Source organism: Pristis pectinata, chromosome 28 (assembly GCF_009764475.1).
Source record: "Pristis pectinata isolate sPriPec2 chromosome 28, sPriPec2.1.pri, whole genome shotgun sequence".
Lineage (NCBI taxonomy): Eukaryota > Metazoa > Chordata > Chondrichthyes > Rhinopristiformes > Pristidae > Pristis > Pristis pectinata.
Genome location: NC_067432.1, coordinates 6,774,101 through 6,918,279, shown reverse-complemented (window position 1 = coordinate 6,918,279; position 144,179 = coordinate 6,774,101). Strand labels below are relative to the sequence as shown.

General features: G+C 43.2%; 1 protein-coding gene across 1 annotated transcript; it reads right to left on the bottom strand.

Annotated features, from left to right (window-relative positions):
* Window positions 1–70,826: 70,826 nt before the first annotated feature.
* On the bottom strand, window positions 70,827–137,553 carry nox5 (NADPH oxidase, EF-hand calcium binding domain 5). Its single transcript, XM_052040260.1, is given in 19 exon segments — window positions 70,827–70,961; window positions 78,791–78,957; window positions 80,522–80,621; window positions 93,581–93,665; window positions 95,257–95,381; window positions 96,971–97,015; window positions 100,776–100,934; window positions 103,474–103,616; window positions 105,905–106,037; window positions 109,889–110,002; window positions 110,005–110,073; window positions 112,522–112,697; window positions 121,250–121,449; window positions 122,694–122,837; window positions 127,066–127,276; window positions 132,310–132,460; window positions 134,838–134,902; window positions 134,905–134,960; window positions 137,522–137,553. Coding segments are annotated over 19 exon segments (2,310 nt in total).
* Between the last annotated feature and the right edge of the window lie 6,626 nt (window positions 137,554–144,179).

The window sequence follows — 144,179 nt, the reverse complement described above, 5'->3', positions numbered from 1 at the left end:
TCCTGCCTTCTGTCACAGAGGTCTTAGATGACAGCAAACAGGAGAGTCTGGACCCTGGAGGAGTTGACAAGCTTCATCTGTTCCTTTGACTGAAACTTCCAAATAACAGCTCACCAGCTGAGTTGTACTTGATTCTCTGGGACTGGATGGGCCTGGACATGCTGGAAGTGCACAACACTATGCTTCCGGCTGGCAGCGTGTCAAAATCCATGAGGAAGGGCATCATCACCTTCATCTGCAAGCAGAGGGGGGAAAAGAAGGACATCAGGAATTGGAGACCTATCTCCAATGTTGAATGTAGATTACAAGATCCTGTCCAACATCACTGCCAACCAGTCAAGTCTGCCCTGGGACAAGTGATCCACCAGGACCAAAGCTCTGCTGTACCTGGCAGGACAACCTTTGACAGCCTTGCACTGCTCAGGGATACAATTGCCTGTGTGAAGGACAGAGCGGTGGACACCTGTTTAGTCGGCTTGGACCAGGAGACAGTCTTTGACAGGATTTTGGACATGTACCTGATGACTGTCCTCTCCAAAATGGGCTCTGGAGAGGGATTCAGGAATTGGATCAAACTGCTCTACACAGACATCCATAGTGCAATTCAAATCAATGGGAGGGAAATAGATAGCAGATAGTCCAGAGAAAGATCTCAACCCGAAACGTTAACTGTCTATGTCCCTCCACAGACGCTGCCTGACCGGCTGAGTTCCTCCAGCAGTTTGCTTTTTGCTCCAGATTCCCCACCAAGTCTGGAGTAAGGCAGGGTTGCCCGCTCTCGTTCGTGTGCCTCTTTGAACTGTTCACTGAATCCATCAGGAAGGACGAGAGCAAAAGAGGAGTGACGATGCCAGGCAGCAGAGGCACTCAGATCAAAGCCTCCTTATACATGGGTGACGTTACCATCTTCTGCTTGGACTCACGATCTATCTGCGGGTTGATCAGCATCTGTGACCAGTCTAAGTTGGCCTCAGGGGCCAGAGTGAACTGCAGGAAGAGTGAGGCCATCCTCTTCGGCGGCTGACCCAACCGGTCCTCTGGCCCTTTCAGCATCAGGTCTGACTAGCTGGGGGTCTGATTTGGGTGGGTGTGGGGGGGGATGGGGGTGAGATGTGTAACAAGAATTGGCTGGAGCAGACAGGAAAGGTCAAACAAGCGAACCTCCTCTCAATAACTGGTAAGAACCTGGTCATCAGGTGCAAGGTTCTTTCAGTGCTGCTGTACTTGGCATAGGTGTGGCCCATTCTCTGCTCCTCCACCCGGGCAGATGTTCGGGCCGCCTTCTGGTTCATCTGGAACGGGTCCACCAAGTGGCAATGTGTAAATCCCTGGACAACGAGGGAAGAAGTGTACCCGACATTGCTCTCATCCTGATCACCACCTTTGTGCGTGGCTGCATCAGGCTGTGCTTGGAACCTAAGTACACAGGCACCAAGTGTCACTACGTCCTGAGGTTCCACCTGTCCCTGGTGTTACGAAGGATGGACCTGGCCCCATTGCCACACAATGTCCCAGTCAGTTGGACATTGTCACACTACCTGTCCTTTGTGGAAAAGTTCCTTCAGAAAAACACCTTGGGCCACAAATCCATCAGGCCGTGGTCACCACAGAATGTCCTGCAGGAACTGTGGGACTAAGATACAATGGATAGTGTGGGGTGGTCCCCTGAGCGGACTGTCCAGGTCATCTGGAGAAATGCCTCATCACCAGAACTTACCATCAAGCACCAAGGCCTTGATTGGCTGGTGGTGAGAGGTGTCCTCACAGTCAGATCCCTCCCGTACAGTTGGAACCTAACTCCCAACACGTGCTGCCCTCAGGACGGCTGTGAGGGGGAGGAGATGGTCGCCCACCTCTTTGTGGACTGTGCATTCACGGAGGGAGTCCAGAGAAGGATGCAAGGGTCCTTGTCTCGGTTCATCCCAAGCAGAGTAACAGAGGACTCTCAGATCTATGGGTTGTTTCCAGGGACACACACCGACACATTAAGTGCTGCTGAAAGGTCACCAACTCAGTGAAAGATGCTCTTTGGTCTGCCCAAAACTTGTTGGTCTTCCGGCACAGCGAGATGTCCGTAAGGGAATGCTGCCGACTGACACATTCCAGGCCGCAGGAGTACGTGCTGAGGGACGCACTGAAGCTCGGTGCAGCCAGTGCTGAGGTTCTGTGGGGAAGGACTGCAGTGTAAGATCCTTCTGCCACTAGACATTAAGGGGCTGAGTCTGGATTGAAGCACCTCAAGCACTTGAAGTCTGTATCATCCCAGGAGGCCACATGAGTGGCAATGGTGCTGTGTATACAAAAATGTGTGAACACTATCAATGTGCAGACCAATAACACTGCAAAAGTAGACACAAAACTATGAATATGAACAGAACCATGCACTTATTTTTGTGCTCACATATATTTTTTATGAATAAGGTTTATTTTTGAAATTTAAAAAATTAAGTACGTGCCAAATGACGCACTAAAGCTCTGTGCAGCCAACACAAAGGCTTTGTGGGGAAGGACTGCTGTTTAAGGACCTGCTGCCAATAGACGTTGAGAGACTGTGCAGGAGCCTCACAAACACTTGAAGTTTGTACCGCACAAGGAGGTCACATGTGTGTCAATGGTACTTTGTACATTGGATGTTCAAACTTGGCATCACTGTGAATGTACAGATTGGGCATCACTATGAATGTTTACAAAGCCATGTACTGTTTTGTATTTCTTGTGTATATTTTTTATGAATAATGTTTATATTCGAAATGAAAAAAGCCCTGTAAATGAATGCTGGGGCCATCTGGATTAACCTGTCTTGTGCTCTGATCCAATCCTCCAGCCCACAGACAATCTTTAATCTAATCTGTTTCAATAATACATTCGAAACATTACATGCGACAGAAGGACTCAGACCTGCTCCTTAATTGAGAAACCTATTTTTGAATGTTGTTTTCCTTCAGTGAAACCAAACCTATCTGCAATACATTCGGAAAATGATGTGATCTCATAAGCTTTTGCTAATCTAATACCTATTTGGATTTAAGTGGCTTATGGCTTATTCAACTTAGTAAGTACAGCTAATTCAAAATGCAATTGGTCTGTCTGCACAGAAAGCAATTATAAACTTCAACAGGGGAAAGAGAAGTCCTGAGGACTATTTTCTGCTATCGCTAAAGAAAATACATTAATCTGCTTTGGAATTATTTAGAAATCATTGCCAGAGCAGATAAAGAGACCTCCTCCATGATCGCTCCAGCTGCTGGTATTATAGCAGAGACTCACATGCCTTGGAACACACATTGCACAAGAGCCAAGCCTTTACGACAGCCTTGGTTCTGTTCGGAGGAAGCCCACAATGGAGAAGTAACACTACAAGCTGAGTGCTGTGACACACTTTCAAAGATCAAATGGCCTCTCCGAGGAATTTATCCCAGACCAGCCCCCACACTTACCATTCCTTTTTTGGCCAACTTTCCACCGTCATCCAACACCATATGTGGAAGAAATGGTCATTTATTTTGGGGGCACTATGCCTTGCAAAACCTGGCTGCTGCATTTCTCTAACATTTACATAGGAACATAAGAAATAGGAGCAGGAGGAGGCCATCTGGACCGTCAAGCCTGTTCCGTAAGATCATGGCACATAAAATGTCGGCACAACATTGTGGGCTTAAGGGCCTGTACTGTGCTGTAATGTTCTAGGTTCTATGGCTGATCTGGCCATGGACTTAGATCCACTTACCTGCCTTTTCCCCATAACCCTTAATTCCCCTACTAGGCAAAAATTTATCTAACTGTGTCTTAAATATATTCAATGAGGTAGCCTCCACTGCTTCCCCGGGCAGAGAATTCCACAGATTCACGACTCTCTGGGAAAGGCAGTTTCTCCTCACCTCCATCCTAAATCTACTCCCCCGAATCTCAAGGCCATATCCCCTAGTTCTAGTAGTAGTTTCAGAGAAGTCTTCAAACATGCTTGACTGAAAAGCACTTTGGTCCATTCAATAGTGTTGAAAAATGCTGTTTGAATACAAGTTATTTCTTTGTGACAGAACATTCTTCCAAATAACCCCTTATTGGAATTTATCAGTTGCCAAATCCCTCTTCTTGCAACTTATGTTCTACCCTTAATTCTTCTTCTGACTGATGTGATTTCGGGGTCAGCCATCAGTAGGATACATAGACAGAAACAGAGAATGCTGGAAAAACTCAGCAGTTCAGGCAGCATCTGCGGAAGGAAAAACGGTTAATGTTTCAGGTGGAAGTGAGAAAGGGAGAAAGCCAGTCACTCTAAGTAGAAGGGAGGGCGGGTTAGGGCAAGGGGTGGAACAAAGGAAATGGAGACACAGGCTGCAGATACTGGAATCTAGAGCAACACACAAAGTGCTGGAGGAACTCAGTGCGTCAGGCAGCATCTATGGAGGGTCAACGTTTCGGGTCGAGACCCTTCCTCTGGACTGCTGAACCCCTTCTGGTATTCATCAGGTGCAGATAAAGGGTCTCGACCTGAAACATTGTCTGTCTGTTTCCTTCCATAGATGCAGTCTGACCTGCTGAGTTCTTCCAGCATCTCGTGTGTTGGAACAAAGGGAATGTCTGCAACAGGGTGAAATGATGTGGCCATTACATTGACCGTTAAGCTCCTTTGTCTTGGAATAATGTGTTGTTAATGTTGTGAAGTCTGGCGATGTGCCCAGCAGTCCAGAAAATACAGATGAAAGAAGAAACAGGAAGTGTGAATGGAAGGACAAATGGGCAGTCCTGACACAAACAGAAAGAAAGAGCACATTTTCCGAAGATGGAGAATCCAAAATTGGGTCCTGCGGGCTGTAACAGGTCCAGACAGAAAAAGGGGTTGTTCCTCGAGCTTACAGGTGGATACGTTGGACGAGAAGACAATTGGCATATCTGCCTTTATTGGCTGCGGCACAGAGCAAGGAGGTATTGGTATTGGTATTGGTTTATTATTGTCACTTGTACCGAGGTACAGTGAAAAACTTGTCTTGCAAACCGTTCGTACAGATCAATTCATTATGCTGTGCATGAGGTAGTACAGAGTAAAAACAAAACAGAGTACAGAGTAAAGTGTCACAGCTACAGGGAAGGCATTGCAAGTAGACAATAAGGTGCAAGGTCAAACAAGGTAGATTGTGAGGTCAAGAGTTCATCTCATTGTATAAGGGAACCGTTCAATAGTCTTATCACCATGGGATAGAAGCTGTCCTTGAGCCTCATGTCATGCTAGAACACTATAAAACATTTATTGGGCCATAACTAGAGTATCGCACACAGTTCTAACACCACACAACAGAAAGGAAGTGATACTATTGGAGAAGGTGCTGAGGATGATCAAGGGGATGTTACCAGAACAGAAGGATTATAGCTAGGAGAGACGAGCTGGGTTGTTTTCTTTGGAACAAAAGAGACAGAGAAGATTTAATTAATGTGAGGAAAATTACGGGATGTCTTGATCGGATCAAAAGAAAGAATTAATTTGTCTTGGCAGAGACGAGACCCATGCACTGTGGCACAGTAGTGTAGCAAGTAGCGACCTGGGTTCAAACCGAACCTGCAGTGCCACCTGTGTACAGTTTGTACATTCTCCCTGTGACCAAGAGGGTTTCCTCCTGGAGTTCCTGTTTCTCCTCCACATTCCCAACACAAGCACGTAGGTAGGTTAACTGGGCCATTGTAAATTGCTGCCAGTTTACAGGTGAGTGGGATGGTGTTGACAGGAATAAAATGGGATGGGTGTAGGATTAATCCAAGTAGGCGCTTATACTTGACATTGTCTCTGTAGGCTGACGAGCTTGTTTTTTATGCTATATGACTCAATGAATGTAGATAAATAGATGACATAGATACAAGTTAACTGGTGGGAAGACTAGTGAGAAATAGAGAAAAAAGTATTTCATTCAAAGTGCAGGGGGAGTCTGAAACTTGCTGCCTGACTGGAGGCAGAAACCCACAAGCAATCAAATTTTGTAACCCTTAACACTGGGGACTGAGGGCTGAGAAGTGGGAGTAACCCAACTGGCTCTATATTTGGCCAACATGAGTATGATGGGCCAACTGGCCTCCCTCTGTGCCATAAGTTCTTATGATTCTCTGATCTCTCCCAACACTCTCAGCATGAAGGCGGCTAACACAGATAATTCCTGAGGCAGCACTAACAGTAAAAAAAGGAGCAATTGTTTCCACATGGAAGGAATTTATTTAATATTGATGACTTCTGCTTTGCAGAAAAGAGTACATTTTCTCAATCTTTTTATTGAATAATGGCAATGTAGGCAGACCATTCCTGGAATGTAAAAGCTATTTTTTTTTAAGTCTTTGCTTTCCTTCTGAATACTGCATTGTTTGTGTGTGTGTTCAAAGGAAGCAAAGTCAATATGAAAAAAAAGATTGAACTGAATATATTTGTAGTGGACAGTTGAAGACAATTCATTACTTGTAAAGATGTTGCCCCTTCCTACTCCCTATAAATGTGAGGCCATCCAAACTATTGTCCATGTCCTCAATCGAACCAGCCCTGTGTGCCCACCAACCCTGCTCGCTGACCTATAATGGCTTCTTATTAAGCAATGGCTTGTTATCCAATGTTATCCAATCCTTGTTATCCAATCCCCCCATGCCCTTTCCCCTTGGTATCTCTGTATGACCTCGATAACTATCTGAGATAAATGTTGAAGCCCTTTGATCAATCCCAGATTTAGTCTCTCTGCCATTAGCTGCCACGTCTTCAGCTGGCAAGGCCCAAAGCTCTCTCTTTCTTTAAGACTCCCCTGAAGATGCTGGCCATCTACTCTAGTATTACCTTGTGTGGTTCCACCTCAGCATGAGTTTGGTAATACTCCTGTTAAGCAGCTTGGGATGCCTTGCTATGTTAAAAGCACCATGTAGGTAGAAATTGTTATCATTGATTTACCCTCTGTGTTCTGGTGAAGTATAGAATCAAATGTAAGGATTGTGTTTGGGACTGGGAACATCAACTTGTGAATTTCAGTTCAATCAGCAAAGAATCACCCTTGAACAGACATAGCTTATATAATATTCTTATTTTTTTGTCTACTTTTCAGTATTAGGTTTTAACTTATTTGCTAAATATTGCCTCAAGTTAAACAAAATGTTCTTTTGAGTTTATTGATGTTAGTGTTTCCCCTGTACTATGGGTAATGACATGCCTGGTGATGACACAGACAATTTGCAGTTTTACAGTGCATTTACCATGATAAACTGTCCTAAGACTGAAGTATTATCAGACAAAATTTCTCACTGAGCCATATGCAGAGATATGGCAAGAGACTGGGTAAAGGAAGTAGGCTTTAGTGAGTGTCTTAAGCTAGTAGAGAGATGATGGGAGGGAACTCCAGAGCAGCTGAAGGCATGGCGATTAGTGGGGAGGGAAATTGGTGGTGTACAAGGGACCACAATTGGAAGACAGTAAGAGCTGGTGGTTATGGAAGTAGGGAGGGAGCAAGGCCATGGAGGGACTGTAAACAAGTCAGAATTTTAAAATGGAGGCATTGAACAAATGTAGGACAGCAAGTTTACATTCAGGTGGCCTGTGTAAGAGGTTACACCACAGCATTTGAGACATATCCACTGAGTCAGATTTCCTCATCCTCTTCATTTCTCCCGTCTTGACATCCTGCTCCCTTGTGCTCACCCAAATATGTCACCCGAGATGGTAAGTTTTGGCAGGGAATTCGAGGTACCTCAGCCGGATCCTTGCTTGTTATGACATCTACTCAAACTGTAATTGTTGTCCCTCCTGGATTGTCTGGAGGTCTCTGAGAATCTAGATCAACTGGGAAAGTGGGCCAAGAAATGACAGATGGAATTTAAATCAGACAAGTGCGAAGTGATACATTTTGGGAATTTAAACCAGGGCAGGACAAACACGGTGAATGACAGGGCCCTGGGGAGTGTGGTCAAACAGAGGCATCTAGGGATACAAATACACAGAAGGTGGTAACACATGGTAGTGAAGAAGGCATATGGCCTGCTTTTGATACTTACAACGGGTATTCTAACTTTGGGTCCATACACACCTTTCGAACTTCATCACTCAACAAAATCAAAAGATGGATAATGGAGTCTGGCAGAATTCCATCAAGTGCAACCAATGGAGAACCTGAAAACATTGAAACCTGATGGATGTTAACTGTAAGAGTGGTGTTCAAGTTCAAGTTTATTGTCGTCATAGGCATACATACACAGGGTATAAATGCTATGAAAATGAGCTTTTCGCAGCAGCAGCACAGTACGTTACAAACACGACAACCACACATTAACATAAATTTAAATTAACATAAATTATACATAAAAAATGGAATGCTTGACGAATGTGTGTGTCATCCACAGAAAGAAACGGAAGTGTTACATTTCTCTAGCATCATCAGCACCCTGGGACATTCTAAAGCTCTTTATTGTTGAAGTGGTTTTGAATTGCAGGGGTTGCAATGTGAGAAACACAGCAGCCAATTTGTACACAGCAAGCTCCCAAAAACCGCATTGTGAAAATAATTGTGTTTTATTCAGTGATCTTGATTAAGAAAGAAAATTGTCTGTGGATTTGTGCCACCATGCCTTCTGCATACACCTGCCTGGGAAGATGGGTTGTCAGTCTGGCTTTCTATCTTAAAGGCACCTCCTCTGACTCCAGCCCTTATAGTCAGAACTGCATTGGAGCTTCTTAAAGTCACACAGCACGGAAACAGGACCTTTGGCCCAACTCGTCCATGGTGCCTGTCTATGTGAGCCCCATTTCCCCTTGTTTGGCCCATATCCTTCTAAACCTTTCCTATCCATGTACTTATCCAAATGTCTTTTAAATGTTATTAAGTGTTGTCATCTATATTCCCTGCACAGATTTCTGGAGTGGAACCTAATCTTCTGACTCAGAGGCAAGAGTTCTGCTCCTGAACAAGAAAAACAGCTGAAGCAAAGGTTTGGAGGGGAGATCTGTGAAGATACATTTTTTTTTAAATGGCAGTCGAGAATACTGAGGTGTGTGGATATCAAGAGCAAGTATGAGGGAAGAGCTAAAATTAATTGGGACCATAATTTATTAATAGCCCGATCCAGGAGAAATAGAACATCACCAAAGCCACACACGAGAACACAAAGGTCAAAACCTTCATTAAATTAGCATGAGTAAAGTGAAATAAATGCTTCTGAATGAAGCAACGAGTCAGTCGATTCCAGGGTAAGAAGAGAAAGCTTTGAAATGGGTTGACTGGCAAGAAGACAGAACTGTCAGAAGTTTTTGATAAGGGTAATCAGATAACTGAGAGAAACTGAAATGAGCTTAAGAGCAACCTTTTTTTTCCCAGCTTTATTAAATAAGATTAGAGTGCAGGGAGAAGTAAGTGTCTCAAGAAGGACACCAATGAGAATGAAATGGCAAGAGAACAAGAGGCGAAATGAGGAAAGGAAAATTGCTCTGAGACTTTTTATTGTCTGGGATTCATCGTCTGAAAGGGCAGTAAAAGCAGATTCAGTGGTAACTTTGTAAAGAGAATTGGACATTTACTGGAAAGGGAAATGTTGCAGGGCAGTGGCATAGAGAAAGGAAATAGGACTAATTGGACAGATCTTTCAAAGTTCCAGCAAAGGCATAAAGGATCAAATTGCATCTTCTGTACTGCATCATTCAATGATTCAGTGAAGAGGAGGATGAGGAGGTTTTTAATAACTATGCAATGAATATTTTTAAAATTCATAACAGGAATGTATTCAGCTGGGATTTTCAAGCCTAACATGCATACAGCATACACAGTGCTTGTGTGCACAGCGGCATGTACTCATATATTTGACGTGCATGCACACATTCTCTCTCTATTGCAGACATATGCACACACATTCAAACACACATGCATACTGACATGCATAATCCCATATACACACATTTACACACAAACACATTCATACACACGCATTCTTTCTCCGTCTCTCTCACACATACACATTTTCATACACATGTTCACACACACACACCCAATTGCTCACATCTGCTCTCCCATAAACACACATGTTCACACACATACTCACACACGCTCCACGCAAAAGATGCATTTCACTGTGTGTTTCGATGTACATGTGACTAATAAAGATCTCTCTCTCTCTTTCTCTCTCTCTCTCTCTCTCTCTCTCTCTCTCTCTCTCTCTCCTAGAGATCAAAGAACAATTGGAAATCACAGCCTTACACGAGGCTGTCTGTACCTGCCACTGTCCCAGAGAAAACTCAATACCACACCACAGCTCATCAACCCCAATATTCTGCTGCTGATAGTCTGAGGCAGACAGAAACACTTAGCAAGCTGCAAGTGAGAGAAACTTAATTGGCTAATTGGCTGCAGCCTTTAATGTTGTAATATCAACAGGAGGACAGCAATAAGGGCTCACAGGAGACACAAGAAATTCTGCAGATGCTGGAATCTGGAGCAATACACGAAAAGTGCTGGAGGAACTCAGCAGGTCAGGCAGCATCCACGGAGGGAAATAAACAGTCGATGTTTCGGGCCAAGACCCTTCATCAGGACTGGAAAGGAAGAGGGGAGAAGCTGGAATGTGGGGGGAGAGGGAGGAGCACACACAGGCAGGGGAGAGGTGAGTTCAGGCGATAGGCGAGTCCAGGTGAGAGGGGGATGGTAGTGGGCGGGGGAGGGGTGGGAGATATAATAAACTGAGAGGTGATAGGTAGAAGAGGCTGAGGGCTGAAGAAGGAGGAATCCAGTAGGAGAGGGCAGTGGACCATGGAATAAAGGATGGGGGAGGGGAGGAGAGGAGATGGGCAGGCCAGACGCAGGTTGGAGGAACAACACCTCATATTCTGCCTTGGGAGTCTCCAACTTGATGGCCTCAACATCGATTTCTCTAACTTCCGGTAACTCCACTCCCTCTTTTTCTTCTACCCCCACCCCCCCCCCCCCCCCCCCCCCCCCCCCCCCCCACTCCTTTGTCTTCCCTTATTCCTGCGGCTTGCTTCCCCTGCCTTGATGACCTGCCCATCTAACCTAATCTTGTGTTTGGCTCACATCCCCTTGAACCTTTCCTATCCATGTACCTGTCCAAATGTTTTTTTAAACCTTGTAATTGTAACCCCCTCTACCACCTCCTCCCATACATCCAACACCAGCTGTGTGGAAAAATTGGGCCTTCAAGTCCCCTTTAAATCTTTCCCCTATCAACTTAAAGCTATTCCCTCTAGTTTTGGACTCGCCTCGAGCAACAATCTGCTCCACCCGTTGACTCCTCCAGTACCTTTGTGTGTTGCTCCAGATTCCAGCAGTCTCTTGTGTCTCCACACACAACCTCAGTATGGGAATATTCTGCCTATCCTTCATTCCAATTCTACATCTGGGAACTCCCCATCCAACAACACAGTGGGGTTACTTTCACTGCCTTGACTGTGATTGTTCACCAATACCTTCTCGGGGGTAATTTGGTATGACCAATAAATCCACAGATGACTAAAAGACGTCATAGGAATGAGACCATGGGGCATCTCTCCCAACTAATTGTTCAATTTCTCTCCAGCATTTGGGAAATCTCTTCTTGACTGAAGAAATGTTTTGTACTTTGGAAAGCTGGCATCGATTGTATGAAGCTGGAGACCCATGTGATGTAGGGTTGTTTGCTTCCAGAATGGGTCTGCCATAAAGTCAAGGTGCCCTAATGAGAATGTGAAAGAGTCGCCAAGCATCAATGACAAATGCAAGATTGTATAGTTACTCAAAATTAATTCCTAAATTACAGTGTGCATTCAGAGACCTGTGCACAGCTTCCAATGCTATCTATGTGAACACCTGTCACTGCACTTAACTGGAATGGGAGAGAGAGGATGTTGAGAGTCCAAACCGAGGCAACCGAATGAATCAGTTATCGGCGAGGTTACAGGGATGACTTTCAAGCTTATCCCTGATCGAGATATAATCTGACAGCGTGCCCCCTAGTTCCTGAACAGTTCAAAATGATGTTAATGCAACCAGCAAGGCTGGTGTAACTAATAGCATCACACTATCATTGCCCTGTTAATTAATTAACAGGAGCTAATACCTCTCCCCATCAAATCCCACTCTGATTTCATAAGCTGTCAAGATCTGGGTATAATTACTTCCAATGTGCTCCTAATTTACAAAGACTTTTCTTTAAGAACTTAGGGGAGGAAGGGAAAAAAAATGACATTTTCATTTAGCATCATTGTGTCTGAACACTGGATATAATTTGCAGAGTTTAAAAGCCTTTACCGCGAGGGGCAAAGTGAGTATTATTGTCCGGGATCAATACTTTTCATTGTGCCAAGTCTCAGATGAATCTGATTGACATTCTCGTAAACCTTAAACCAACGTCTCCTACAGACTCTTTCATCTAATGCCACTTCAACACAAGGCTCAGACTCTTTACCATATTCCATCATCCACTGGTCCCCGCAGGCAAACATTACCACGCTAAACAGGTGCTGGCAAACGGTTCAAAGCACAAACGTGAAAACATCAAGGGAAGCTGTAATAAGCTGCTGGAAAAGAGTTCATTTCATTTATTAGCAGAACTTGATGCGTTTGATTGAGGGAAACCTAACATATTTTCTGAGTTCAATTTCCCTTGTATGTCTAAATGAGCAAGTCGTTTCACCCATTGTAACCTGTCATTTGTTTTCAGTGATTGGTTAGTTAAGTGAAATTCCATGAGACATATGAAAAACACTTGCCCACAGCTCTGCAATAATAGATATCTTCAATCGTCATTATAGGGATGTGGTAATAGCTTTCCGGCTCCTTTGTATGCTCCAAATTTCTCCAAACCCACTTCCACCACAATTATAATTTAATGAGAATTGAATTTGTCCTTCAATCAGAAAGCCATGGTTCTTTGAATAATTTACTTAACATCACTTATAGGAGCATCTGATAAGTTAAAGAGAAGGGAGGAGGACAGTTGACTCTGGCTCTCTCAAACAGAAAGGGCTTCATCAATTTTTCATTGCCATAGCTGGGCTACATGCAGTACGGTCGGTATACATGCTGTCAGCAATGACCTTGCTTCTGCACACATTCCTCCCTCTGAGAGCTGTTTTCTGCCATCTGTTTGCAATTAGTCTATCTACAACATCCTTGTCAGGATTGAGAAAGAAGAGTTAAAGAACCCTTTTTGCCATGCTTTTGGAAGGAGCAGGAGGACAAGGTCAAAATTACTGTGCAACCACTGAAACTTGGCTGGATCTGCATCAGGAATCAATTAGCTCAGAGCCCATTAAACTTGTGCTCAGTCAAACAGCTGGCACACAAGCATCAGGACAAGCACTTTCATTGAGTTAATTATTAATAGTTTTTCCTTATACAACTTACTATATTTAGGCATTTAAAGTTGCACTAATGACTGCCCTAGCCAGTGCTAAGGTATGAAGCAATATTATTCCATATAGCTCTCTCCAAAGTGAAAGGTAGTAAGTGTGATCGTGAACATAATATTCAAATGTTAGGCCATTTCTATTGCATCATGTTGGAGGCTATAGCATACACCAGTTATAACAGCTGGAGCAGGATTTTAACAGAGGCTTACATGTATTTATGCTGTTTTCATAGTCTTGGAACATCAGTTGAATTGTATTGTAACTACAATGCAGACAGACAGTTTGACCCAACAAGCCAGCTGGTGCTTATCATTCATGCATTGCACCAGTCCTTCTGCTTGACCAGGCACATACTCCCCAAACCCCTTTTATTGCCCATTTCTTGAACCATGTTTAAATATGGACATGGTCTCTGCTTCGATCACTAATTCCAGCAGTACATTCCCTAGTCTGACAACCTTTTCTGTAAAACAGCAGTCTCACAGACTTAAATCTCTTGCATTTAACCTTATAACTGTGTCCCCTTGTACTTCATCACTCAATGACTACAGTCTTTTTCTCTCTATCTGTCCCTATTGAAAGTGCTCTGTGAACCCAAGCTAATTGATCGTTAAGGCTGTAACTTACCACTAGAAGGAAGTGAACAACTCCTTTTTCTGGTTGACTTTTCCTTATTTTTTTCTAAATTTGAAGAATTAACCCATTTAAAGCAGGCCAACATTTGTTAGAGCAATATATTAGTGAGCATCACAAGAGCACATCAAACATCCTCTTTTCTTTCTTATTTACTGTTGGTGTTTCTGTGTGAAGTGTTCTACAAATATACTTATCAAACAGCATGGAGACACGAGAACTGCAGATTTTGGAATCTGGAACAACAAACAATCTGCTGGGAGAACTCAGTGGGTCGAGCAGTCCTGATGCAGATTTTCGATCTGAAACAGCGACAATTCTTTTCCTCTCACAGACGCTGCTCGACCTGCTGAGTTCTTTCAGCAGATTAGAACCATAGAACCATAGAACAATACAGCATAATACAGGTCCTTCGGCCCACCATGTTGTGCCGACCTTCAAACCACGCCTAAGCCTATCTAACCCCTTCCTTCCACATATCCCTCTATTTTAAATTCCTCCATATGCTTATCAAGTGCTTGTTTTTATCATACAACATGTTTCTTCTAAAAGCAAGCAACTGCAGATGCTGGAAATCTGAAACTAAAACAGAAAATTCTGGAAATATTCAAGTCATGCCGAGTTCATTATCATGTGCACAAGTGCGGTGAAGTACAGGTACTATGAAAAACTTGCAGTTCAGGCAGTAACTTTGGAGAGGGAAGCAGAGTTGACAGTTTAGATTGATGACTTTTGATTAGGTGCATCATTGTTCACTCTCTTCAACAGAACATTTATACAGATGTAGCAGAGTTGGTCTGCCTCAGTGGTCAGTGTAAGTTCTGTCAAGAACTTTAACTTCCGTCAGCCAATAAATCAATACCTGGGACCTAAAACTTAAGCATGAAGTGAATTGAGGAATATGCCGCATGAGAATGAGGAGCCATATAGGTAACAGGACATCTATAGAACATAGAACACTACAGCACAGTACAGGCCCTTCGGCCCACAATGTTGTGCCGACATTATATCCTGCTCTAAGATCTATCTAACCCTTCTTTCCCACATAGCCCCCTATTTTTCTATCATTCATGTGTCCATCTAGGAATCTCTTAAATATCCCAAATGTATCTGCTCCTACAACCTCTGCCGGCAGTGCATTTCATGCACCCACCACTCTCTGTGTAAAAAACTTACCCCTGACATCCCCCTTATATCTTCCTCCAATCACCTTAAAATTATGCCCCCTCGTGTTAGCCATTTTTGCCCTGGGAAAAAGTCTCTGACTGTCCACTCGATCTGTGCCTCTTATCATCTTGTTCACCTCTATCAAGTCACCTCTCATCCTCTACTCTCCAGAGAGAAAAGCCCCAGCTCACTCAACCTATCCTCATAAGACATGCTCTCCAATCCAGGCAGCATCCTGGTAAATCTCCTCTGCACCCTCTCTAAAGCTTCCACATCCTTCCTATAATGAGGTGACCAGAACTGAACACAATCTTAGATCTAGTATTGTGTAATGAGGCAGGATTAATTGCTTTTCTTAAAGGATCTTTTTGGGAAGAGTGATCATAATATGATATAATTTTGTATTAAATTTGAGGGAGATGTGCTTGTCCAAAATTAGAGTTTCTAACTTCAACTAGGCTTTTATGAAGGAATGAAGTTGATAGAGTTGGATTAGGTAATTAGATGAAAAGATATGATGGTAGATTCCTCATGTGGCTCCCCAGAACATGAAGCAGTCCATGCCTGTGTGCAGTGAGAGGGACAGTCTGATAAGTTCCAAGTAGCAAGCATGCCACAAAAGCAGCAGGCAATGACCATCTCCAGCAAGAGTGCCTAACCACCCACTCTTGACATTTGCTGCTATTACCATTACCAGGTCACACACCATTGATGACCAGAGTGAGGGGTTATCACCATATAGCAGAATCTCATCTGGACCAGTCACATAAATACTGTGGCTACAAGAGCAAGTCAGAATTTGGTAGATTGCAGTGAGTGATTCACCTCTTGCCAGTCCAGGCACACTGGAAAACCACCACCTCCAGGTTTCCCTCCAAGTTGTGACGCTATCCTGACGTGGAAATATATTGCTGGTTCTTCATTGTTGCTGGGCCGAAATCCTGGAACACCCGACTGAACAACTCCTTGGGTGGACCTTCACAGAAAGTCACAAGAACATAACATAAGAAATAGGAGCAGGAGGAGGCCATCTGGCCCATCGAGCCTGCTCCGCCATTCAATAAGTTCATGGCTGGTCTGGCAGTGGACTCAGATCCACCTACCTGCCTTTTCCCTATAACCCTGAATTCTCCTACTACGCAAAAATCTATCTAACTGTGTCTTAAATATATTTAATGAGGTAGCCTCTACTGCTTCCCTGGGCAGAGAATTCCACAGATTCACTACTCTCCGGGAAAAGCAGTACTTTCTCATCCCCATCCTAAATCTACTCCCCCGAATCTTGAAGCTATGTCCCCAAGTTCTAGTCTCACCTACCAGTGGAAACAACTTTCCTGCCTCTATCTTATCTATCCCTTTCATAATTTTATATTTCTATAAAATCCCCTCTTATTCTTCTGAATTCCAGCGACTCAATCTCTCCAAATAAGGTTAACCCCCTCATCTCCGGAATCAACCTGGTGAACCTCCTCTGTACTGCCTCCGAAGACACTATATCTTTTCTCAAGTAAGGAGACCAGAACTCTGCGATGGTTTAAGAAAATGGGTTACCCCCACCTTCTCCAGGATATTTAGTTATTTATGGGCAACAAAACCTGGCCTTGCCAGTGATGCCCACTTCCTGAAAAATCAAAAAATATTGAAGAATAAAATCTTTTTCCAGAATTTGCCACTAGCATGGTGAACTAGAGATGTTAAAATGAGAAAAAAACTCATTTTCTTTTGGCAAGAAGAACAGCAAGTCTGAGAATTGGGGAGCTTTTAAAACTCCTGAAAGATAAGCCAGGACCTGATAGATATGGAAAAGAGGAATTTAGCATGAAGTATGAAAAAAGGATTTGTAATAGCTTATTACAAATGGGTAAAGTCAAGATGTTAATGAAAATAAATATGGGTGCCATAGAGGTGAGGAGGAGTATTTATAATGGGGAATAAGGAAATAGCAGAGAGATTAAACAAATATTTGTGTCTACCTCCACATTTGAGGCTAGAAAGAACATTGCGAGCATGCAAGAGTCTTGGAATGTTCAGTAATTCCTATTAGTAAAGAAAATCAACTGGAAAAATAAATGATATTAAAAGTCCACAATGCCCCCAGATGCAAAGGTCTACACCATGGGATTTTAAAAGAAGCAGCTGCAGAGATTGTAGATGCCAGTTTCTTTAGATTCTAGAACAGTCCCTGTGGATTAAAAAGTAAGTAATATAACCTCAGTGTTCTTGAAAGAAGGAAGGGAGTAAAGTTGGACCTGTTAGTACAACATCAATAGTGCAGAAATTGCAATAACCTATTATTAAGAATGTGAAGAAAGGGCACTTGGAAAATTATAATTCAATTAGACCGAATCAACATGGCCATATTTCCATATCGTAACCAGAGTGAGGGGTTGTCACCATACAGCAGAATCTCATCCGGGCCACTCACTTAAATACTGTGGCTACAAGAGCAAATCAGAATTTAGGTAGATCGCCAGTCCAGTCCAGGCACACTGGAAAACCACCACCTCCAGGTTTCCCTCCAAGTTGTGACGCTATCCTGACGTCATAATCGACAAATCTATTGGTATTTTTGGGAGTGTACCAGGTAGTGTGAATAAAGGGAACCTGTGGGTGCAGTTTATTTAGGCTTACAGATGGTTGTTGATAAAGTGCACGTGAGAAGTTGTCATACATGATTAGGGTTTGTGGGATTAGAGGTAGTTTTTTTCTCTTATTCATATTTCAGGATCTGGACACAAGTGATAAGGCCAGAATTTATGCACATCCTTACTTACTTGAGAAAATGATGGTGAGCTGTCTTGAATTGCCACAGTCTGTGTAACAAAGGTACTCCCACGGTGCTGCTGGAGAGGAATTTCCAAGATTCAGACCCAGTGACGAAGAAGGAATGGCAATATATTTCCATGTCAAGACATTGTGCGGCTTTGAAGGAGACATGCTGATGGTGATGTTCCCAAACCATGTCAGAAGCCTTTGATCTTTTTGATGGTATAGTCTGTGCATTTGGTAGCCGAAATGAGCAACTACAGTGCAATTTGTAGATGGTGCACACTGTAGCCACTGTGTGTTGGTGGTGGAGGGAATGAATGTTTAGGGTGCTGGATGGGGTAGCAATCAAGTGGACCACTGTGTCCTGGGTTGTGCCAAGCTTCCTGATTGTTGCTGGAGCTGCACTCATCCAGCTAAATGGATCTGATTCCATTATACTCCTGAATGTTGTCCTGTAGATCCTTTGGGGTGTCAGGAGGTGAGTCATTCACCCCATGTCCTGCTGTTGTAGCCACAGTATTTATGTAGGTGGTCCAGTCAAGTGGTGACTCCCTGGATGTTGATTATGGGTGGAAGACTCAATGATGGTAATGTAAGGTGGTTGGACTCTCTCTTGCTGCAAATGGTCATCTTTTGGCACTGTTGTGGCATGAATCTTATGCACCACTTCTCAACCTTTCCCTGAATGTCGTCTAGGACTTGCTACATGCAGGTATGGACTGTTTCATTGGCTGAGGGGTTATGAGAGGAACTGAATATTTTGCATTCATCTGCAAACATCCCACTTCTGACCTTTTGATGGAGGTAAGGCTTTATGATGAAACAGCTGAAGATGGTTGGACATTGGACACTGCTCTGAGGAACTCCTGAGGCTGAGGTGATTAACCTTCAGCAACTACAACAACCTTCCTTTGTGCAAGGCACGACACCAACCATTAGAGTGTTTTCCTCTTGAAGCTCTTTTTATTTCAGTTTAGTAAGGATGTTTTGATGCCACACTTGACAAAATGCTGTCTCAATGTCGTCACTCTCATCTGTGGAATTCTGATTTTTGCTCCATGTTTGGAATGCAGCTACAATGAGATGTGGAGCTGACTGGTTCTGGCAAAACCCAAACTGGACATAAGTGAACAGGTTATTGATGAACACGTACCACTTGACAGCACTGTTGGCAAAGGCTTCCATCAATTTGCTAATGATTGGGAGGAGACAGTTTGTATGGTGACTAACTGGATCTGGATGCTCTGGTTTCCTCCCACATTCCAAAAACATACAGGTTAGGAAGTTGTGGGCATGCTATGTTGGCGCTGGAAGCGTGGCGACCCAGAACACTCTACGCAAAAGATGCCTTTCACAGTGTGTTTCAATGTACATGTGACTACTAAAGAAATCTTAAGTGTACTGCTTCTTGTGATCAGGGAAACGTTCCGCACTGTTGGGTAGATACTAGTGTTGTAACTGTACTGGAACAGCTGGGCTAGAGGTGTAGCTTGTTGTCAAATGCAGATCTTCAGCAATACATCTGGAACGTTGAGTGGTTCCATACCTTTGCTGTACTCGTTCCTCTCAGCTCTTTCTTCATATCACACGGACTGAGTCACATTCACTGCAAAGCGACTACTGGCAGGATCTCAAGAGGAAGCCAAGATGGATCATCCATTTGGAATAGCTGGCTGAACGTGGCTGTGAATGCTTCAGCCCCATCTTTAGCACTCAAACTTTGGGCCCTTCCATTGTTGACAACTGAGATCCATGCTAATTTATTACTTCTGTGGAACTGAGTCATTACACGAAAAGCATTGTATAAAACATTACATGCGCTGCCAACCTACAAAGCACTTCTTTAGCATCTAATGTGAAATATGCTGGATGAAACAAATTTTTAATGGAAAATCCCATGATTTGTCTGATGTACTGTGCATTCCTCCATCTGTCTAACAATGCCAGTGATGAGATCGTCAGAGATCTTATGTCTTTGGAATTAACACTTTGTGTTGCTATAAACTCTCTCCTTAAATCTAATCTTCAACTGGATCTCCTCAAACCCTTTCTATTTCAGACCACTCCCCAGTTATAAAATCCCTTCTAACGTTTGACATGTTCAAAGCACTGTGTGAGTACAAGTCATTATTGTTGGAAAGCAAAGCTTTTATTCAGGCTGTAGGTTTAAAATTAGGATTTGTTTTTACGTGCCTGGTAGTTTTGGTAGAATAGGGACACTTGAGATGATTGGCAGCAGGAGCTTAAGATGCTAAGAGCAACAGATCTATGCAGGGCAAAACCCATAACATGTGAAAGAATTTATTTGCCCCACCAGAGGCAAAATGGGAGAGAAAGGGAGGACCTTAACATGGCGAAAACAGTGACTTAAAGGTTTCTCCGATCTTCATTCTAGACAGACATCAATTTGTTTGCCAGCTGCTTCCATTTCCATTAGGATAAAAATGTTGTCCAACATAAGTAGGCATTTGAGATTAGCCTTCAATTATGTGCTGTGTGGTAATAAAGTAGTCAGGGCTTGTGATTGCTAAACAGATCCCTTGGTCCTGAAAAGGAAAACCTGCTGAAGACACACTTTTGATAAAGTCACCACAAGTTTCCCATTTAGTCTTGTGAACCTTGAGAGGGATTAACAATCCAATTAAACGAATGCAAGATAATTATGCCTTATTAAAATTGTCATATACAGTGCCTAGATAAGACTCATATCTTGTGAATTCAGAGCCTCAAGAGGTCTGATGAGGAGACAGTGTCCTCAATATGCATGTATACAAACTGGAGTAGTACATTCAGTACAGTATTCTTGCTCCACTGATTTTGTAATTGTAATTCCAGTTCTCTGCACCTTTAACATGCTAAATCCCAAAGAAAAAGAAAAGATGTGCAGGGCAAGTTTTTTACACAGAGAGTGGTGGGTGCCTGGAATGCGCTGCCAGGGGTGGTGGTGGAGGCAGATACAACAGAGGCGTTTAAGAGGCTTTTATATAGACACATGAATGTGCAGAGAGTGGAGGGATAATAAACAAGTGCAGGCAGAAGGGATTCGTTTAATTATACATCATTAGCTTAATTAGTTCGGCACAACATTGTGGGCCAAATGGCCTGTTCCTGTGCTGTACTGTTCTATGTTCTAGATGTGAGTGCAATGTACACAAACAAAACATGTTTCCTTTTTTAAAATATTGATTATTTTTTCTGTTTGGACTCACTAACAAACTTTTATTTCCCATTATAAATTCCTACACTGTAGTGACTCACCGTCCAAGCAAGCGAACCGGCTTGGCGGTCAGGTCACGCGTCGTTGGAGCGGCGAGGCCCAAGATGGCGTTGGGCCTTCGTCTTCCCTGAGCAACGGGGAGAACCCGCACGTGGGAAAGGTTTGATGACGTAGCACATACGGCATTTCCGCTTTCAGTGGGCGGGAACCGTTCCTCTTAAAAGGCCCGCGCAAGGCGGGAAAATAAATCAGTTTTTGTTCTGCAGCCCACCGACTAGTGTCTTGCTTTCTCATCACGGTAGCAGCCACTACAACACTAATATTTATCGTGGAAACCAAACATGTTAACCCATCTGGACAGAAATTTATGTTTGTTCATTCACACTAAATGAGAGTGCATCGTATTTTTTGAAATTCATTTCCATTGAAGCCTTTTGACTTTTTATCCTATTTTGATTTATTTTGTGTTTCTCTTTGTTGAAATCCTTTGCATATTTCTGAAGGATGGACTAAGGTAAGATCTAAGTGTGTCAGAGTGCAGATGATGTCCACAGCAGGCAACAAAAGTCTACCAGCACAGACTTGATGGGCAAAATGACCTCCTTTTCCCATGCACTATTATACTGTACTGCAGCAATAAACAGAGTTTAAAGTTTCAAATTATCGTTTAAACCTAACATTCGAGAAATAAAGTGCTTGATTCACAAATACCCTCTGAGGAGCTTTATATCATCCAGTGCCATAAGCAAGGGAGTAGCACAGACACCAGTAACTTTATATACATTTCTCCCTTTGCAACATTATATGGGGCAATTTTAGTGAATTTATTTCTTCTTTCTGCTCGTAATATTTTGCTACTGAAAATGATAGCTGGTTCATAGGTTTATCATGGTAATCATGCTGAAAGATAAAAAAGAACAAATAGCTATTTCCGCCATAAATAACAAAAAAACTAGATCTGCCAACAATTGTTACTATGGAAACCTAGGTACCTCTTATCCTGAATTTTACTTGATATCCACAGTGGATATGTACATCCACAGAAATAAGGCTTAACAGAGCTATTATTTTAGCTTAATTTTTGATTCATGAACCCATCCCAGCCAAGAATGTAAAATATAATTGGCTGAGCTTGCTATCAAAAACCAGCAACCTTGGCTGCTAATGAAACCAGGGATGTGGAGAATTAGTTTAAGGTGCAGTGCGGATGAAAAAACATGGGGATTGTCTTTCCACAGCTATATCCCACAGATTCTGGCTCTCAAGAGGCTGAAAATAGGAGCAAAAGCAATACAAGAGTGGGATAGTATTATCTAATTTACGGTGTAACAGAATTGTTAATGATCCGAAATGACTTTTTCCCTACATTGGTTAATAATGAAGAAAGTTCAATAACTCTCAACCCCAGTTAGTGCATCTGCCTGTCCTACACAGAAAATTCACTAGCATAACTTGTGTGTAGAAATCTAAATTGACTCTGAGCGACTGCTGCTCAGTTGAAATTGCCTCCCCTTCTCTATGATGTGTTAAACAAAATGCCCTTTCATGCAGATGTAAAAGTTTCCTGTTTTCACAAAGAATGAGGCAGTTATTCTGAGCCAATATTTACACCCCAACTGACCGGACTGGTTATAAATGGCCAATATCACATCACCACTGGTGGGATCTTGCTGAGCAAAAACTGACCGCTGTTTCCAACATCACCAGAGAGTCTCCATTTCAAAAGTATTTCAATAGATGTAAAGCACTTAAAGACATCCAGAAGGAGATAGGAAAGGGGTAGGTTCATTTTCTAAGATCCTGTACCCGGATTCCCCTGGCTACAAGGGCCCACCAATCAGAGAACCAGCTGTAGAGGGCAACTTGTCTGGACTCAGGCCTCCACCAGTTCTAGAAAACAGGGATGCCTTAAACTGGGTGTTCCCGATTTTTGTATTTTTCAGTGTTATACTTGTTCCTTGGAACACCCACACTGGTGTTGGATTGCTTTCCAAGTTACTGCCAATACAAAGACAGCCACAGCAACCACTTTTCACACAGAAAGCTCCCACAAACAACAACTGAGTAAGGTCATCAGTTAATTTCTACCGGCAGTGACAGTTGTTGCAGGAATATTGGATTGGACACAAACAATAAATTCTCCAAATACTGCATTGAGATCCTTAAGTTCCAACTAAGTACATACTCAGTCAGTTTAACTTGTACCCCAAGGAGTGACACTTTGGACAATGCAGCACTCCCAGTGCCAGCTTACAGTAGGTGCTCTAGACAAGTGGAGCTAGAATCAATGATACTTCAATGGCACACAGATGCAATCACAAGGAAGGCGCGCCAGTGTCTTTACTTTCTGAGAAGGTTACAAAGGTTCGGTTTGTCACCGAACACGCTAACAAACTTCAGCAGGTGTACTGTTGAAAGTATCCTGACTGGGTGCATCATGATCTGGTACGGCAATTCGAATGCTCAGGAATGTAAGAAGCTGCAGAGAGTAGTGGACTCAGCCCAATACATCACGGGTACATCCCTCCCCACCATCGGTAGTGTTTACATGAGGCACTGCCTCAAGAAGGCAACATCTATCATTAAAGATCCCCACCAACTAGGCCATGCCATGTTCTCACAGCTACCATTGGGCAGGAGTTACAGAAGCCTGAAGTCCCACACCACCAGGTTCAAGAACAGCTACATCCATTCAGTTCTTGAACCAAACTGCCCAACCCTAATCACTATCCCAGTATAGCAACAGTAGGACCACTTTGCACTACAATGGACATTTTTTGTTCTAACTTTGTTTTTCATGGACAATTTATGTTGTTAATTTACGATTTTCTTGTGAATGTTGTGTATCTGATGTTATGCGCCTGTGATGCTGCTGCAAGGAAGTTTTTCCTTGCACCTGTGCATACATGGACTTGTGCAGATGACAATAAATGCAACTTTGAGTTTGACTTTGATGACTTGGACGAACTTTTGTCTGCCCCGACCATCGATTTGCTTTGTATATCCAAGCTGCAGCCTGCCCAGATGGAAGATGAGGTGCTGTTCTTCAAGCTTGTGTTGAGCCCTGCTGGAATGGTGCAGGAAGCCACAGACAGAACGGTCAGAGTGGGGTGGGTGTGGGCTGGTCAATTAAAGTAGCAGCAGGAAGCTCAGGGTCACTCAACAGGGCGATCACTCAACCTGCTTTTGATATCTCTAGTGTAGAGGAGACCACATTGTTATGTACACTAGATTGGAAGAAGTGAAAGTGAATATCTGCCTTACTGGAAAGACTGTTTGGGTCCCTGGATGGTGGGGAGGGAAGGGGTGAAAGTGCAGGTGCTGCACCTATTGTGCTTGCATGGGAAGGTGCCATACGAGGCGGAGTTGTAGGCTGGGATGGAAGAGTGGACGAGACAGCCACGAAGGAAGGGATCCCTTTGAAGCGCTGAAAGGCGAGGTGAGGGGAACCTTTCCGGAGCTGCGGGAATTTGTGAAGGATAATCCATTGAATGTGGGGACTGTGGAGTGAATGGTCAGGAGCAGGGGAATTCTGTGTTTGTTCTGTCCAGAAGGAGAAGCGGTGAGAGCACAGGTATGAGAAGTAGATGAGATGAAGCCAAAAGGTCGTTCCACGGTTCAGGAAGAAGTAAGATATTACAAAAGTGTCTGTGCAGAATGTCTCATCGTCGGAGTAACCACCTCATCTTTCATCTGGGGCATGATGCACCCTGCAGGACTCGATATCAAATTCTTCATCTTCAGGTAACTACCCTTTTTTTCCGTTTGTATCAGGACTGGCCAATTTTGCCTGCCAGTCCTCTCTTCTTTTCCTTTTCATTTGTATATTCTGGTCTGCTGGACATGTATCAGTAGTCCAGACTATGCAACATTAAAGAGATTTTACAGCATTAACAACGCATTACCCAGACAAAAAAACTTAACTGCTCCCTAACCACCACGTTAAAATTCACTCTCTCAGAGAAATTCCTTTTGTTCCACACCAACCTTCTCACTTGCTCGACTGAACAACAAACTGCTTGTGCAGGGTCTCGATCCGAAATGTCGACCATCCCTCTGCCTCGACAGATGCTGCCTGACCCGCTGAGTTCCTCCAGCAGTTTTGTTTTTTGCTCCAGATTCCAGCATCTGCAGTCTCTTATGCCTGCCACATAGACTAACCTGGTTCTCTTTTTCTCAGTTTGGATGAAGGGTCTCTGACCTGAAACATCAACTGATTCACTTTCCACAGATGTTACCTGACCTGCTGAGTTTTTCCAGCATTTTCTCTTTTTATTTCAGCCTCTGTAGTTTTATTTGATTTTCATTTACAGGAGATGCTTGGTTGTTCTCCTTGGTTGTTCACCATCTGGACTGATGAAGCATTTCGACCCAAAGTGTTGACTGTCCGTTTCCCTCCACAGATGCTGCCTGACCAGCTGAGTTCCTCCAGCATTTTGTTTTGTGCACCTTAATATGACCCACAATGAAAAGAAAGGTCACAGGCTCAACACAATTCATAAATTCTAATTTATAATCAACAACAAAAAATTAAAAGTGATAACATTTCTATTGTTGTATGATGGAGTTTATGGCTTTCATTTTAGTATTTAATGCAATATTTCCTGATACAGTTTCATAAGATAATATTTAATTCCTTTACATTAAATATTTCCTTTATTATCAGTTTAGACTATAAAAAATAGAATTAGGAGACAGGAAATAGACCCACTCTACTCTACCAATCAATGAAACCATGTTGGCCTTTCACATTACCATCACTGTCTGTTCCCCCTATCCTTTGATTCTCTTGTAACAGGAATCCATTGATGGCAGCCTTAAATGTACTCAACAACTGGGCATCCACAGCTCACAGGACAATGAATTACAAAGTTTCTCACTCTCCTCCCCTCGGTCCTAAATGGCCAACTCCATATCCTAAATTCTGCTGCAGCTACATCTGTGTCTAGAGGTTGATTGCTCAAGATTCAGCCAGTTTCCAGAGTGAAGGATAACAGCCACCCAGACCTATGAATCAGCCTTTGTGGTGTGAATCAGCAGCGACTGAACTGGAGAACAGACCTTCGAGTCTACAAGCAAGGAAAGCATTAATACTTCCACGGCCTCTAGCTACTCAATACCACTTTTCAACCAACAAGAGTATTTTTGAAGATAGTCACTACTGTGATGCAGCAAATGTGATCACTTATTTATGAAGGGCAAGATTCCACAATGTTCTATAATAATGATTAGGTCACCTATTTTTTCACTATTGTTGGCTGAGGAATGAATTTCGGGCTGGATTTTGGGGCAAACACTTGCCATTGGGAGTGCAAACAAGGCCTCAGTTTAAACACTTCCTCCAAAATAACTACCTGTAACAGTGCAGCAGTCCTTCAAGACCACCCACCTAAGTTTTCATGCTGAAATGTTTGGGCGGGGTTTGAGCCCACAGCCTCCTCACTCAGAGATGTGAATACACCATGGTTGACACACATAGCAAGGGAAAAGTGAAGACAAGAGATGTAGAGCCATAGAGCATGGAAACAGGCCCTTCAGCCCATCTTGTCTGTGCTGACATCAAGGATACTTATCCAATTTACTGGCACTTGAGCCATAGCCTTCTATGCATTGGTGATTCATCTGCTTGTCTGGATATGCTAGAACAATGTGCGCAATAGAAGATAAGTATGTTCTGGCTACAAGTCCATCAAGAATTACACGTATGCTGTATCACAACATAGACAACAGTAGGTTATACCATATGAAAACAGGCATGAGTGGGTTTATTCTACTCATTCTCAAGTACGAGCAGGATGTATTGTAAATATTTTTTTCTCTAGTAAATGGGTTTAAGATTATTTTGTGTAACATGGTAAAGAAAGGATAAGGAATAATTTTCACCAATGATATGAGGGCATTATTCATATTTAATGATGACATTGCTGGATGCTTTTAAGCCAAAATGACTTAATCCCCATGGAGAGATAATTAATTAATTAACTGTTTTATGAAATGAGGGCTTGTGCTGAAGAATACCCAGCACAAGCTGAAAAATATATCCCAGGCTCTCCAAGACAATGTAACAATGGTTCTAAACAAACCCTTTGAAAGCAGTGTAGGTGAAAATGAAAAGGATTGATTGCAGCTGGGAACTGGCTGTTGAAAGGAATGCTCCACATGTGAAATAGGAGTCAAAGTAAGCTCTACGGGGCTCCTGCTAACAGGTTTTGGGTCTGATCATGTCCCAGTAGACGGGACCACAGCGAGAAAAATGTGCTCCCACCTGATGAACTGGCTGCACCAAGTAGCAGGGATTTGGAATCATTTCAGCTTTCATAGTGTGACTGAAACAAACATAGATTGTAATGACAGTGCAGTGATGTCGAGAGCAGCTTTCGAGTCCTCCAGAGCATTATGCAAAACCAGGCCTCTTGTACATTCAGGTTATTGCGCAAGACTTCAGCCAGTCCCCAAGTACAAAGCTTTCAGCACACTGCTGGCTTTTGTCTTTGATAACTGCCCATGCTGTCAATGTACTTGCACGGCTCCCACATCCAATGCTGACAGTCTAAATTAATTTTATTTTGTGCAGGGTGCACTGACGATTGCACTCTTGCAGGTTTTGAAGATTACCGGTGTGCGATAATCAGGTCAGAGTGTTCAGTGGGTCCAAAGGCGCGAGGTGATATTGTGTGCAGGCAGAAGTGCCCATTAGGCGAGTAGCTATGTTTATAATTACATACATGACAAAGTGACCCCCTGTTTCCTTGTCAACTAGTGCCTTTCGATAAACATGACACATAGATTCAGAGAGTTGTACAGCACAGAAACAGGCCCTTTGGCCCAACCTGTCCATGCCGACCAAGATGTCCAGCTACATGAATCCAATTCTCCTGCATTTGGCCCATATCCCTCTCAACCGTTCCTATCCATGTACCTGTCAAAATGTCAATTAAATGCTGGAATTGTACCTGCCTCTACCACTTCCTCTGGCACCTCTCTCCATATACCCACAATCCTCTGTGTGAAAAACTTGCCCCTCAAGTCCCTTCTATATCTTTCCCCTCTCACCTTAAACCTATGCTCTCCCCTACCCTTGGATAAAGACTGTGCCTATCTCCCCTATCTATGCCTCTTAGAATTTTATAAATCTCTATGAGGTCACTCTTCAGCCTCCTTCAGTCCTGAGAAAACAACCAAGTCCAATCTCTCATTACTCAAGCCCTTCAGTCTAGGAAAAATTCCTGTGAATCATTTCTGCATCCTCTCCAGCTTAATCATCTCCTTCCCATAGTGTGGTAACCAGAACACCACTCAATAATCTAACAACTGATTATAACTGTTACATGAAGTCCCAGCTCGTATACTCAATACATCCTTGAAGTAACAAAACATGAAAGCAATACAGAGAGAAATATATTTGAAAAGAAATAATTAATCTCTAAAAGCTTTATGCTGATTAGAAGTCAAGAGCTTCAGACTGAGCTACCTCTACATTTGAATAACTGTGTGCATAATGAGGGAGGCTTTTCCTGAAGATGCACAGTTGATATTGGAAGATTCATTGTTCCTACACTACCATTTGCTTGCTTTCATTGGCAATGGTAAAATAGGATGAAAATATGACTATCTGCTAAAGTATCTGCTTGCAACATTGGCTTATTTCCAATCTGAAGCAGAATAAAATAGAGCTTGGACTCAGTGTGTGGAATTCAAAGTGGTGTCCCCTCTTCTCCCAAGACCAGACAAGTGCTGATGCTTAATAACCCAACTGAAAAACAGATGAAGGTTATTTTATTTTCTGCTAACATGAGAGGCTTGTTGGCCTTGTACATCACTTTCAGACCAAACATCAAACAGCTGTGACTCCCCAAGGCCAGCGGTTGGGAAACCATACTAAACAGTTGGTGTTTGCCACCCCTGTGACTGCGTCTCATGTTCCACTGCACAAGACTTGAGACGCCCAACTGCACTAGAGTGAGACTTAACTGTGCTGTCATTTCTTCTGCTCTTCAGGAGTTTTGTTCAGATGTAACTTTTTTCCCTATTCAAATGGACACAAAGACAAGTGTTTTGCAGGGGCTACTAATTCCAACAATGCTGAGTAAATTGAATGAACATGGATAGATATGTGGTCGTTAACAATGGTGATTAAAATCTAATGGAGCATGCTGACTCTAGAATTAAAAAATCATTTTGTCAACTTGCAATCTGCCAGGGCTTTTCCCTCCTCCCTGGAAGTTTTGTCTGTTTTCCATTATGGACTAATATCATACGATGCCAGTCCCATTTGGTAGACTGTCACCTGCCAATCTTGTGGGGCAAAGCACATTGGTTTTTAACTGGCAAGTCCAAGGTGTGTCACCTCCTGCATTCTCAATTCTTTGGTTCATTTTGCAAAATCTCACCAACCATCCCACTCAAGACTTTGACCCTGTGGCGATGATTGTTTCCACTTTTGGATCTTGATCTGGGATGATCTGTACATGTTAATATTGCACTGGGATGATCTGTAAATGTTACCACTGGCAGATGTTGCTTGCCCACCAGTGAAATAGGCTGAAAAGGTGGGCTGAGAGTTTGAGCTACATTGCAACAAGTTTCAAGAAGGTGGAGCATCCACAACATTGCCACTGGCTGATGATTATCCATCTACCCCTTGCCCAGTTGGCCCATTACCCACTGGATGCAATGATCTACACTGATCTGACAACATCAAAATATTCGTACCTTCCTTTTCAAAACTCTCCACAGCCTTACACATCCCTATCCTGTAACCTCTATCAGTTCCAAGTTGCCCCCACAAGAGCGTAAGGATCTCATCTCAAAGACTGTACCCTCCAGCGATGCAGCACTCAACACTGAAGCATCAGCCTAGATTTTTGTGCTTGAAATGGGATTTGAACATACAGGCAGAATGATTCTTGGAAAGGAGGTTTGTCCTATGAGGATGGGTTCAGCAAACTGGGCCTACACTCTCTGGGGATGCAAGAGAGACTGCAGATGCTGGAAATCTGGAGCAACACACAAAGGCATTGGAGGAACCTAGCAGGTCAGGCAGCATCAATGGAGGGAAATGGACAGTTGACATTTTGGGTCAAGTCCCTTCACCTGGACCAGATAAAGGGTCTCGACCTGAAACATCAACTGTCCATTTCCCTCCATAGATGATGCCTGACCCACTGAATTCCTCCTACACTCTCTGGAGTTTCAAAGATTGAGAATGATCTTATTGAAACATTGAGTGTAACAGGTTAGATGTAAGGAAAATGTATCCCTTGGTTGGGGTGTCTAGAACTGAGAACAACAGTGCTGAAATAAGTGCTTGAACAATAGAACTGAGATAAGAAGGGGGGTAGGAAATCTTTGGAATTTTTCACTCAGGAGGGCTGTGGAGGCTTAGTCACTGAGTAATATTCAAGACCGTTCAATAGGCTTTCAGATATTAAGAGAACTGAAGGGTACAGGATTAGTGTATTACAGTAGCAATGAGGTAAAGCCAGGACCTTATTGATTGACAGAGCAGAAACGTGGGGATGATTGGCCTCCTTCTGCTTCTAATTCTTATGTTCATATGTCCTCAACCTTCTGATTTAAAAGTAAGAATCCAATCAACCAAGCCACATCTGGCAGTGAAATCACACAAGTAATCTCTGTGTCCCAATGTGCTCCTTAAGTGAGTTAATGCCTCTGCTGAATTAGTGGAGAGATTGAATAGGAATCCAGGCACTTTGCTCTGCCAAAGCCTCCACACTAGAAGGATGGAGAAGATCTTGTTAAGCTGGTGTGAAAATTGTCTCTGATTTATCAAAAGATGAAGTTGAAACTTTAGAAATGATTAATTAGCCAGTGTAAAGAAAAACAAATTCAATCAGAAGAATTCCTGTCAGATCAGTTTGTGGGACTGTGAATTCAGGCACCAGCTCACCTTGCAGTGCTGCCACAGAGAGGCTGATAGTCTCTCAGTGGATCTGAATGGAAAGATATTTGTTTATCACCATTCAGGGACATGAGCTAAACAGACATGAGCAGGGGCCTTGACTCGTAGCATGTGACGGTTGGCCCATGTATTCGAGTGGTGTGTTGGGACTGCAACTATGAATCTCAGAACTTGCCCTTCCAGCAACAAGCTGAGAGCAGCAATCTGTGTGTCTCTTGTGAGCACTGCGCTATTAGTGAGAGATGCAGCAGTTCCCCACAATAGGTGACCGTACCTCAACCATCTGATACCCCCTGGATCTGGAATTACCTTACCTTCTGTACCCTTCCGCCTGAAAGCCCACGTCCAATGTTTCTTCATGCGGCCTAGTGTCAAATCCTTATCGTAGCACATTATAGAATCAGAGTCATAGAGTAATACAGCATGGAAATGTGCCTACTTAAACTAGTCCCATTTGCCAGCGTTTGGCCCATATCCCTCTAAAACTTTCCTATCCATGTACTTGTCCAAATGTCTTTTAAGTGTTGTTATTGGACGCACACCCTCTATGTGAAGAAGTTGTCCCTCAGGTCTCTTTTAAATCTTTCCCCTCTCACCCTAAACCTATGTCCCCTAGTTCTTGATTCCCCAACCCTGGGAAAAAGACTATGCAGATTCACCCTATCTATGCCCCTCATGATTTTATACACCTCTATAAGATCACCTCTCATTGTCCTCCAATGAATAAAGTCCCAGCCTACTCAGCCTCTCTCCGTAACTCAGTCCCGGCAACATTCTTATATATCTCCTCTGCACTCTTTCCAGCTTAATGGCATCTTTCCTATGGCAGGGTGACCAAAACTGAACACAATATTCCAATAGCACCATGATTGTATCTGTGGGTAGGATTGATGGAGAGTTCCCTTCTCAACATCTTATGTCTCAATGGACATCCATGGGATTGTGCTGGGGAGTGAGGCCAGAATCAGTCAGTGTTGCCACTTTCCATCCCAGTCCTGCTTCAAAGTCCGTGGAAGCGCTGTCGTTACAAGCGTGGAGAGTGGAGTCCCACCAAATCAAATAGTCTGTCTCCAAGCACTGTCTAGGTTTGCATATTGAGTGAAGGACTGGAAACTGGTTGGTGCATGTGGAATTATCAACCATAAGACCATGAGACATTGGAGCAGAATGAGGCTATTCGGCCCATTGAGTCTGCGCCGCCATTCGATCATGGCTGATTTATTTTTTTCCCTCTCAACCCTATTCTCCTGCCTTCTTCCCGTAACCTTTGACACCCTTACTAATCAAGAACCTATCAACCTCTGCTTTAAATATACCCAATGACTTGGCCTCCACAGCCATCTGTGGCAATGAATTCCACAAATTCACTGCCCTCTGGCTGAAGAAATTCCTCTTCATCTCAGTTCTTAAGGGATATCCTTCTATTCTGAGGCTGTGCCGTCTGATCCTAGTCTCTCCCACTACTGGAAACATCCTCTCTACGTCCACTCTATCCAGGCCTTTCAATATTCGGTAGGTTTCAATGAGGTCCCCCCTCGTCCTTCTAAACTCCAGCAGGTACAGGCCCAGGGCCATCAAACGCCCTCATAAGTTAACCCTTTCATTTCCAGGATCATTCTTGTAAACCTCCTCTGGATCGTCCCCAACGCCAGCACCTTCTTCCTTAGATATGGGGCCCAGAACTTTTCACAATATTCCAAATGTGGTCTGACCAATGCCTTATAAAGCCTCAGCATTACATCCTTGCTTTTATATTCTAGTCCTCTCGACTATATTATACCCCAACAGCAAGAACTTCCTCTTGCTACAGCAACAACAAACAGAATCTACACCAGCTTTGAAACATGTATGAAATCTTACAGCACAGCATTGGTCTAGTTAGAAATGAACCTTTGGAAAAAGTTGTCTTATTTTGGATTCCAGCCCCCGGGTCCTCAATCTATTTTCATTACAAGGGTGAACCATCGAAGTTATTCCTGAGACCAGTTTTAATTGGTTTAATTAGGGTAGGCGAAAGATTGGCTGCTGTGCAGTGATTATGACGGCAACAAAATGGAACTGAGAGGTTAGGTCAGCCTTGCAGTCAAAAGCAGAGAATATAAATGTTTGGATTCAGCTGGGTGCTGAGATTCAATTAATGTGTCATCCTAACTGAATCTAAAATTGGACTACAGGTTAATGAGAAGGTGTGATCCAGCTGTGCGACAATTCCAGGCTGGAACCTTCTTTGCTCAGATCCCACTCTTCACTTCAGGTATAAGACTTACCTTATTTTTTATACATGTCAATTAGCTTCTCTGAGTCAGAAGGTGTAGGGACAAGCCCCACTCTGGAGGTTTGAGTACAAAATCCACTCTGGCTTTCCCAGCAGAGTGTGAAGACTGCGTTCCATGTTTTGGACCGTGGTACAGTCTGCCCTCTTAGGTGAATAGTAAATATCTCCTGGGTCTATTTTAGTGATTAAAAACAGAAAATGCTGCAAATACTCAGCAGCTCAGGTGGTTTCTGTGGAAAGAGAAACAGAGTGAACATCTCAGGTCTTCGACATGCCTCACTCCTGCCCCTCGTCTTTACACTGGCTATCTCCTCTTTACACTCTGTCAAAATGCAGAAACGTTGACTGTCCCTTTGCCTCCACAGAGCTTTAATAGGAACCTGAGGGGCAACCTTTTCACTCAGAGGGTGGTCCATGTATGGAATGAGCTGCCAGAGGAAGTGGTCGAGGCAGGTACATTAACAACGTTTAAAAGGCACTTGGACAGGGACATTAATAGGAAAGGTTTGGAAGGATATGGGCCAAACATGGGCAAATGGGATGAGTTTAGATGGGAATCTTGGTCGTCAGGGACCAGTTGGGCCAAAGGGCCTGTTTCCGTGCTGTATGACTCTATGACTCTCCATGACTCTATTGCATCCTATCAGCAACCACACTTCATCACCACATCCCCATACCTTCTACCTTCCCCCAGCCCCCACACTCAGTACCAACCAACCTCTCGGCAAATGCAACAAAATAAATTGGAAGTTTAAAAGAATCTGCGATTTTCCCTTCTGCCCCCTAATGTCATTGATAACGATTACAGATAACAGAATCAGAATCAGGTTTATTATCACTGACGTATGTCGTGAAATTTGTTGTTTTGCGGCAGCAGGACAGTGCAAGACATGAAAATTACTGTAATTACAAAATAAATAAATAGTGCAAAAGAGGAACAATGAGGGAGTGTTCATGGGTTCATGGACCGTTCAAAAATCTGATGGTGGAAGGGAAGGAGCTGTTCCTAAGTCACTGAGTGTGGGTCTTCGGGCTCCTGTACCTCCTCACTGATGGTAGTAACAAGAAGGGCATGTCCCAGATGGTGAGGGTTCTTAGTAATGAATGCTGCCTTCCTGAGGCACCGCCTCTTGATGATGTCCTTGATGGTGGGGAGGGCTGTGCCTCTGATGGGGCTGGCTGAGTCTATAACCCTCTGCAGCCTCTTTTGATACTGTGCATTGGAGCCTCTATACCAGGCAGTGATGCAACCAGTCAGACTGCTCTCCACCGTACATCTATAGACATTTGCAAGAGTCTTTGGTGACGTACCAAATCTCCTCAAACTCCTAATGAAGTAGAACCGCTGGGGTGCCTTCTTCATGATTGCATCAACGCATTGGGCCCAGGACAGATATTGGCCTTGTTTCTATGACTCGGTGTTCCACCAACCTTTCACAACATGCAATTTCTGGCAACCCAGCTTTCCTCTGAAGGCTTGTATTGAGTCAGTACTCAACATATAAACCAAGAGCTAGTTGCCAAGGTCTACTGCCTTCTGGGAACAGAAGAGTCACTGAAGCCCTAAGCTTCCTCTCACCTGAGTTTATGAATGATCCTTCTGCAACTTAGATGACTTAGCCCCAAGGCCAAGTACCTCCAGTGATCGAAGCCTTTTAGCCGACCTACTCATATAAAAGTGCTCCCAATTAGTCCCACTCCCCTGCTCTGAGGAGTGCTGCAGAAGTTTCCTTTTTCAAATATATGACTAACCTCCTACTTTTCCCTAACGTTGCGAGATTGCAGAATTCAAAGTGTAATGCACGTGATAGATTTAGCCGGGGGGAACACAAATTAAGAACCAATGACAAGTTTATTCTTATCTTTGGACTTGTTTGGGAAGGGTTCAAAGCACTGGGACTACCATCGAGCTTAATTCAATGTGAAGGCAGGTGGGATTAAAAGTTTCTCGACATATCTCAACTTTTTCTCTTCCCCCATTCATGACTCCAGCTTTCTGTCCAAAAGTGCAAGATGATCGGAACTCTTTTGGCTTCCTGCACAAAAGACCATTTTTTGTGATTTAGTTAAATCCTTATGAGGTGCAGTCAAAGGTCTGAACATTCCATAACTTACTAAAGGAGCAAGAATTATAGAATTCTTTAATCTTCCACCCTGCTCCCACACCCAGCTCCCTGCCCTTGGTCTCCTGCATTGTTCCAGGGAAGCTCCAAGGATAGAGGGCCCCGGGCTTTAACCAGGCAGCACCTGCTCCACCTTTTGAGGATGGTCTGGGCCTGACATGACCACGCAAGTGGCAAATGGGAAAAGTGTGCAGCAATTGCATCTCCACCAATCAAGCTTTGGGGTCATATGAAGAACTCTTGTCCTGAAAGGTGTTTCAATCTGGAAAGCCTCCATCAACTTGGCTTCACATGAGGTGATTGAAGGGATCCATATCCTTGACACACGACTCTAAGCTGCTGCTCAGATTGCCAAACACAAGAGGTTGTAGCATCTGCCAATGTCTCCACTTGCCTCCTAAGGCATCACTAAACCATCCATTTCAGAAAATTCTGATAATCACATTCCTGTGCTTTGCTGAGCTGACCTGCTTGACTTTGGTGGGTCACTAATAAACAGTAAGTAGGTCCTGGCCTAGTTGGAGAGGGTGGACAGTCTTGGATTCCATCCCTAATCCCCCCAACACCCCTCCTCATTACATTCCTGCTGGAATGATGCTGAGCCCCAGGCTGAGCTGGGATGCACTTTACTTGAACTCTCCAAACTTTGTAGCTGACAAGGATCCTCAGGGATCATGTTGAGAGACCAATCCTTTTCTGCCTTGCCAAGCAACTCGTTAACAATGGCTTGGTGATGTTTCTCCAAGTCTGCCTAGGGATGCAGGGTTTCCCTGCTCGATCTACACAGTCTGCGCACAATGAATCAGATAATATACCCAGACCATTATGGGGAAGGAGACAAAGTTTAAAAAATTACATTTGCCATTCAGCACCACAGCCTGGAAACCAGTGTGAAGCCCAACGAAAACTGCCCAATTAGATTTGGCCTATGACGTGAAAAGGGCAGACGATACTAATGACAGGGAAAATATAATTATTGATCACAATTGGATTATATAAGATATTAGATGGCCTTAAATGACATAATGAGAATCAAATTATAAGTAATGCATTATCTTGTGTTCACCGAGAGTCTGCTGCGGGGGCTGGATAGTTACACCAGTGGTTGAGCCACACGAGGTTTTGGGATAATGCAAGCCCCTAGCACATAAAAGTTCGGACGTATAAGGAGCCCCTCACTCCCCATTCCTAATTTCACTGTTTCCAAAACCTGATTCATTTGCGTTGATCTATTCCCTTTTGACTTTATTCTTTGCTTTTTCTTTTCCTCCTTCTCCTCCTTTCCCACCTTCCTTCCTTTCTGTCCTCTCTTTCTCTCAAACTGGACCTACTGTGTTTTGCTCTGTCTTATTTCTCTTCTGTTCCTCCCTAGTTTTCACTGTCCTTTCTGTGTCTGTTCTCTAAGTTTTCCATCGGCTGTCTTTCTCTTTCTTTGTCTATTCCCTCCCTCACTCTATCTCTCCCCCTCTCTCAGCCCTTGTGTCTCTCTATCTTTCCCTGTTCCCTCTTTCTCACTTTCCTGTCTCGATCCCCTCTAGCTCCCTCAGTCCCCCTCACCTTCCCCCTTCTATCTCTCCATCCTCTGCTTCTCTCTGCCACATCCAGGCCTCAGAACACCTTTGGAAAAATTCAAATATCCTCTTCGGCTTTCCCCTGTGAATTCAGACAACACCAGAACATAAGAAACCAGGAGCAGGAGGAGGTCGCTCGGCCCCTCAAATCTGCCCCACCATGGATGATGTGCCAGATCCTCGTAGAACTCAATCCCCCAATCTTTCAACATTTATCTATATTTATCGAATGATCCAGGATCCACAGCTCTCTGGTACAGAGATTTCCAGAGGTGCACCATACTCTGCGAGAAGAAACCTCAGTTTTTTCACTGACTGGCCCATTCTCTTGAAATTACATCCCCTCATTCAGGACTTTCCCACCAGTGAAAACATCTACCCTATCGTGCCTCTATCTGCAGCCCTCTGTCACCTCCACCTATCACTTCCCGGCCTCTGTTGCTATCCCCACCCTCCTCTCCCCCACCTGAGTCCATCTGCCAATCACCCGTCCTCATCTGGATCCACCTATCGCTTGCCAGCTCTCGCGCCCCCCCCCCCCCCCATTGCTTTACACCGGCTATCTCCCCTCTGCTCTTTCAGTCCAGATGAAGGGTTTCGACCTGAAATGTCGACTGTCCATTTGCCTCCACAGATGCCGCCTGACCCGCTGAGTTCCTCCAGCTGTTTGCTTTTTGCTCCAGATTCCAGCATCTTCAGCCTCCTCAGTCTAGCCTATTGTGCCTCCTTGGGATCTTATAAGTTTCAATATGGTTACCCCTCATTCATCTAAATTCCAAAGAATACAGACCCAATCTGTTCAACCCCTCCTTATAGGAGAAAACCAGCTGTGTTCCAGAGAGCAGCTAAGAAGACACCACCTCTTTTAAAATCACCTGACTTGGATGCCAATTAAAGGTTGCTCCCTGACAGGTCCAAATTCACCACTTGGGAAGCAACTTCTTATGGGTCTCCAAGTCCATGAACTTGAAATAGTTTGGATGCCATAAACCCACCAATTGATAGAAATTAGATATCTTTATTAGTCACATGTACATTGAAACACACAATGAAATGCATCTTTTGCGTAGAGTGTTCTGGGGGCAGCCCGCAAGTGTCGCCACGCTTCTAGCGCCAACATAGCATGCCCACAACTTCTTAACCCGTACGTCTTTGGAATGTGGGAGGAAACCGGAGCACCCGGAGGAAACCCACGCAGACACGGGGAGAACATACAAACTCCTTACAGACAGCGGCCGGAATTGAACCCGGGTCGCTGGCACTGTAATAGCGTCACGCTAACTGCTACACTATCGTGCCCAGAAGGTGGTCAATCTGCCTGTAGTGGCCACACCAGATGAGAAATCAGAATCAGGTTTATTATCAGTGACGTATGTAGTGAAATTTGTTGTTTTGCGGCAGCAGTACAGTGTAAGGCATAAAAATTACTATAAGTTACAAAAATAAATAAATAGTGCAAAAGAGGAACAATGAGGGAGTGTCCATGGGCTGTTCAGAAATCTGATGGTGGAGGGGAAGAAGCTGTTCCTGAAATGTTGAGTGTGGGTCTTCAGGCTCCTGTACCTCCTCCCCAATGGTAGATCTCACTTGACTTCCAAACTCTTATTTTGTAATCAACAGAAGCTCATCCAGGTACATTTTCAATGTGACCAGAGTCTCTGCCTCAACGACATGAGTTCCACAGTACCACCATTCCATGGATGATTTTGTTTTTAAATTGTTCCTTCTTCTTCACACCCACCTAACCCAATTACTCAGTTCATTGAACACAAGAACACAAGAAACTAAGAACAGGAGTGGGCCACCACTTTGATGGGAAATTCCCAGTCGCCTTGTCTGTGCCTCTCATAATTGTGCACATCTCGATAAATCTCCCCTAAGCCTCCTCTGTTCCAAAGGAATTATCTCAACCTAGCCAATAGTTCCTCATAACTAAACTTGGCAATATAAATTGGTAAATTGATTTATTATTGTCACACGTACTAAGGTACACTGAAACACTTGCCTTGCATACCGTTCATACAGATCATTCCATTACATCAGTGCATCGAGGCAGTACAAGGAAAAACAATAACCAAATGCAGAATAAAGTGTTACAGTTACAGAGAAAGTGCAGTGTAGGCAGACAATAAGGTATAAGGCCATAACGAGGTAGACTGTGAGGTCAAGAGTCCATCTTATCGTACTAGGGGACCATTCAGTAGTCTTACAACAGTGGGATAGAATCTGTCCTTGAGCCTGGTAGTACGTGCTTTCAGGCTTTTGTATCTTCTGCCTGATGGGGGGGGAGAAGAGAGAACGTCCGGGGTGGGTGGGGTCTTTGATTATGTTGGCTGCTTTACTCAGGCAGGGATAAAGTGTAGACAGAGTCCATGGAGGGGAGGTTTCCGTGATGTGCTGAGCTGTGTCCACAACTCTCTGCAGTTTCTTGTGGTCACGGGCAGAGCATTTGCCATACCAAGCCGTGATGCATCCAGATAGGATGCTTTCTGTGGTGCATCGATAAAAATTAGTGAAGGTCAAAGCGGACATGATGAATTTCTTTAGCCTCCTGAGGAAGTAGAGGCAGTGGCGAGCCTTATATCTCCTTAAATGTCCTTAAGTCGTCAAACCCTCTCGACCACTAAGATAGTTTGATCACTCATCTAAGGTAAAAACTGAAACATTGTTTCAACTGTGTGGATGCCTCATGTGGCTTCACTTTGTCTTCTTGAGGTTGGATCTTCCTCGGATTTAGGCATGGTCTGCCCAGATTTCCCTTGGGATTACCACCAGACCTTTCCATTTGGAGACCTTGATAATAACAAGTCTCTTGTAATATTGAATCGGATTATGCACAGGTTAAAAACAAATGGGAGGAATTTATTATATAATGTCCCAGTTCTTTGGTGACACTATTCCACAAACCAAGATCCTTCACTTCAATAAGCAGAAAATTAATTAACCAAAAATTTAGGTGTAAAAAATCAGTGCAGTCAATGGCACCAGCAGATAACGAAACTGTGGGTGGATAGTGATTTGCTTTAACCCCTCGCTCTATTTATGATCTGCTCTGCACTGCAATTGAATCAGATTCAACTGGAACTTCTAAAAGGGAAACTGCATAAATATTTGAAATAGAAGAATCGTGCAGGCTTATGTAAGAAGTACAAAGGTGTGGGATTAATGGGAGAGTGCTTTCAAAGAGCCAGCAGAGATACAATGGGCTGAAGAGTCCTCATTGATGGAAGATTCTATGAATAACCTGATCAGTTAGATTAACATCTAAACAACAGTCTGACCCATATTGTTCAGCAGCATCAATAAATCTTCCAGCTGCTGGACTGGTACAGTTGGTGTGCACTTTTACCATTTTCTAGTTGACATTGTGATATTTTGGATGCTATTTTTCACAGTGATACAGAGGATGTCATTTTGATCATGACGTGTTAGAGATCTTATTTTGTTGCACCCCTGTCCGTCATTCTCTACAACATTTCATTCATAAATTCCTTTATCTTTTGTTACACTGCATTCAGATGAGCTAAAGTGTTGGACTGTATAGACAGAACTTGTAAGTGTACGCATCCTCAACAGAGAAAAATGCAGTTAAAACCTGACCCACACATACACTTAACATGGCAAAAAGGTGGAGTGAAACATTGATCATTTATGAAACCGGAATTGCTGGAAATACTCAGCAGGTCAGGCAGCATCTATGGAGGGAAGCAAAACTAACCTTGCAGGTGGAATATCTTCCATCAAGACTCAGCACTAACCAGTAACGTTAACTCTGTTCACTCGCCACAATCTCTGATCTGCCGAGCATTTCCAACACCTTCTGTTTTTATTTCAGATTTTTTAGCATCTGCAGTGCATTTCGATAATTAATTTTTACACAGTTATGATCTGGAACACAATGACTTGGGAAGGCAACGGAAGGCAGATACCGACATTATTGGAAGTTTCAACGGGACAGTTTGGACTGAAAACCACTAGGACGCTGGAGTTCCGCACAGGTACAAGAAGTGGCACCAAGGCAGCCCCACTAACACTCTCCTCCGCCGCGCTGAACTTGTCCTCACCCTAAACAACTTCACTTTCGATTCCTCTCACTTTCTACAGACCAAGGGCGTCGCCATAGGCACTTCCCTGTCTCTTCATTGGCTACATTGAACAGTCTCAATTCCAAGCCTACTCCTGCCCCATTCCTCAACTCTTTCTCCGTTATATTGACGACTGCATTGGTGCTAGCTCTTGCACCCGTGCAGAACTCGACAGTTTCATAAATTTCTCCACAAATTTTCACCCTGTTCTCCAATTCACTTGTGTTACGTACCAGCGACAATAGAAACACACCAAGTCATGCACAAGTGTTAAAAACTATTTTGTCAGTAACTACTTGTAATAATAAGAAAAGTAAAAATGTTAGGTGTCAAACATAATCCCCAAAACTAAACTCAAAGTGTGTGTGTGGCAAATTCCCAAGCTCCCAAGTCTAGGAATAGTTCTCAAAGTTCAGTTCAGCAAGTCATCAGGTGAAATGTGAGCAAAGGCTTTTGCAAAACCGCCGTTGACTGAAGACAAAGTGTAGAGAGAACATAGAGAGAAATTACGAAATCCACGTGTTCCATGATGGAACCCATATGACACCTCAGTCTCCGATGATCTCCATTGCTTTGTTCCGAAGTGTCTGCCACCCCGAAGGCATTCGATACGTGGCCACCCACAGAAATACCTGTTTACCACTACAGGTTAACGACAAAGTGGACTCCACTTGTTTGCTCCAAAAATCCATACATGGGTTGTAGTGACAGACACAACTATTGTTCTTCATCCATAGATACAGAGACCAGCAATCAGTCTCTCTCTCTCTCTCTCTTCCGACTCACTGAGCAAAACCGTCAGCACGTTGTAATCTTGCTGTCGTGACGACACCACACACACTACTACTCTACTGTCCAAGTGCCTTAAAGGGACATTCATCAAATAGCAACCTGGTCCGTAACACTTGGACTATCTCTGACACCTCTCTCTCCTTCCTCGATCTTTCCATCTCCACCTCAGGAGATTCCTTATTTTACAAACTCACTGACGCCCACACTACCTCGATTACAGCTCCTCCCACCCCGTCTTTTGCAAGGATGTGATCCCTTTTTCTCAATTTCTTCAGCTCCGCCATATCGGATCCCATGATGAGGCTTTCCACTCCAGGACATCCGAGATGTCCAACTTCTTTACTAACCATGGCTTTCCCCCTACTGTGGTCGAGAGAGCTCGCACCCGCATCTCTGCCATTTCCTGCACCTCCGCTCTCACACCCACCCCTCCCAGACCCAACAGGGACAGGGTCCCCCTTGTCCTCACATTTCATCCCACCAACCTACATATCCAATGCATCATTCTCCACCACTTCTGCCAGCTTTCAGGTGAGACAGAGATTTACCTGCACCTCCTTTAATATCATCTACTACATTCGGTGGTCCAAGTGTGGTCTTCTCTACTTTGGTGAGACCAAATGCAGACTAGGTGACTGTTTCACAGAAAACCTGCGCTCTGCCCGTAACTGCGATCTGCATCTCCCCATTGCCAGTCACTTCAACTCCCCCTCCCACACTATCACTGATATGTCAGCCCTCGGCCTCCTCCACTGCCAGGAGAATTCCAAGTGCAAACTGGAGGAACAGCACCTCATTTTCCATCTTGGAACATTGCAGCCTAACGGCATGAACATTGAATTCACCCCCACCCCCACCATCCCTCTTCTTTTCTTCCCTTTTCTAGCCCCCCCCCCTTTATCCCTCCTTACCTTTGACCCATCCCCCGGTGGATCTGCTCTCCCCTCCTCCCCCACCCCTGCCTATCACTGTCTCTTACCTGCATCTACCTATCGCCACCCTGTGCCCACCCCACCTCCCCTCCTTTGTCCACCTATCACTGCTCTGCTTTTCCCTCCTATATGTTGGGTTTCCCCTTTTCCAATCTTCAGTCCTGAAGAAGGGTCCTGACCCGAAACGTTGACCGCCTGCTTTTCTCCTGGCCTGCTGAGTTCCTCCAGCATCATCGTGTTTTTCATCTGGATTCCAGCATCTGCAGTCCTTTGTTTCTCCGGACAGTTTGGACTGTTCTGTTTGCCAATCAACTGTTTGTAATCTAAAGCAAAAATGGAAAACACCCAAAATACTCAGCAGGTCAAGCAGCTTCCATGGAGAGAGATTCAGAGTCAATGAAACAATGATGAAGGAAGTGATGTATTTCCTGGTCTGTATGATATGCAGATTGAAGGAGAATCTGCAGGTGGCTTGATGGTTTTCAGAGGTATTGTCAAAGTAGTAGCATTTCGAGATAAAGGAGGAGGTAGTGATGGGTCTCTTAAAGAGCATTAAGGTGGATAAGTCCCCAGAGCCTGATGGGATATACCCCAGGTTATTGAGAGAGGCAAGATATGAGATTGCTGGGGCCTTGACCAAGATCTTCATGTCCTCTCCAACCACAGGTGAGGTCCCGGAGGACTGGCGAGTAGATAATGTTGTTCCATTATTCAAGAAGGGATACAGGGATAATCCTGGAAACAATCAACCGGTGAGTCTCACGTCAGTGGTAGGGAAGTTACTGAAGAAGATTCTTGGGGATAGGATTTATGAGTATTTGGAAAGCCATGGCCTAATTAGGGACAGTCAACATGGCTTTGTGCAGGGGTCTGTGACTAGTGGTGTTCCTCAGGAATCCGTACTGGGACCTCTGCTGTTTGTAATGTATATAAATGACCTGGATGAAAACAAAGATGGGGGGTTAGTAAGTTTGCAGCTGATATGAAGATTGGTGGTGTTGTGGGATAGCGTAGAAGACTGACAAAGGTTACAGTGTGATATAGATCAGTTGCAGATATGGGCAGAGAAATGGCAGATGGAGTTTAACCCGGCCAAATGTGAAGTGTTGCACCTTGGGACATCAAATGTAAAGGGACAGTACACTGTTAATGGCAAGGCATTCAGTTCCTTGGTGCGGTAGAGTGGTCATACAGTGGGAGGTTGGCTTCTGAAACAGTTTGGAAGCAGGAGAGAGATACACTGATGGAGCATTCTGTTGCATAAAGCTGTGCTTGATGTGGGAGTGCTTGAGCCTAAAATTGCGTAACCAAAATGGGAAGCGTTTCAATCCCCAGCAATAATATCCTCACCAGCATGCACACAAAAGTACAAGGAATGTTAAGATCAACAACCCAGGACATATCCTGCCCAATGGACTGGGTTAGAGTGTGGCTGCTCATGATACTTTCCATGTAATATTTAGAATCAGAATCAGGTTTATTATTGCTGACAGATGTCGAGAAATTTGTTGTTTTGCAGCAGCAGTATAGTGCGAGACAAAAATTACTATAAGTTATAAAAATAAATAAATAGTGCAAAAGAGGAACAATGAGGGAGTGTTCATGGGTTCATGGACCGTTCAGAAATCTGATGGCGGAGGGAAGAAGCTGTTCCGGAAACATTTAGTGTGGGTCTTCAGGCTCCTGTACCTCCTCTCCAATGGTAGTAATGTGAAGAGGGCATGTTCCGGATGGTGAGGGTCCTTAATGATGGATGCCGCCTTCTTGAGGCGCCGCCTCTTGAAGATGTCCTTGATGGCGGGGAGGGTGGTGCCCATGATGGAGCTGGCTCAGTCTACAACCCTCTGCAGCCTCTTTCGATCCTGCACGTTGGAGCCTCCATACCAGGCGGTGATGCGACCAGTCAGAATGCTCTCCACCGTACATCTGTAGAAATTTGCAAGAGTCTTTGGTGACATAACAAATCTCCTCAAACTCCTAATGAACTCCTAATGGTGTGCCTTCTTCATGACTGCATCAATGTGTTGGGCCCAAGATAGATGCTCTGAGATGCTGATGCCCAGGAATTTGAAGCTGCTCACCCTTTCCACCGCTGACTCCTCAATGAAGACTGGTGTGTGTTCTCCGGACTTCTCCTTCCTGAAGTTCACAATCAGTTCCTTGGTCTTGCTGACGTTGAGTGCGAGGTTGTTGTTGCGACACCGCTCAAACAGCTGATCTATCTCACTCTTGTACACCTCCTCATCGCCATCTGAGATTCTGCCAACAACAGTCATATCATTGGTGAATTTATAGATGGCGTTTGAGCTGTGCCTGGCCACATAGTCATGAGTGTCGAGAGAGTAGAGCAGTGGGCTAAGCACACATCCTTTCTACCGACCCGCACTGACTGTGGTCTCCCGATAAGGAAGTCGAGGATCCAGCTGCAGAGGTACAGAGGGAGGTACAGAGGCCCAGGTTTTGAAGCTTGTTGATTAGTACTGAGGGGATGATGGTGTTGAACGCTGAGCTGTAATCGATAAACAGCAGCCTGACGTATGTTTTGCTGTTGTCCAGGTGCTCCAAAGCTGAGTGGGGTTCCACTGCAGCCAATGGACTATTGGTGCCATTTGCAAATCACTGGGTTTAACCTTATTATTTTGTGATAGTGATAAGTTATGTACTGCTTTTAATGTACGAGCTAGCAAACAAATCCTGGTTCTGAGTCTCAGCTGGAGAAAAGTCCAAAAGCTTGATCAAAGTGGTTGGTTTTAAGGACAATGGTAATGGAGCAGAGAGAGGCCTGGCATTCAAGGAGAGAATTCCAGAGCTTGGGGACAAGAGAGTTAAAAGATGAAGGTACAAAAAGTCAGAGTTGGAAGGATCCAGAATTTACTTTAGTTATTAATTTTTTCTTCAAACACCTCTGTCACAACTGGAAGATTTCAGGAAACAAGGCTTGCAGAGTTAATATGGCGTGGTGAAGTGTGGAACGATATTATTTATTATGCCTAAGCAAAGGCACACTTAACTTTTATAGGAGTCAATGACTTTTATAGGGGTAGGAACTTGGTGAAATCTAATAGGAAGCCGACTAAGTTCAGCATTTCACTCGACAGTACAGGCGTGAGTCATGGCCACACCACACTGAATGGAAAATAACCTTCCTCCTCTTTCTGATAACCGAACGTAATTCATCACCTCCTGACTCTCTTACAGGTTTAGCTTTCTTCCTACAATATTATAGAATGCAGAGTAGGTATTTCAAACCTGTTGTTATTTACCCTTGTTCTTCTTTGCAGAATCATTATAAAAGATACCACGAAATATAGAAATAGCTTGCTTAAAGTTTATGGTATCCATTGCTCAGCTTTTGATTACAAACCCGGCAAGCTTTCTATCTCCTTGCAAACGCTGTGTTTGATTTCCTTCTCACCTGTGAGTCTGAAGGTGCTGTGTTCAAGTACCACTCCAGAGATCTGGACAGATAATCTCGGCTGTTAATCCCGTACTGAGGGAGTGCTGCGCTGTTGTAAATGTCTTTGAGATGAGACCTCACAGCGAGATCGTATCTACAACTAAAGCTCTATAAAATTGTTCTGAAAAACAGAAAGGAAATCTCATTAATGTGATCATCAATATTATTGCTTCAGTCATCACCAAAATAGATCCAATGTTGCTCATGGAATCTTGCTGTAAGTAAACACACAATAAAACATTTAAAGGGACTATGCAGTTGTGTAAGTTGTTGGTGAGGCCGCACTTGGAGTACTGTGGACAGTTTTGGTCACCTTGTTATAGGAAAGATAGGGTTAAACTGGAAAAAGTGCAGAGAAGATTTACGAGGATGTTGCCAGAACTAGAGGGCCTGAGTTATAGGGAGAGGTTGGGCAGGCTGGGTCTTTATTCCTTGGAACGTAGGAGAATGAGGGGCGACCTTATCAAAGTGTTTAGAATTATGAGAGGCATAGATAAGGTGGATAGTAATAGTCTTTTTCCCCAGGGTAAGGGAGTCCAAAACTAGGGGACACAGATTTAGGGTGAGGGGGAAAAGATTTAAAAGGGACCTGAGGGGCAACTTTTTCAGGCAGGGGGTGGTGAGTATATGAAACCAACTGCCAGAGGAAGTAGTTGAGGCAGGTACAATGGTATCACTTAAGAAGCACTTGGATAGGTACATGGAGGGGCGGAGCTTAGTGGGATATGGGCCGAACGCAGGAAATCGGGACTAGCTGGGTGGGCACTGTGGTTGGCATGGACTGATTGGGCCGAAGGGCCTGTATCTGTGCTGTGTTACCCTATGACTCTATCTATGTTATTACTATAAAATGCCTCGATAATGTTTAGATGGTGTGAAAGATCTATGGAAATGAAAGCTCTTAATTCTTTCCCTCTGCAATATCTAGTGTTGAAAGAAGTCCTGGAGGTACAGAAACTCATTGATGAAAATGCTGTGGGACTAAGCACAATGCCTGACTGTCCATCATCGGCAGTGCATGGCAACCTTCCAATTTCCTGCATATTGACAGATCCCAATATACTTATGGCCTTATGCAATATCATTATCAGCCAAAACAAGCTACTGTCTCAAAGTGTTTAACTCACAATCAATCCAGGCAGCATTCTGTTCATGATTAGATAATGAAAGTGGCAGGAGGCTGTGTAAGAAAGCTCAGTCAATGCCAACTAACCTTGTGAAGGACTGAAGACTCAATGAGTCTGTCTGGTGTGTCACAGCGAACAAACAAAGTGGACTGCCAGCCATGGCATTACAGATGGCTTGGCACAGCATGCAGAGGGCTCGACCTCCGGAGACGAATTTGGCTCTGCTCTTTTGGAACTGGACCAGTACTGACAACATCAGTTGGGTAACGGGTGAAGCAAATGAAAACTGGTAACTTCAGAATGGTACCGCTGCCTCTAGAAGTAGCACTTGAGCCTGTTATACAATGTGGCGTGAGTCTTCAAAGCCATAGGTACACTTGAGAGGATTGTCGGCGTTTCACAGTCTGTGCACGTTTAGGCTCTGACAACTGTTGAAGCTCTTTAGACAGATGCAAGGTTGAAGCAGGAAGCCTGGAACAAATTATCAACAGAAGCTGCAGCAATCTCTTTTCTTTGTGGTTGGTACATACGTTACATAATAAATGATTTAGTCTTCTGGGAGCCCTGTACTGGAGGCCAGTATCAGTGCAGCCTTTCCAGTGCATTGTTCTAATACGGAAAAGGTTGTTGCAGGAGTGATAGTTCAGACAATTTATCATATTTCATATTCATTTTTCACACAACAAAGCCATTCCGCCCATCCAGTCTATGCTGGTTTTCAGAGCAATCTCACTAATCCCAATTATTTTGTAACTGTGATTCTTTTCTTTGTTTCTGGCTGTTTTTTTGCTTACTGGGGTGAGGGATGGTGGTGCAGGAAATGGAACATCATCTCGTTTCAAATAAGGTTCATGCCAAACACCCCCAGGCCAGCTATGCAAGATGCAGCCATGGAAGACAGATTCTTTTGTATTGGAAGAGCCGTAGGGTATGACCACCTGACCACTGAAGAGGACTTGAAAATGATGGAAAATACTCAGCAATCAGGCAGCATCCATGGAGAGAGAAATTAAGTGAACGTTTCGGGTCGAAGATCCTTTGTCAGAACTGGGAAGGACAGAAAAACAAGTCACTGAGAAGGTGGGGAGGAAGGATATACGGGGACAAAGGGAATATCTGTGATCATGGGAGGCTGGGGTTGGCCAGGGATGCCATGGGGATAAGTAGTGGTCGATGGGTTAATGGCGGCAGGTAAGAAGTGATCATACAGATGTGTGCAATGTTGTGAAGTGCAGGACTGTTGGTTGTACCCTGTGCTAATGTTGAAAATGGAGCCATTTACAGGTGATTCCTGAGCTGAGCATTTCCAGACTTGAATTCAGCTTTCCAGCTGGAATTGGAATTGGTTTGTTATTGTCACTTGTACCTCGATACAGTGAAAAACTTGTCTTGCATACTGTTCATACAGATCAATTCATTACACAGTGCTTTGAGGTAGTACAGGGTAAAACCATACAGAATGCAGAGTAAAGTGTCACAGCTACAAAGTGCAGTGCAGGTAGACAATAAGGTGCAAGGTCATAACGAGGCAGTTGCTGTAGGGTTTTGACTTGACTTTGGGACAGATGGATTACCAGGCAGATTGTCCCTGCCCAACCTCACAGCTGAGCTTCCCTCTATCTCCCCTCACAGCCCCTCATGAAGCCTCCACTTTGTGTCCGGCAGAAGCCAGTTCCCTTCGGTGGTATCTCTGCTTGACCCCAACAATGTGCCTGAGCCACCACCCTAGAGGGTGCCCCCTACTCGTAGGAGGACCCTCTGCGGCAGTGGGACGTCCCCACCTCATTTACTTGTAGCACAGCATCACACTGTCTTTCATACATGGTACATGCATTAAAACACATCCCAACAGGCTCAAGGACAGCTTCTGTCCATCTGTTATAAGAGTCTTGAACGGACCTCTTGTACAATAAAGATGAACTCCTGATCTTGTCATGGCCCTCACACCCTATTTGTCTAACTGCACTGCACTTTCTCTGTAACTATAACACTATATTCTGCGTTCTGTTTTCTTTTTTCACTCTCTGGATGTACTTATATATGGAAAGATCTCCCGATGGCACGCAAACAAGAGCTTTTCACTGTATCTCAGCACGTGACAGTGATAAACCGATTACCAATTAATTACCACTTAAAATATGTCCCTCCAAAGTACACATCCGTGTCAGCAATGGCTCAGTGGGATGCTTGCTTGCATCTGAGTAGAAGGTTTAAGCTTCAAGTCCTATCCCCAAAGGCAAAAGTCCACACCAACGAGCTGCTGTAGTATCAGTGATGCCACATTTTGGATAAGACAAACTGAGTTCACATTCAACCTCCCAAGTAGATTGTGTGGCACTATTTTGAAGAGCAGTGTGGTCTTCCTGGTATTGTGTGTCTATTTATTCCTTAACCAACACTCAAACAGAATACAGCTTGGGTACTTGCAGGATCCCCTTACTGTGTTTAAATCGGCTGCTATATTTCCATCATTACACAGTGACTGTAAGGGAAATGACTGGCGTCATATAAATGCAAGTCTTTGTTTTCAATTGCAAACCTGTTCTTGCCCAAGGCTCCTGCTCTCAAAGGTTTTGATTACTTGATGTTTCACTATAAATGTCAGAGTTACATCCCATTAAGAATCTTCAATAATTCCTGTGGTACTAACACCGTCTGCCTTCAAACAAGGTGTGAATAAATACATCTCCTCTCGGCTGCTAAATTCACTTCATTGATCTGTGTGCAGTTAGGATGATTGCACTGATGTTGCTCAGTTCTGTGCTGTTTGTAACTCTGTCAGTCCAAAGCCAATCACTGCAGTCTATAATCACCGATGGATAATTTTCACTCTTTACTGATCAGCGAGAAGGGGCAGGGGAGATAAGTTTGAATGGAATGGCTCCATTTCCTGCATTGCTTCTTATGATTCACCATGTTAACTCCACTGATTTTGGCTGGGACCTCAATTCGTGAATGAGAATCATGTTCCCAGATGGATAAGGTACCAGGTAATCAGCGAGATCCTTTGAGTGTTCAAAAGAAGATTCCTCAGAATCTGAACTAGAGTAGCCATATCCACAAGGTAGCTGCAAGAACAGGTCAGAAGCTAAGAATCCTGTGCTGAAACACTCACATCCAAACCCCCCCAAAGCCTGTCCACCATCTACAAGGCTCAAGTCAGGAGTGCGATGGAACACCCTCCACTTGCCTGGGTGAACGCGGCTTCAACGACTCTCAAGAAGCTCAACACCATACAGGACATAGCAGCCCGCTTGACAAGCACCCCCTCCGCAACCATTCACCCACTCCACCACTGACGCACAGTAGCAGCAGTTTGTAGAACCTACAGAACGCACTGCAGCAACTCACCCAAGACTCCATGGACAGCACCTTCCAAACCCACCGCCTCCACCAGCTAGAAGAACAAAGGCAGCAAAAGCACGGGGAACACCACCCCCTGGAAGTTGCCCTCGAAGACATACACCACCCTGACTTGGAAATGTATCACTGTTCCTTCACAGTCGCTGGGTCAGAATCCTGGAACTCCCTCCCTAACACCACAGCGGATATACCCACACTTCAAGCACTGTAGCAGTTCGAGAAGGCAGCTCACCGCCACCTTCTCAAGGGCAATTCGGAATGGGCAATTAAATGATAGCTCAGCCTACAAAGCCGACATCCCTGCAATGAATTAAAGGATGGTCAGCCTCTGCAATCCCAGCACCTAAGCACAAGACCCTTGTGAAGCACCGTCCTCAAAAATACACCACACCCTGCTCCCATCCCCTTCCATCCCTTTCTTTTGGTGCTTGTCAGAAGGGTTTGGACTGTCCATCCCCTCCTCCCCAGTGCCACACTGCCTAGCTGCTCCAGTCAGTGAACACCCATTACAACCTGCTGGATCCAAGTCAAAGACCGTCCCCGATAGGTTAAAGTCAGCCCTTTAATCCCACTTACTTGTTGATTGTGAACAGTAGATGAACTAAGCTGAATGAGCTTGGAGACGGCTCACTGGAAATTACATAATTGGGAGGGAACATCAGGGGTTTGGGCATTGGATGGCCAAGACTCTCAACTAAAATTGGATTTCTATTCCTCACCTCCTCATTTCCTCTTCCTCTTAACCCATAGGTCTTTCCCTTGTTGGTAAACAACATAGGTTCTCCCTCTGCATAGATAAGTGAGACCATTATTCAATCAGGAAAGCAGTGGTTGAAGCTGTCCTTCACACATTGCCGACTCCCGTCCATCAGTCAGATGATTTCTGCACTCCGTTCGCCAACGTTCCTGCAGTGGCCACACTTCATTAGCACTTCGTCGGCTATGAAATGCTTTGGGATGTCCCGAGCTTGCGAAAGACGTTATAGAAATGCAAGGCCGTCTGCTGACGTGTAAGACGTAGTCATAAGATCATTAGGCAGAAGGGCCTGTGATATGATGGCACCTGTACTGGCATAGTTCAGCAACAGTCAGCTCTTCTGTGAGCGAGATGAATGAAAATTGACAAAGGAAGTACGTGCAGTGATATATTTGAAAGGCATTGATTTGGAGGATGTCATGTACTGACTCTGAAACATGAGCATTATTGTAACTCACTGAAATCCACTGTAAGACTAAAATTGAAGCAAAGTGGGTCACAAGCCCATGAATTTCTTACAGACAGTGGAAAAATTAAATTCAGACAGTGTGCATTGCCCTGAATTGCTAATGGGGGCCTCAGCAACAGAAAATTATGCCTCCATCCTGAATGGGAATGCAACGGCAATCTTGTACATTAATGAGCCATCACTTGCTCACGCTAGACAGAAACCTTTTGAAAATTTTCAAGGTCAGATTAATAAGAACTTTCTCACTTGCAAGTCAAGCCTGTTGGGGCTTCAGTGGCAAACAGGTGGAAACCTTATTCATTTGAAGTTTACATCTGCTGATTCTCCCTGCTTTTAGCGTGGCGAATTCAGTTTGCTTTTGGGAATTGATGTGAATTTGCAAATAATTCCAAAATTTACGTGCATGTCTTTGATGTCAGCTTCAGGAGAACTATTATATCTACAGTGTGTCCATTTCATACTGGTACAATGAAGGCTCAATTATGTGTCACAGTTGTGTAAAGACTGCACCCATATGGTATGGCCCTGCCTATCTTTAGATTATATTATTGGGCAATTAATATCAGATACTTAATTTTTTGGATACAAGATTCAGATGTAATTCAATGCCCCAAATGGGTACACCTTGAGCACCAATCAGTACCTGAATTTTCATTAGTTTCTATTTTAGGAGCTTCACTCCCTTTTGCACTTACCAAATTAAGTAAACACATGATTAACCCAATTGTTAAACATATAATACGAACATGGTTTCAATTTCATAAATTTTTTGGATTGAATAAATTTAACTTGTCAAGTTCCATTCAATCTAATTTTTTCTTTCATCCATCCAGAGTTGACTCAGCTTTTTCCATATGGAGAAGGAAGGGAACAGTATGTTTTCGTGATCTATTCATTGATAACTGTTTTTCACCTTTTGAACAATTGTCTAACAAATACAATTTGCCTAGATCACACTTTTTCCGATATTTGCAGATTAGAAATTTTTTAAAAGTTACTATACCCTCTTTTCCGACACCTTACAAAACTGAAATTACGGAAAAAATTTTAGGCCTTAATCCTTATCAGAAGGGCTTGATAGTAATAATCTACGATTTAATTATGAAAATACATCCAGAATCACTGGACAAAATCAAGAATGATTGGGAAAGTGAACTCCAGACATCTATACCTACAGACACATGGAAGAAAATTCTTCACTTAGTTAATACATCTTCAATGTGTGCCAGACACTCTTTGATACAGTTTAAAGTAGTTCACAGGACCCATATGTCAAAAGATAAGCTAGCTCGTTTTTATCACCATATAAATCCTATATGTGACACATATAAATCGAATGTGGCTTCTTTGACACATATGTTTTGGTCCTGTCCTCTTTTGGAAAAATACTGGAAGGACATTTTTAACATTATTTCAAATGTATTGAAGATTGATTTACAACCTCATCCTATCACTGCAATTTTTGGATTAACAAGGATAGAGTCTGGCCATCTATCTGCTTCCGCTAACTGTATGATTGCCTTTGTTACATTAATGGCCAAACGATCCATTTTGCTTAGATGGAAGGATCTAATACCCCCTACTATTTTTCAATGGTTCTCTCAAACTATATCATGTTTAAACTTGGAAAAAATTAGGAGTGGTACTGTTGATCCTTCGCTTAAATTGGAAGATATTTGGAGTCCATTTATTCAATATTTTCACATGATATAGATTCCCTTTCAATAACTTTCCAACTTAGAGGAATGGAGTTGACGACATAATATTGCTCTGTTTCTACTGAGAAATTTTAGTCCAGTCTTTTTTTTTCTTTTTTTTTGTTTGTTTTCTTTTGAAATTTTTCGGTTTAGTTTGGTTTGATATATTGTTTATAATTTTTCTTATTGATTTGGGGATTTTTTTTCTTTCTTTTCTTTTATATATATAATAAATCTTTTTCCTTCCTTTCTTTTCAATTACTAAGAGATCGCTGGATCTACAGATTTTTTTATATTTTATTGTTCTTTATGATTATCTATGCCATGATTGTTCTCCTGATCTCTTTGTATTACATGTACAAACATTGATGTTATATATTAATCTGTATTAATTTGAAAACTAATAAAAAGATTGAAAAAAGAAAAGAAAGACTGCACCCATAGCCAGTGGTAGTGGAGGGGGGAGGCTAGGGTCACAGTTGCCCTTCCTATACTCTGAAGTTAGGGTTGGTGAACCCTCACACAAAACACACACACACACACACACACACACACACACACATAAAATCCACCCTCCTTACCTCAGCATGAGAAGCTGGCTCCCTCACTGATAAACAGTCAAGTGGTGGCTTCAAACATTTTACAGGCTCCTTCAACAGCAGATGGGTGTAGAACATAAGGACATGATATGGAGGAGCAGAAGTAGGCCTTGTAGCTCTGTGATCCTGTCATATTATCTGGTCAGTTCATGATTAATGTGATCTTTGGACTCAATTCCTTTTCTACCCATTATCTGTAACCCTTGACTCTATTTCAGTCCAATAATCTGTCTGCACTTCTCGCTGCCTTGGTAAAGCAGCCAACATAGTCAAGGACCCCACCCACCCCGGACATTCTCTCTTCTCCCCCCTCCCATCGGGTAGAGGATACAAAACTCTCAAAGCATGTACCACCAGGCTCAAAGACAGCTTCTATCCCGCTGTTGTAAGACTATTGAATGGTCCCCAGAACGATAAGATGGACTCTTGACCCCACAGTCTACCTCGTTATGGCCTCACACCTCACTGTCTGCCTGCACTGCACTTTCTCTGTAAATGTAACACTTTACTCTTCATTCGGTTATTGATTTCTCTTGTACTACCTCGATGCACTGTTGTAATGTCAGATCCAGTTATTTTCGAATCTGCAGGTTCTTTCAGGAGTCCAGGAATGAGTTGAAAACAACTTGGTGCTTCACAAAGTTTTATTGGAAAATTTTAAAACAAAGGAACAGTCACAGAGAACATGGCACTAGCTTTACTACTGGGAGATGAGCCAAGACAAAAGGAACTAAAGGTGAGCTCGGGCTGGAGGGGTAGGGGGGAGGCAGAAGAGAGAAAGACAGTGATTAGCAAAAAACTACACCTTTTATACCTAAGATCAAAGGTAATCCTTAGCTAACAATAGTCCAATCAGAAAACCTATTAGATACCTGTGGCCAAAACCAACTAATGGGAAAACACATATTCACCTGATGGACGAACCAATAAGCTAGGAAGTGGCTATTCCTTGTGTAGCCACTTGAGGTGTATTAAATACTGTACATGTTTAAAAAACTACATAAAACAGTCAAATCCAACAGTAGGGATGGCATGCAAAACAAGTTTTTCACTGTACCTTGGTACATGTGACAATAATAAACCAATTTACCAATTTAATCTGTCCGTCTTGGTCTTGATGGCCTTCAGGGACCCAACGTCTGCAGCTCTCTGAGCACTGAATATATTCAAGACTGGGACCATCAGATGTTGGGTCTATAGGGGAGTCAAAGATAATGGGGAACAGGCAGGAAAATGGAACTGAGACCAGGTCAGATCAGCAGTGCCCTTATTGACCAGTGGAGCAGGCTCAAAGAGCGATGTTGTTGATTCTTGCTCCCACTACTCAATTCATCAAGTTCTCATGCACAGAATTCCCAAAGACTCCCTCTGAGAGAAGGAATTCTTCCTCACCTCTGTTTTTAAGCAGGCAATGTTTTATTCCAAAACTATGTATGTGGTTCTAGAGAAGATATCTTTATTAGTCACATGTACATCGAAACACACAGTGAAATGCACCTTTTGCGTAGAGTGTTCTGGGGGCAGCCCGCAAGTGTCGCCATGCTTCCGGCGCCAACATAGCATGCCCACAACTTCCTAACCCGTACGTCTTTGGAATGTGGGAGGAAACTGGAGGAACCAGAGGAAACCCACGAAGACATGGGGAATGTACATACTCCTTACAGGCAGCGGCCGGAATTGAACCCGGGTCGCTGGTGCTGTAAAGCTGTAAAGCGTTATGCTAACCATTACACTACCGTGTAGATTCCCTAACAAGGGGAAATACCCCCTCAGAGTCCTGGAATCTTTTGGTTGTAATGACATTGACTTAGGTCTTGTTGTTGTTACTGTGATGTCACCACTAACATTGGTGGCCTGGATTAACAATCCAGAGATGTGAGTTCAAATCCCATCATTGTAGGTGAGGAATGCAGAATTCAGTTCATTGAGTAATCTGGACTTCAAAAAGAAATGAATATCAGTAATATATTCATATATTCAGTGCTCAGAGAGCTGTGAGGTTGGGTTCCTGAATGCCTTCAAGACCAAGATATACAGTTTGTTAGACTGAAGTGGAGTCAAGGGTTACAGAGAATGGATAGAAAAGGAATTGAATCCAAAGATCACATTAATCATGAACTGACCAGATAGTGTGACAGGACCATGGAGCCATGCAACCTACTTCTGCTCCTATTTCTCATGTTGACCACTAAACTGCTGGACTGTTGTAAATATCCATCTGTTATATTAGTGACCATCAGTGGAGCAAATCTGCTGTCTTTCCCCAGAGTGGTCCATCTATGACTCCAGATCCACGCCAATATGGATCTGAAGTTACTGATGCCCTCTGAAATGGCCCAACAAGCCAGCCACTTAATGTTGTAACTTCCACGTCACTGCAGTGGTCCCACCACCTTCACAAGGGCAATTAGGAATGTACAAAACACTGGACTTTCCAGCAACAGTAATGTGCTGAGAAATGAATAATAAAGAAAATATTATTTCTTCCATAGTTATGGTGGGGATCAAGGCAATTGATATCTTGCAGGGTAAAGCAACATTCTCGCCTAATCACTGCACGTTTTGTCTTGTGATTTCCGAGGTTCAGGCAGCTGAACAAGGACAAAGACTTGGCTCAACTTCCCATCTCAAGTCAATACCTGACTTGGGTCAGGTACTGGGATAACTACCTGGTGTAACTTGTAGTCATCCCAGTACCTGACTCAAGCGACCACGAATCATTATGACCCTTGACGGCATTGAGAAAGAGGAACACAACTGAGTCTGCACCTTCACACATGCACATGGAGCAAAATGTTTCACTGAGGGGCTGTGATGTTATCAATTGGATAAGATGTTAAACCAAGGTCCCATCTGTTTTTAAAAGGTCATACAATCCTGTTCCAAAAATAGTAGACTGTACGCCTGTTGTCTGGGCCAACATTCCTCCCTCAACCAACACCATTAAACTATTGAACGGTTCCCTTATACAATGAGATGGACTATGACCTCATGATCTACCTTGTTGTGATCATGCACCTTATTGCACTGCACTTTCTCTGTAGCTATGACACTCTACTCTGTACTGTTATTGTTTTTACCTGTACTTCATCAATGCACTCTGCACTAACTCAATGTAACTGCACTGTGTAATGAATTGACCTGTACGAACGGTATGCAAGACAAGTTTTTCACTGTACCTCGGTACAAGTGACAATAATAAACCAATACCAATACCAATAAACCAATACATAAATTAACTCCTCATTTACCTCATTGGTGACTATGACACTTTTCTCCATGCAGATTGGCTGCTACTGCTCCCCAATGACAAGAGTGACTATGCACTAAAGGTGATCATTGGCAGTAAAGAACTTTGTGATAACTCAACGGAGTGACAGGTGCTATAGGAATGCAGGTTTCTTCTCTGAGAGTCCTGCATTGCTCACAAGAGCTGGTATTCTCTCTGGTTTTTCCACCACCAAATGCAAGGATGTTGGCCCACTCCAACATCCTATGAAACGTCAAATGAAGTCAGTTGCTTCTGGGAGAGAGAAAGACTTCCCTTGAAATGGTACTTTCCACCTCATTCCAATGATGTACACTTAAATCACAGTCAGAAAGCATGGAAATGGGTCCTTCGATCCACTGAGTCCACACTGACCATCAAGGACCCATTTACACTTCCAGATTCTACCATTCACCGACACACAAGGGGCAATTTACAGCAGCCAGTTAGCCGACCGACCTGCATGCTTTGGGATGTGTGAGGAAACCCATGCAGTCACAGGGAGAACATGCAAACTCCACACGGAAAACATTGGAGGTAGGATTTAACCCAGGTCTCTGGAGCTGTGAGACAGCAGCTCTCCTAACCACTGTTATTGTGGAGAAAATGTGGCGGCCAATTCATGGACAGCAAGAATCTTCAAAGAGCATAATAACCCAATAATCTCTTTGGTTGTAGATAAATATAATGGTCAGGGAAACAAGTGGTATCACCATTGTTCTTTGAAAAATACTATAAGATAGTTTAATTAAAAGAGCAGGTGGTTTAACATCTAAAAGACAGCACAGAAGTTTGGCATGTTCTCAGTGCTGTATATGACTTTAGTGCTCAGGTTTGTGAAGCGGGACTTCAATCCACAAGCTCTTGACTCTGTGGCGAAGGTTGCTTCCCACGGCTGACATTAGGGCCCAATAAGGGGTTGAATACACCTGTAGAACCGAACCCAAATCTCCATCCATTAATGCAAACCTCATTGTTGTCACGGAATGTAAAGATAACCAGCTTAGGCAGGGTGAGTATCTTTAACCCTTGTGTCCTTTCTCATTCTGTTTGGTGTTGGGGAGACACTGAGTTCTTTGATGCTTCTTAAGATCATGAGCGACATTGTGCTGTAGATGTTGATCTCATGAGAACGCATTAGCCAGCTCCTAGGAGCCCAGCAGACAGCCAGATCTACAGCCACCTGTCTACATCAATGGTGCTGAGGTCGAGAGGGTTGAGAGCTTCAAGTTCCTGGGAGTGAACATTACCAACAACCTGTCCTGGACAAACCACGTGGATGCCATGGCCAAGAAAGCTCACCAGCGCCTCTACTTCCTCAGGAGGCTAAAGAAATTTGGTTTGTCTCCTTTGACTCTCACCAGCTTTTATCGATGCACCATAGAAAGCATCCTATCAGGATGTATCACGGCTTGGTATGGCAACTGCTCTGCCCAAGATCGCAAGAAGCTGCAGAGAGTTGTGGACACAGCCCAGCACATCACAGGCACCAGTCTCCCCTCCTTGGACTCTGTCTTTACCTCTCGTTGTCTTGGTGAAGCAGCCAGCATAATCAAAGACCCCACCCACCCGGGACATTCTCTCTTCTCTCCTCTTCCATCGGGTAGAAGATACAGGTGCCTGAGGGCACGTACCACCAGAATTAAGGACAGCTTCTACCCCACTGTGATAAGACTATTGAACAGTTCCCTTATACAATGAGATGGACTATGACCTATGACCTCATGATCTACCTTGTTGTCACCTTGTACCTTATTGCACTGCACTTTCTCTGTAGCTGTGACACTTTACTCTGTACTGTTATTGTTTTTTTTACCTGTACTACATCAATACACTCTGTACTAACTTGATGTAACTACACTGTGTAATGAATTGACCTGTAAGATCGGTTTGTAAGACAAGTTTTTCACTGTACCTCGGTACAAGTAACAATAATAAACCGATACCAATCGTTTTAAAGACGTCACAGAGGTTAGAAGTTATACCATCTGAAAATGTGGGGGTATTTACCTGGCATGAGATCAGGACTCTTGGCTACAGGAGATTGCCTCCTAATTGCCCAGTTACACTGCCACAATACTATGTGTTGAAGCACCCATGAAGTTCTTGTACTAAGGCATTAGCAAGGTTCCAAAGACGTATAGGTAGGTTAATTTGGGTTTTAAAATGGGCGGCGTGGACTCGTTGGGCCGGAAGGGCCTGTTACCACACTGTAAATAAAATTTAATTAAAAAAGAATAAATCCCATGATTTGGGTCTATGCCAAAGGGACATGGTTTGGATCAACAGAGGTCTCACAGTAAAGTACCTCAAGAGAAGTGGTTGACACAGTTGTTACTTGGATCACCGAGTGCAGGTGTTGAGCTAATTCAATTCCATTCACTACACATTCAACAGAATGATGGGAAGTCGATTGTCCAGGGCAGGTAACAAATAGGCCCATAGCTTAGCTGACACATTCTGTATTTAATCAACTTTCCAATCCTTTTATGGCCTCACCCTCCCCTACTTTTGTAATCCGCTGCAGCTCTCAATGCTTACGCATTCCTCTGTCTTCTTTCACATCCCTGAGTTTGGTTGCACCACCACTGGTGGTCGTGCCTTCAGCTGCCAAGGCCAAAGCTCTGGCATGCCCTTTCTCCACCTCTCCTTCTTCCTTAAGGTGCTCCTTGACACCCATCTCTTTGAGGAAGCTTCTGGTCTCCTGTACTAATATCTCATGTGGACAGCATCAAGTTTTGCTTGATAAAACACCTTGGCATGTTCTGAGATGTTATATGAACACTAGTTATTTACTATAGCGATTTGAAATGAATAATGCAATATTTCACACACAAACATTGACCATAATGACTGGATAACCTGCTTCAACTTGATCTTGATTGTAATAATTGATTTAATTGTGTATTTACTTCTTTAGCACCAATTTATTGTCTCCATCATTAATTAACTGTAAAGCGGACAACAGAGTCCAGTCAACACCAGAATCACCAACTTCTTACAGACACTAAATGGGCAGTAAAACTGTTGTAAATTATATTGTCTCGATGCTTTTTGAGATAGAGAGGGGGCGGCACGGTAGCGTAGCAGTTAGCGCAACACTATTACAGCACCAGCGATCGGGGCTCGATTCCCATTGCTGTCTGTAAGGAGTTTGTGCATTCTCCCGTGTCTGCGTGGGTTTCCTCCGGGTGCTCCGGTTTCTTCCCACATTCTAAAGACGTATGGGTAGGTTAACTTGGGGGTTTAAAATGGGCGGCGCGGACTCGTTGGGCCGGAAGGGTCTGTTACCACGCTGTAAATAAAATTTAAACATTTTAAAAATTTAGTAAAATGAACTGTAGCAGTAAGTTGAATTTAATTGAACAGGCAGTGTCCTTCAGGGGCATGGGGTTTTTGGAAGGATTGGTAGGACAGTGTTACCCTCTTCTGGTCCAAATCTGAACTACATTAATAATGTCTGCGGTGATGAAAGATTATTGATCTGAAACATTAGCTCTCGTTCTCTCTCCACAGATGCTACCTGACCTGCAGGCTAGGATTTTCTATTTTTAATTTCCACCCTCTGTAACGTTCTGATTTGGTTTTAATGTTTTTAATATTTACAAGTATACATTTGATGCAAGGTCAAGTTAGTCATCGTCATAGCGTCACACAGCATGGAAATAAGCATGACGGCCACCCAGTCCACACCAAGCATCAACCACACATTTACGCTAATCCTGCACAATTCCCATTTTATCCTTTCCACATTCCCATCCACTCCTCCAGCCTCTCACCAACACACCAGGGGCAATTTACAGTGGCCAACTAACCGACCAACCTGCATGTTTTTGGGATGCGGGAGGAAACCCACGCAGTCACAAGGAGAATGTGAAAGCTCCACACAGACAGCACTGGAAGTCAAGACTGAATCTGGGTCACTGGAGCTGTGGGGCAGTGGGTCTACTAACTGCGCCACTGTGCTGCCAATGAATGACATGTCGTTTGAAATTACATGGAATCATTTGGTCCAACAGATCTGATAATATTCAGCATAAATTTCCTTTTACTGCCTGAGCATATCTTCATATCCCTTCATCATATAATTGTCTTTGTTACCTCCGGACGTCCATTCCAAACCCCCTTCTCCCGCTGTCTACTTGCTCCAAACTTGTCAACCTAGACTCGGCCGCCCACGTCTTATATGGTCCTCCCCCCTGTGCTCACCATTTATATCAGCTCCCAGTTAAAAAAAACCCCTTCAATTTGACAATTTTCAACCTTGTTTTCAAATCCCTCCGTGGCCTTTTCTTGTAGCAATCTTCTCTCCCCCACAGCTATTGGGCTGTCTGTGCTTTTCCAATTCTGGCCTCGTTAGCATCCCCAATTTAATCTTCCAGCCATTGGCAATCATGCCGTCAGCTATTGAATCCTGGAATCACCTTCTTAAACCTCTCCAGCTCCCTACCTTTCTTTCATCCTTTGGGTCCCTTAATTAAAATGACTTCTGACCAAGGATTTGTAAACTGTCCGACATCTCCTTCTGGGATTCAGTATTAAATTTTGTTTTGTTACATTAAATGTGCTTAATTGCGTTGTTTATTATCTATCTTTCCTTAAGTGCACGCTATTTATCTCAAATACCCTTCTTCAATACCCTCACCTCTCTTTTGAATCAACCTGGGTTAGAGGGTATGAGCTATAAGGAGAGGTTGGACAAACTTGAGTTTTCTCTGATCATCGGAGGCTGATAGAAGTTTATAAAATTATGAGAAGCATAGATAGGGTAGACAGTCAGAATCTTTTTCTCAGGGTAGAAATGTCAAGTACTGGAGGGCATGTGCTTAAGATGAGAGGGGGAAAGTTTTAAGAAGATATGCAGGACAAGTTATTTTACACAGCAATAGGTGCCTGGAACGGGCTGCCAGGGGGAGTGGTGGAAGGATATATGATAGTAGTGTTTTTAAGAGGCTGTTAGATAGACACATGAAGGGAGTGGAGGGATATGGATCATGTGCAGACAGAAGTGAATTAGTTTAATTTGGCATAGCGTTCAACACAGACGTTGTGGGCCAAAGGGCTTATTCCTGCGCTGTACTGTTCTATGTTGTATGTTCTAACCACAGCTCATTCTCTTCTCCTCCAGAGCTGAAACTCAGTTCAGTTGCAGCCCTCTAACTCAGCACAGACTGCTGGGATCAAAGTTTTGACCTTTTATCTGTGCAATGGTTGCCATAGTAAAAGGTATCAGTAGTCTTTTGGATTAACCACCTCGATATCTGCTGTACTGAACAGATGGAAAGGCAAAGCTGTGCCTCATCGCTCCAGGATAAATGTAAGATTTGTGGATTTATGAATGGTTACCCAGATTTATAAACAGTTTCAAACCAAAAAAAAGGTAATTCTAACTTCAGAAGCCGGATGTCAACAACGGAGTAGTGCATGTGACACAGGCAAAGGGACCTAATGAGGTCCCTCTCAGGAAACAGAAGCATGTTTACCCAGGGCACAAAGTGAAGACTACATCTAAATGTGTTAGTATTAATACATTTATTTCCCACCAAATACAAAGCAAATGAAACAAATGCAGGTCCCATCATTAATAGTAAGGCAGTCCTAGAATTGAATGCTTAATACAGACTCAGGAATTAATAGCTGAATATTACTTGCACAAAGGTTCCAAGCACACCTATGGTTTTTAAACTTTCACAGGCAGTATTTATTCAAAACAAAAAAAATAAATTTTAACTATCATTCTCTGGTGATTGTGGCTTTTATCATGACACGTAAATTGGTTTCTTTCAGTTTCCTCTCTGCCTCATGACGTGTGGGGTTTGTTAAAATTCATGCCTTATAACTTGAAAGCTTTGCTTGATATTGTCAGTTCAATTACAAACTGCATTAGATATCAATCTACGTATTTTATGATACATAAAAGCCAGAAGAAACAGAAATTGGAGTATGAGGCTGCCAAAGTTTAAAACTATACAAGATGTGTGTTGAAGTTATCCTGAATACCATTTCATTATTTTCGATTCCTTGTACTGTACAGCAATCTAAAAGCAAAAGGCTACAGATGCTGGAAATCTGAAACAAAAACAGAAAATGCTGGAAACACTCAGCAGGTCAGGCAGCATCTGAGGAGAGAGAAACCATTAACATTTCATTAATGTTGACGATCTGATATCAGACATAGGAAAAGTTAGAAATCAGACGTGTTTTTTAAAGTCGAAAGAAGAGGGAGGGATGAAGTGAACAAGAAGGTTCGAGATAAGAGAAAGCAAATGGAACAAAGTGTGGGGAGGGGTGGATGTGTTGCTGGCTGACATGAAGGCTTGTTAATTGCAGCTGGAAGAATTGTTACTAGAGTGAGATGAACGAAGATAGAGGAGAAAGACCAGAACAAAACATGCCAGAACCGTTGATACAAAACACAGTCGCTGGTGGAAATCTGAAATAAAAGGGAATTCTGAAAATATCCTGTACAGAAATATCATTTTAGCATAAACAGGATGATGCCTTTGTTAAAAGATCAGAGGAATTTGGCATTAACACTTTTGGCTATAAATTGTTTACAGGAGAGAATGTTGATTGCAAGACCTTCATTCTGAACTCTTCCCTGGTTCACTTGGTAAGTCGAGGCTTGCCTTAGAATAGGGCAGAGAGGGGCTTGGTAAACATGTGGACAGCACAATGGTACAGCTAGTACAGCCTTGCAGTACCAGCGACCCAGGTTAAATCCTGACCTGAGTTTGAATATGCTCCCCGTGACTGTGTGGGTTTCCCCTGGATGCTTCGGTTTCCTCCCACACCCCAAAGACGTGCACATTGGTAGATTAATTGGCCAGTGTAAATTGCTCCCGGAGTGTCGGTGAGTGAGATTATCTGGGGGGATATGATGGGAATGTGCGAGGATAAATGAAATGGATTAATGTAGGATTAGTGTGAATGGATGGTTGATAGTTAGCACAGACTGGGCTGAAAGGCCTGTTTCTGTGCTGTATATCTCCATGATTCCATGTAACTTGTGAATAGTACGTGAATGTCACCAATCAGAATTTCTATCCAATTCTCTAAACAATATTATTGTATAGATAATACCTGGGTTAAGCCAACAATTCCCCACATGAGACACTTCAGTGGACATCATCATTGTCTGTTGTCATTGGCCTGGTCATGTTTCACCACACGCAAGACTCGTAACTAAATCAAGGTACAGTTGCATGGTGGTTAAGCTATGAAAAGGCATGAGGTACATGACCTAAAATCCCACCATGGCAGTTGGGGAATTTCAATAAGTATGGATTTATAAAGCTCTGGGTGGTTCTGTAACACAGCTAGTAGAGCGAATGCCTCACAATGCCAGAGACCTGGGTTCAATCCCGACCTCAGGTGCTGTCTGTGTGGAGTTTGCACGTCCTCCCTGTGACCTTGTGGGTTTCCTTCAGGAGCTCCGATTTCCTCCCACTTCCCAAAGCGCGTGGGTTGGTAGGTTAATTGGCCACTGTAAATTACCCCTAGTCATTGAGTCATAGAGTAATACAGCATGGAAACAGGCCCTTCGGCCCAACTTGTCCGTGTTGACTATGGTGCCCACCAAGCCAGTCCCTTTAGCCTGCGTTTTGCCTATATCCCTCTAAACCTTCCCTATCCATGTACTTATGCAAATGTCTTTTGGGGTGTGGGTGAGTGAATAGGGGAGGCGAGTTGATGAGAACGCGGGAGGAATTAAAAAAGAAATGAATGTAGGATGGGTGTAAATGGGTGGTTGGTGGTCAGTGCAGACATGGTGGGCTGTAGGGCCTGTTTCTGAGGTGCATGTCTCCACTCTACACAGTGATCATAGAAACTACTGGATTGCTGTTCAAGTCTCACTCGTGCCCTACAGGGAAGGAAATCCCTGTTCTTAAAAATAAAAAAAAACTGCAGCTACTGAAAACCTTAATAAAAACAGAAAATACCACCAACACTCAACTCGGCAGGCAGCATCTGTAGGAAGAGAAACTGAGTCATCAGAACTGCTTCAAGTTGTATGGAGGGGAGGGGGGGAGTGGATGGATAGGATCAAGGGAATATACATTTGAAGGGGTGAGGATAAGATTGCCCCAATGTTTATAAAGTTGTCTGGTTAATAGATTAAGAGGGAAGCAAGAGAGAGGACAAGTAAAAAAACATGTTAAAGCTGTAGAGTGCAGGGTCAGAGCTGTTGCTGAAACCCCAAACCAAAAGGAGAATGCTAGAATTGTTGTCATTCAAGACAGTGTTTGCGGAGAGAGAACAGTGGAATTAATATCACAGACGGATAACTTTACAGCAGAACTGTCCCGTTCTGGTACAAACAGAAAAATTGGCCAGCAAGCCACTGGGTTCAGAGCCAATTTGGGATGGTCAGCAACCACTGGTATACACAAAGATTCTCAAATCCTGCGGAAAAAATGCATTTTAAAAGAACTGTTTCATGAACAATATGGTGAAGGTCCTGTTAATTCTCCAAGATTTTTCCCCTCATAATCTTTATTTTCTGTTTGTTTTCATCTCCCCACTACTTTCCTCACCTTCCCTCAGGTATGGTGTGGAGTCCGGGGGGCAGCACAAAGTTGCATCAATTCCTCATCACTTAGTGTGAGGAATCCAATCGAACCAACCTGAGCCAGGGACATCGCCCCCACTGACTGCAATGGAGAATTAAAAAAAGTCAGGGATTAAGACAGCATTCGATGTTTTAGACCTTTTATGAAATTGAGTTTAATTGAATGTTTTTAAATTAATTTAATTGTTTTAGTAATGTTGATGATCTTAACAGCTTGTTTTTACATTATTGGAATATTTCAGAATGTCGGAAGCTTGTAATGTTCTTGAAAGCTTTAGCAACCTCTTAAGCTGGTGTGACTGAGCCAGCTGCCAAAGTCTCTTACTGCAGTTAGTGAGAGGGCTTGTTCGAGCTTCTTTGAACAAGATCATGCCAGCTGCCTCCAGCAAGTTCCTGCTGTGGGAAGCAAATAAGGCAAGTTCAAACTTAGAACAGAGATTAGCAAACTGTGTGTGTGCCTTCACAACTGGCCACAAATCCTGGCTATTGTTTCCCTCTCTGCACAGATGCTTCATATTTTCCTAAGTGTTCCCCAGATTTCCAGCATCCACAAGTTCGTTGTATCAGTTTCTATATTATTCCATATCTTGCCACGTTCCTGGTCCATGTGCAGAAGAGATTTTGCCCAAATTACAGGATTCCCTCATCGCTGGGTTTGATGGCAGCCTTGTCCTTCAGGCAGTCAATGGCCAACTTTGGCCTGAAACACACTAGCTGCCAAAACAATGTTGGCAATGCGATGGATGTCCAGGACCCACACCTGAAAATAAACACGCTTTCTATAGGGTGGGCCTGATATGTGGTCATACAGGGTTGGTTGCATTCAGGAAAAGCATGATGACATATCGTTAAAGGAATGGTCCTTAAACTGGCTGCAATTAATGAGCAAGGTTCAAAATGTACCTCCCTGAATGTGAAGCCCGGAGCAGTAGGGGTGCTCGTCCTGACCCCTCATTCAAACTACGTGGAGTGCTGTTGAATGCTGCACCATCGCACCCTGATCGTGTGACCCCTCCCCCACCACCATCATCTAACCTCCAACCTCTGCCACCAAGAGGGGGTTAGTCTCACATACCTCCATGCAAGAAGAAAGACTCTCAGAAAAATAAAACTGGTACTTAACAGAGCAGGAATGCCAGGGAGGAGAATTCCAGCTCTTGTTAAGCCAACAAAGGACAAGGATCCACCTTAAGAATCACCTTAGGACAACATGAAGCTGGAAGGTCTCCTGCTCCATTCCAGCAATGTGCAATGCGAAGAACCAACGTAGTTTGGCTCTATGCATTTTTCAAGTAGCAAACTGAGGCTGTTTGCAGCTACATCGTGTTAGTTAGCAAGGCAACTCAGCCAAAATAAATTTTGACTGTTCAGGTCAGAAAAAGAGATGGTTAAGACATGAGGAGAAAAGGCAATGACTGAGGAATGGACCCAGCTACTGCACAGGCACCAGCGTGGGATGTGGTGGCACAATGGTTAAGTACGCGTTATTCATCACAATGCCTGTCAACCAGTGGAAACTCTCATCCACTCGCAGTGCAGCTCCACTGGAGTGCTAGGCTGGAGTGTGGTCAGGAATGTGTGACACAGAGTCTGTGTTGGGAACAGGGCCAGGAGCTGGGGGCCAGAGTGTGGCTGAAGATGTGGGCAAGAGAAGGAGAGTGTAAGGGCTGGAGGGATGGGACAGGAGCCAACAAGTGGTCCCTCTTTATACCCTCCTCCCTCTCTCTTGCTCCCTGCACACACTCCCATGATGCATAAACAATGGCAGATACTCACAAAGAGGGGAGAGGTGGCACAAGGCAAAGAGTTTAAGAGACAGTGAGTGATGGAGACAGAAAGTGGGTGTGGTAAAAAGTCACGGAGAGAAACTGTGCACCTGAGAGAGAGGGACGGACTCAAAAAAAGCGAAGCAAGGAGTGAGAGAATCAGTGGGAGAGGTAGAAAGGAAGGCAGAGAGAGAGGAAAAGGTGGAAAGTGAGAGAGAGAGAGAGGAAAGGAAACAGAGGAAGAAAGTGAGAGAAGGGGAAAGTGTAGGAAGAGAGAAACAAATCTAAAAGGTGCGGGGGGGGAACAAAGAGTGAGAAGGAGAGAGTCTGGGATTCAGCAACAAAGTGGTGGGGGAACGAGAAAGAGGGACAGAGAGGGGGAAAGGCATTGAGAAAGAGGGAAAGATTTAGGGTTGGGCTGCAAGAGAGCCGGAAGGGATAGAGAGAGAGAGAGAGAGAGAGAACTGGAAGCGAGACAGAGAATTCAAAAGATATAGAGTGATAGAAAGCCCAAAGTGAACCAACAAAATGCAGACACAGAGGAACGGGGGAGAGGGCGAACAGAGAAGGAGAGAGAGAGAGAGAGAGAGAGATAAGAAAAGGGAACGGTAGTGAGGATGAAAATGTGGAGGGGAAGATAGCAAGTGAGAAATGAGCCAGGCAAAGAATTTGGTAAAGTGAGATAGAATGTGAAATAAGTACGTGAGAAAGAGAGCGCGATTAAGAAGCAGAGAGCAATGTATTAATTTAGTAGCTAAGTTGGCTCTCACACTGAGGGTATTTTACCAAAGTGGATCCAGACAGAAAAATATTGAAGGTCAGTGGGTGATTACAGTAGCAGCTAGAGTTCTGGACCATTGCTGCGGGGATTGAGTTCAAATCCCACCACAGCAGATGGGAACTTAAATTCAAATAGTCAAATACACCTGTAATTTTTTTTTTAACAAAAGCCAATCTCAGTAATTGTTACCTGGGAACTACGGAATTGTTGTAAAAACTCATGTGGTTCACTAATGTCCTGCAGGGAAGGGAATCTAACACCCTTACCTGAACTGGTCTACATGTAACTCCAGATTCACCAATGTGGGATTAACTCTTAACAGCCTCCTTAGCTCAGGGGCAATTAGGGAGGGATTGTAGATACTAGTCACTGCCAGCAACATCCACACTTAAAGTGAAGGTTGATCATTTTTTGAAAGATCGGGGGATTGAGGGCTGTGGAGATCTGTCACAGAGAAGGACTTGAGGCCTGGGGTAGATCAGCCATGATCATATTGAATGGCGGGGCAGGATTGAGGGGCCGAGTGACCTACTTCTGCTCCTCTTGTTCACATCCTCTGTAATAATAAGGTGGAATGTAAAGGCAGAATGTGCACAGGTTTATAATTCCACAGTGTGGAAACAGAACTGTACTGGGACCCAGTTTCTACTAGACATGGTGATTCCCAGGACCTTGTTACAAGCTGCACCAGTCAAGTTACCTCTGCTCAAAGAAACATGAATCGGTTACATTACTCTTTTAAAAGTACTCATTATACAGCCACATAAGACCACCGGCGACATGTACTGCTGCGGTAATGACTATTATTTCTGTAGACGCCAACACACATCAGAAAAATTGGACAAGTGCAGACACGGATTGGATTACAAGCTCCCCAATTGTCATTGGGATTGCTTATTGCAAACACCTGGGCTTTCCTCTGTTAAAATGCACATTTCTAATGACCTTGCTCCATCCACTATGATGCAGAGAATGCTAATAAAATGTTCAAAAAGGAAAATTTCAGTAAATTAAAATTAACCTGTTAACTATAAATCCCTCCCCCATTTGTTTTTCAACATGCTGGAATATTTTACACGGGTTCAAACGTTTTGGGACTTACTATCAAAATGCCTGTCCTTCATCTGTGAGCCATAGTAGTGGGTGCCAGGGTAGTTATTCAACTTTGAGGTGCATCACAATGCAAGCCAAAATGCATAAACTTTGCAGCAGGACTCACTTCAAGAAAAAATAGGGAATGGGAACCTTTCCGAGTAGATTTTCCCTTCCTCATCCCTGCATCACTGTGGTTAACCACAGCAGCCAACCATTGCCTTGGCAAACATCAAGGAATTTTGGAGATTTTGGAGCTGAAACCTGCGATCTTCCACTCTAGTGATGTCAATGGAAAAACCGGACTGGAATGTTCATTAACCACACCCCAATTATTTCTGCGTGGTGCACCTTTGTTGCTGAATCAGTAGGTTTTGAGTTCAAATCCTTCACTGAGACAGAAGTACAGTACTGAGGGATTGCTACACTGTCTCTTGGATGTGATGTTACATCAAACCCACGTCTGTCTTCTGGGAAGGATGTAAAAAAAATTCCATGCCACTATTTTGAAGAAGAGCAGGGGAGTTATCCTGGACTGATTTTAACCTGAAACTAAAGGTCACTAAAGAATAGATAATCAGGTCATAATGACATTTTCATTTCGGTGGGAGCTTTCTCTGTACAAACTAGCTGTTGTGTTTCCTATTATGTAGGCTGTAAGGCATTCTGAGATGTCCTGAGGTCGTGAAAGGTACAGCTGAAATACAAGTCTCTCTCTTTATCCTTCTGATTATCAGCCAAAATATTCCTCAGATAAAGCTCAGACAAGATTTCTCCTCACTGCCCCTCTCAATCTCCTCTTGTCAGACATTAATCAAACCTCTTGGACAAAAATAGTTTAAACACAGGCTTTGTTACTGTCCTTTATTCCTGTGTCTAGGCTATTTCTGTACCAAACCACCACAGCTAAACTTGGATCACTCAATCACCAGCAAGTTCCGACTACCCCTGCCAAATCCTTTCCATGAGGCTGGTTAGCGAGAGTCCAGTACGTTCTACATTGTGCATTATACCAGAGGAAAACATAATTTGATGCACAACCGTAACATATTACTGGAAGTTTTCTTTGTAAAACTTGAAGCTAAAATGCTCACACTGTGCCTTGATTGTTTTAGCCAGAACAGGAGAACCACAGAAAAATACGTGGACCTTTCCTTTCTTCTCTTCAGCAACCCTTTGAAAAACCTGGATGTTAAAAGCAAAATGTTATCAATGTGTAGAGATTTGTTATTATACCACTTACAACCACACAATTTACAGCTGTGGTTTTCAAACCTATTTTCGGATGTTTACAAGCAGTGATCAATTTTGAAACCACGAGGCTGAGCCAGCACTTAATTGCCCATCCCAATTTGCCCTTGAGAAGGTGGTGGTGAGCTGCCTTCTTGAACTGCTGCAGTCCCTGAGGTGTGGGTGTACCCAAAGTGCTGTATGGGAGGGAGCTCCAGGATTTTGACCCAGTGACTGTGAAGGAACGGCGATACGTTTCCAAGTCAGGATGGTGTGTTGCTTGGAGGGCAACTTCCAGGTGGTGATGTTCCCCGTGCTTTTTCTGCCTTTGTCCTTCTGGCTGGTAGAGGTGGTGGGTTTGGAAGGTGCTGTCTAAGGAGCCTTGGTGAGTTGCTGCAGTGCATCCTGTAGATGTTGCAAACTGCTGCTACTGTGCGTCGTTGGTGGAGTGGGTGAATGGTTGTGGATTGGGTGCCTAGCATGCCGGCTGCTATGTCCTGTATGGTGTTGAGCTTCTTGAGTGTCGTTGAAGCTGCATTCATGCAGGCAAGTGGAGAGTGTTCCATCGCACTCCTGACTTAAGCCTTGTAGATGGACGACAGGCTTTGGGGAATTTAGGTGAGGTACTTGCCACAGGATTCCTAGCCACTGACCTGCTCTTGTTGCCACATTGTGTATATGGCTACTTCAGTTCAGTTTTGAAGGAATCATCTTTTGTTTCAGGACTTTCTGATGTGTCACTTGTATACCCTGACCTGAGCTACCACCAAACATGTACCTCAACCCATGAAGAAGAGCCTGAAGCGCTATGTGAAACTTGTGCCCACTCAGACCTGCACAATGCTAGGAACGATTTTAGTACAGAGGCTCTATTAGCATCAGGCCCCACACAAATAAGATAAGGTAAGTCAAGATATCTTTATTAGTCACATGTGCATCAAACACACAGTGAAATGCATCTTTTGCGTAGAGTGTTCTGGGGGCATCCCGCAAGTGTCGCCACATTTCCGGCGCCAACATAGCATGTCCACAACTTCCTAACCTGAATGTCTTTGGAATATGGGAGGAAACCGGAGCACCCGGAGGAAACCCACGCAGATACGGGGAGAATGTACAAACTCCTTACAGACAGCGGCCGGAATTGAACCCGGGTCGCTGGCACTGTAATAGCGTCATGCTAACTGCAACACTACCGTGCCTGCCCACACACTACCGTGCCTAGGTAAGATATACTTAAAAAGTAACATTTGCTTGCAGCATCTGTTTCTGCTCTGTTTACTTATGTTTAATCCATAAATATGAATGTTTACAAGGACATCAGAAGCCAAAGACAGATGACAGCAAAGCAGTGGAGCAGAGATCAGGAGCAAGGGCATTAGTTTAAAACTACTTGGAATGCAATTTCCAAAAACATTGGCAAACATCCTGGAATCCCATTCAATAAAAATGGTATTTGATTGATTCGTGCCTGTGAAATAAATGAACCTAATTTTAAACTGATGGTGACACAAAATGGAAATGAAAGTATCGGTGGGAATTCCAGTCAGAGGTGGCACTTGGTTTCTTGGTAACAGTCAATCAGTGGCTCTGATCCAAAGGGCTTCGAAGATACAGGAAGAGATGAAGTAGGGTGGATGGATAGGAAAAGAAGCTGACCTGAATCCTTGGTTCTTTGTGCATTAATATGACAAAGCATTCTGACTGGTTGCATCACTGCCTGGTATGGAAACTCCAATGCACAGGAATGCAAGAGGCTACAGAGAGTGCTGGGTCTCAGCCGGTTCCACCGGTACAGCTCTTCCCACCATCGAGGATACCTACAGATGGCGAAGTCTCAGGAAGGAGCCCCACCATCCGGGCCATGCCCTCTTCTCATTGCTGCCATCAGGCAGGACGTACAGGACCCTGAAGCCCCACACCTCAGGGTTTAACAACAGTTTCTTCCCCACTGCCATCAAGTTCCTGAACCAACTTGAAAAACCCTAGTTCTACCACGGACTTGCACTGATGTCTTTGCTTATTATTATTTATTTTGTAATGTAAGTTATGTATAATTTATGTTAATTTAAGTGTATGTATTTATGTTTGAAATGTACTGGTGCTGCTGCTGCTCGTGGTATTTATACCTGGGTATGTATGCCCATGAAAATGAACTTGAACTTGATACTGAGACTTCATCACTACACATCCAATCAATTTCCATAAAGAGCAATCTCAATAACCTTCTATTCATGTTGATTGGACGATGGAATCGGAGGAATCATTGCAGTACAGGATGCTATTCTGCCTGAGAGTCCATGCTAGCTCCCACAGGGCAGCCAACTCAATCCCACTCCCACTCTTAATCCATTGTCTGTAAATTAGTTTCCCTTGTGTCTCTCCAATCTCTGTAGGAAAGCCCTAATTTTCTTACCCCTACTGGCTTTGAATCATTGCCAATGCCTGTATAAGAAAACATTTCCTTACAATGCCCCAGTATCTTCTGGTCATCACTTTGACTTGGTGCCTTGTCCTTGAGTCATCCATGTATGGAATAGCATTCCCCAGAGGCAGCCCTGGGGTTACAAACGCTGGACTTATGGACACCCCTGCATATGAGCGAGCTCCCATAATATTATTAAATGCAGAAATTTAACGTATGTACATTCATTCCTATGAACGGCAGAACTAGTTTCCTCTCTCTCTGCACTTGTAGTAACTGTTCTTTCTTATCAGTCTTATGTGCTTTTGATGCCATTCATTACAGCGCTGTGGAGGGATGGTGACCATACCGAGCGATTTTTTTTGTGTATTTTCCCACTTACAGACAAAATCGACTGATGGACGTTTGTAAAAACAGAACCCACTCATTACCCGGGGACTAGCTGGTAGAGCTCATGGGTTTGGAAGGTGTTGTCTAAACAGTCTTGGTGAGTTGCTGCTAAGCATCCTGTAGATGGTACAAACTGCTGCTACAGTGCGTTGATGATGGAGTGAATGTTTGCTTTCTTAATCTGTCATGAACCTGTACATGTCTACCAAATAGCCTCTGAATTTTCTTGTTCCAAGAAGAATCCCAGAATTCCAATCTAACCCTGTAGCTGAAATTCCTCATCCTTAGAACAATTCTAGTGAATCTCTCCCGCACCCTTTCTAGAACCTTCAGTATGATTCATAATGAATGGACAAAGACAAACCATTCAAGGTGATCACTTTGCATTAAAATGGACTTCATTTTTTTTGTTCTTTCTTGTAAAAATTGTGTTTATGTTTAATTTATGCTTTTCTTGTGAATGCTGCTTATACGATGCTATGTGCCTGTTATGCTGCTGCAAGTAAGTTTTTGATTGCATGTGTGCATACATGTACTTGTGCACATGACAATAAACTCGACTTGACTTGATTGTGCACATTCTGCTTTTCTAGGAGCGCCAGTAGACCTCTTGGCCCTTCAAGCCTGTCCCATCATTTATCAAGATCATGTCTGCCAACTCATGCCATTTTCCTACACTCTTCCATATCCCTTGATTTTCCTAAAATCCAGGTCTATTGATCTCTGATTTACATGAACTAAATGACTGAGCCTCCACAGCTGTCCAGAGATTCCAAAGATTCACCACCCTTCACATGAAGAAATTTCTCCACATTTCAGTCCTCAATGAACCTGGGTTCTGGAGAAACATCCTCCCTGCATCCAGCTTATCAACCTCCTTAACAATAACTTTCAACGAGATCATTCTTCTAAACTTTAGAGAATACAGGCCTCATCTGCTCAACATCTTCCATGGCAATCCCACCATCTCTGGAACCAGTCTGAAGAACCTTCACTGCACTCCCTCTGTGGAAAATACATTCTTTGTGTTCAGGCAAGGAGACCAAAGCCATATACAAAACTTCAGGTGCAGCCTTGCCAATCCCCCTTACAATTGCAGTAAGACATCTATACTCCCCTCAACACACACAAAATGCTGGAGGAACTCAGAAGCATCTATGGAGGGAAATGGACAGTCGACGTTTCAGGTCGAGACCCTTCATCGGGACTGGAAAGGAAGAGGGTTTATTTCCCTCCATAGATGCTGCCTGACCTGCTGAGCATTTTGTGTGTGTTGCTCCAGATTCCAGCATCTGCAGAACCTCTTGTGTCTCTGTATATTCCTCTCATATCATTCACCTGCCTAATTGTTTGCTTCAGTGTTAATGTCAGTGTTAAGGAGAAGCTACTGGGTGGAAGGAGGAGAAGGATGTGCAGATGGATGCTGAGATGAAGTAGGATGGATGGTGGTTCACACCGAGCGCAAACATTGGCAGTGACAAACTCAGATGAATAAGCAGATTCTGGGGGCATTTCTTTGTGGTTTTATGTAATGTGGAGTCAGCATATGTTAACTCCTGAGGGCCAAATGGTCTACTCCTGCTTCTATATTATTATGAAAGGTCCAGGATGTGAGAATGCAGCAGCAAAGGTTCAGTCTGGGTTGCTGCTGAGTCACTTGAAGTTAAGTCCAACGCTAGTTGGGTTGAAGGGGACGCTAGCAGAGGCTCACTTCTTTAAAGGCCCATGTTTGAAGTTAAAAACTTTACTTTCTTCAAACCAAATGAAATTCCCATCAGTTTATCCTCAGTTCCACAGGATGTGTGGTTAGCCACCAACCGCAATGCAGGAAACGTCCAAGTGGGAATTATTAAATATAAACCACTCAGAGAATTGCCACAGATTCCCCTGTGGGAAGTTAAAAGGCAAGGTTACTGCCTATGGTGTCGAGCAACTGAGGGTTTTACAACGTATTATTAAAATATCTCTTAGTGCAACTTTTCTTTGCAATACATTAGTGATTGTTACTGTAAAACATGCATCATTAGATTAAATTGCTGTTGAAGCTTTTGATACACTTCTTACACCCACATAATGGCCGCCTGAAATCAATAGTACAAAGGGAAGATGGGGGGGGGGATAAAAATCAATTGATTTACAACTCAACAAGAGCACAATCAATGTGTCACTCTGTCATAATCTAAAAGCTCTTTTTACAGTTGTTATGTAATTTAAGAAGCTGTGTAAAGTGTCTGTGTTATAAATTATTTTTGATGTGTCTGTTCAACATTTTGCCTTTTGAATGCAAAGAGCTGGCCAATACATTAAATTCCCACAGGTAACAATTACCAGCTTATATAATCAAATTAGTATTCTCTTCCTGTCCTTCCTGCTCCTTAATATTGCTCTTGTGTAATGAAGAGTTGCAAACTATGCCTTGCTAGAAGGTGAGACTTGATGTAATCACCCCACAAACACAACCACCCCACCCACATACAGACTTCCAGCTTAAAACACAGTCAAGAAGTAAAGGCCCACTGCAGCAATGTCACTTGTGTTAGAGAGACACCTTGCCCACTTTTTGCCCCCACATTATCAACATCTTGTCTCCTAACTTACTATTTTCCTTGTTGCACATCCAAAAATGATCTTTTCATCAAGCTATGGAAAGAAACATTAAGGAAATTAGGGACAGAACAGTGGAGGTCCTGCCTCACAGCTCCAGTGACTCAGGTTCACTCCTGACTTTGGGTGCTGTTGGTGCAGAGTTTGGGCATTCTCCCTGTGACCATGTAGGTATCCTCCATGTGCTCCAATTTCTAAAGACATGCAGGTTGATGGGTTCATTGGCCGCTGTAAATTGTCAATAGTGGTAGAACCTGTTGAGGTGATTTTGATTCCTATCTCTGGGCGTAAAGGATTCCTCATAGCAAATGTTGCCACGGACCAACCATAATGTTGGACATGGTTGGTAATATCAACATTTATTCTTCATCAGTGTAGCAGTTAGCGTTACTCTATTACAGCGCCAGTGACCTGAGTTCAATTCTGGCCACTGTCTGTAAGGAGTTCTCCCCGTGTCTGTGTGGGTTTCCTCCGGGTGCTCCGGTTTCCTCCCACATTCCAAAGACGTACAGGTTAGGAAGTTGTGGGCACGCTATGCTGGCGCTGGAAGCGTGGCGACACTTGTGGGCTGCCCCCAGAACACTACGCAAAAGATGCATTTCACTGTGTGTTTCGATGTACATGTGACTAATAAAGAAATCTTAATTATGCCTGAACTGAAGAGGCAGCTAAAAGTCAACCAGCATTTGGGCATTATTGGTGAGCTCAATATCAGTCTTGCTATACAGACAGGCTTGAAGTCAGAACGTAGGTAGTCTCTACTTCTTACAGAATTGATCCCAATTCACATTCTGATGAAAAGTCATCAACCTAAACCATTAACAATGTGTCCATCTCCACTGATGCTGCAGAGTATTTTCAGTATTTTCTATTTTAATTTCTAATAAAGCTGATTTCACTGTAGAAATGAGATTGAGGAATCAAACTAATTTGAACTTGTGCTCTTGTGGGCTGTAATATAAGCACCATAACTGTACTGGAGTAGGGAAACCAGAGTCAAGGATCCATACCAACAACAACAAAGGACTGCAAAATTCAAGGAGCACTCCAGTTCCATTTACTCATATACAAAAGAGTGAAGAGAAGCTTTAAAGAAATTAGAGACAAAAAAAAATTACTATAGCTGAAGGAGGGGGAGAAATGAGGAATGGAGATGGTTGTCAGAAAGGCAAAAGGACAAATGTGAAATTAAATGGACCTGTAATGAGAGAAGTGGGTCAACGCCAAGGGTGCAGATGTGCCCATTGGTACAGTGTCCTGATGAAGGAACTTCACCCCAAGGATCACCTCAATTCCTGCCAGCTTCTAACAGAGCCATCCCACCATGACAACGTTCCTCTACTACCGGACAAATATGGAGAGGTAGGAGCAGCACATGGGATTAAAGAGAAACGTGAGAGAGCGCTCAGAGTAACACTGGTGGACGGTGTAATCGGCACCTGGTCTCCACGTTACATGCTATGTACAGTGATTACAGCAAGCCAGATTAGAGAAATGCAAATTGCTATTCTATATGGAAGAAGTTGTTTGGAGCCCTGGATAGTTAGGTGGAACTGTAGTAGGACGTTCATCTCCTTTGCTGGCAGGAGAAGATACCTCACTGATGATACCTTTTTCCATCACCAGAAGGCCACTTGGCTCTTTGTTGCCACCTCCTTAGTGTAGGGTTAGAGATGGAGATCGCAGCACCTCACCTTTATAAAATACTGGTTCAGCCCCCACTGGGGCATTGTGTCCAGTTCTGGGTGACACACTTTAGAAAGGAAGTGAGGGGGTTTCCTCGACAAGGAGCAGAAAGGATCTACCGGAAGGATTCTAGAGTCCGGAGATTTCATCCACAAGGTTGGAGAGGAGAAAATGGAATTGTTCTCCTTGGGGCAGACAGATTGAGAAAAGATTTAGCAGAGGCGTACGAGTTTATGACAAGTTTAGAGAGGGTAAACTGAGAAAAGCTCTTCCCCTTAGCTAATGGTTCAAGGACTGGGGGCATAGAGTTAAAATGACGGACCAAAAATATATCAGGGATTTTTTTTAACATTGAGAAACTCTCATCAGGAACTTACTGTATGTAAGGATGGTGGAGATAGAACCAGACTTCCAGAAGAGAACTGGACAGGCACAAGGAAAAACAACCTGGAATACAGCTGAGAAAGAAGCTGGGATTGCTCCACAGGGAGTCAGCAGGAAATCAATAAGCCGAATGGCCTTATTCTTTAATGTGAAGATTATTTGATTCTATGATTCTACCCTCTGTCCCCGGTGGGATTGATTAATTTATTAAAACTCGGGAGCTGTATATGTAGTACATCAGATAGGAAAGTTTCACAATTACATTCACTCTCTTCGTTCTAGGCACAAACAGAGTTACCTTGCTCCAGTCTGGCCGACCTGGTTGTGTTCTGGTGCGCAGGCCTGTAATGGAGTCACGTTTCTCCTTCTTCGCTAGTAGATCCAGTGCCATTTGTAGACCTAAAGCCTTCATGTCGTTTTTACTGAGAGCAGAGGTCATGTACATGTGCATTTCCAAAAATCTGCCTGCACATTGGGAAAAAATGAACAATTAACAAGTCTGGTGTTTGTTTGCGAATGTATGTATTCATTACTGCTCCATTAGGAAAGCATCAAACAACCCAACCAACAATCTGCTGGAGGAACTCAGTGAGTCGAGCAGCATCTGTGGGGGGAAAGGAATTGTTGACATTTTGGTTCGAAACACTGCATCAGGACTGAGAGTGGAGAGGGGAGATGGCTGGTATGAAAAGTTATTTGCACCCATGAGACGTTTCATTTTCTTACAACCTGCATTGTGTTGAAGAACATTCAGTGACTTTATGAAATGTGAAGAAGACCCAAAACGTGCAATGAGATGGAGAACTAGTTCATCTGTTCAGGGTGTTAGAGGGGCAAATGTTTGCCTTTTTCTGTGGGCCCTTTTATATTCAGCACAGCAGACTGGCTTGCCCCAATTCATGGTACCAGGAAAGGCAGCACATTCCACCATACCGGCCATCTCCCCTCTCCACTCTCAGTCTTGACGCAGGGTCTTGACCCAAAATGTCAACAATTCCTTCCGCCCCACAGATGCTGCTTGACCTGCTGTGTTCCTCCAGCAGGTAGTTTATTCCCCCAGATTCCAGCATCTGCAGTCTCTTGTGTCTCCATTAAATAACCAGATCATTTTATCAAGTGTGGTGGGGTTCTGTGCTGACCATGATCAGGAATGTTTATAGAAACACTACTCATTTCTTGCACACAGTTTATCTCTGATCACCGTCACATCACGTATGACAGATTCATCAACATTATCTCATCAGAAAACCAGCTTAAGCCAACATTAAGTATTCAATGTTATCCATATACTGAGCACAAATAAATAAAAACTGAACTTTTTTCAAACAAACTTTTTTTTATTGTAGCAAGAGTTAATAAAGGATCAGTGCAAATGTTACAGGGCTTTCATGCCCTTAGGGTGTCCAAAGTTAACTCCACAGTAAGCAAAGTATTTTTAAAGGGCACTTACTGTGTAATATGAATCCTTCAAGCTGAAACAGGGCATTCTGTGACATAATGAGACAGCAGTTGGGGGAATGGGAGGTGTTACAGAGTGGTAGGCAGAACCTGCTCCGCCCATAAAATAGATGAAAGAGAACTGAGTCAATGGCTAAACAATGTTCTTGGAATTGCCAAATGCATCAAACATTTTGAGCAATCGGAAACATTCAAATTATTAAAATTATCAAAACCTTCTGAAAACCAAAATCTAAATTAAAAATCCTGAGACTTTAAAAATATATAAGCATTTAAAACTGCTGAAATAATTAAGGAAGATCTAAATTACTAATGCTTAACTTAGAACTTAGTCCTTCAAAAACTATTTGCATCCACTGTAAGGAATGGGGAAGGACTGCTTGAGTCATGTTCCATCTGAAGCAGGGTGTTGAGTGGGTTGCACATTGTAATCGAATCAAATCTTACCTGTGATTCAGGTTCACATTGTGTGGTAATAATTAAAATGTACTGTGTATCCACATATCAGTGCCGGTTATAGTGGACGTTTGCCTGGAATAAGAGGATGATTCTTCAGTTGGTAGGAACCTACCTTGAGGTTCCTCATCTGCCTGATCCATCTCCAGTTTAGTCAGGAGGCTAACAAACCACTCAAATGACTTCTGGTCTCTGTTGATCCAGATAAAATCAACCTGCAACCACAAACCTTCATCTTAAATCTCTCACAGAGAACTAATTTCAATGCATAAACTGTGCTCTGTTCAAGGTTGTATCTACCATCTTAAATTTATTAGTGTTCTGATCTTCAGCACCAGATCAGAAGAGGCTCTGCAGAGGAACATATCTGGTTGCCAACACAATCCCTGGTGGTTCTAGCAATTACTCCTGCCGCGAACTCTGGCATATGTTTTTAAGTGTAATGTGTAAATTGAAGGATGGGGCTGGCTCTGATCCAGAATAGAGCTATGAAGCCTTGCTCACCTCAAGTAAAGTAAAATCAAGAAAATGTACCCTTCCTCGGCTGCCCCAGGCATCTTAATAAAGACTGTTGTTTACATTCCAAGGAAAGATCACGAGGCGCAAGATAAACACATGCTCTGCCCAGTTTTGAAATTCTTTATAATTTATTCATGTAGCCCTTCCCTCGAGAAACTTGGTAAACTGGATGAGTTTGTAACATCAATCCAGCAGTTTCATGGTCCTCACTGCAACTTGCTTTTTAATTCCAGAATTCATTAAGAACATAGAACACTGAAGCACAGGAACAGGTCCTTCAGCCCACAATGTTGTGCCGAACTAATTAAGCTAATGCCTAATTAAACTAATCCCTTCTGCCTGCACAAGGTCCATATCCCTCCATTCTCTGCACATTCACATGCCTGTCTAAGAGCCTCTTAAACACCTCTATTGTATCTGCCTCCACTACCACCTCTGACCCCATTCCAGGCACCCAACACTCTGTGTAAAACCATTTGGCCCTGCACATCTCCTTTAAATTTGCCCCCTCTCACCTTAAATGCATGCCCTCTAGTATTAGTCAGAGAAAAAGATACCAGGTGTCTATTGCTCTCATAAACTTTTATCCCCTCAGTCTCCCCTCAGCTTAAGAGAAAGCAACCCAAGTTTGTCCAACCTCTCCTTGTAGCACATACCCTCTAATCCAGGCAGCATCCTGGTGAACCTCTTCTGCACCCTCTCCAAAGCCTCCACATCCTTCCTGTAATGGTGAGACCAGAATTGAATGCAATACTCCAGAGGCAGCCTAACCAGAGTTTTATAAAGCTTCAACATAGCTTCCTGACTCTTGAACTCAGTGCCTCGACTAATGAAAGCAAGCATGCCATACACCTTCCTTACTATCTATCAGCCTGTGCAGGCACTTTCAGGGAGCTAGGGACGTGGACCCCAAGATCCCTCTGTACATCCACACTGTTAAAGGTCCTGCCATTAACAGTGTACTTTCCCCTTACAGTTGATCATCCAAAGTGGAACACCTTACACTTGGCTGGATTAAACTCCATCTTCCATTTCTCCGCCCATATCTGCAACTGATCTACATCCTGTTGTATCCTTTGGCAACCTTCTACACTATCCACAATGCACCAATCTTTGTATTGTCTGTGAACTTACTAACCCACCCATCCACATTTTCATCCAAGTCATTTATATATATTACAAACAATAGAGGTCCCAGTACAGATTCCTGTGGAACACGACTAGTCATGAACACAATGAATAAATTTAAATTGGTTGCCTAGCTGCCATGCTGGTACTTGACCTTATCTGTGGGTCATACGTCAGATCTCTGGTTTACCACTTCAGTTCGATAATCATTATGCAACCATAACCACTTAGAGTCCTGGACGCACACCCTATCCCTGTTTTACCAAACTCGGGAAACTGCGCCTGATTGAACAATTCACACTTGCATCAAACTTCTGTTGCAAACTGGATAGGGGAAATTCGTCTTCAGTTCTGGTAAGTTGTGTCTCCATTTTATGCCAAAGAATCCAAATAAACTTCCATTTTTCATTGATCATAGATCAGCGAGGAATACAGCAGAGGAAGCCCAGTTCCTCTAGCCTGCTCTTGGGAGCTAACAGAGAAATAGTTGATGAATAGGAGAAAAAGTTGATGAACAGGAGAAAAAGTATTAGCCACAAAACTGAATAGTTGTACTTGATCATTTGCTGATGAAAGTGGTGAAGTATTTTACTGTAAATAAGAGATAAGATATCTTTATCAGTCACGTGTACATCAAAACACACAATGAAATGCATTTTTTGCATAGAGTGTTCTGTGGGCAGCCCACAAGTGTTGCCACTCTTCCGGCGCCAACATAGCATGCCCACAGCTTCCCAACCCATATGTCTTTGGAATGTGGAGGAAACCGGAGCACCCGGAGGAAACCCACACAGACATGGGGAGAACGTACAAACTCCTTACAGTCAGTGGCTGGAATTGAAACCTGGGTCGCTGGCGCTGTAGTAGCGTCATGCTAACCGCTACACTACCATGCCCAACAAACACTGAGTGTGTTTTCATCCTGATAGCTGTTTCAAAACAAAGCTCTGAACTTATATTGAATATACAGCACACAAACAGGCCAATCAACCATCTGTCCTGATGTTCATGCCCCACTCAAACCTCCTCCCACCCTTCCTCGTTTAATCCTTTTACTATAACCCTGTATACTTTTCTCCCTCAAATACTAATCTGATTTCCCCTTAAATCCACCTAGATGATTCACTTTGATCAATCCATCTGGGAGGATTTCCACACATTCTCTGGGTACAGACATTCCACTGAGCTCTTGTAACTATTTAAACTGACATCCTCTATTTTGTTTCTTTTTATATTTTATGCTTTCTTAAAAAAACCTAAGCATTACAACCAGGTTTGGTTTGTTTCAATGTACCAGAGGTAGAGACTTCATAAAGGGGGAAAATGAATTTTTTCAGGCTTATCAACCAGCAAGCGGATTACACACAAAAATGCACGGAGCTTAGCTGTTCAGTGCTGGAGTTGTTTCAGGCTGATTCTTCAAAGCATGGGAGAATAACCACACACCATAATAGGAACTTATCCATCGCTGGATGAAGAGGTCATGCTGAAACAGTGCGCCCACTGTGAACAAAAGTCCCACAAGTTTTGACGCAGACTGCAGGTAAAATGTCAAAAGAATGAAGTGGTTTTATTTCTTGCCACTTTTCAGTCAAATGATGAACCAATTATGCCAGCACCCTGCCCTGGTATAAGTTGCTGTGCATTTCTGAAGGATAAGCTCGGCAGTTTGTATAAAAACCAAGAAACAGATTACCAAAAGTTTTGAAAGAAAAAGTATAAAAAATGTGAGACTGCATTGGAAGGTAAGTGGGATGATTTCAGTGTCCATACATCAGCGTTAAACTTGCTTGAGGACTACAAGGAGGGAAGTTACATTAGAATGAGTTGGATTCAGGACTTTGAAGCACTGATTCAAAAGTTGTGAATGGCATAGTCATTATTGAGGAGAACTGCGACAAAATTCAAAAAAACCAATGAAATTTAGGCAGAGGGTGTGTAGTTGACTAATAAACTTGAATAGAAGTAAATATAAGGTGGTTAATTTTGGTAGAAAGAATACAGAGACTGCACTCTCAGGAATCACTGAGAGGCTACAGCACAGAAGGCGGCTCATCATTCCATCAATTCCATGCCGGCTATATGCAAGAGAAGTCTAGGTAGTCCCACTCCTACATGCTGCAACGTAAATGTTTACATAGAACTAAGAACAGGAGCTTCAGCCCACAATATCTGCACCAAACATGATGCCAAATTAAACTAAATCGCTTCTGCCTGCACATGATCCATATCCCTCCACTCCCTGCATATTCATGCGTCTATCTAACAGCCCCTTAAATGCCACTAATGTATCTGCTTCCACCACCACCCCTGGCAGCCCGTTCCAGGCACCCATCACTCTCTGTGCAAAAAAATTGCCACAGAAATCTCCTTTAAACTTTCCCCCTCTCACTTTAAATGCTGCCTCTAGTATTTGACACTCCTGCCCTGGGAGAAAGATTCGTCTACCCTATCGATGCCTCTCATAATTTTATAAACTTCTATCAAGTCTCCCCTCAGCCTCTGACGCTGCAGTGAAAACAACATAAGTTTGTCCAACCTCTCCTTATAGCTCATACCCAGGCAGCATCCTGGTGAACCTCTTCTGCACCCTCTCCAAAGCCTCCACATCCTTCCTGTAATGGGGTGACCAGAACTGCTGACAATAAGTGAGATCATTGAACCAAGGGAACAAAACACTAAAGATAGCAGCACTGATTAATAAGGACATGAAATAAACAAAGACTGTGGAGGCAGAATTAAAAAGCTGAGATGTTAAACTTGACTAAAACATTAGTTAAGCAGCATTTCAGAATGAATATCTGCAGGGCCACAGGGGAAGACCAAGGCAACGGGACTGAGTGAATTACCCTACAAACATCCAGCATGGACTCAATGGGCTGTAACAATTCTATGATCCTGGCCACAGGAGAAAATGTAAAAAGGATTTACCAGAACGATATCAGACCTCTGGGTTCATGCTCATCAGAAAAGGTTGAACACGTTGAGGTCCTTTGGGAAGAGAAAGACTGAGAGGTCTTTCGAATTATGAAAGGGTTTGATAAGCGAGATTCAGGGAAAATGTTTCTACTTGTAAACAAGACCAGAAATAAGTCCCAATAATATGAGAACATCCCAAATAAATCCAAATCAGGAGAAACCTCAAATCCCAGAGAGTTGTTAGAAATAATATTCATTTTGAGGCAAATTGCACAGATGTATTTAAGTGGGAGCAAGATAAATACAGGAGGATGCTGAGAACAAGGAATACATTGACGGAGTGAGATGAGGAAATGTTGGAGCAAAATCAATGACTGGAATCTGTTGCGAGGAACTGTAAACTCTGGGAGCCTGCAAAGAGTGCACACAGGTCTATGTATGTAGATTTACAGGGCAGGGTTGGGGGTGGGGGTGGTGGGGGAGTGCAGATGATGACAAAATGAGTGACAAAGGTGCCTTTCTTACAGATGATCAGCCTGTTAGCACCGCACATTAGCTCTTTAGGTTAAGTATCCAGAATGCATCTCAAAGAGAGGATTAGTGTCCAATTGCCCATTGGATAAGTGTGTAGCTGTGGAATTTCAAGGACACTGGGGAGAAAACCAATATTTTAAATATAAACATGTTTAAATTAAATATGTTTTTTTATGGTTTCTGACACAGCTGGGATTCTTCCCTTAAATTACCGTCTCCTAATCATTTCCTGCCCCCGCTAATCTCCACCTAAGTCTGTTGCTATTAGAAAACACCAGTTCATATTTTGTAACATTAATTAATTAATTGGAATCTGTACTTGAAGTCAGATACCTTTGAATGGTGTTGGCTAACGTGGAAGCACGTCCTATTCCCCTCACTTTGACAGTCAAGACCATTGACAGGCATACAGTTTTATTCTCCAGGGATCACAGCAAGGGTCCCCAGCTCTCCCAGAAGCTGGTGCCAACTCAATTAGTGATTTCACACAGCCTATTAACGCCTCACACAAAGAGAGGCAGACCCAGTCTATTAATTGAATAGGTTGCTGTCGTACTCTGGCAATCCTGTATTGCAATGGTCTGATGCCACTGTAACTGCATTGTTCTCAGCACAGTTTAACGAATGAGCATCTCAAACAGAGGGCTGGTGTCCAATTACTCATTGGGTAAGTGTGTAGCTGTAGACAAGTGCAAGGTGGGCCTCTCATCAAAGTATGTAACTAAAACTACGAATAAGTAAATCAAAATGGTTGTAGCCTGGATATAAGCCCTAATTTAAATACCCAATGAGAATGTGGAATTGGGAGCAGAATATTTACCTCCAACCTCCTCAACATTTTGATCAAACTTCAACATTCAGGAGAGAGGTTAGGTGATTTGTAAACATTTAACCGTCGGCACCTGATGAACTCTTTTGGATCCCAACCTCATTTTAACTCTACGGTGGTCAAGACACAGGCAGTGTGGCCCATGCAAAGCGGAACAGTGGCTAAGTTAGTCAAGCCACTGCCTCACAGCACCAGAGACACGGGTTCAATCCTGACCTCAGGTACTGTCTGTGTGAAGTTTGTATGCTCTCCCTGTGACTGCAAGAATTTCCTCCGGGTGCTCTGGGTCCCCCCACATCCCAAAGGTGTGCAGGTTGGTGGGTTGATGGTAGGGTCAACAAAACAAAAGGGCTGGTCATTGACTTCAGGAAAGGGGGCAAAGGGGGCAGTGAACATGCTCCTGTTTACATCAGTGGTGCTGAGGTCGAGAGGGTTGAAAGCTTCAAGTTCCTAGGAGTGAATGTCACCAATAGCCTGTCCTGGTAGTGGACCTGGTAATAGTCCTGGCACCAGCACCTCTACTTCCTCAGGATGCTAAAGAAATTTGGCATGTCCCCTTTGACCCTCATCAGTTTTTACAGATGCACCATAGAAAGCGTCCTATCTGGATGCATTACAGCTTAGTACGGCAACTGCTCTGCCTGTGACCGCAAGAAACTGCAGAGAGTTGTGGACACAGCTCAGCACATCACATCACAGAAACCAGCCTCCCTTCCATGGAGTCTGTTTACATTTCTCGCTGCCTCAGTAAAGCAGCCAACATAGAACATCATAGAACAATTACAGCACAATTCAAGCCCTTCGGCCCACAAAGCTGTGCCGAACATGTCCCTACCCTAGGAATTACTAGGCTTACCCATAGCCCTCTATTTTACTCAGCTCCATGTACCTATCTAACAGTCTCTTGAAAGACCCTATCGTATCCGCCTCCACCACCATTTCCGGCAGCCCATTCCACGCACTCGCCACTCTCTGAGTAAAAAACTTACCCCTGACATCTCCCCTATATCTACTTCCCAGCACCTTAAACCTATGTCCTCTTGTGGCCACCAATTCAGCCCTGGGGAAAAGCCTCTGACTATCTACCCTATCAATACCTCTCATCATCTTATACACCTCAATCAGGTCCCCCCTCATCCTCCGTCTCTCCAAGGAGAAAAGGCCGAGTTCCCTCAACCTGCTTTCATAAGGCATGCTCCGCATTCCAGGCAGCATCCTTGTAAATCTCCTCTGCACCCTCTCTATGGCTTACACATCTTTCCTGTAGTGAGGCAACCAGAAATGAGCACAATACTCCAAGTGGGGCCTGACCAGGGACCTATATAGCTGCAACAATACCTCACGGCTCCTAAGTTCAATTCCCCGATTGATGAAAGACAATACACAATATGCCTTCTTAACCACAGAGTCAACCTGCACAGTCGCTTTGAGCGTCCTATGGACTCGGACCCCAAGATCCCTCTGGTCCTCCACACTGCCAAGAGTCCTACCATTAATACTATATTCCGCCAACATATTTGACCTACCAAAATGAACCACTTCACACTTATCTGGGTTGAACTGCATCTGCCACTTCTCAGCCCAACTCTGCATCCTATCTATGTCCCTCTGTAACCTCTGACAGCCCTCCAAACTATCCACAACACCCCCACCTTCGTGTCATCTGCAAACTTACTAACCCACCACTCTACTCCCTCATCCACGTCGTTATAAAGATCACAAATAGTAAGGGTCCCAGTACAGATCCCTGAGGTACACCACTGGTCACCGACCTCCACTCAGAGTACGACCCTTCAACAACCACTCTTTGCCTTCTGTGGGCCAGCCAGTTCTGGATCCACACTGCAATGTCCCCTTGGATCCCATGTCTCCTCACCTTCTCCATAAGGCTCATATGGGGTACCTTATCAAATGCCTTGCTGAAATCCATATACACTATATCTACTGCTCTCCCTTCATCGATGTGCTTAGTCACATCCTCAAAAAATTCAATCAGGCTCGTAAGGCAGGACCTGCCCCTAACAAAGCTATGCTGACTATTCCTAATCACATTATACCTCTCCAAATGTTCATAAATCCTGCCCCTCAGGATCTTCTCCATCAGCTTACCAACCACTGATTTAAGACTCACTGGTCTATAATTTCCTGGGCTATCCCTACTCCCCTTCTTGAATAAGGGAACAACATCCGCAACCCTCCAATCTTCCGGAACCTCTCCCGTCTCCATGGACGACACAAAGATCATCGTCAGAGGCTCCGCAATCTCCTCCCTCGCCTCCCACAGCAACCTGGGGTACATCTCATCCGGTCCCGGCAATTTATCTAACTTGATGCTTTCCAAAAGTTTCAGCACCACCTCTTTTCTAATATCTACATGTTCAAACTTTTCAGGCCACTGCAAATCCCCACTACAATCCCCCGGATCTTTTTCCGTGGTGAATACTGACGTAAAGTATTCATTAAGTACCTCCGCTATTTCTTCCGGATCCATACACACTTTCCCACTGCTGCACTTGATAGGCCCTATCCTTTCGCAACTCATCCTCTTACTCTTCACATACTTGTAGAACGCCTTAGGGTTTTCCTTAATCCTGCCAGCCAAGGCCTTCTCATGTCCCCTTCTGGCTCTCCTAATCTCTTTCTTAAGTTCCTTCCTTTTAGCCTTGTACTCCTCCAGATCTCTAACATTACCTAGCTCTCTGTACTTTTGTATGCTTTTCTTTTCCTTTTGACTAGATTTATTATAGCCTTCGTACACCATGGCTCCTGTATCCTGTCATGACTCCCGTCTCATCGGAACATGTCTCTGCAGAGCTCCCCACAAATATCCCCTGAATATTTGTCACAAATCTTCCGTAATTTTCCCAGAGAACATCTGTTCCCAATTTAATCTTCCTATTTCCTGCCTGAGAGCCTCATAATTCCCTTTACTCCAAGTAAACACCTTTCTAGCCTGTATGTTCCTATCCCTCTCCAGTACTAACATAAAGGAGATAGAATTATGATCACTATCACCAAAATGTTCACCCACTGAGAGATCTGACACCTGACCGGGTTTATTACCCAATATCAAATCAAGCACAGCCTCTCCTCTTATAGGTCTATCTACATACTGTGTCAAGAACCCTTCCTGAACACACCTAACAAACTCCACCCCATCTAAACCCCTCACTGTCTGGAGATACCAATCGATGTTTGGGAAATTAAAATCCCCCATCACAACAACTCTGTTATTCTCACACCTTTCTAGGATCTGCTTCCCTATCTGCTCCTCAATAACCCTGTCACTATTGGGCAGCCTATAAAAAACACCCAGTACCGTTATCGACCCCTTCCTGTTCCTAACCTCCACCCACAGAGATTCTGTAGACAATCCCTCCTTTTCCGCAGCCGTGACACTATCTCTGATCAACAATGCCAGTCCCCCACCTCTCTTGCCTCCCTCCCTGTCCTTCCTGAAACATCTAAAACCGGGCACTTGAATCAACCATTCCAGCCCCGGATCCATCCAAGTCTCCGTAATGGCCACCACATCATAGCTCCAAGTATCGATCCAAGCTCTAAGCTCATCCGCCTTGTTCACAACACTCCTTGCGTTAAAATAGACACATCACAAGCCTGTCTGAACACGTCCCTTCTCTATCACCTGCCTATGGTACTTACTCCTAGCCTCTATTTGAGAGCCAAACACCTCTTCCCCAGTCTCTCCAGTACGGATCCCACCCCCAACAATTCTAGTTTAAACTCTCCCCAGTAGCCTTAGCAAACCTCCCCACCAGTATGTTGGTCCCTCTGGGATTCAAGTGCAACCCGTCCTCTTTGAACAGGTCATACCTGCCCCAAAAGAGGCCCAATGATCCAGAAAACTGAATCCCTGCTCCTTACTCCGATCCCTCAACCACTCATTTAACCTCCTCCTCATTCTGTTCCTATACCCACTGTCGCTTAGCACAGGCAGTAATCCGGAAATTACTACCTTTGAGGTCCTGCTTCTCAACTTCCTTTCTAATTCTCTATAGTCTCTTTTCAGGACCTCATTCCTTTCCCTACCTATGTCGTTGGTACCAACATGTACCACGGCCTCTGGCTGTTCTCCCTCCCCCTTCAGGATATCTTGGACACGATCAGAAACATCCCGGACCCTGGCACCTGGGAGGCAAACTACCTTCTGAGTTTCTTTCTTGCGTCCACAGAATCACTTGTCTGTCCACCTAACTATAGAGTCCCCTATCACTAGTGCCCTCCTCACTCCTTCCCTACCCATCTGAGTCACAGGGCTGGGATCTGTGCCAGAGACACTGCCACCGTTGCTTCCCCCAGGTAGGCTGTCTCCCCCAACAGTACTCAAGCAGGAGTACTTATTGTCAAGGGGTATAGCCACAGGGGTACTCTCTAGTACCCGACTCTTCCCTACATAATCAAAGACCCCAACAACCCCAGACATTCTCTCTTCTCCCCCCTCCCATCGGGCAGAAGATACAAAAGTCTGAAAGCACGTACCACCAGGCTCAGGGACAGCTTCTATCCTGCTGTTATAAGACTATTAAATGGTCCCCTAATACGCTTAGACGGACTCCTGACTTCACAATCTACCTTGTTATGGCCTTGCACCTTATTATCTGCCTGCACTTTCTCTGTAACTGTAACACTTCATTCTGCATTCTGTTACTGTCTTCCCTTGTACAGCCTCAAATGCACTGATGTAATGAAATGATCTGTATGGATAGTATGCGAAACCAAGTTTTTCACTGTACCTTGGAACATGTGACAATGATAAACCAATTTACCGATTTAATTTGGCACTGCAAAATTCCCCATAGTGTGTCGGTGAGTGGTGGAGTCTGAGAGAATTGACACCAATGTAGACAGAATAAAAAATGCAATTGATACAGAATTAGTTTGATGGTGGGTGCAGCCTTGGTGGGCTGAAGGCAGCTTCCATTCTGAATCTTTCTAAGATTCTATGACACTAAAGCTGGCACCAAAGGCACGCGGGCAAGAAGAGGTCCAACAGGAAGAGTTCTCCAGGTCCCACAGGGGAAAGGACCCTGCCTCTGCCCAGCCCATCTGTCCTTTGCTCCTATCTTCCAGTACCCCTCTCTCCCTGAGCCACTTGTCTTAGCGACAGCGATCATTCCCTTGGTTCCTTGATGGCATGGGGCCATCTCTGATTGGGAGTATACCTAGTATTGATCAAATGATCCTCTGGCTCTAATTGTGTTTGTAAATAATAAAACAAAATAAAAAGCTTTTTTTATTAAATGAAATTCATAAAGACCCAGAAACTTCAGTAGAACAGAATTGGTTCTGGGCCCAAACCATGTGTGACTTGAGGTGAAGGAAGGGTGGAAGAGTCCAGGGATGGAGGTGTCCTATCAGGGCTAGGGTGGGGCAGGGAATGGATGGTGGAATCAGCAACCAGCTTCAGGACAAGGGTGCTGGGTGCATCAGCGATAAACATTGGGGTCAGTGAGTGTGGGACGGGAGAAGCAGTCTGTTTTGGGACTGGGAGCCTTGAGAAGGTGAAGGAGGGGGGAGTTGGGGATCATGGTCAGGCCAATCGGTGTTGAGATCAGGACCTCCACTGTGGGCATTTGGATGGGGGGGATCATTAGTGGGTGAGGAGCCCAAAGGACAGAACCAGTAGGATCCTGGTCTGGCTCTGCATCATGAAGACACAGCTGTCTCAAGAGTGAGCAACAATGATGGCTCCTGGAACAAGGTGAACTAACTTCCCCAGCAACCCCACACACAGGACAGAGAGTGATGCCATTCAATTCAGATCCAACACTGAGACTGTCTCATGCTGGGAAACACTTGGCTGAAATTCTGGATGGACTAGAAGTGACCCAGAACTGTTGTTTATTGCACTTCACTGACCAACAGCACTCTGTGATTTAATTTCTTGGCCACAGTCATTTAATGGTCCTAGTCATGGAGTCGTAGAATCATACAGCAGGGAAACAGGCCATTCGGCCCAACTTGTCGATGCCAACCAATGGGAACCCTTCCGTTTTAATCTCATTGCCCAGCACTTGGTCCGTAGCCCATTATGCCTAAGCAATTCAAATGCTCATCTTAAATGCTGTCAGCGAGCCAGATTCAACCATTCTCTCAGGCAGTGGATTGCCGGCCCTCACCACTCTCTGGGCGAAGAAGATCCCCCTCATATCCCATCTGAATCTCTTCCCCCCTACCCTAAACATATGTCCTCTAGTTTTATCTACCTCTGATACAGGGAAACATTTCCTGCAGCTTATCTTGTCTATACCTCTCAATTTTATTACTTCAATCCTGTCCCCATCTCTGCTACAGGGAGAACAGACCCAGCTTCCCCAGTCTCTCCTCATAGCTAAACTGCTCCATCCCAGGCAACATCCTGGTGAATCTCCTCTGCATCCTCACCAGCACTATCACATCCTTTCTATACCTTGGTGACCAGAACTGCTCACAGTACTCCAGCTGAGGTCTGACTAAAGTTTTATAAAATTGGACCATAACCTCCCTACTTTTGTATTCAATGCCCCGACTAATTAAGGCCAGTCTCCCACATGCCTCCCTAACCATGTTATCTGCTGTGTTGCCACCTTCAAGAATCAATCGAATGGCACTCTGAGGTCTCTCTGTTCCTCAATACTCCTGAGGTCCTGGACCTAGCCTCATTAGTACTCCCAAAATGCACCACCTCACATTTGTCTAAACTCCATCTGCGATCTCTCAGCCCATTGCACCAACAACCAACATCTCTCTGCAGCCTAAGACTACCTTCCACACTGTCAACAACTCTGCCAATCTCCATGTCATCTGCAAACTTACTGATCATGCCTCCCACAACCATATCTCAGTCATTCACGTATATTACAAACAGCAAGGGTCCCAACACCAATCCTTGTGGGACACCACTAGTCACAGCGATCCAAGTGTAAAAACAACCCTTTACCACCACCCTCTGTCTCCTATTACCAAGCCAATTTTGGATTCAGTTTGCTAATTTGCCGAGGATTCTATGGGTCCTATTCTTTTGAACCAGAGTCCCATGTGGGACCTTGTCAAAGGCTTTTCTAAAGTCCATGTAAATCACATCTGCTACCCTACCCTGATCAATGCACTTGTTACCTCTTGTGAATTTTCTCCCAAGAGTTGATCAAAGCAGTGTCCTGGTGATTAACATTTAACCACCAGAGATTCCAGACCACCCCAGATGGTTGGCAACTTGAGGCAACCACCTCCCGTGAGTTCAGTTACCTTTCTCAGACTCATTTCATTATCCTTGAGGTTTTCACACCAGGAGTAGCTACAATTAGGACAATTTTGTTTTCTCATGCGATACCTGTGATAAATGAGAGACACCAAATTACCGCAGTGAGGAGATCATTTTTATATGTTGAAACATTCACAGACTATAACTAATGAAAGGAAGACTCTATGAAATTTTTCCTTGGAGTGAAGCTTCTGATTCAATTCTCTCAGGACACAAAGAATTTGGGCAAAGGTAGCAACAAAATTCACAAAATTTTCAAGTTCATTGAATGGATGGAAAGCAGTGAGTTCCACACCTGATATTTCAACGTGCAGTCCCATCAAATATTAAGGCTTCCAATTTGTGATCTAACAAATTTTTAGAGAAGATACTCACCTTTCACTAAGCGCATGCATGAAGGTAGTCCACTGATTGCATGCACTTTGTGCATTCAATCTTATTGACTTCATTAGAACCAAATGTGGAGAACTGAATATTCAAGGTCAATATTCTTGTTCATATTTCGTTCAGTGATCAAAGACAAATTTCTCTCCAGGACAAAGTTCAAGATAAAGGACAGTTAAGCAATTAAAGTATCAGTGCATAAAACCTCTCCAACTGTTACCCCATAGAGATAGATTAAATTATTGTGTTCCCATGCTCATTATACTCTACTTGGAGATGTCAATTCAGATCCTGAATATGGATTTACACCACAAAGTTGCCCCTGACTCAGAAATCTTCATTGAGATACCAAAGGTTACAGAGAATGGGAAATAGGAACCTTTCCACCGGTGCAGTGGGTAGTGCTCCTCTGGGCCTGAAGCTGGAGAATGTTGTTGGAGCAGAGTGAAGGCAGCTCTGTCCTGCTTTCTGCTGGACCTTACCTGGTGCTTTCCAGCTGAGAGTTTCAACCAAGGGACTGAGGTGGTTGTTAAGCAATCCAGTGACACTACTCAGAATCAGAATCAGGTTTATTATCACTGACTTATATGTCATGAAAGTTGTTGTTTTGCAGCAGCAGTACAGTGCAAAGACATAAAATTACTATAAATTAAAAAATAAATAAATAGTGCAAAAAAAAAGGAATAACGAGGTAGTGTTCATGGGTTCATGGACCATTCAGAAATCTGATGGCAGAGGGGAAGAAGCTGTTCCTGAATCATTGTGTGGGTCTTCAGGAGACCTGGTCTCCTAGTAACGAGAAGAAGGCAGGTCCTGGATGGTGAGGGTCCTTAGTGATGAATGCTGCCTTCTTGAGGCTCCGCCTCTTGAAGATGTCCTCGATGGTGAGGAGCATTGTGCCCTTGATGGAGCTGGCTAAGTCTACAACCCTCTGTAGCCACTTCGAGACACTACTCGAAGAGGAGCATGGGACTTCTTCCCCCTCCCTATCGGGTTAGCATTGGTGTAGCAACTTACCTGGCCATTATTGCACTGCTGCTTGTAGGATCTCCCTACCTACAAATTGGCTGTCTTGACTATAGCTCGGAGGTATTCATCCCCTGTCATGAGCTTTGGGATGTCCCAAACCTCTTCCCTTAGTTATCCAACTCACCTGAAAGTGTTTGATTTTGACACTGGTAGGCTAAGATAGAAGGTGAACCTACCCTGGTGCAAAAGGAATTGGAACATAATGCCATAATTACTATTAATATTGTTGCTTGTGATACAAACCCACCTGTACATAATGCTTTGTAAAATTGAGGCAAATGGGGTGATGCCTATGCCAGCTCCAATCAGCACTGCATGTTCTGAGGTAAAGATTGTCCTAGTTGGAGTCCCGTACGGGCCATCAATGTAGCACTGGCAAGGAGCACAGAACATTCATTAATGAACGCACTTTCAGATGGAAACATTTGCTGAAACTGTACTGTTCCTTTTAAAGAGAAACAAAAGATAGTCAAATTTCTTGCCTGACACAAATGTTCTTTCCGATAAATATACGTTGGAATGTGGAAAACATTTCAGTTAGGAAAATGGAACAGAAGTGGGTGAATTAGCCCCTAAATCCTCTTCTGTCATTCAGAGAAACCTGGGCTGATCTGTGACCTAACTTCATAATCCCACATCCTATAATGCCTCAGGTTAAAAAAAATGAATAATAGGTTTAAAACTAACAGCTAACTTACAATCCCTTAAAGAGAATACCAGATTTCTATCATCCTTTGTAAGAGTGTTTCTTAATTTCATTCCTGAAAAGACTGGCTCTAAATTTACAATGTGCCCTCAGTCACTTCCTTGCTCCCTACTCTGAGTTCCCTTGGTCAAATCACCCTCAAACCCAAAGAATACAAGTATACTTTTTGTTGGCTTTCCTTGTAATTGAACCCTCAGAGCCCATTCATGAGTATGGTAAATCTACACGGCACTCCCTCCAAGGCCAGTTTAACTCTCCAAAGTGGCAGTGCCCAAAACTGCTCACAGTGATCTGGATCTGGTCTAACCAAGGCTTGGCCCAGGGGTAGCATAAACTCTTCATCAGTCTACAACTTCAACAACTCTCCTTCATCTTTTAACAACAATATATTGTGAGGTTGCAATTTTGTGAGGTTGCAGGAAGGAGGAAATAAGAAATAATTTTACTTTGTCAAAATATTGTTTGATTGTAAACAGCATCCTGGCCAGCCCTCATTCTTCTTCATCTGATTTGTTAATTTAATGGACATCTACTCTTCATATACATCATTATTTAACTTTATATTCATGCATCTTTTGACTGGCTATAATAGCTTGCATAAAGCATAAGACAAATTCACACAAACCAAAATTATTATCTCAAAGCTCAAGCTTATTCGTGAGTCTTTGAGTTAATAAATGCAGCCAAACATTACCCTCACATGTAAATCACTAACAAAGCCACTGGCATTATACCTTAGCATCATTTTAGTATCTCAGCACCATAGAATTTACACTGATGCTTTGGTGCAGAATTGAAGGAGTGCTGTTTTGACAGATGTCTACCTATTTATGAAATGTTAAGTATATATGAAAGATAAGAAATAGGAACAGGAGGAGGCCATATGGTCCCTCAAGCCAGCTTCATCATTCAAATCATATTAACCAGGTAACTCCACCAGTTAAACTCGTTAAACTGAATCTCCACCTAGCTTTTTGATAGCTCTGTTAAATGTTAATTATCTTATGACATCTCATAAAGAGCCGAGAATTCTCCTGGTATCCTGGCGAACGTTATTCCTTTAACCTAACCAAAACCAGCTGGTCACATTTCCTTGTTTGATCTTGCTGGGTTTGAAAATTACTTTTTTTTTTGTATACATGAAAATAATGACATAAGTTAAGATAATTTATTGTGTATCAGAAACACTTTCATTTTCCTGAAAGATGTGCTAATGTGCTAGAGAATCTATTTTTAATATTAGGTTTTTCTTTACCTTAATGTTGCAGTATTGATGATTCTCACCCAGCCTTGTAGAGACCTTAAAAACAAGATTAGTCATGGCTGAATTGGTGACATTGAAGCACTCTGCAGATTCAACAAGTCTTCTTTTCCCTCCTGTAATTTTCCCTCTTTCTTGGTGAAACTATTCATCGTGAGGGTAGGATGATTCTATGGATGGCCATTGCCTTCCTGCACTTCTAGAAAACAGGCATGTTTTATCGGTGAGTGTGGAATGTACTGGAGCCGAGGCGAACTCCAACTGTACCTTAATCTCCTCACATGCACTTCCACCAACAATGACCAGGGCCAGGGGTGGTGATACATTGTGTCTGTTTTCCTCTCCTTGCTTCTGACGTGTGGGGGTCAGCTGTGACAGCATAAGAAATGGAACTCGAGTTGGCCATTCAACCACTTGTACCTGCCCATCATGCCCCTTAATATCCAAAAATCGACTGACTTCCCTCTTGAATACACTCTGCAAATGAGCTCCCACAGCTCCTAGGCAGAGACGTTCAAAGATTCACCACCCTCTGGGTGAAGAAATTTCTTCTCATCTCAGCCTGGAATGGCTGACTCCTTATTCTGAGATTGTGACTTGTAGTTTGAGACAGCTCAGCCAGGAGCAGCACTATCCCTGCATCTCCCCTGTAAAGCCCTGTAAGAGTTCTGCATATTTCAATGAGATCACCTCTCCATCTTAGAAATTTTAGGAAGTGCAGGCCCAGACTGCTTAATCTCCCTTTAAGGGACAATCCCTTCCTCCACCCCTCAACCCTCTTTATTACAAGTATATCCTTCCTTTGGTGGGAAGACCAGACCTGCGCACAATGTTCCAGGGATGGTCTCGCCATCACTCTACATTGTTGCAATAACTATAGTGCACTAATTCAGCACAGTCCAGGCTTTGAAGCTGTGCATCTTTCTGTGCTTTGTTCTTGGGTGAGTTATCCATTAAGTAGTTGGGGTTGGGGTTGGGGTTGGAATTAGGGTTGGGTAAAATTGGTAAATTGGTTTCTTGTTGTCGCATGTTACTGAGGTACAGTGAAAAAGTTGTCTTGCTTACCGTTCATACAGATCCATTCATTACACAGTGCATTGAGGTAGTACAAGGTAAAACAATAACAGAATGCAGAATAAAGTGTTACAGTTACAGAGAAATTGCAGTGCAGGCAGACAATAAGGTGCAAGGTCATAACGAGGTAGATTATGAGGTCAAGAGTCCATCATATCATACTAAGGAACTGTTCAATAGTCTTATAACAGTGGGATAGAAGCTGTCCTCGAGCCTGGTAGTATGTGCTTTCAGGCTTTTGTATCTTCTGCCCGATGGTAGAGGGGAGAAGAGAGAATGTCCGGGTGGGTGGGGTCTTTGATTATGCTGGCTGCTTTACTGAGGCAGCGAGAAGTACAGACAGAGTCCATGGAGGGGAGGCTGGTTTCAGTGATGTGGTGAGCGGTGTCCACAACTCTCTGCAGTTTCTTATGGTCACTGGCAGAGCAATTGCCATACCAAGCCGTGATGCATCCAGATAGGATGGTTTCTATGGTGCATCAATAAAAATTGGGATTGTCACCTCTTTTAGCCACACTCCTGCAAATCCTCCTAACTTCCACTATCTAGCCATCAAAAGTTTCCTTTTGCTTTACATTTTTCAAAACTACCAAACCATGCTCAAAGAAAATAAGAAGCAGCTTTGTCTGCCCAGAACACCATTCAGGGTTATCCAGTGTCCTGGCCAACATTTACCCGTCAGCCACAAACACTGAAGACAGATGATCCGATCATCAACACACTGTCAGTTCCACTATATTATACTGTACAATGCCTTCAACTCAAAAGCCCTTCACTGGCGTAACGTTCGTTGGGACATTCTGACAGGGACAAGAAAGACACTAGAGGACAAGGCTGGTTTTGTTTGCCACCTTGTGGACAACTTCAGGATGTCAGATTCAGAATAGGATGGCATTTAACTAATGTAAGCAGAACTAAAGAGGAGGAAAGTACATTAAAATACAACAAAGAAAAGAATCATGATTAAAATACAGACATGAAAGCAGCTCCTCCTGGCAATACTGGCAAGAACAGTGTACATTTGGAGATGAAGTTACTTCGCTGCAGCACTAACAAACAAAGCAGGAAAACTTCTAATTCTTTGATGAACAACTGCCTCAGGCATTTCTCAGTTCCTGTTTAATTCATTATTTTTGGTTTTAGTTTTTTTTATGTTGTTTGCAAACTCCTATGATAAGTGGATTGGTGAGGGATCTAACTCTGATCCTTAAAATACCCTCTTCTTTTGGATACTAATACGGACCCACATACATTTCCAGAATTTTCTGGCAGTTAAGATGTCTGTGATTTTTTTTTCTCCCTTTTCATCTTAAGGTACTTAAAAAAACGGCAGTGTTTCAGTGACCTTGGATTTAACAAAAGCTTAGCCTGCAGAGGAGAGACAGCCGAGATTTCTGCATTCCAGTCTCTGGAGTGGGATATGAGCCCACAAACCTCCTGACTCAGAATTATTAATTAATAAATAAATCTAGAGTCAGCTGAAAAGCTCAGAAAACATTAGTTACAGAAATAATACCAACAGAGCTCAAAGTGTGACACTTACAACAGCTGCTAATGATTGTGTCTCAGAAGGCAGCGTATTCAAGTCCCACCCCACAGCACAAAGTTTTCAGCTTATGCCCCGGTACGGTACTAAGAGATTGCAGCAGTCTTGGGGGTGCTTTCTTTTGAATAATCTATTAAATTGGTTAGTGTACAAAATTAAAACACATGGGATTGAGGGTAATGGACTGACACGGACAGAGAACTGGTTGGCAGTCAGAAAACAAAGAGACAGAATAAACAGGTCCTTTCCCAAGTGGCAGGCAGTGACTAGTGGAGCAACACAGGATACAGTGCTTGAATCACTGCTATTCATGATATTTATTAATGACTTAGATGAGGGAATTAAATGTAATAACTTTAAGTTTGCAGGCAACACAAAGCTGGGTGTGAGTGTGAGCTTTGCAGAAGGTGCAGAGAGGTTCTGATGTGATTTGGACAGATTGAGGGAGTGGGCAAATATAGTATAATGTGGATAACTATGAGTTTATCCACTTAGGTGCACGAACAGGGAGGTAAAGTATTACCTAAATGATGACAGATTGGGAAAAGGGGAAGTGCAACTAGACCTGGGTGTCTTGTACACCAATCAATGAAATTGAGCATGCAGGTACAAAAGGCTCTTGAGAAAGCAGATGGGATGTGGGCCTTCATAGCAAGAAAAATTGAGGGTGTTGTTGGCCTGGTCGATATTTATCCTCCAATCACGATAGTGAAACCAGGTTTTATGGATGTTTGTGGGAGCTTGTTGTGCATGTTGGTTGCCCCTTTTACGGCTGTGATGTGCTTTTGAATACATTAGAAGTTTGAACAGTGCTACAAAACTGTATAATTTTCCTTTATTTTTTGTTTTGAAATAATTATTTAAAGGTGATTGGAGTGCTCCGTAATAGCAGCAGAATCTATATTACACATAGCAAGTGCTTTCCCCGAGATATTAGATACAAGCAGGATGCTAAGCGAGTGTTCAAGCATCCACAGACTTGGACTTTATTGGGTCTTTTACTTCTATATTAATTATTCATCCACAGGAATGCACTGAGGTATGAGAAAAGGACAAGAATGATTCTGTAATTCTTAGTAATAACATAGTATTTGTCACCAATTCATCCCAACTGCTGCACAGGTGTTTATGCACCTTACTCTTCTTACACATACCTCTCAACCCTGGTCTATGTCATACCTCCCTGGGTTGAGATCCATCTGCATCATCCAGCTTGACAGCGATTTCCAAGGGTTCACTCCGGCAGTGCAGGCCTTGTTTATATGATGTCAGCTCCACCTTATCATCCTTGTTGGTTGCTACTGAATCATTAGAGGCAGCTGAGTTTATCAAATGTTCCTAGAGATAGTAAAGCACAAATGGAGCATTCCCAATGGTGTAGGAAGGAGTGAGCATTAACTAGGAATGCACTAGATACAGGCCAGCATGCGGTTACAAAAGCATAGTAGCAGGCACATGCTGAGATGATGCCACAGGTATCATTAGATCTTGACTCATAAAATGGTTGTTACAACTCTTTTGATTTTTATTTTCATTAAAATCCATTGAAAGCAGACAACTACCTCACTCTCAGCCATTTTACATTATTGCACAGTGTTAGGATCTACTCCCCAGAGGCTGAAGCTCAAGTTATTTATCAGTGTCATCCGAATTTCTCAATATGCTGTTGCCTAGGAACACACAGGGAGCAGTAATATGTGCAAACTTAACATCACTTGACGTTATTTATGGTTCTCCTGGGATATCTCTCAGGCACTCCAGATGGTGGACTCCCACAACTGATTCATGAAAGCTGACCAAAAGTATTGTGAGCAGAAGGTGCAGAACATCATGTGCTTAAATAAAAGTGCTGGTGCATCATATAAGCTCAGTAAGGGTGAGGAGTAGTGATATTGTCATTTATTGCACATTGGAGTCTTAGATTTTTTTCTCCACTTTTCTAAGGATTTTTCACTTCTGATATCTGGCCTGGAGTGCAAAGGAAATTGAGAAGGGGTCTTACAGGAAGATGGGAACAGGGAAATAATTGACTCAAGGATGATATGTTGATATTCCAATTAGTTGGTCAGTGTTCCCTCTTGCAGCATGTCAACTATTCCTTACAGGCATAACACTAACTGCCAAATGCATCCAGATAGGAATAGAAATGTCAATATCTGTAGCTATGGGTCATAGAGTCCTGGAATCATACAACACAGAAACAGGGTCTTTGGCCCAACTTGTCCCTGCCAAAAAAGGTGTCTGAGCTAGTCCCATTTTCCTGCCTTTGGCTCATATCCCTCTAAACCTTCTCTATACATGTACCTGTCCAAATGTCTTTTAAATATTGTAATTGTACCTGCCTGCACAGCTTCCTCTGGCAGGTTGTTCCATATACCCAGCACCCTCTGTATTAAAAAGTTGCCCCTTAAATCTTTCCCCCTCATATTAAATCTATATTTTCTAGTTTTAGATCACCTTAATCTATTTCCTCTAGCTTCAGGGCAGGCAAGGTAGTGTAGCAGTTAGCATAACGCTATTACAGTGCCAGCAAACTGGGTTCAATTCTGGCTGCTGCCTGTAAGGAGTTTGTACATTCTCCCTGTGTCTGCGTGGGTTTCCTCCGGGTGCTCCGGTTTCCTTCCACATTCCAAAGACGTACGGGTTAGGAAGTTGTGGGCATGCTATGTTGGCGCCAGAAGCGTGGCGACACTTGCGGGCTGCCCCCAGAACACTCTACACAAAAGATGCATTTCACTGTGTGTTTCAATGTACATGTGACTAAATAAAAAATCTTATCTAGATCATCTTAAATCTATATTCTCTAGTTTTAGATCACCTTCAACCTATTTCCTCTAGTTTTAGATAACTTTAAATCTACAGTTTTAGATCACCTTAACCCTAGTTTTAGACAGAGTTTGACAGAGTAAGAAAGTTGATTTCTCACTCAAATGTGTGGATGGTGAAAGCTGCGTAATATGAAAGAGAAAAGGAGGGAAAGGACAGACTCGTTTGAAAGATGCTGTTGGCAAACCTTACTCAACATCCATGGACAGGGAAAATAGCCAACCATTCAGTTCTGGGCCAAATAAAGCCAACATTTCTTAAAGGCCATGACCCTCACGCAGAAAAGAACGTACTCCGGACATGATGTAGATGGTGGCGAATCTCTGGAACTCTCTACACCGGAGATTTGTGGAGACTGCATCATTGCAGGGAATTTAATGAGGAAGTAAAGAAATTTTTGAAAAATCCCGGAAATGAGGGCTGTGGAGAACTGGCATAGAAGGGGAGATGAGGCCTGGGGCAGATCAGCCATGATCATATTGAATGGTGGGGCAGGTTTGAGGGGCTGAATGGCCTACTCCTGCTCCTATTTTCTTGTGTTCTTATGAAGCAGGGAAACGTTGCAATAGAGAGGATGTCAATGCCGAGTAAAGTGGGAAGAAACAGAAGACAATGATTGTAAACAAGATGGGGTGGAACTTTAGAATATAGCTGGTGTCAGGGATTCTTGGAGGGAGTTTGCTCACGGAATAGGCAGGAATTGACACTGATCCAATAGCACCTACCAGGCTCTGTGTCTGGTGTTGGCCTATTGAGTTTGGTTTGATTACCGGAGCAAATTTCAGCTAGATCCCTTTGTTAGCGGTTAAGAGTGGCAAAGCTGTCATTACTGGATTGTTCGTAAAGCAATGGTAATGATAGAGTTGTCAGAGTTAAATCTTAGCACAAAGTTGACCCACTAAGAACTGAAATAGGAATTAATTACTTCAATCATAAAAAAGATGGAAAATTGTCAACTTTTGAAAACAGCATTAGTCTGTGAGCAAGAACTAATTTGTAAAGCTAAAGCTTTGGCGAGGAACCAGAAAACAACACAAAGGGAGGTGCAGACCTGTCCACATTTCTGGTGTTTTTTGTTCCTCAGGTTTCTCGTCAGCCTCTTTGGCTCATTGCCCGGTTGTCCAGGTAGACGGAAGTATTCGTACAGTTGGTTGGTCCACTGGCCAAGGGATCTGATGTGAAGCCAAATAGTGTCTGTGGATTAAAGTAACTGCAAGCATCACAAATACCATCCCTCTTCTTTCCAGCAACCATTGAGATTCAATAGTCATAAAAAACTGCCACTAGATGTTGCTCACTGCACATGGTAAGAAATGAAGTTGACAAACCATCATCCACACAACCTTCTGTGGAATATTCACACCTCTCTAACACTGGTAAGTGAGACAGTTGTTTGGTCACTTACTTCAAAGTTATAGTTATTTTCAAACCAATTACAGATTGCATAAGCAGAGCTCCTTCACCCAATCTTCTGAAAAACATAGAGACGTTCTCTGATCAGGTTGATCTCATCGAAGTGGGAACAAAGATATTATGGGCAGGTTCTGGGTTACAGGTTGGGGGGGCTACCTATTGATCACTGCTGGAAACTACGTGGCTAAAATACCCCGGCTGAAAGGTCTGCCGGTATTCACTGCTGACAACAAATCAATCAAAGCCCACAGGCATGCACGCTCTAAAGGTGAGAGGAATAGAGAGAGTGGACAGCCAGCGCCTCTTTCCCAGGGCACCAATGTTCAATACAAGAGGGCATGGCTTTAAGGTAATGGGTGGGAAGTTCAAGGGAGATATCAAAGAAAGGTTTTTTACCCAGAGAGTGGTTGGGGCATGGAATGCGCTGCCTGAGGCAATGGTGGAGGCAGGTACATTGGTCAAATTCAAGAGATTACTAGATAAGTATATGGAGGAATTTAAAATAGAGGGATATGTGGGAGGAAGGGGTTAGTCTTAGGTGAGGTTTAAAGGTCGGCACAACATTGTGGGCTGAAGGGCCTGTATTGTGCTGTACCGTTCTATGATTTATGATCTATGAAGATGAGTAGACCTACAGTGGTAAATCCTCACATATTTCCACAGGAAACATCAGAGCCAAACAGACCAATGAGTTCCAAGCTCAATGTTATGCTTCAATGAAAACAGAGATTGCATGAGTTATTCAGAAAGCATTTTTCCATTCTGAGTGAGGGTCACCAACTTGAAATATTAGCTTTGTTTCTTTCTCCACACCTGCTGCCTGCCTTGCTGAGTCCTTCCAGCATTTTCTGTTTTAATTTCAGATTTTCAGCATCTGCAGATTTTGCCTTTTAATTCTCTGCTTTGTTCTAAGTTAATTGAGCTCAGTTTCAATTGTAGCAGAGGTTCGTCTATTGGCCACAGGACCCATGGGTGAGTCAGAAGAAAACCAATCAGGAGTCACCCTGAATGTTGATCAGGGTCACAGCTAGGTGGAGCCAGGATGCAAAGTAATGATATGATCATTCCAACAAAAGATAAATTCCCTCTGGTGTTGCATGTGAAAGTGGAAAGATTCAACAGCTTATAAGGTATAGTGAAGGCAGACAAGTCATCAGAGAAAATTAGCAAGGAAATAGTTGTCAAAAAGAAATTAATGGTCACAGTTCAGCCCAGTTCAAGCATTGCTTTAGGGTTAGGCTTGCAGAGATGGAGGTGATTCCTATGATCACCACTTCAGGCTCCATGGACTAAACATACAACAAATACTGAACAAATAAAGCCCAGTGCCTGAATGATGCATGTGCCACTATTATTTTTCAGTAGGTTGTGAATAAGATAGGAGAGTAATTAGTAATAAGATTCACTTCAGACAGCAAGGCTTTACAGGGACAAGCAAATGCATGCAGCCTGTTTTGTTACACAGATTGGTTCAGTCTAACATTCCCTTTTCCAACCCTTCAACTTTCTCTCTCTCTACAGACACATCAATTTTTCCTTGAACCTGGTTCATTGTCTCTCCCAGGCAAATTATTGCAGTTTATCGTCCTTTGGGTACGAACTTCCATTTGGCATACGGCCCAGGTAATTTTCTCTGTCATAATCTAAAAATCCCTTGCATGAGTTGCCGTAAGGAACTTTTGTGGGTATAACCTGGAAAATGACTGACACAAGAGAGACTGCAGATGCCGGAAATCTGTAGCAGCGCACAAAATGCTGGAGGAACTCAGAGGGTCAAGCAGCATCTATGGAGGGAAATGGACAGTCAGGACTGGAAAGAGGGGAGATAGTCAGTACATAAAGGTGGGGGAAGGGGTGGAACTGTTGCTCGAAAATGACTGTTTGGCCACCACAAAGCTTCCTTTACTCAAGGTAGCCTATTCCAATTTACTTGATCTGCCATCAAAGCTGCACTGGAGGAACAACATCTTCTCACTTGTTCACAATAAAACTCAGCAGGTCAAGCAGCATCTGTGGAAAGAGAAACAATCAACATTTTGACTCTGAAACCCTTCATCAGAACTCCATACCTTGTTGTTCCGGAGCACTGCTGATTGTAAATGGATGCCACTCATACTTGGCAATCTCTGGGATGTTGAGGTATACATAGTCTCCTGGCTTGTAGTGGAAGAATGCTGACCTTTTGATTACTAGATGGGTTACCTAAACATTAAGAAAGGCATATCAAGAAAGACATTTCCATTAAAGTGTCATACACAAACATTTTTCCTCCAGTACCTACCCGTCACACTCCTACACATCACAACTCAGAGTGGGGGAATTTTTTACTGCTGGGTTATTGTGCTGACATGGATTGTATACTTATCTAATCTACTGCCCAATGAATTTTGCAGGTTAGCATTACTTGGAGTACGTCTCTTTAGACAAGAGGTGCTGGGACATAGGCAGAGCGTCAGTGACGGCTTATAGGAGCCAGATGGCACACAGGAATCAGAAAGAATGCAGCATTAAGGAGGTCTGGTAAAATTAAAGTTAATGGGAATCAGGAGGAAGCTGATTTGCTTCTTTAAGCGTAATTACTTTCTTAGAAGGTTAAGGAGGTTTTGGCTTGTCACTGAACACTCTAACAAACTTCGACAGATGTACTGTTGGAAGTATCCTGACTGGGTGCATCATGGTCTGGTACAGCAATTCGAATGTGCAGGAACGTAAGAAGCTGCAGAGAGTAGTGGACTCAGCCCAATACATCACGGGTACATCCCTCCCCACCATCGGTAGTATCTACAGGAGGCGCTGCCTCAAGAAGGCAACATCTATCATAAAGATCCCCACCATCTGGGCCATGCCATCTCCTCACAGCTACCATCGGGCAGGAGGTACAGAAGACCAAAGTCCCACACCACCAGGTTCAAGAGCAGCTACTTCCCTTCAACAATTCGATTCTTGAACCAACCGGCAAAACCCTAATCACTACAGTTTAGCAACACAATGACCACTTTGATCACTTCGCACTAAAGTGGACTTTTTTTGTTCTAATCGTGTCCTTTCTTGTAAAAATTGTGCAAAATTTATGTTCAATTTATGTTTTTCTTGTGAATGCTGCTTATCTGATGCTATGTGCCTGTGATGCTGCTGCAAGTCAGTTTTTCACTGCACCTGTGCACACATGGACTTGTGCATATGACGATAAACTCTACTTTGACTTTAGTTGTACCGAGCACTAGAGGAAGGTGGTTTTGGTTGTTGGAGGTCAATCATCCAGCCACAAGTGATCAATACAGGAATTCCATAGGACAGTGTTCTGGCCCACACTCTTCAGTTGCTTCATCAATGATGTTCCCTCCATCACAAATTCAGACATAGGGAAGGTTGCACACAACACATTCACGACTTCTCAAGCAACCCCTTGCCCACTTGCAGCAGGAACTGACAAGATTTAAGATCAGGATAATAAATAACAAGTAATATTCAAGCCACCCATGTATCAAGCAACAAGGGGGACTCAAACCACTTTCCATGGACAATCACCCATTCTCCCAACATCTACATTTTACCTCTGTTCAGCAGAGCTGAACCAACCGGATACATTTTTTTTAATATATCTTTATTAGTCACATGTACATTAAAACACAGTGAAATGCATCTTTTGTGTTGAGTGTTCTGGGGGCAGCCCACAAGTGTTGCCACGCTTCCGGCGCCAACATAGCATGCCCACAACTTCCTAACCAACGTCTTTGGAATGTGGGAGGAAACCGGAGCACCCGGAGGAAACCCACGCAGACACGGGGAGAATGTACAAACTCCTTACGGACAGCAGTGGGAATTAAACCTGGGTCACTGGCGCTGTAAAGCGTTACGCTAACCACTACACTACCATGCCGGTTTACGAGAACATATCAGGGCTGGGTATCTTGCAGTTAGCGACTCACCTGCTGATTGCCCAGAACCTTTCCACTATCTTCAAGACAAGTCTGGAGTGTCTGAAGTCCATCACACCCATTCACTTGCTAGGATGAGTACAGATCTGACACTACTCATGTCCAACACCATTCAGGTTAAATCAGACTGACTGAAGCACACTAAACCACCACCTTAAATAATTCCTCCTACCATTATTGCTGCAATGTGCATGATCCACACAATGCAATACCTCATCACATCAAGGGTTCTTAGGCTGTGTCTTCCAACCTGCCTGAAAGGAAAAGAGCAGCAGGTCCAGAGGAATATCACTAGTAGGGTTTCCCTCCAAGATACATCATCCAGATTTGGAAATATCAGTTCCTTCACCAGTGCTGGCCACCAGCACTATGGACGTATCTTCACCAGAAGGACTTCTGCAGTCCAAGAGACCAGCTCACCACCACCGCCTCAGGGGCAATTGGGAATGGACAATAAATGCTGCCCCTGCTGATGACATCCACATCCCTTGAAGGGATAACAAAGCAACCTGTGGCACATTAGCCAATTTTGGAACCTCACAATTCAGGGATGCACAAGAGCTCAGGATTAGAGGAATTTAGCTATGAAGGGATTTGAATAAAGGGAGACTTTTACAATGGAGATGTTGGCAGACTAGGACCGAGCACAGGGATAATGATGATTGGGATTTGGAATGAGTTAGGATATGGAGCAGCAGATTTTTGGGTGAAATTCAGGTCTTCCATAATCTGATACATTCTGGAAAAGATCCACTAGAGAGTGTTTATGAGCAGTAACATTGTTAGAATTGTCCCCCCATTAAACAAAGAGTAATGAAGATTCCACCATCACACAGAGGTCAAGCTTTATGCAATTCAGCATAGATGAGGGTGAAGATTGTTCAGGTCTGTGCCACACATCAAGGTATATTTATCCACGGAACCAATATGTGAACTGAGGAAACTTGGGATGTTTGTCTTCATTGGCCATGGTATAGAATACAAGAGCTGAGATGTCACGTTACAGCTTTATAGAACACTGCTTAGGCCACACCTGGAGTATTATGTGCAGTTCTAGTCACCACACTATAAAAAAGGATGTGATTGTGCTGGAGAGGGTCCAGAGGAGATTCAAGGATGTGTCCTGGATTGGAGCATATTGGAGTTATAAGGAGAGACTAGATGGACTGGGTTTGTTTTCCCTGGAGCAGAGGAGACTGAGGGGTAATGTGATAGAGAAATATAAAATTATAAGAGGCATAGATAGGGTAAAGAGCAAAAATCTTTTTCCCATGGTGGAGGTGTTAAAGACAAAAGGGCATAGGTTTAAGGTGAGAGGTAGAAGGTTTAGAGGGGATCTGAGGTGGAATTATTTCACACTGAGCATGCCTGGGATCTAGAATGCACTGCCCGAAAATTTAAGAAGCATCTAGATGTGTACTTGAATCACCAAGACTTAGAAGACTATGGATCTAATTCAGGTAAGTGGGACTAGAGTAGACACATACAATGGACATGGTGGACCGAACAGTCTTCTTCTATGTTGTACAATTCTAAGACCCTAGACCTAGGCTCTAAAGCAGAGGAACAAAATATAAAAATCCAATGGTCCCAGTTATATATTATTGTATCTCCTCCGTCAACTTTCTCTTGTAAGATACTTTTGTTAGAAAGATAAACCACTGAATTTACAAAACTGCATGGCATTGAATCAGTAAGAATTCACTGTAGGACGTCAATGTAGAACAGATGTGCATATTATCAATAATTTCTTTTCAAGGTGGGAAAACGATCCAAGATGACTTATTTAACATTCAAACCCAACCATTCATTAGAGAGGTGGTGGAAGAGGCTCCTACCAGAGACTATTAATTAGGCTTCAGTTTCAAAAAAGCAAGCAGTCTGTTCCCAAAATTGTTCCAACACTCTTCTGCTCTGGTCTATTCATCCATCTTCTTCAGAGGCAGATGAATGTTGAGGTCCAATTGTACAAAGCACTAAGTTGAACAGGTGATGAGATAAATGAAGCAGCAGTGTCTCCACGCTCCATTTCAATTTATCTGTCTGTTGATCCAATCTATCCATCTATCCCCATATTCATTGAGAAACATGAAGAAACACTGAAGAGTTACTCACCTTAGAAGGTAACAAGTTGACCTCCACAATCTGTGTCCCACCAATGCGTGATACCGTGATACCAATTATTTTTTCCATAAGGAACAAGAAACCTGCTGCCACAAACCATTTTCCAGAAGTTTGGGACAGTGAAGGATCAACAGACCCCAGACCCAAATATAGCACAAATGAGTCCAATAAAACAGCTGGAAGAAAGGGCAAATGATTAGGCTGAGTGACATAAGATTCAAACATTTGGAGTTGATTCAACATCAATAATCTTCTTCTATTTCATTGAAAAAAGGACTTGCTCTTACATAGTGGCTTTCATAGTCCTTTGAGAACACCCAAAGGTTTTACTGCTACTATCTAAACTGTAGTCACTGCTATGACAAACAAGTTGGCCAAGTTGATAATTGTGATAATGACAAGAAAATCTTCTTTAGTCAAAATGATTAAGGGATGAATATTAGGCAGGGTATGGGGATAACAGTACCAAGGGTCTTTTACTTCCAATTAAGAGGTCTCGGTTTAACATGTCCACCCCAAGATAACATCACTACCAGTACTGCACCAAGGTGTCAGCCTTAACTTTAATGCTTGAGTCTTGATCCCACCATCATCTGACTCAGAGATGAAGGTGTTCCCAACAGAGCCACAGCTGACTATCAGTGGTCACAGGAGGGTGAGTCATACTGATTGAAAACTGTCAATTGCAGTGTGTGTTCATATTATTAATAGAGTCAGCTGTTGGTGCTATCAGACTCTACAAAAAATTGTTTAGAGCTTGCATTGTTCTATACAATCTGGTAGAAAGCTGACATTGTAACAATGTCAGCATTTTATGACTTGCAAAACACAATCAGCATCTCTCACAGACAATAGCAGTCATTTGACACAACCTTTCTAAATTATCTACCCAGTTGTACAGTTTAATGCCTGATCAGCTAAAGTCCATTGGGTTATGTTAGGGAGCTACTCACTAAATGACTACTTATTCCACATAGCCTCAAAGAGCTGTCCGACCATTGGAGGGCTGCTTAAACATTCCCAGAAGCCACCGCTTGTTGCCCAGCAATGATTGCAACTAGATAAACAGTGCAAGAAGCTGAGTACCACACCAGTACTGGTTATTGTAAGGTGGTTAAATAATTACTGGACTGGTAAACTGGACATCAGTGATATGTGCTCCGATTTCGGTAATTTTCAATCTGCTGGAGGAACTCAGCAGGTCAAGCATCATCTGTGGGAGGAAAGGAATTATCAACATTTCAGGTTGAAACCCTGCATCAGGACACGTTCAGGGTTTTGATCGAAAACGCCAACAATTCCGTCCCCCCCGCCACAGACACTGCTCGACCTGCTGAGTTCCTCCAGCAGATTGTTTGTTGCTCCAAATTCCAGCATCCGTAGGCTCTTGTGTCTTCAGCATGTTGTCTAATTCAAAAGACTATTTTGAAACTATTGGATTATTGACAGAAATCCATCCAATTCACCAATGTGCTTTAGGGAGGAACATATCTGGCTCTTTGTAACTCCAAACCATGGCAATGCCTTCTGAAGCAAACTGAACATTGGTTTCTAGCCCTGAATATGTAACTTGCCTACAACCTCTGATGGTACTGGGTTAAAGTGATTCTGCAACTCTCCACTACTTCTTCAAATGAAACATCTTTAGTCCTTGGGTGGCAGAAGGAGGTTTGCTAAGTGACGTACACATCGAGCCGGTCTAGTATAATTGCTTTTCTCTCTCTCAACTACCACTTTTATCGTGCAAGTTACGTATAATTTATGTTAACTTAAGTTTATGTCATGTTTGTAATGTACTGTGCCGCTACTGCAAAAAATTTTCATGGCACTTATACCCTGTGGTTGCATGCCTATGACGATAAACTTGAACTTGCTCTTATCTTTAAGCAGGCATACTTTCACCTTCACCCTCAGTTCCAACAATAGTGATTGCTCTGAAGAACATCTCCTTCCATTCTAGATAAGAACTGCTCACGTGCTTTACGACAAATGAAAAATTTCCTGATATAGGCACGTTGGGGACACAAGAGACTATAGATGCTAGAATCTGGAGCAAAAAACAAGGCATATTGGGTTCGTTCTGCTGTTTTGTAGCAATCCCATTTTAACAATTGCAAGGTTTAACTCAACAATCCACATGTACTGCCCTTTATTTTTCATCTGGACTTGAGACCACTGTTTCAAATCTGTGCGTCATGGTTACTGTGACTAATCGTGAATTTTCTGAATCAGCCAACCATCACAAGTATACAGTCACTCAGTGCAATCAATAACTTTGTTGCTTGTGGCTACTTCATTCTATTCTCGTCGCTAGTGTAACACATATGCCCCTCTGGGTTCTTAATCACTAGTGGTAAAGTACAGAATGAGCAGAGTAACACACAGGAAATACGGAGAGCTCCAAAAAAATGTCTCGATAATTGAGCTTCTTCTCAAATTGCACACATATGCTCAGTGATAAACACATGTCAATGCATCATACAGAGATGACAAGCTTATTTACACATACAGGTTGAAACTCTCTGGTCAGGCATTTTCTATGGTCCAGCACTGGTCAGGTCCGAAGGGCACCAGACAAGAGGGTTTCAACCTGTCCTACAACACTGATCTACATTTTCTTGTACCTCAAAGTGTCCACTCCTGCGAATGAACGTGCTTGAGCAGATCAACATCAAAATGATAAGGAACTGCAAAGTTATCCCAGTAATGGATGCCAATCCATAAATCCAACCGATTCCTGGCCTTGTGGTAAGGAGATATTCCCACAGCTGGTAGGTTCCATCTTTGTGAGTCATTTTCACTGAAGAAAAATGAAGTAAACCTCAGTAAACCATATGGAGTATTTGTGCCAAATGACGTGGACACAATTAAGGAGTAGAGAGAAGGATGAGCTGAATAGTCTAGTGAGGAGGTTCCATGTGCAGCATGCACACTATAGATGAATGGCCTGTTCCTCTACTATTAATTTGAGGTTAAAGTGTGGGATGAATTTTGAACAGGAAGATTATTACATGTATACAGTCCAAAGAACTTACCTTTCAAAAATCTTTCACTGTTTGAACATTGTACAACTGATTACAGCATGGATACATACCATGTGTACACACTGAAGTGTAAGTTATTGATAGGACAAGTATTAAATTTCTCTATAAAGCATTCCCATTACAGTGTGGATCAACCTTAACTTCTGGGCATGTAATAAGTAAAACTAACAAAACAGCATTTTTTCCTGGCAAAAACCAGCGTACAGGATGCTGGTAGGGTTGCACGCAGTGTTGTGTTCAGTTTTGGTCACCTTGCCATAGGAAAGATGTTATTAAACTGGAAAGAGTGCAGGAAAGATTTACAAGGATGCTGCAGGGACTTGAGGGACTGAGCTATAGGGAGAGGTTGGGTAGATTAGGACCTTATTCCTTACAGCATAGGAGACTGAGAGGTGATCTTGTAGAGGTGTATAAAATCATGAGGGGCATAGATAGGGTGAATGCACACAGTCTTTTTCCCAGAGTTGGGAAATCATGAACTAGAGGGCATAGGTTTAAGGTGAGAGGAGAAAGATTTAGTAGGAACTTGAGGAACAACTTTTTTTATACAGAGGGTGGTATGTATGTGGAATGAGCTGCCAGAGGAAGTGGTTGAGGCAGGTACAATAACAACTTTTAAAAGACAGTTGGACAGGTATATGGATTGGAAAGGTTTAGAAGGTTATGGGCCAAATGCTGGCAAATGGGACTAGCTTGGATGGGGTGTCTTGGTCGGCATGGACCAGTTGGGCTGAAGGGCTGTTTCTGTGCTGTATAACTATGACTCTATGACTCCAAGATCAGGGAATGAAATGAAAGACAGTGGTAAAGTGGGTTAAGAGTTTTGGCAATCTGGAGCAACAAACAATCTACTGGAGGAACTCAGCAGGTCGAACAGCATCTGTGGGACTGAAGGAATTGTTGACGTTTCGGGTCAAAACCCTGCAACAGGACTCAGTCTGCGGTCTCCTTTGTCTCCCTTCCGACAATCTGAGTTTAACTCTGCCTTGTGTGTTCCCCCTTTAGATATAAAAATTTTAACAGTTCAATCCGGCCCTTGTTGGGGCTGGATCCACAGCAAAAAAAATGACCAAAATTTTACAACGAGTTGGTACCTCAATCAAAAAAGATAGCAATAACTGCCTGGTGCAGCAAAGCGTCATTCTTAGGAGTGGTTTACTTGTTGCCTTTGGAAGCATTGTCTGTGTTGTCACCTAAATGAATTGGACCCTGCTCTAAGTGTTTGTTGTTAATAATGGAAATGTGTATCAGATCCCAGCAAATGGTATTCATTAAGGCAACAGCTTTCCTACCTAACCTGGATAATTGGCCATTTAAAAGTAAAATTGTCCATGCCTTTGCTGTGTGTACAGGTGACTCCCACATTATGGGAGGGTTGTGTTCCTAGAAATCTGTCCATATCGTGATTTTCTGTAACGTGAAGCCACACCATCTGCATACGTGCCAAGAAATGCAAGTTGGGGAAAAAAACCTGTTTATTTATTTATTTAATCTCAGATTTTTTTGCAGTGATTTGTGAATTCCGTAAAAGTGAATTTCTGTTCCCTGAACTGCTGTAGCACAGAGATCACCTGTATTGAGAAGCTTGAGGCCTGGTACGTACAATTTTCAATAGAAGTCCATAAATATGCAATATGGAAGTACTCAATAAGTGGAAGAAAACTGAGAAGAGGGGCAGAGGGACATTGGAGTGCACTTCCACAGATCCCCAAAACTACCAGGATGGGTGTGGTGGCAAGGCACATTGGATATATCCCTGAAAATAAAAAATAAACTGCAGATGCTGGAAATATAAAATAAAACCAGAAAATACTGAAATACTCAGCAGGTCAGGCAGCGTCCGCGGGAAGAGAAACAGAGTTAACATTTCAGGTGTGACAAAGGGCCTTACACCTGAAATATTAAATCTGTATCTCTTTCCACAGATGGGAAATATCCCTGATATCTCCCAAGTCTGGTCTATTGATCTGAAAAACATTATCTTGAATTGCATAAAACTGGCTGCAAAATTTAAATTTAAGAAATAAACTTTGCTTTTCCCTTTGTACTATCTCAATGCACTTATGTTTTGGAATGATCTACATGGATGGTATGCAAAACAAAGTTTTTCCACTGGACACATGCGACATTAATAAACCAATTACCAAATCTTGAATCTTAAAACACTGTTATCAGTAATGGTGACTATGAAACTAATGGTAACCAGTTGTCATAAGAACCCAAACAATTCACTTATTTATATGAGTCTGCATCAATGTCATAGTGTCATAGAGTACTACAGCACAGAAACTGGCCCTTCGGCCCATCTAGTCCATGCCGACCTGATCTTCTGCCTAGTCCCATCCACCTGCACCCCGACCATATCCCTCCAAACCCCTCCCATCCATGCACCAATCCAAACCTCTTAAATGTTACATAGAACATTACAGCACAGTACAGGCTGCTCAGCCCACGATGTTGTGCTGACATTTTATCCTGCTCTAAGATTGATCTAACCCTTCCCTCCCATATAATCCCCCATTTTTCTATCATTCACGTGTCTATCTAAGAGTCAATTAGATGTCCCTAATGTATCTGCCTCTACCACCTCTGCCGGCAGTGTGTTCCATGTACCCACCACTCTCTGTGTAAAAAAATTTACCTCTGACATCCCCCCTATACCTTCCTCCAATCACCTTTAAATTATGTCCCCTTGCATTAGCTATTTGCACCCTGGGAAAAAGTCTCTGATTGTCCACTCGATCTATGCCTCTTATCATCTTGTACACCTCTGTCGTCTCCTCCCATGCTCCTTCGCTCCAAAGAGAAAAACCCTAACTTGCTCAATCTATCATCATAAGATGTGCTCCCCAATCCAGGCAGCATCCTGGTAAATCTCCTCTGCACCCTCTCTAAAGCTTCCACATCCTTCCTGTAATGAGGTGACCAGAACTGAACACAATACTCCAAGTGTGGTCTAACCAGAGTTCTATAGAGCTGCAACATTACCTCGTGGCTCTTAAACGCAATACCCTGACTAATGAAGGCCAACACAACATATGCCTTCTTAACAACCCTATCAACCTGCACAGCAACCTTGAGGGATCTATGGACGTGGACCCCAAGATCCCTCTGTTCCTCCAAACTGTTAAGAGTCCTGCCATTAACCTTGTACTCTGCCTTCAAATTCAACCTTCTAAAGTGTTTCACTTCAGTTTCCCGGGTTGAACTCCATCTGCCACTTCTCAGCCCAGCTCTGCATCCCATCAATGTCCTGTTGTAACCTACAGCAACCATCTACCCTATCCACAACACCACCAACCTTCGTGTCATCTGCAAACTTACTAACCCACCCTTCCACATCCTCATCCAAGTCATTTATAAAAATCACAAAGAGAAGGGGTCCCAGAACAGATCCCTGCGGAACACCACTGGTCACTGACCTCCAGGCAGAAAACACTCCATCTACAATGACCCTCTGTCTTCTATGGGCAAGTCAATTCTGAATCCACACAGCCAAGTTTCCCTGGATCCCATGCCTCCTGACCTTCTGAATGAGCCTTCCATGAGGAACCTTATCAAACAACTTACCAAAATCCATGTACACCACATCCACTGCTCTACCTTCATTAATTTGCTCTGTCACATCCTCAAGGAATTTAATCAGGCTCGTGAGGCATGACCTGCCCCTCACGAAGCCATGCCAACCGTCCCTAATCAGCCTATGCTTCTCCAAATGCTCGTAAATCCTGTCTCTGAGAATCTTCTCCAGTAATTTGCCCACCACTGAAGTAAGACTCACTGGTCTGTAATTCCCAGGGTTATCACAAGATCACAAGACAAGGGAGCAGAAGCAGGCCATTCAGCCCATCGAGTCTGCTCCAAGGAAAAGGGAAAAAAGAAATGAGAAATGGGGAACGGGGTTGGGGGGTAGGGGGGGGACAAAGGAACACCATTTACCACCCTCCAATCATCTGGCACTAATCCTGTGGCCAGTGTGGATGCAAAGGTCATCGTCAAAGGCGCAGCAATCTCTTCCCTCGCTTCCCGTAATAACCTTGAAGATATCTCGTCTGGTCCCAGTGACTTATCTATCCTAATGTTTTTCAAAAGTTCCAGCACATCCTCTTTCTTCACATTGACATGCTTTAACAATATCAGTCTGTTATACGCCATCATCACAAATGTCAAGGTCTCTCTCACTGGTGAACACTGAAGCAAAGTATTCATTAAGGACCTCCCTTACCTCTTCTGACTCCAGGCACGTTTCCTCTTTTATCCCTGATCGGTCCTACCCTCACTCCAGTCATCATCCGATTCTTCACATATGCGTTGAACGCTTTGGGATTTTCCTTAATCCTACTCGCCAAGGCCTTCCCATGCCCCCTTCTAGCTCTCCTAAGTCCATTCTTAAGCTCCCTCCTGGCTACCCTGTAAGTCTCTAGAGTCCTGTCTGCTCATTGTTTTCTAACCCTTAGGTAAGCTTCTTTCTTCCTCTTGACAAGATATTTTACATCTCTTGTTAACCACTGTTCCTTCACTCTACCATCCTTACCCTGCCTCAATGGGACAAACCTATCCAGAACCCCATGCAAGTATTCCCTAAACAACCTCCACATTTCCGCTGTGCACTTCCCCAAGAACATCTGTTCCCAGTTTACGCTCCCAAGTTCCTGCCTAATAGCATCATTATTCCCCATCCCCCAACTAAATACTTTCCCATATTGTCTGCTCCTATCCTTCTCCAAGGCTATGGTAAAGGTCAAGGAGTTATGGTCACTATCTCCAAAATGCCCTCCCACTGAGAGATCTGATCAGGCTCATTGCCTAGTACCAGATCTAGTATGGCCTCTCCTCTAGTCGGCCTGTCCACATACCGTGTCAGGAATCCTTCCTGGACCCTCCTAACTTACTCTGCCCCATCTATCCCCTTTACACTGAGGTGCCAATCAATATTAGGGAAGTTGAAATCACCCACAACAACCACTCTGTTATTTTTGGACCTTTCCAAAATCTGCCTCCCGAACTGCTTCTCAGTGCCTCTGCTGCTTTTAGGGGGTCTGTAGGATACTCCCGATAGAGTGATCGCTCCCTTCAGTTTCTGACCTCCACCCAGACTGACTGGTCCCTGACTAGACGATCCCTCTAGGATGTCCTTCCTTTCTACAGCTGTGGTACTGTTGCTGATCAGCAAAGCCACTCCCCCACCTCTTTTACTTCCATCCCTGTCCCTTTTCAAACATTTAAACCCCAGAATATCCAGCAGCTATTCCTGCCCTTGTGACAGCCAAGTCTCTGTAATGGCCACAACGTCGTAGTTCCATGTACTTACCCATGTTCTAAGTTCATCACCCATCTTCCTGATACTTCTCGCATTAAAGTAGACACACTTCAGCCCATCCAACTGACTGCAATTTTGCCCTTTCAACTGCCTATCTTTCCTCAGTCTTTCTACACGCTGCATCTACTTGTACACTAAATGCACCAACTTCTGACCTATCACTCGGGTTCCCATCCCCCTGCCAAGCTAGTTTAAACCCCCCCCCAACAGCTCTAGCAAACCTGCCCGTAAGGATATTCGTCCCTCTCGAGTTCAGGTGTAACCCGTCCCTTTTGTACAGGTCATACCTTCCCCACAAGAGATCCCAATGATCCACAGATCTGAAACCCTGCCCCCTGCACCAACTCCTCAGCCATGCATTCATCTGCCAGATCAACCTATTCTTACACTCACTGGCACATGGCACAGGCAACAATCCAGAGATTACAATTGAACCCACATCTACCACTTCCGCTGGCAGCTCATTCCACACTCGCACCACCCTCTGAGTGAAGTAGTTCCCCCTCAGATTCCCCTTAAATATTTCACCTTTCACCCTAAACCTATGTCCTCTCATTCTAGTCTCACCCAACCTTACAGGATAAAGCCTGTATACATTCAGCCTATCTAGACCCCACATAATTCTGTATACCTCCATAAGATCTCCCCTCATTCTCCTGCGCTTCAGGGAATAAAGTCCTAACCTATTCAACCTTTCTCTGTAACTCAGGTCCTCAAGTCCCGGCAATATCCTTGTAAATTTTCTCTGCACTCTTTCAAGCTGATTGATATCTTTCCTGTAGGTGGGTGACCAGAACTGCACACAATACTCCATATTCGGCCTCACCAACATCTTGTACAATTTCATCATAACATCCCAACTCCTGTACTCAATGCCCTGATTTATGAAGGCCACAGTGCCAACAGCTCTCTTTACGATCCTATCTACCTGTGATGCCACTTTCAAGGAACTATGGATCGGTATTCCTAAGTCCCTCTGTTCTACTGCACATCTCAGAGTCCTACCATTCACTGTATAAGTTATACCCTGGTTTGTCCTCCCAAAGTGCAACATCTCACACTTGTCTGCATTAAATTCCATCTGCCATTTTTCAGCCCATTTTCCTAGCTGGTCAAAATCACACTGCAAGCTTTGATAGCCTTCCTTGCTGTCCAGTACGCCCCCAGTCTTGGTGTCATCCACAAATTTGCTGATCCAGTTTACCACATTATCACCGAAATCATTAACATAGATGATAAACAACAATGGACCCAGCACCGATCCCTGCGACATACCACCAGTCACAGGCCTCCAGTCAGAAAGTCAATCATTTACTACCACTCTCTGGCTTCTCCCACTAAGCCAATGTTGAATCCAGTTGGCTACCTCATCCTGAATGCCAAGTGACTTAACCTTCTGGAGCAGCCTCCCAAGCAGGACTTTGTCAAAGGCCTTGCTAAAGCCCACGTAGACAATGTCCACTGCCTTTCCTTCATCGATCTTCTTGGTAACCTCCTCAAAGAACTCTATAAGATTGGTTAATGTGATTAACCCTTACTTACCTACTGGAATGAACTGGGAAGTCGGGCATTTCAAGAGCATTCTGCGATGGGTAATAAGTTTGGCCAAGCCAGCAACACCCACACCCCTTGAAAGAATTTAAAAAATGATGGGGTAAAAGGAGGAGATATGAGTAGAAGATCAACGTTGGAAGAGTAGAGAGCTTGGACCTGGAGTTGTAGTGTGGTAGCTGTAACCTTATTCCTTTATCTCCAACCGCTGCCAGCCCTACCACCTACAGAGATTTCTCCACACCTCCAATTCTTTGATATCCCTGATTTTTATTTCACCACTGGTGGCTGTGCCTTCAGCTCTGACCCTCAATTCTCCCTTGACCTTAAACTTTTACCCCTCCCCAATCCTCTCTGTATCTCAGATGAGGACATAATACTGGTAAAGATTCTTTGGGAATTTTGATTAAGGAATAATGCTGCAGCTTTATTTTAACTCAATGGGAAAATTGTAAATTGTTTTATTATTGTCACATGTACCGAGGTACAGTGAAAAACTTTGCTTTGCATGCCATCCATACAGATCATTTCATTATCACACTGCATTGAGGTTGTACAAGGAAAAGCAATAACAGAATACAGAACAAAGTGTTACAGTTACAGAGAAACCGCAATGCCCACAGATAACAAGGTGCAAGGCTATAACGAAGTAGACTGTGAGGTCAAGAGTCCATCTTATCGTACTAGGGAACCGTTCAATAGTCTTATAACAGCCGGATAGAAGCTGTCCTTGAGCCTGCTGGTACGAACTTTTGAGCTTTTGTATCTTCTGCCCAATGGGAGGAGGGAGAAGAGAGAATGTCCGGGGTGGGTGGGGTCTTTGATTATGCTGGCTGCTTCACTGAGGCAGCAAGAAATGTAGACAGAGGAAGTGTTGTGGAGGAAGTGAATGGAAAAGGGGAAGGAACTGCTGGTGTTGTAACCTGTCTCTTTTGACAAGAATTTTTTTGTAAAATCAAAGGTAATTTGAGCAGGTTGCTGAGGATGTTTGTGTTTTGTGAACATTGTGAAATAATATAAAATGTCACAGCTTCCACGTAACATATCCTAAGACTGGATAACCATAACCATGCAACAATGGAACACTATGAACCACCTCTTGCACCACTTTGGACTCGTCTCCAACTATGGTTTTGTTTTTTTTGCACTAAGGTCTTGTTTTTGCACAGTCGTTTTTTTCACTGTATGGTATAATTTTTAAGTACAATTTACGTATAATTTATATTCTGTGTTGTTGTCTGAATCTACATACCTGTGATGCTTCTGCCAGCAAGTTTTTCATTGTACCTGTACTTCACCGTATTTGTGCACATGACAATAAACTCGACTTGACTTGACTTGTTAGAGTTCTTCAACTTCCTTACTGGTTGTGAAACTTTTCCTGGTGGTGATTTACTATCTAAACAATATTGCCCGTGACTGTTTCTGAGCACTTACCAAAGTTCACAATGTGTGCGGTCGTATGAACGATACTCAGTCCAAATATGGCAAATCCCACGAGCTGATGCAGGAGTACATGCTGGTCCAGTGGTAGAACTCGCACCACCCAGGTTGCTCTTAACCAGGTCAGACACCGACGTAGCATGAGAACCTTTAAGGTAGAAAAATCCTTAAAATTTGCTGAAATAATCTTAAATCTTAGACACAAACAGTAACAGAAACAAGGATCGATTCACACAAATTCTATTTGAAGTTGCTGTAATTTCTGCATCCCCTGCTCTTCCAGGAGACCTTGTTCTCTGATTAAATTGACTTTGCTGCAGAACAGACTGTTTGCTGTGTTACCACTTCCAACTTGTTGCCTGGCTCAATATTTTCAAGCTAGATTCTGTTCACTTAAATCAGTGCCCTTTAGTTACCAACCCTTCTACCACTGGAAACAACAGTCATTCGCAATCATACACTACAGCAACATTGTAAATAAGTAAGTAATTTTCAAGGATGTTCTGATTACAGGTCCTCTCCACGTTACGGCAGGGTTCCATTCCCAAGAACTGTTCGTAACCCAGACGGTTTGGAGGTTGGAAATGCGGCCGCAAACTGAGTTCCCAGGCGGCAGAAGATGCCTGCAGACCCTCAGCAGCCGGCAAATCCATCCCACCGGTCTCCCAAACACTCGCTCATATGAATGGGTTGTACATAAGCTGACTGTTTGTAACCTGGAGAGGACCTGTATATGATTAGAACATTTTCAAAATCAGAAGGGAGATTAATGAAAGGCTGTGGGTGACAGAGGGCAGTTTCCAAGGCCAAAGGATTCTACTTCATTGAAAACACAGTTGAACCTCTGGATGATCAAAGAGTGAAATCAAACTAAAGTTTGCTCTTCCACATGGGGGAGATCATTGAACTACAATGCCTGATCCACCTGTTGGGCAACTGAGGAGAAGCATTGGTGGTTGGCTTTGAAGCTAATCATGTGGCTACTGGCTCCAGAGATTGGTGAACCTGTGGAGTTTTCTACCACAGAAGACAGTGGAGGCCAAGTCACTAATAACATTAAGGGGGGTGGTTATACTGTATATCTTAATGATAAAGGGATGAATGGATATGAGGAGAAAGCAGGAACAGAAGTGGATGATCAGTCATGATCATATTGAATGGTGGAGTAGACTTGAAGGGCTGAATGACTTCCTCCTGTTCCTATTTTCTATGCTTTCTGTGTGCTTAAGTACCACACTGAATGGACAACTAAGGCCTTGAGTCAGCATGAAAGTCCTCACAATTTTCTTTCCCGAATGCAAAGTCGAAGTGAAAAAGTTTAAGTGGAAACGTGTCATCACTCACCACGACCAAGGTACAGTTGAAGTTAAGGCATTGACCACAACCTCTTGCCAACATAAACCATTCACCATAACTGCTGTAATTCAGAGCCGCAAACGTAAAAAGCAAGATGTTGACCAGGACATAGCAACACATGAAGAGCAGTTTGCGGCTATTATTGTGCCAGTAGGCTGGTGTCAGATACCGTGGGGTTTTTCTTGTGTATTTCTCTGCAGTCGGTGGCTTTAACCAGTTGGCAGCACTGGAGGAGAGTGAACATATTACCAAATTAGCTTCTGTCAACCAGAGATGTCCTCAAGGCTGATGTTAATCAGCAATTGTCATTAAGTTCAACATACTCACATAAGGATTCTGCTATTCCCATTTACATCTTCTCTGGATCCATACTTTAGTTCCTTTACTTTACCAATTGTCAATTACAGAATGAGCTGCCAGAGGAAGTGGTTGAGGCAGGTATATTAACAACATTTAAAAGACACTTGGACAGGTCCACGGATAGGAAAGGTTCAGAGGGATATGGGCCAAAACTACTATTGTTTATTGACTACAGCTCCGCCTTCAATACTATAATTCCAAGCAAACTCATCACCAAACTCTGAGACCTGGGGCTCAATACCTCCCTCTGCAACTGGATCCTTGCCTTCCTGACCAACAGACTGCAATCAGTAAGGATAGGCAGCAACACCACCACCACGATTATGCTCAACATTGGCGCCCCACAAGGCTGTGTCCTCAGCTCCCTACCCTACTCCCTATATACTCATGACTGCATGGACAGATTCTGCTCGAACTCCATCTACAAGTTTGCAGATGATACCACCGTAGTGGGCCAGATCTCAAATAATGATGAGTCGGAGTACAGGAAGGAGATAGAGAGCTTAGTGACGTGGTGTCATGACAACAATCTTCCCTTCAATGTCAGCAAAACAAAAGAGCTGGTCACTGACTTCAGGAAGTGGGTGGAGGGGGGGGGGGCAGAGGTGGGGTGCGGTGTACATGCACCTGTCTACCTCAACGGTGCTGAGGTCAAGAGGGTTGAGAACTTCAAGTTCTTCGGAGTGAACATCACCAATAGCCTGTCCTGGTCCAACCACGTAGACGCCATGGCCAGGAAAGCTCACCAGCACCTCTGCTTCCTCAGGAGGCTAAAGAAATTTGGCATGTCCCCTTTGACCATCACCAACTTTTATCGATGCACCATAGAAACCATCCTATCTGGATGCATCACAGCTTGGTATGGCAACTGCTCTACCCGGGAACTCAAGAAACTGCAGAGAGTTGTGGACACAGCTCAGCACATCACGGAAACCAGCCTCCTCTCCATGGACTCTGTCTATACTTCTTGCTGCCTCGGTAAAGCAGCCAGTATAATCAAAGACCCCACCCACCCAGGACATTCTCTCTTCACCCCCATCCCATGGGGCAGAAGATACAAAAGCCTGAAAGCACGCACCACCAGGCTCAAGGACAGCTTCTATCCCGCTGTTTTAAGACTATTGATCGGTTCTCTAGTACGATAAGATGGACGCTTGACCTCACAATCTACCTCTTTATGACCTTGCACCTTATTGTCTACCTGCACTGCACTTTCTCTGTAGCTGTGACACTTTACTCTGCATTCTGTTATTGTTTTACCCTGTACTACCTCAATGCACTGTGTGATGAATTGATCTGTATGAACGGTACGCAAGACAAGTTTTTCACTGTACAATGGTAGAAGTGACAATAATAAACCAACACCAATATCTTAGAGCTGAAGGAACTCAGCGGGTCAGGCAACATCTATGGAGGGAAATGGACAGTTGACATTTTGGGTCGAGCCCCTTCATCAGGATAGCCAGTATAGAAAGCCAGGGGATAAGAGTGATACAGTCTGGCTTCAAATGGTGAAGGCTGGCTTTGACCAATGCAGGTGAACTAAGTGGTATAGGTCAACCATAACAGGCATCGGTCATCGAGCTTTAAGAGGCGCAGTCTTGCTTTAAGAGGTGCAGTTTTGTTTTAAAATGAACAGGTCAGCTTTAAAGTTGCAGACTTGTTAAGGAGGCATAGACCGTTTATAATTTTAGACCCTGGAATTTGCAGCACCCAATAGCCCAGTTGTTGAGGCAGCAAGAAGTATAGACAGAGTCCATGGAGGGGAGGCTGGTTTCCGAGATGTGCTGAGCTGTGTCCAGCATCCAGCACCCAAGCTGGTAACAGGCAGCATGATGTTGACAGGCTGTCTGCATTGGAAGCAGACAGGATGATTAATCCTTTCATTGCAATCTCTGCACCCATTCTCAGTGGCTATGAGGTTGACTCCTTGTGGACTTTCATTTAGTGGTGTTGGATCTTTCGAGTGTAGCTGATTAGACATTCAGATCTTCGCCTGCCCCACCAGCGGGAATGATGCACGAAGCTCCACCTATCACCTCCCAGCTTCTTACATCATTCCCACTCAACTCCCTCCCTCACCTGCCCTGTCACCCCCTTCACCTGGATTCACCTATCACCTGCCAGACTGTATACCAGTATGGCACCAGGTAAAAATAGAGTCATAGAGTCAGACAGCACGGCAACAGGCCCTTTGGCCCAATTTGTCCATGCTGACCAAGATGCCCACCTAAGCTGGTCCCATTTGCCCATGTTTGACCCATATCTGTCTAAACCTTTCCTGTCCATGTACCTGTCCAAATTTCTTTTAAACGTTGTTATTAAATCACTTCACAAATGTGTACGTGTGCCTTGAACTGCAAAATACCCAGGTGAAATGTGCTGTAAATCCAGACTTTATACCTTCCTGATTTTCACTTTAAATTGTTATTTTAGTGTTAAGTGTTGAATATTTCAATATGTCTTTAAATGCCTGCTTTTAAAACTTCACAATTTCAGGATCATATATCAGTTCGACAGCCCCAACTCTACACAGCTCCACATTAACCAGCAAGAAGTCTTCAAACACACTTCGAGTGCAGGTCCTCTCTGTCAAAGGTGTTTAAATATAATTAACTATTTTAACTGTCAAAGTCAAGCATAGCCTCTGGTTTACAGTTAATTAAGCAATCTAATGCTGAAAGCAATTAGCGATTGTGTATACAAGGAGCATGTGGGGCTCCTTGGCAAATTGCCGGCTGGGGATCCCGGTGAGGTTGGAGACTGATTCTGGTGGAACTGAGGGAGGATTGAATGAATTTGCTGCAAAAGGACAGAGCCAGTTGGGAATGTCTCAGATGCAACCCCAGTAGAGAGACAGGGATTCTCAGATGCAATCCCATTGCAGAGACAGGGATTCTCCATTGGGCTGTCAGTTCCAGTGGTCTGGTTGTTCTCGTATTCAGGAGAGAGAAAATTGGTCAATGTTCCTGCTTCTGTGACCCCGTGAGGGAACGTTCGGGAGATTGGGATGGGTGTTGTAGTGTGAAGATTCAATTAGATTTCATTGTATTATTCCCCTCATCCCATGTTCTCATCTTTCCTTATGAGACAGAAGGAGGCCATTCAGCCCATTGAGTCTATGCTGGCTTTCTGAGCAATCCCCTCAATTCCATTCCCCTACTTATTCCCCTGTAACCTTTCCTCACACATGTCCATTTACACCCCACTCTTCTACCACCAGCCACCTACACTAGGGGCTATTAATAGTCGCCAATTAGTCTAACAACCTGCGCAACCTTGGGATATGTGAGGAAACCAGAACATGTGGAGGAAGCCCACGCAGTCACCGGAGAACGTGCAAACTCCACACAGATAGAACAGGAGGTCAGGAATGAACTTGAGCTCCTGGAGTAGTGAGGCAGTTGCACTACCTCCAGCACCACTGTACTGCCAGACACAACTGAAGAATTGGTGCTGTTGTGAGACCTGGTGGGACAACATGGTCCCCAGTGGTCAGTATCTGTGAACAAATGTCACTGGGATAGATCATCATCTGCCTCCTACTACTTGCGGCAAATCTGAAAAACCAGGTTAGTTATAGTGGGGGTTTCCATATTACCTTACGACATAGGAAGGCACTTTGGCACATTTAGTCTTTGCTGGCTCACAGAACAATCCCATTCCACCCTAGTTTTTCCTGTAATGGATCCTCCACATTGCCGTCAACACCCCCTCCCTAACCTACAGGGGAAATTTACTGTTGCCAATTAACCTACCAACCCACATGTCTTTGGAACGTGGGAGGAAACTAGAGCACCCCAGGGAAACCCATACAGTCACGGGAAGTACATGGAGACTACACACCAAGAGCACCAGAGGTCAGGATTGAACCCAGGTCACGGGTTGGATGCAGGTTTAAGCTTCTTCTTTTCTCCCCATCAACAAATGAAATACCAAGCTCAGAAATACCCAGGGCAAGCAACTTGATTTGTTGCTTCTATCAAACTTATCAAGTAAGATGGAAAATGCTGTGCCAGTCAGAACAACATCAAGAGCAACTATGTCACAGATAGGCACAGATTTAGAAACTGGATTCAATCCAGATTGATTACCTGATTGTTAAGTTCTCCATTACTTCTGGAAAGTTTTCTAGCTCCTCCTTGAGCTCCTCAAAGGTAATGGTGCCACTGTTATCTTTGTCAGCAGATTCAAAGAGCACCAGAGTCAGGTCATCCAGCTTCTCCTCCGGCAATGAGATGGCACTCTCGCGCAAGCAGGACTTGAGGACCGTGCGTAGCTCATCAGGATCGATGGAGCCACTGCCTGTGGATTAATTCAATGTCAACAGTGGTTAACAGCAGCTGCCTTCATTAGAATAGAGGGTTACAATACAACAGCATGGCTTAACAGAGATGGTAATTTACAGAGAAACAAAGGGTTTCAATTGGCACGTAAAGCAAAAGACACTGGTTAGAACGTAGAACAGTACAGGAACAGGCCCTTCAGCCCACGATTTCTGTGCCGAGCAAGATACCAAATTAATCTAATCCCTTCTGACTGCTCGAGATCCACATCCCTCCATTTGCTACGTATTCACCTGTCTATCCAAAATCCTCCTCTGTCATATCTGCTTCCACCACCACCCCTAGCAGCATGTTCCAGGTACCTACCACTCTCTGTGTAAAAACACTTGTCCTGCACACCTCCTTTAAACTTTCCCCCTCTCACCTTTAAGTTATGGCCTCCAGTAGTCGACATTTCTACCCTTGGAAAAAGATTCTGGCTGTCTACCCTATGATGCCTTTCATAATTGTATAAAGCTCAATCAGGTCTCCACTCAGCCTCTGATGCTCCAGAGAAAAAAATCCAATTTTGTCCAACCTCTCCTTATATTGTCTGATCCAGGCAGCATCCTAGTGAACCTCTTCTGAACCCTCTCCAAAGCCTCCACATCTTTCCTGTAATGGTGAGACCAGAACTGCATGCAATACTCCAAGTGCAGCCTAGCCAAAGTTTTATACAACTGTAACATGAAAAATAAGGATTAATGCCTTCCTTATTTTCAAGCCCTTCAGTGGCTTCTCTCTTCCACTTTGCTGTGACCTTCTCCAGCCTTGCAGCCCTCCAAGGTTGCTGCACACCTCCAACTTTGCTGCATCTCTGAACATTGTGACATAATCTAGGACCCTTGCCTCTGGACGTGTTCCCCTGAATCTCTCCAATTTTTCATCACCCACGAAATCCTATTATTTTGAATAAACTTTCATTGTAATAGCTCTTTGGATGGTTCAGTGTCATATTTTAATTGATTCCACTTTTGTACGTTAGCTACAAATTGTAAGTGATTTAGAACAGAAGAAAGGGAATGCACTATTGCAGTTTCTGATCAAAACAGAATCACAATAGTGAGGAATAAATTTATATGGAGAGTTGTAAAAGATATAGGAGAAGAGAGGACTATGAGATTAAGACTGCTGTCAGTAAAGGATAACTGTAGATCAGCTGGGTCAAATGCCATGGTTCAATCTTGTAACTTCTATGTGATTTTATGTAAAACAAGTCACCAATAGCAAGATTGTGAGATTGCAGGGAGAAATTCATCTGTGATCTTCAGCATCAAAGGCAAGTGTAGCTATAGGGAGCTGGTTGTATGTACCCCTGATCACTCAGCCCTTTGAAGTTGACAAAAGTAAGTGTGCGGAGGTGAGCTAAACCAGCAGTAGGTGTGGATTCTCATGCTTGGACTGGCATCCAAAGACTAATCCCTCCCTCTGTTTGCAAAGTGTTCTGTTATCACATCTTTGGCAATGGATCCCAGCAACAGGTGACAACACACATCAAGCTAACTGGTCTATGGGTGCCTACTTTTTACTTTTCCTCCTCTCGGATTACTCTCCAGTCCACTGGGACCGTTCCAGAAATTCAACTAAGTCATCCACTCTTCAAGATGAAATGTTCCTCCTCCTATAAAACATTAATTTCCAAAACCTCAGTTGCATCCAGACTTATATTGGCCACGTTCACAGCAGGTGAATTCATGGCAGACCTAAACTGAGGTACGATACCATGGAGAGGCTGTACAGTGCTCCTGGTTGTAGGAACAAAACCAAACATAGTGCACACCATAATACTATAGAGTTGGATAGTTTAGCAGTTAAATTATAGGAATTGTATCCAGAAACTTGGACCATTTTTAGACAGAAGCTTGACTCACTCTGTGACAGCTGGGCAACTTAAATTCAATTAAGTCTGGAATGGTGTCAGCTTGGTGGCTATATTTTGTTGAAAACCCATCTAGTTTACGGAAATAGTCTGCATTCCTTCACCTGCCCAGTCTGACCCTGACATAATTGGCTCTTAACTGTCTCCGCAATTCAGGGCAACTAGAGATGGACAATTGATGCATTAGTTAATAAATATAAAAGATGCACTGCATTTAAAAAGGCATAATGTATTGTCACTGGTAAAATAACAATATTTTAGTTTGCATTAAACCAGTCAAGAAAGGCGTTTCTTGACTAGAAGGTGTTTACTTGGAGTAAAGGGAATTATGAGGCTCTCAGGCAGGAAATTGGAAGGTTAACTTGGGAACAGATGTTCTCAGGGAAAAGTAAGGAAGAAATGTGGCCAATATTCAGGTGATATTTGTGTGGAGTTCTGCATAGGCATGTTCCAATGAGACAGGGGAGTCACGAGAGGATACAGGAACCGTGGTGTACAAAGGCTATAATAAATCTAGTCAAAAGGGAAGGAAAAGCTTACAAAAGGTACAGAGAGCTAGGTAATGTTAGAGATCTAGAAGAGTATAAGGCTAATAGGAAAGAGCTTAAGAAGGAGATTAGGACAGCCAGAAGGGGACATGAGAAGGCCTTGGCAGGCAGGATTAAGGAAAACCCCAAGGCATTCCACAAGTATGTGAAGAGCAAAAGGATAAGATGCAAAAGAATAGGGCCTATCAAGTGCAGCAGTGGGAAAGTGTGTATGGATCCAGAAGAAATAGCGGAGGTACTTAATGAATACTTTACGTCAGTATTCACCACGGAAAAAGATCTGGGGTATTGTAGTGGGGACTTGCAGCAGGCTGAAAAGCTTGAGCATGTAGATATTAGGAAAGAGGAGGTGCTGAAACTTTTGGGAAGCATCAAGTTGGATAAGTCGCCGGGACCGGATGAGATGTACCCCAGGCTGCTGTGGGGGGCAAGGGAAGAGATTGCGGAGCCTCTGACGATGATCTTTGCATCATCGATGGAGACAGGAGAGGTTCTGGAAGATTTGAGGGTTGCGAATGTTGTTCCCTTATTCAAGGGAGTAGGGATAGCCCAGGAAATTATAGACCAGTGAGTCTTACCTCAGTGGTTGGCAAGCTAATGGAGAAGATCCTGAGAGGCAGGAGTTATGAACATTTGGAGAGGTATAATATGATTAGGAATAGTCAGCACGGCTTTGTCAAGGGCAGGTCCTGCCTTACAAGCCTGATTGAATTTTTTGAGGATGTGACTAAACACATCGATGAAGGGAGGGCAGTAGATGTAGTGTGTATGGATTTCAGCAAGGCATTTGATGAGGTACCCCATGCAAGGCTTATTGAGAAAGTAAGGAGGCATGGGATCCAAGGGGACATTGCAGTGTGGATCCAGAACTGCCTGGCCCGCAGAAGCCAAAGAGTAGTTGTTGAAGGTTTGTATTCTGCGTGGAGGTCAGTGACCAGTGGTGTACCTCAGGGACCCTTGCTCTTTGTGATTTTTATAAACAACCTGGATGAGGGAGTGGAGGGGTGGGTTAGTAAGTTTGCGGATGACATGAAGGTTGGGGGTGTTGTGGATAGTTTGGAGGGCTGTCAGAGGTTACAGAGGGACATAGGATGCAAAGTTGGGCTGAGAAGTGGCAGATGCAGTTCAACCCAGATAAGTGTGAAGTGATTAATTTTGGTAGGTCAAGTATGATGGCAGAATATAGTATTAATGGTAGGACTCTTGGCAGTGTGGACGATCAGAGGTATCTTGGGGTCCGAGTCCATAGGACGCTCAAAGTGGCTGTGCAGGTTGACTCTGTGGTTAAGAAGGCATATGGTGTATTGTCCTTCATCAAGCGGGGAATTGAATTTAGGAGGTATTGTTGCAGCTATATAGGTCCCTGGTCAGACCCCACTTGGAGTACTGTGCTCAGTTCTGGTCGCCTCACTACAGGAAGGATGTGGAAGCCATAGAAAGGGTGAAGAAGAGATTTACAAGGATGCTGCCTGGAATGCGGAGCATGCCTTATGAAAGCAGGTTGAAGGAACTCGGCCTTTTCTCCTTGGAGCGATGGAGGATGAGGGGGGACCTGATAGAGGTATACAAGATGATGAGGTACTGATCAGATAGATGGTCAGAGGCTTTTCCCAGGGCTGAAATGGTGGCCGCAAGAGGACATAGGTTTAAGGTGCTGGGGAATAAGTATAGAGGAGATGTCAGGGGTAAGTTTTTTTCTCAGAGAGTGGTGAGTACGTGGAATGGGCTGCCGGAAACGGTGGTGGAGGCGGATACGATAGGGTCTTTTAAGAGACTGTTGGATAGGTACATGGAGTTGAGAAAAATAGAGGGCTATGGGTAAGCCTAGTAATTCCTAGGGTAGGGACATGTTCGGCACAGCTTTGTGGTGCTGAAGGGCCTGAATTGTGCTGTAGGTTTTCTATGTTCTGTATTCTATGTTTTCTAACAAAAATACATTAAGTTCAGATTCATTGTGACACTGGGAATCTTATTATATTGTGTCTAGTACAAAACCTAATTACAGTATATTTCACCTCCTGTTTTCTATTGACTTCACAACCATGATTCCCCATATTCCTCATTTGCCCTTATTCATCCTTAGTGATGTTCCTTCCTATGGAACTTAGCCCAACATTTGTCCACCTGTTAAAAAAAAGTCAGTTTCTGTTTGTGGAACAAGAAAATCAACTGAACATTGGAAATAAAAGTCGGAGTAGATCATCTGGTTCTATAAGTCTGCTTCACTTTGACTTGACCACTCTCATTGACTAAGCATTCACAACTAAAGAATCCCAAAAATTCCCTACCTTCAAATGAAGACATTTCTCCTCATCACAGTCCTAAGTGGCCAATCTGTGAACCTGAGACTAAGTTTCTAGTTCTCATCTCTTTAGTTAGAGAAACTACCCTTTTTGGCATCTAGCCCTGACAATCCATCTCAGAATCTTGTACACCTCAATGAGATCACCTTTCATTGTTCTAAAAAGTAGAAGCCAAAGTTCCTTAGTCCTGAGTGTGGCATTGGAATGATAATTATAATGTATGTGGTACAAAAAATTCAAAAGGGCATGCCAATCAATGGGTGCAATGGAGTATAGATATTACCGTCTACATCGTAGACTTGGAAAAGGAATCGTAGCTTGTCTGTTTCACTTCCATGCGTGAGAAGATTCAGAGCCTTCAATAATTCATCCAGGCTTATGCTGCCACTCGCATCAGAGTCAAACAGAGCGAAAAACCTCTCTGCGAAGAAAGACTGAGGAAAAAGACAATTAAGAAAAGGATTAAATATTCCTGGAATCAACAGCACAAGAAGATGTCATTAGCCCATCTTAGAATCACAGGAAGGTTTCAACATGGAAGAAGACCTGGTAGAATACCAGCTCCATCTAAGAGTAAACTAGTTAGTCCCACTCCCTCACGCAGAGTTCTACAACTTTTTCCTTATCCAGCTTCCTTTTGATCATCGCAATCAAATCTGCTTCAAGTGTTACCCTCGTTCAGACATTCCTGACCCTAATCACTCACACTGTAAAAATGCTTTTCTTTCAGGTAATTTTAGTTACTTTTGCCAATCACTTCATTCTATGTCTGCTGGTTCTGACCCTCCCACCAATGGGAAGCATTTCTCTCTGTTCTGTTGGGACCCGTCACAGTGCATGTGTCAGTTCTTTGAAAGGACTATTCAATTAGACTCATTCACCTGTTCATTGCTCAAAACCTTGTATGTGCCGATGTTTCGATTTCTCATCTATTTTCAAGAAACAAAGGATTGCGGATGCTGGAACCTAGACGAGTTCCTCCAGCATTGTCATGTTTTTCATCTCATCTATTCTCTTTTGAAAGTTATGTTTTAATCAGTGATCTTTTCAGGAATGGCATTACTGATCATAATAATGCTCAGAACGTCCCTGATCAAAATAACGTCCTCTGTTAAAATATGTTCTCATTTTCCTCTCTGGTTCATGACTTTGAAACTTCTATCGTTTGAAATAATGGATTTTAATTAAGTGATAGGAAACAGACTGAAGTAGAAGCTTCAGTGCAAAATATGAGACTGCAAAGGAATATTTGGAAAGTGTACAGGAGAAGGGGAAGAAGGAGACCAAGAACTGGAATCTCCAACAAGAGCACAGAAGCAGGGTAGGTGAAGGGATAGTACTTACCCTGGCTGGGGTCTGTAGACTCAGAATTTCAATATGGAAGAAGGATATCTTGCTTGTTGAGTCCATACTGGTTCTGTCCAAGGGTAATTCAGCTGGGGTATTAAACACTGTTACTGTGCCTAGACACTGGATGGTGCCTCTTTCGGTCCATTCGTGGGCTGATGTGTCCTGGCCTATATTGGTTTGATCTGATGACCAACCAATGCAAACTGGAGGCTCCAATGCACAGGATCGAAAGAGGCTGCAGAGGGTTGTAGACTCAGCCAGCTCCATCACGGACACAACCCTCCCCACCGTCAAGGACATCGTCAAGAGGCTGTGCCTCAAGAACGCGGAGCCTCAAGAAGGCGGCATCCATCATTCAGGACCGTCACCATCCTGGGCATGCCCTCTTCATGTTACTACCATTGGAGCCTGAAGACCCATACTCAATGTTTCAGTAACAGCTTCTTCCCCTCCTCCATCAGATATCAGAACGGTCCATTAACCCATGAACACTACCTCATTATTCTTCTTTTGTACTATTTATTTATTTTGTAACTTATAGTAATTTTTATGTCTTATGTCTTGAACTGTACTGCTGCCGCAAAACAACAAATTTCACGTCAGTGATAATCAACCTGATTCTGATTCAACAGCACATGAAGCCCATGACTTTTACTTCATGCCCTCCCAAAACAACCAGGTAACTTCAGCTCCATATCCAAGTCCAGATCATGTGGTAAAGTTGATGGGGTTGTTTTAAGACCTGAAGTATTGGTGAGGGGTTGGGGTCTGATTGGCTCAAAGGGTAGGCGGGTTGGGACAGGTGAACAGGGGACAGGTTGTGGCAGGATATTCATAGTGAAGTTGGGGAGCAAGGATAGAGTCTAGAGATTGTAAAGGGGGTGTCTTATTGGGGGTGTCATGGTAAAACATTTGGTCCAAGGCAGTAGATAGGCAGTTGTTGAGGGGAAGTCAAGCAAGGGTTGCTGCTGGGAGATGGATGGGGAGAGTTGCCCAAATAAGAGCTATCATGACAGGTCATTATGTATCTAAGTTTTACTGATTCCCAACATGGGAGTTGTCAATCTGGGACCCCCCACAGCAGAAAGCCCTCTAGGTTATGTCGAAGCAGGTCCCTCACTAGTTTTGTGAAGAGCTACTCCCTGCATAAGTAGCCCACCCTGTCTGTGCTCCAAAGCCATGGTGGAGGTATTCAGGTTTACGCCATTGTACATCTCTGTGGTCCTTAATACTCGAACACTTCTGAAAGGAGAGTCTTCGATTTACCTTTGCAGTTACCCTTCATTGAAGTTAAATCACGTAGCACTTAAAAGCATGGTGTGTTGCAATCCAATTACCCATCTGCAGTGTTAGTTCGCTGGAAAAATTTTATACTTATTTCTGGTTAACTTTAACAATCTGCACCTACTGAGGTATGAAATACATGTGGAATATTCTCCTTGTGCATGAATGAATACTTGCCTCTTTCACTTTGAGTGCTGTCTTGAATTCTTCCAAATCAATCTCCTTATCCTCGCCAGCAATATTTCGAACTGCTTAGTCACCCACTCCAACCACTTGGCATCATCATCCATGCTCACGGTGCTGTAACAGGCAAAAGATGATTAAAACAACTTATCATTACTTGGAACAGCAAAGTGTCATTGGGATCAACATCTCAGTCCCTCTAACTTTTCTCCCCAAAGTCATCAATCATTTCTGTAAAACCCCACAAAAGTTTTATTTCCCATTTATACTTTTTTCTTGGAAATCTAAAAGAAATTGGTTGTAAGTATTCCCCTGAACTCATTTATTATTCCCAACTTGCATCCTGTTGCATTGAGGCCTGCAGCCTTACTGAAACAATGAGAAAAGTTTAGCTTTGATACATACTGTATGTTATTCTATCTTTACCAGGTTATTGGGGAGGTAATATTTCTTACAGTACATGCAGTTTATAAGGTCGAAAATTTCAAGAAAACGGTGCTTTAGTAAGGATATAGAGACAGAAGAGGAATTTAGCCATACAGAGTCATAGATAAACACCTCCTAAAATATATTAATTCATCTCTTTTAGTGCCAAAGGACAGAGTATATACCTACAATACATAGTAAAGAATTTTTTTCCCTACAAATCGATGTTAAATATTGTATATAAGTATAAAACCAATCCACACTTTTAGCTCAAAGGGAAAAGCCACATAGAGTCTTATGTTATAAAACTATAAAAATCTTTAAGTACCGTATTTTGAACTGGTAACATTCATGAAATATTCTATATGCCTTCTGAAGATATGTTACCTAATTTTACTTTGAACACTGTCTTGAGCTCCTCCAAATCAATCCTCACCAGGATTCCTTTCAAACTGCTTCCAGCATTTCTCTCCATCTAATTTCAAATTATGAAGCTTGGCTCATAATTAAAAAATGATTTAATTGAAGAAAGGTGGAAATAGTGATCTAAAAAGAAACTTTACTGTGATGCAAAGACTATAGCTTAACTAAAGGCAGAAGACTGTGATCATAACATAAGAAACTCATTTGGAAAGATGATAACTATTTATAAAAGGTAATTTTATTGCTGCTTTGCCATGATTCTTGATTTATGTTTAGTTGATTGGAAAAATACTGGCAATTATTTATAGAAGGTAATGTAGATATAAGGGAACTGGGGATGAAATTAGATTATGAAATTTAGTAAAACTAATTCCAAAGGCAACGTTCATAGCGAGTTCTAAATTCAGCGCAGTGACAGACTCCATGGCCTCCTCTTAGTTAATTGTCCATGTTTACATGTAATAGGAGGTTTGAGGACATGAAGCTAAATTAACATGATTCAAGCATTGATGGAAGACAGAGAGGTAGCAGGGGGATGAGGAAATATCCTCCTTCTATGCAAGGTCATTGTTTGTGGAAAAGATTAGAATATAAGAAAATAGGAGCAGGAGTAGATTGCTCAGCTCCTCAAACCTGCCTCATCATTCAATATGATTATGGCCTCCTCTTCATTACAAGTTCCCCATAGCCATCAATTTCCTGAACTTTCAAAAATTATTTACCTCCTGTTTAAGTACCCCAATGATCTAGCCTCCAAAGTCCTCTGGGGCAGAGGATTCCAGAAATTCACAACCCTCTGCAAGAAGAAGGCATCTCAATTTTAAATGACTGCCCTCTAATCTTGTAACTGTTGTCTCATTTGAGATTCTCCCAATAATGTTAACAACTCAAGATCTACCCTGTCACACTACTCAGGATCTTACGTTCAAAGGTTAGCAGTTATAGGTCAACATTAAGTGTGTTAATAAAAGGTTAGATATCTGAATAGAATGGAATTAAAAGATGCCACTATGTTTCTGCAAGGATCAGCAAACCTAAGTGAAAAGTATTGATAAATGTATTGATGACTACGAAGATTGTGAGAAATAGGAGTAACCTATTTTCCAAAGCAGAGGGGTCAACATGGGCACTAATTGAAAGTAATTGTTTGAATGTTTTCATCCAGTAGGTGGTAACGGTCTGGAACTCATTGCCTACAGACTTATGATCGCACTCAAGATAACAAATGTAAAAAGCCTTCCTGCTGTGTTTACAATTACCCCGATGTATTGCAGAGTCTATCTTCAGAGGTTTAATTCTACTATCTGATTAATGAGAATATTTTTTCATATGCAATGCTGCTTCCACTTATTGTTGGAGACCAATTAATAGTTTAAGACCAACCTACGGAAGGTTTAATGCTGATCAGAACAGTATATTTTTTTTATGTTTTGACCGATGCTGGTTCACATGCTGAACAACCAAAAACTAGCAAATTCTGGAAATCTGAAGCAAAAACAGAACCTGCTGGTAATGCAGCACCTAGAAAAGCTAGAAGTCAAATGTGTTGGAGACAACAGCGGGATTGGTGAAAACAAAAGGAATGTCCGTGACAGGGTGGCAATCAAGAGAGATGAAGCCAGAGATAACTGCTAAGGAAAGGGATGTGGTTGTTTCAGGATATCCACCATTGTCTTTTACCTCACTCGCCCTCAATTGCTTCTGCTTCCCATCTTGTTTTTAATCAGGTGTTGACTGAAACTTACTTCCATGGCCATCTTTTCTTCACGAATGTCTCCAGCTCAGAGTTTTTGGTTCTCCACCCTATCAGAAGTATCTGCCAACCTTACTTGGTCTGGTGTATGTGTGACTCCAGACCCATGGTCATTGATTAAAAGTGTCAGGTGGGTAATTGTGCAGGGGCAAGGTTCTTCTGGTGACAATATTCACCCCTCTTCTTCTGCTGACCTTTTGGCAATGACTGCGCCTAAGAACTTTCCTGAGTCTCAATAAGTGACCATTCCTTGTGGTCAGAGATCATTGGCAGGCTGTCCCACATTGTAAGCTTTCACAGCCAGCACTGATTAATGTCCTCTGAACTAGCCCAGCAAGGCATTTGTTTCAGGGACAATTAGTGAAGGGCAATAAAGGCTGGACCTCCCAGTGATACCCAGAGCCTGAAAAAAATAAAAAACAAAACCATTTAACTATAGTTCTAGGCACTTAAATAGAACTGAATTAAAAACTGTATTTGCATAGCACAGTTGCATCTTTCTTTATCAGCTCTCAGGAACACCTGGGCAGTGAGGTTTAATTAATTGTGCCTATTCATCGCATCCTCCTTTGAACAGAAATCTTACTTCACAGGCAGTGATAAGTGATTAAAATTGGTTGTCATTGCTATTGAGATGTCAGAACCAGGCAAACAGGATGTAAAACAACTTCATGCCTCTCATGTAGGCACTTAATTAAAATCCTAACTAAACACCCTCTGTCTGCCAACCTTATATAGTTGCCTTTGAATCTGTAATAGCAGAATTAGCAGGGGGCACAAATTTAAACAGAAGTTTAACTTGAACCGATGCTTATTGATTAGAAGTGACATGTGAGTAATTGAGCAGAGATAATATTCATTTTTTTCTACTGTAGCCACTGACTTATTTTGGGATACCATAAGAATGTTCCTGAATCGGTTGTCCACTCCTTAGATATCAGTGCAGTCAGCGTGTATTGGCAAGTTCTCTCACAGTGTAAACTATCAACGCTCATCAGAGTCATTGAAGGCTGAGTTAACCAGATGTTTGGGCTAAAGATGAGGCAATTGTTATAGGGAAGAGGCAGGAATGAGAGGCCAAGGTCAGATCAGCTGTGACCATATGTCATGAAATTTATTGTTTTGTGGCAGCAGTACAGTGCAAGACATGAAGTCATAAAAATTATGATAAGTTACAAAATGAATAAATAGTGCAAAAGAGGAATAATGATGTAGAGTTCATGGACCATTCAGAAATCTGATGGCAGAGGGCTAGAAGTTGTTCCTCCTGTACCTCCTCCCCAATCGTAGTGCCTCTACTAAAATACTCAAATTACACTTTTAGTCAAAAAAGTATTGGTTCAAGTTAAATTATTATTTAAATTTGTGTCCCTGAACCCTGCTATTTCTTATGACCTTGTGACCCACTATTTAGTTGGGCAACTGGAGAAGAGTCAGGACTGGGAGAACTGCCTGACTGTATTTATAAAGTAGGCACAAGACAAATGATCTAGAGAAGATAAACCAGGAGAGGATGCCAGATAACAGACTGCAAACCAACTGCTTTATTTCAACTGTCACTTTCTCCAGGCCAAAGCTATTGTCTCAGGGTTATGTTGTCAAAGACGATAAATGTTAACAAAAAAAAATATCGATGTAAATCCTTTAAACTAGCCAGCAGCTTGGATTGGAGATCCCAGTTTTATAAGCTTATAACTTACAGTGGTATTTCTTAGATCATTGATGGATCAATGCCTTTTGAACATAGAAAACAGAACATCAAACAACACAGCAAAGGAACAGGCCTTTCAGCTCACAGCGTCTGTACCAACCATGATACCAGATTAAAGTAATCCCATCTCCCTCACCTGATACATATCCCTCTATTCCCTGCTTGTTCATATGCCTGTCTAAATGCCTCTTAATGTCACTATTGTATCTGCTTTCACCATCCCCTTTGACAGTGCATTCCAGGCAGCCACCACTCTTTGTGTAAAAAAACTTGCCTTGCACATTGCCTTTAAGCTTACCCCCTCCCACTTTAAGTCTATGTTCTCCAGTATTTGACAATTTCACCCTGGGAAAAAGAATGTGATTATCTACCCTATCTATGCCTCTCATAGTTTTATACACTTCTATCAGGTCTCCCCTCAGCCTCTGATGCAAATGATTCATCCCTTGTTCTGCATTTTGGAACAGTGCCATCTACAAGAGATATAGATTTAATTTCTGATGAGTATTCCCATTCATAGACTTAATGTGCTCAAGTTAAATCCCTCCAAACACTTTCTGTACATAGGTGTTAAACCATTCCAAAAGTAAAACAGTGAGAACTCTAGTAAAGGGTTGAGGGCTTATTGGATGGTCAGAGCTAACCAGCAAAAACAACCAATATAACCATACAATGTTAGATGCAAGTGTGTGACTTTAGACCAGATAATGTCATTATTAACCAGAAAAAGATTAACATATGGAATTTGTGACTAGAGGGAGTAACTGAGATGAACAGCATGGATGCATGCTTGTGGGACAAGAAGGAGAAAGGAACAGAAAAATGGGATTGAATGGAGAAGGTTGGGAGGAGGATCACATGGCGTATACAAGCCGGCATGGATATGCTGGACTGACTGGCCTTTTAAAATGCTGCTTATACTTTGTAGCATGGAGTTGTTGTGTATCATCAGTCCACGTGAGCACCTAAGAGACTTGGTAGGATACCCTCTTTATCTCTTCATCTGATTAATATTTTACTTTTCCTTTCCATTTGCCACATGGTTTGGGCTGTATCTATGCCCTCTGATGAAGGTTGTCGAGAAATTGCAGTCATGCTGTCATCAAAATCAGTCTGAACTGCCCATTACAGTGCCTTAACGAAGTGGAAGCACTTTGCAGAAGTGTAACTACTAATTGGACATCCAGTTGAAGAAATGGGTCTGAGATGGGATGTCAGTCTCGGGTTTTAAGGCAGACCTTAAATGAAAAGAAGGGAGAAGGAAAGCTTTATGGAGGGAATTCCAGAGTATTTGTGGAGATCCGTTAGATCAGAGTGCAAAGAGATTCAAATATTGTTAATCTGTCATGAGTGCTCTACATTGGTTTTCAGCCAGAGTTGGATAATGGCATTAATCTAAAATCCCCCATACCAGCCAGAGAAAATCAGCCAGTGTTCTCACTCCCAATTACCTCCTGGCAGCAGCTGGAGGAAAGCTTCCCCAAGCTGATACCAGGCGTGGAAACGTGACTGTCAACTGTCAACTCTCAGGAAAAGAAACAGGACAATTCTTTTCTTAATTCCCCAGCACAGTTTGAGTGCAGAATTAGTTACTTTCCTGAATAAACTTTGCATTTCCCAAGTGTTTTCAATTAAGTGCAGTTACTTGTTACCTGAGACTCTGTTTCCGTTTGTATAGTTGGACTCCTGCTCTTGATTTGGGTGGCCCCGGTTGTAACTTGCTCAGTTGCTGCTTTCTGATTTGGTGTCAAAGGAAGAAACAGATTAATTGTGGTTTCTTTCCCAACCAACATGTTAGTCGGGATTGAATTGTTAATTGAAAAAAAACACACATTAAAGCTATTTGCCATTACTTCTACAATCATGAAATTACAACCTGCATTTTCTAAATGACTGATGGAGAAAAAATATTAAAAGTTGAGATTTCTTAAGACAACTTGTAGACAACACAGTGCACTGCACAAAGTGGCAAGACATCTGAATTCTGTGTTTCTGCATAAGACTGCTGAAGGCTGGAGAAGGCTTTTGAAAAGAATGGGGAGGCAGGAAGGTGGAAGTGCTTGAGAAGAGTCTCAGAGTATGAGGCTAATTCAGCTGGTTTAGAGGCTCCAATGCACAGGACTGCAAGAGGCTGCAGAGGGTTGTAGACTCAGGCAGCTCCATCACGGGCACAACCCTCCCCACTATCTTAAAGAGGCGGTGCCTCAAGAAGGCAGCACCCATCACTAAGGGCCATCATCATCTGGGACACGCTCATCATCAGGGAGGAGGTACAGGAGCCTGAAGACCCACACTCAGTGATTCAGATACAGCTTCTTCCCCTCCGCCATCAGATTTCTGAATGGTCCATGAACCCATGAACACTATCTCGTTATTCCTTTTTTTTTGCACTATTTACTTATTTTTGTAATTTATAGTACTTTTATGTATTTTGCACTGTACTGCTGCTGCAAAACAACAAATTTCATGTCATATATGTCAGTGATAATAAATCTGATTCTGATTCTGGATTGTGTAAGAAACATATCACTGCGGAGATAAATGACCTAATCTCAGTCAGTGAAGCATTTGAAAGAGGTCAAGGATAATCTCCAATCTGCTCTTTCAATTAGGAAATTGCAATGATTTGCAATGTCAAAGGACATATTCTGTTCCTCAGAGAGGTGAGGAACCACAGGGGCAGAATTAGGACAACAGAGGGAAACATAACCATGGAGAAACAAATAACCATGGAGAAACAAAGGTGGAGTTTAAGGCTGGGGTAGTTTCAACTTTGCTAAATTTCAGAAGCAAAGTAGAATGGGCAGATAATAGAATGTTGTGTGCTTGGAGGTACTGACCTGAGAATGAATTATGTTCCTCCAGGTGGAAATGCACCCGTTTGGCTGTGGTAGTGAACACTTAAATCCACTCTCTTAGACTGATTCTAAATACTTAAGAGCCAGCAAGAAGCTTCCTCCCACCAATTGGCTTGGGTTTTCATTTGTTAAATCACACTAGAGCTTGCATGAGTCCCTGGTAGAGTCCCTGTACCCTGATGCACAGACATTGTCTTTCAGAATGTGACTGACTAGATGGGTTGGTTAGTTTATTTCTGTTTGACATTTATGTTCATCTGCAAAGCACGTTAGGTGAATCTTTTAGTTATCCACATTAGATTTATAGAATCATTCTTCACAAAAGGAGGATGTTCAGCCCATTGTGTCTGTTCTATGTCTTTCAAAGAGCCATTCAATAAGTTCCACCAGCCCCCATCCCCAGATCTTTTCTCTTGAACCTAGGCAATTCCCTTTTGAAAGTGCCAACTCAAGTCTGTTTCCACTGCCTTTTAGGCAGTCGAGTCCAGACCATAAAAATTTCCTACATAGGACAAAATTGCCCCATCCCACCCTTAGATCTGTTGTCAATTATGCTTAATCATGTCTTCAGGTTACTGATCCTCCTGGCAGAGTTAACTGTTCTCTCTCTAAGTGGTCTATCAAAATCTCCATTGATGTGTGGGATCTATGTAGTTCTCCACTTCAAAATCATGTGGTTATAAGGCCCTTATGTGATTGAATCAAAGGAGTTTTAAATGCTACTGTGCAGGTCAACATGAGAAAGACAGGAACACTTATCTATGTCAACTGGGATTCCGAATTCTACCAGTCAGCTGTTTTTTTAAGTTCCTTTCTCTTGATGTTCAATGAGAGAGAATATGTAATTGTTTCTTGAAATGAGGACTAATCCTAATCCCTTAGGGCCCATCAAAGGTTCTGTTAAATTTATCACATTCTCTGTTGACACTAAATATGCACTCAGTAAAGAAAGAGCGCTGGCTGTTCATGATGTCCAAGGAATCATTGGACCAAAGAAATTTACAATGGAGAAGCCATCCAGCCATTCGTATCTGCACTAACCAGAAAGGTGTTGAACAGCCCTTTCACACATACAAACATTTAGTTGCAATTTGCATGTTTGAGTACTTTTTAAATAGAGAGTTTCTGCCCCTAATATTCATTTCACAGTGAACCCTACCATTCTTTGGATGAAAAGTTTTCTCCTCAACTCCTATCTAATCCTCCTACAAATAACTTTAAATCTGCACAACACAAGAGCATTTTTCACTGTAAAATGTCTCTCCCACATTGCTTTTAACTACAATTGAGCTTAAAAATAAATAGCAAGTGACATCAGAAAATTCATACCATCTCTTTATAACTGAAGGAATTAAGGAAAGTAACTCTGTGTACCATCCCTCATGCTCATCAGTAAGACTGCTCTGTTATCAAATACCAGTGAAAGGGAAGGGAAGAGTTCTTTGGAATTCTCCACAATGGGAGTATTTGGGAATTGGTTGATTTATTGGAATTCTATGTGAGAAATCAATATATACATAAAATGGTGAGGTAGGGAAGCCAGGAATTTCTGATGCTCATCCTAGTCTGTCTTGATTCATATAATAGCAATAGGAAGTTATGGTGAGCTCTGGACTAGTGAAATTGTTCTGGGCTTCCCAGTTCTGGTGAAGGGTCTTCGACCTGAAATGTTAGCTCTGTTTCTCTTCCTACAGATGTGGCCTGACCTGCTGAGTGTTTCCAGCATTTTCTGTTTTTGTTCGGCTTTCTGCTCCTGGTTGCCACTATTCATGGATATCTAGAGAGAACAGGATCAGGCTTGACCCCCTATAGCCTCTGAATGGCCTCCAGGGCTATTGCTCTATCCAAGTTCTTGCCCAATGATGAATAGTTGGCTGGTTGAGAAACCAGGGGGCTTTCAGCACTGTGCAACCAAATCACCAACATGAGCTCTTATTCCCCAAGAGGAGAAATTGTGGAAACAGCAGGAAAAGAAATGTATTCAGCAGAGCTTAAACTAATCTCCAAACTTACCAACTGTATACAAATCAAAGCAACAAAAAAAAATACAGGCCAGGTTGCTCATATTATTGATGAAATTATCTGGATATTTGCAAATCAAATATATATTTACATTACTTTAAAAAAAATCTCAAAAATGCCAGGAACAGATTTACCTGTCATTG